Source organism: Nipponia nippon, unplaced genomic scaffold (genome assembly GCF_047370975.1).
Source record: "Nipponia nippon isolate SJK-2023a ecotype South Korea unplaced genomic scaffold, ASM4737097v1 scaffold_6, whole genome shotgun sequence".
NCBI classification, from domain to species: Eukaryota; Metazoa; Chordata; class Aves; order Pelecaniformes; family Threskiornithidae; genus Nipponia; species Nipponia nippon.
Genome location: NW_028262380.1, coordinates 39,608,773 through 39,742,650, shown reverse-complemented (window position 1 = coordinate 39,742,650; position 133,878 = coordinate 39,608,773). Strand labels below are relative to the sequence as shown.

Sequence of the window (133,878 nt, the reverse complement as noted above, 5' to 3'; positions counted from 1 at the left end):
ACCTAAAATGAAATTGGAAAGTTAAAAACCACATTCAGCACAGCCCTTTTTCTCATCCAGCTGCATGAACTTAGAAATTCGCTATTAAGAGAACAAAACAGAGATTGATGTCTGTTGCTCAATAATTAATTAATTCAGAGTGGGAGAAGCTGTATGTAGAATAGTATGCAGACTGATATTTTCATTACCACAGCTTTTCAAAGAGAAGGTGAGTCTAACTAGAGGAGATGCTAAATATCAGTCCTGCAATGTAAATATCTGAAGTTCTGAATCACTGAGCTCAGTTTTGAGACCGTGCTGCTTTATTAGGAGAGAAACTATGTGATGCTACATTCAGGCCTTCTTCATGACAGCTTACTACTATGGAAGACTGAAGAAGTAAACAAGAGGTTGTGTGCCATGACACTGGCTGTGGTATGATCACAGGCCAAACAGCAATCAGTCTCAGTTTTGGGAGTGGGGAGATTATCTTCAATGGGGAATCAGCCAATGACTAAAGAGACAATGGTGGGACATAAATCACTGTACAATGATTCTGTACAAAATTAAGCACTGAAGCTAAAAAGTGAGAGAAGCTTGGAGAGACTTGACGTAACATTTTACATAACGTTAACTTCCAGTAATACTACATAAAATATACTTTCTTACCAAAAGCTAAACATACAGTTCTCATAGTGGTTATATAATAGCACGTAAATAAATAAGTCTTCTCTAAATCATTCATACTGGGAGGAGGTGGTGCATCACGGGAAAAAGGGTTGGGAATTGCTTGAAAAGGTTTGAACTTGAAAAGGTTTGGGAATTGTTGCAGTATCAGAGCAAGACTGATAATCTCAAAGACCTAGTACAGGGCTCATTTCTTTGTTCAGGGTAAATTCTTGTCATCTTTATTGTAAGGAAATTATTATATTTGGAGATACTTTCTATTCTTGGTAATCTTATTTTTTTTTCTATCCATAATTGTATTTTATCTAACAAAAGAGGAAGCCGTCCAAAACAAGAGTTTTTCCCCAGATTTCCCTTCATTTTGAAACTCAAATCTCTGATTTTTTTTTTTTACCCTATCTACCTATATGCATGTACATATACATATGTGTATATACACATATATATGTTTACACTCCACGTATATATATACGCATTTCTACATATTTATACATATATCTATATCTATAGAGATATATTATCCAAGCTTCCTTGGTTATCTAAATACGTATCTGGTCTCTTCCTTGGTTATCTAAATATGTACCTGTCGGAATTTATCAGGTATTCTTCAAGATACTTAGAAAACCTGTTATAGTCCATACCTTAAAGGGAATATTAATTTTCCTTTTATTTTGCTTAAACAGTAATTAAGAACATAAAATATAGCATACTTTTTGGAGACCATTCAAAATGATACCAATTTTTAGCCACAGACCAAGAGAGGAATTAAGCATCTTTTTCTTTGACTTGGATGCTGGTACCTAAATTCTAGTTGTGAACCATTTCCCATTTAAAGCATGTCAGAATCTAAGACCTACTTCTGTGTGCAGATTCACTGAAATCATTGATTTCAACAGAAAGCAGTAGGAAGGAAAAAAAAAATAAAGCCTTCCTGAGCTACAATTCTGGCACTCTTGTGGGAAGGGGAAAAGATGGTTTTATTACTGATCTGGGACTGTTATACGTTATTTTTCTCACTGTCTTTCAAAAACAACCATTCCCCTTTTTTCAAGAACTGGACTGTGATGTGGATGTTGTTGGATGTGGATACCTTCTTGAAGCCCGTTGGGATTGTGTAGGAATCTGGTCAGGCATTTGACTTAGGCATTGAAGGTAAACCATCTGTAAGATTTTGTAATAAAGGAAGAACTTTGCTACTTATTAGAGTGTGTACAGATGTGCAGTTTTGAGATTCCATTTGGAAGGATGCATGAGCCTAATTGAGCTAGAAAGGAGACTGTTGCTCTGCTCTTGTGAAGATATTGGTGTTCCTCACAGAAAGAGCAGCTGTGGGAAAAGAACAGAAATGGATCAGAAAAGGTCATCAAGTAGCTGTATTGTTAATGTTGTAGGGGATCAGACTACATATAAGTTGTATATAATATATGAGCTATATAAGATATATAGTAAGACTATCTGTCTTACTAGGGCTGGATACCAGATCTTAATACCTGGTTGTGCAGGACTTCAAATATTTTTAATTCCCATAAAAGTTTGCAGTGAAATATGTCTTGTTTGTGTCTTGTCATGGGAATTAGTCTACTGTTTATGGACTGTTTGGAAAACAGATCAGCCTAATGCTGCTCTGAAAAGGCTTATGCAAGAGCAAAAAGCCACTTCTATTGTTTTTATTTTTCAATGCCTCTGTCATTAATTTTTTTTTATTTCTTTTAATTTGTTGAAAATTTATGAAATATACAAAAAGCACTGGAACCATGATTGTATTGAGTAATATGAAACCCTTGCAGTGTTCTCTGTCATATTTGCAGTTAAGCTTCTCTAGAGAATATGTTTAAGATTATTTTTTCTATGTTTTATTTTTGCATGAGAGGGAGATTAGATCTCTGTTAGGAATGCAAAATATTTGGCATAATCTGAAACTAAAATAGGATTTATCAGAATTCTAACTAAAGAAAAAATTAGCTTTTGCAATATTATTTTTTAAAGTATATTAAGGGCATATTTGATGTTCTCATACACAGTGTGTCTCAGTGGCTGGAAGGATCCAGCTGAATAACCTTCTCTGCTTATGAAAATGTTTTCTACTCAGCAGATGACAATTTTGGTTGATGACTGTTTTCTTTGGTGTAAAGACAAAATAAAAAGTATGCAGTGCAAGTAATAAATAAGCAAAATGTAACATTCTCAAAGGGGAAAAACATAATTCCAGGGCTTTAAAGATAGGATGGATCAGCTCTTATCAATTCCAGAATATTGTTTTTGACTTTGAAAGACAGTTACATTTTTCTTCATTTCAGCTAAGATAAACTTGGACACGTGAGTGCTAAATATCAACCCACTTGTGGGTTTTTGAAGATAAGCAAGCAGAAAGCGTTATCTGATTGCTGCAATGATTACTTTTTACTGCAAGACAATATAAAATTAAATAGCTTTCTCATTTAGCAGATAGCTTCATCAGAAACAATGCAAATAAGACTTAAAATAAATTCATAGGCCATATGTAGATCTCTCATATCTTACACAAAGTCAGGTTAAGTATTTTTGAAGCCCACTAAGTGAATTGCTAGCTCCTGTGACTCCAGCTCTCCCCCTTTCCCGCAGAATCTTGTATTTTCTTTAGTTTTCGAAGTGCGTGGTGAGAAGTAAAAAGATGAAAATGGATTTTCAACCTTTTTCTCACATCTGAAGAGACAAGTTAAACATTCATCACCTCAAAACATCCCACTGGACTGACTGGTGTCAATGATATGGTATTGCTGATAAGCACCATGAATGAGAGTATGTTTCATTCTTTCACATCAAGCACTACAATAAAATGTGCTCTTGGTTTGTATGAGCACGTATACATCCTTGTGACAGTTATTTCAAAAAAGCTTCTTTTGTAACATTAGTGGCAGATACAGTGCTCACCATGCGAATTGGCCAAAATGTCCACAAAATGGCAGCTGTACCACTGAGTTTTGCACTGGCTCGCAGCAGTTTTCCTGCATGGAGTACAATTACAAGCAGGACTCACGGGGAGGTTATCACAATCAGCCAAAGACGAATATGTGTTACTGTACTGATGTCAAACTGGAACTCATCCCGACTTTTGCATTGAGTTTATAAAATTACTGATAATCTTAGGGATGAATGCTTGACAGGCTCTTCACGTGTACAAATAACGCAGTATTTTGCTTTTTAGCTCTCTGATTTTCCTGGATGGTTTGAAGGAAAAAAACAGACTTTTATTACTGACATAAGAGGAATTACTACTGTCTTACCTCTTTAATAGATTTTAAACCATTGAAGTTTAAGTAAAGAGGCTTTTTTGTTCGAAATGTTTTTCTTTTCTGAAATCTTTCAGTGGTTATACCTGACTAAACATGAAGATGATAGCTTAGGAAATGTAAATTTATTGTTTTCAATGAAGTCTATAAAGTATTAAATAATCATATCAACAGTTAGCATCGTAAACCAAGAAATGCTCTAAAAGACTCAAGTGGACACCAGGCAAGGCTGAACAAGGCACATGGAAATTTAAGTATAAACAAGTTCTAACTGTGTCAATCTACCCTACAAATTAACGTAATATTCTGTTTAATATCTTTATCAGTGATCTGGACGAGAGAATCGAGTGCACCCTCAGTAAGTTTGCAGACAACACCAAGTTGAGCAGGAGTGTTGATGTGCTGGAGGGTAGGAAGGCCCTACAGAGGGATCTGGACAGGCTGGATCGATGGGCCGAGACCAGCTGTATGAGGTTCAACAAGGCGAAGTGCCTGGTCCTGCACTGGGGTCACAACAACCCCATGCAATGCTGCAGGCTTGGGGAGGAGTGGCTGGAGAGCTGCCTGGCAGAAAAGGACCTGGGGATGTTGGTCAACAGCCAGCAGAATATGAGCCAGCAGTGTGCCCAGGTGGTCAAGGTGGCTAATAGTATCCTGGCTTGTATCAGAAACAGTGTGGCCAGCAGAACTAGGGAAGCAATCCTGCCCTGTACTGGGCATTGGTGAGGCCACACCTTGAATACTGTGTTCAGTTTTGGGCCCCTCACTACAAGAAGGACATTGAGGTGCTGGAGCATGTCCAAAGAAGGGCAACGAAGCTGGATGAGGAGCAGCTGAGGGAACTGGGGTTGTTTAGTCTGGAGAAGAGGAGGCTGAGGGGAGACCTTATTGATCTCTACAACTACCTGAAAGGAGGTTGCAGAGAGTAGGGTGTCAGTCTCTTCTCCCAAGTAACAAGCAATAGGATAAGAGGAAATGGCTTCCAGTTGTGTCAGGGGAGGTTTAGGTTGGCTATTAGGAAAAATTTCTTCACTGAAAGAGTTGCCAAGGGTTGTCAAGCATTGGAACAGGCTGCCCAGGGAAGCGGTTGAGTCCCCATCCCTGGAGGTATTTAAAGGATGTGTAGATGTGGTGCTTAGGGACATGGTTTAGTGGTGGACTTGGCAGTGGTTGGACTTGATGATCTTAAAGGTCTTTTCCAACCTAAACGACTCTGTGACTCTATCACCACAGCAAAAATACAAAAAGTTGTGGAGGATTTTTGTACATTGTAGAACAATTGCAACTCACGACAATAAGATTTTCTTAGTCAAAGAAAATAAAGCGTCATATCCTAGATAAGAGAAGCATGGCAAAAGTGAGAAATGGGAATCAGTGACATGAACTAGATGAAGAGAATTTATTCCCATACTTGTCAAGTTGCCAGAACTACAAAGTAATAGCAAGTGATAACATGCAGGACAGTTTATTCCCTTTTGTAACAGCTGCTGTGTGTCAATTAAATAGTATTGCAATCCAGGTCTTCCATTTTAAAATCAACAACGGTAGTTTAGAATATTATATTCTCCATTTCTGACCCGAATCTTATTTACTTATTTCATACAAAGTATAAAAACTCAAACAGAAGGGAGTAAGAGAACCTTTTCCATGTGTTTTGGGCATAAAGATGTTGTTAGTACTTTCTGAATATCTGCTGGATTTTACTTCACAGGGTAAACAGAAATGTCATCAATTTATGTATCTTGATGGAGTTTAGGCATATAGTTATGCTGCCCTATAAGCATTTGGGACACTTTGGAAACTTGCATCCTATGAATTGGGGGCAAATGAATGAGGATTTTTAGGGTCTAAGATTAGGATTTAGGTAGCACGCACAGGGATTATAAAGTCAATTATGGATCTAATCCCTTATATACTTTTCCTTTATGCGTCCTTTGGTTTTCCTTTTACAGATTTTTCAGTGATAAATAAGGAAGTTTGAAGTGCTGACTCATGAGTATTTGTAAGACTTAACTAGGTTTTGGTATGGCATTTCACTATGTTGCAAACTCCCACAGCAGGAACAATTTAAGTATAAGTTAAGAGATCACAATTTGGTCTAAACTATCTGTTTGAGAACTTCCGGAACCTTATTAAAACAGTTTCGCTGTCAGTGGGGGTTGTTTCAAATGCACTTATCTTAATTAACACTTCATTAATGGTGGTATGTTTAAACTTTTGTCTTATTTTTTCAGTCCTTTTCCACGACGCATGCTTTGAGCTTTGCAGTGTTGCTCACCTTCTTGAAAAGCTAACAAATTCTAGTAGATATGTGTCACTTCATTTTGTGTAAAAACAGTAACAAAGGTTATGGATTATGTCTTCTCAAGCTACGGTGTTCTAACAGCTATAGTTACCTATTTGGCAAATGTAAAGAGTTTTCAGGTAGAATAATGCTATATTCATGAGCGTATGTAGTTCTTCGCTCCTTGAGCAGTCAATGTTAGAACAACCTGTAAAGAATAGGAGTGCTTGATGACATTTACCAGGCCTTGCTACTCTGAAGACTGATCACAGTCTTACAGTGATGCCATTAAAATGAATAATACCATTTAAATCAGAAGAAGGAATCAGTGATGTCAGCAACAAGCTGTCTCCTGCAGACGTAATGGTTTTGACTTGCCTTTAGCTAACCCCTTCTTGATGTTCTTCTCAGAGGCCAAGAGCATTATTCATTTATTTAGTCATTTATTTATTTTTGCTTTCCTGAGTATTGATTTTTCTTCCTGGGAGTTTGAGAAGCTCCCTAATACAGACAATCTTCAGTCTCAGCTGAAAGCAGGTCCAAGAAGCTGCCCTATGTGTAAGTCACAGAAGAAGTCAGGATCTTGGCAGCACTGGTGGCTGCAGGCGCATGCCCAACTTGAAACCACTGAGAGAGAATATGTTGGTTTAGGAACTCACATACATAGTGTTCTGCAGGGCCCTGGCTGGTGAATAACTGAACTGGGACTGTGGGCTGTGAAAGGGGAGGTTTTATTAACCTGCTGGTTATTTATGGGCTTTTTGTCGTATCACTGTTAGAGTTACTAAAATAAAAATGGTTATTTCGGAAGTATTTTTCAAAATAAACTACAGCTAAAGAATATAAGATATACTTCCTGTATGTTTTAAAGAACAATGACAAGTAACTAATAAAGTAAAGGGAAAGGTTAACTTGTAGATCTGCAATAGCTAAAGATGGGATTGTAAAGATTTGTAAAATCTGAATGTTTGTAAACTTAATACAGCATAAATCTAATGCAGTAACGTACTGAATGAATAGATGAAGTTTTAATGCTTTGATTCTCTAAAGTGTAACCCGTTACTATTAATCTTACAAAAGAATAAAATACTGATTTTTACATACATGCTTGCAGCAATATTAAAACATCTCATCGCTGCACTGTCTGTTCTTACAAATAAATATATGGAAGTGCTGTCAGACAGTTTTATAGCTCCCCCACAGATGACACTAATAGGTACTTAATATGCATTTGAAAACTCACTCTCTTATTTTTGGAAATTACCTCTGATAAATGCTTATGGTCTACATAAAGCATATATTTGTATTTTTTTCATAGTTTGAAAATGAAAGTAAATGTTAGTACTACATCTTCCTCTAATGGATGTAACTGACTTGATTTAGCCTCAAAAAAACTATTTCAGTCTTTGCTTTTTTAAGCTTACCTTACTTTCACTTTAGTTTAATTCCAGAGAAGCTTCCAGGCAGCATGTCTGCTCATATGTTTAGATTTTTTAATTTTTTTTTTTCTGAAAGAAATACAAATACAAGGTATTTTAGTGCTTCAGTAACAGGTTATTTGCTGTATTTTAAAATAAGTCTCTCTTAAATGGTTTATTAAAAACTGATTGGAGCAACTGAAACCAATATAGTATTGACCTTGATGTTAACCCACGGACTAAGTTGAGCCTAAAGTGTTCTGTGACTCAGTAGCTCTCTGTGTCCAAATTACTGGACAGAGTGCAGGCTGGTGAAAAGCACATTCATCTTATGAAGGCAATCTGAGCTTACAAATACTACCTATCCTTAAAAATGGCATTATCCTTCTGGGAAGGATCCTGTGACCACATTTCACCTGTCTAAGATGTCCTTAGCACAGAGGTGGGTATGCCTGTGCTAAGGAAGAGCACAGACCTCAGGTTTTTTGTGGAATGTTTGAAAAGTCTCCTTACCTGCCCTTGATTTTTGACACACGGTGTGAATGAGACATGAACATAAACTCAATTACAAGGTTGAATTTAGTTCTAAAATGCTGTGCTGGACATTATTGAGGACTGCATGAGTGCAATGTTAGACTGCAGAGACAGTATCCAGCATCCAGCAGAATTAAAGCTTGTGTTTTTTACGGGGAGGGTGATATCATAAATTATCTTTTATGTTTCAGGTGTAATTTGCTAGAGTGATTTCTGCATCTGTTATTTTTATTTGCAAGTTTGTTTTGGGAGGCTCTCAACTGAAATAATTTTTATCATTATTATTTGCTTGGGCAGATGGGATTCACACACTTGGAATGTGAAGTTTCAGACTTCTTTTTAACACTTGTTCTTTCATATATGTATAGTTCAGAGTATCACTAGATGCCTAAAAACAGATTAATCCCCATGTTGGCATGATTATTTAAAGTAGAGAGAGGAAAAAGGTCTTAATGGTAACAGAGAGGAAAGCAATGCCATTTTTAGCGAGAGATTGGATTAAAAGGGAAATGGAAGGGTTAGAGTTAACAGTGATATGTGAGAAAGGCTGAAAGGGAAATAGAGATATTCTTATGGGGAGACTGAGATATGGTCCAGAAATCTAAGAGAAGTAATTTAAGATGAGAAAGGGGGCAAAGGGGAAGAGTTCAGTGACCGCATACGGCTGATTATAAATGTAGAAAATGGATAAAGAGTTTGCTGAAACTCAGTTGAAAGGTCAGTGTCTGTCAGGAAAGGATACAGTGCCCTTACACAGGAAAAATATCTGAATCTACAAGATGTTGTTTTCATGACAATGTTTTGCTGAGAAGAAAAGGGAATAAATGGTAATATAAAATTTTCACAGATTTCCATAGTGGTTTGCCAACAAGTAGCAACGCTTATACAAAAGAGCAAAGCACTGTGTTTTAAGTTTGTTTGTTTGTTTGTTTTTTCTGGAATGTGCTATGTTTTGTTATTTAATACATTCTCAAACTAAAGAAAGATCCCCTGATTCATAGCTTCAGACTATAGATAAAATATACATTTTTATAATGATAAATCACTGAAATTTTAGAAACTGTGCTATTGTACAATTGGTGACCTCTTAATGCTTGCTACTGTTCAGATTCCATTACAATATTTGGACATGAAAATCTAGCTATGTTATTCTATAAAAATGTTTTGATCTATCCAGAGCTTTAAAGAACTCCAGTGTAATCTGGAGTCTCAAACCTGCATTAAACTGGCCTAATTTTATTAGTCCTTATTAGTCTTTCACACTTATTATATTAAAAAAAATTAAATACCTGGTCCATTTGATCTTAGTATTTCATCACTCAATCACAAGGTGTCCTGTGTTCTTTCCCAGAAGTTTTATCTGAAACAGGAAAGGAAAAGAGAAAGAAAACAAAAGGAAGCTATTAAATAAATTATCGACTATCAAAAATTATTACTATATCATACTGATTAAATTACAAAAGTTCTGAAAATTCTGAGATTATCAGCTTTAACTTTTCTACTTGAGGGCAACCTTTTGTACCTCCAAATAATGCAAAATTAAATAATATTTAATAAATTAAATAATCTTTAAAAAATGTATTCTTAAATAAAATATAAATAATATTTAAAAGAATATATTCCTCAGGCTAATCTGTTGATGAGCTTACTGGCTGCATAAATTATTCCATTCCTAGCTTTTGGCATAGATGTGACAGCCAGTTATACTTCCAGAAAATTAGAGAGAGAGGTGTTAAAATTCAAGTTGTCACTAAGATCTGAAGACTGAAAATGAGAGTACCGAAAGCAATCCTAACGCTAACCCTTTCAAGATGATATGGTACATATGCGAGATTTCATGCTGGTCTTTCAAATAGAACTAAGAGAATTGATTTACTATCAACTTGTTCAACATGAATTAAACAAACATGTCAGCAGACTAACACCACTCATGCTGTAAATAGTACGTCCTTCTGTTAATACAGGTAGAGAGGGGTTGCTCAGCGTAATTTATGGTCTCCATATAGTACGATATTGAAAGAGTACAGAAACTGTTGTAAATTCCTGATGAAATGCAAACATAAGTCTGTTTACTATTAAATGTGATTTACTGCAGTTACATGTGTGCTCTCCCCCCGCCCCTTGTATTTTTTGTAGAAGGTACAGGGGTTTTAGACAAATAACAGATAAGCTTTTTATTCGGAGTTCATGCAGAATAACTTGTATATAGGATTATCACCTATATTTTTAGATCTTCTTTTAAGCTATATAGTCTCTTTTTTATATATTTTAAGAATACTAAATTAAGGTTTGAAATGAAGATGCAAATTGCAAGGAAATTGTAATAAAATAACACTTCAAAACTCAAAATAGTGTAAATCTATCAGCTATTTTATATAATAGATGCCAGGAAGACCTGCTATGCAGGTTATGCCACCACCATATTTCTCCACAGGTAAACACTTAAATATAGATGATTTTGTGACAGTACTGAGATAAACAGAATCACATTTTATCACATAGAATAGGAAATCTGTAGCCTATACTAATGATAATGATTGTGATATTTTTTTGTGTACTTGTGTATAATGCATTTTTTAAAAAAAACGCTATTTTCATGTAAAGCAGAATTGGACAGCCTGATTACCAGAAAATGCTCTCAACTGCTTGCATATATTATTCTACTCATCTGCATACCTTTCAGAACAGTTGAGCAGTCACTTTGCTCAGACATAAACCTGATTTGTAGTAACTTTTAGAAGCCAGCTCTTTGCTGTCTTTAAATCTTAGTTTTACCTAGTGATTTACATAATTTATGTCCAAAAGTGTCAATGTGTGAAAAGTTAAGAAATTTTAAAAAATGCCTTTGATAAAATCATTCCTATTGAACACTGATGTTTGTAATGAAGTTGGAGCTTCTTCTTCAGCGCTTTCATTTTCAAACTCCCTGCCTACCCTTCCCTACCCTGATGGGTTTTATGATTTTGGAGTGTAGCATGCTCAGTAGAAATCCAAATATCTGCTTGGCCAGAATGGTTTTATTAGCTCTGTTTTCATGAACTCCTTTCAGATAGCTTAGACATGTAAAGTGAGCGTTGCTCAGTTTAGTAGGTTTTTTATTTGCACAGTATTGTAACGTGCACTTTTTATAATCTACATAGAATTACTTGTTGGAGTGCAGTTTTGTTCTGTCTTGTGCTCTCCTTTTTAATGACACGTACATATTGTATCTGTTAGATACTGGCTTACTTAGCATCTCTTCCTGGTTTCAGATTCGGTTTGTCCTTCCTCCACTGCCCCTCTTCTGTATTGGGCTTGGATAGAAATTAAAAAGTTTATTTTGGGAGCTTCACCTACAGCTTGTTTTTTCAAGTCTTCATTGAAGTTTGCTCTTTAATTGATTCCTTCAGATATTTTATGCTTCCTTCAAGCAGCTGACACATAGAAGTGGATGCCTGGATCCCTAGTAATATTGAATGAAATTCTGGCTATGAACCTCTCGCTATTAGATTGACACTGCCAGTTTAGACACTGTTGATTTTCATTCCTTCTAATCCAACCAATGGGAATTGTGTGTTGTTATACTGACAACTTTAAGCTGTATTTCAATGTTAAATCATTATCCAGAGTTCCACCTGCATTTGATTTCTGCGGCAATGTAGTAATAAAGACATTTCTCAGTATTTGTGTACCTCAACTTCATCCTATTATCCTATTTGGATAACAAATAGCTGGCCTCTTAGGAAGAACATTGAGGACACTAGACATACAATGGAAAGTGTGAACTCTCATCCTGCCTACTTGTTAGACTGTCTCAACTCATGATGGGGGCTGAGAAATTAAGAGTAGCTTTCACTCAGTTTTAGGAACTCTGATATCTAGATTCAAGAATCTAGAAAAGCAACTCCCCATCACCAGCTTTCTAGGAAATAATCAGAAATAATATTATTTAATTAATAACCCTTTTAAGAACAGCTGCTTAGAACCAGCACTGCAGAATAATGACATCTAAAATTATTTTTGCAGATCTGCCCACTCCTGTCACAAAACTCTTGCTTTGCAGCTTTGCTTGTTCCACTTCTGCACCCAATAAAGTTGCTATAATCTAACTTCCTTCCAACTTCTGAAACATTTTAATTTTGAATAGATTGTTCTATGCACGTTGCTTTTCCCATGCAAGTTAAAACTCTTACCTCTTTTTAGAGATGTAGATATTTGATTTTGCATTCTTTTTAACAAAGAGAAATCCTGACCCTTTTTTTATGTAGAGATGATGTCAATCCATACCAGACTGGTGGAAGTCCTTTCACGTCCCCATTGGAATGTAAAATGTATTATTTTCCTTCAAAGTATTTTTGCACACACATACATTTTTTGACCAATATATCCGATTGACTATATGAAAGAGTAAAAGTGTATCAAAGCATTCCAAATTATGTAGTTGTAAATTTTACAATATAGCCTGTAATGCTAAATAAAAAGCATAGTTGGCATTTCCACTTTCCTACTAATAACCTTCAGTAGACATTATTTTATATTATTCTTTAGGAATGCTAACAAGAAATAAAATAAAAGGTGAATATATTGGAATGTGAGTAGTTGCTGCTGTCCTTGAAACATAGTCCTTATCCTTGGGCAACGTACAGGATCTCCACTGTTTTGGTTAGTTATTAATTGTACTTGCTTTGCTAGTTTCGTTCCAGAGACAGAAATATCACTGGGTCATGAAATACTAAGTATAACTCTTTCTATTTCAAATGACATATGCAACAGGTATGAGAAAATGTCTGTAGTCTTCCCTTCATAGAAGTGCTTTCTCTTAATCACCTTTTCCCCTTTTAAGAACCCTGGTAATGAAGCTGAATTGTAGTTCCTTTCTTTAGGCAGATGATTAAACATTCTCACCATTACATAATACAATTTCCATTTTATTTTAAACATACTTTGCATGATATAAAAATATTGATCACAGTGAGCTTTAACAATTGTTACTGCTATAAACAGAAATGCTGCACAATGGTTTTAGTGGAAATAAATTATATAGTCATTATCTCTTTAAAAAAAAAAAATCACAAGAAGAAGAACCTAGGCTGTTTGGTCATTGGCAGAAAATAAGTCCTTAGTGAGTTCTTTACAAAATATGAACCCCAGTTATTTTCTACATTTGCTTTCCACATCTTGAGAAAAGCACAATGCGTCTGTCTCTGAAAGCCCCACAGGGTCTCTGGTGAACATTTAATTCCAAATATTAGCAAAGTTTCTGTTGCTCTTTTGTTCTAATGGAAAAATGTACACCAAAATAGCAAGTAGTGCTCTCTTCACTAGTTCATAAGTGGTCTTTTCCAATATGTGGGTACACAGCGGCACACTTCTTCACTAAAATAAAATCCAGCATCACAGCGTTTCGTTCGGACTGTACACGGCGGTCTGTAACAACTAAAGAAATGAAAAAAAGTGGGCATTAAGATAACATGATCAGTTCTATTAACCTAGAGTAGACATCTGTGTGCATTTAGATTGCCAACTTCTCAATGGGTGATTTAATTCCTACGAATACATATCTTTGAACTTCTGTTTATGTTCTTCCAACTACTTTTAATTGGACTATTCTTCACAAAAGACAATGAAGGAATAATGAAAGCTATTGAAGAGAAACTATTCCATTGTAACAGATACTCATGAATATTTTTAACATATTGCCCAGTTGTAGTTGCATTCCAGTCTTGAGTAGTACTTCTCTAAATTTAATCTTAAAAATACAATAATATTTTTCTGTACTCAAATTGGCTTGTTATGACCTACTGCATGCTGCCAGTTTGAGGTGGCAATCCAGAATCAAGTGATAATCAGATCTACCATCTTCTTACCCAGGACTGTTTCTCACCTGATTCACTACTGCAATAAGCCCCAGAGAGATTTGTCTACGTACGTTACACTGGGACTCTGACCTTGAAAATGAGCACATACTTCCTTTCAAGTTGCAGACTCCTATAGCCACTCTCTGAGGCCAGTGGGGATATATCTAACACTTCGTATTGCATCTATGTGCATTCTGAAGTAAGATCAGAGCTTGCATGTTTATGATAAATCTTAAAGGAAAAAACAGAAACAGTCCTTATTTGATTAAAATAAGTTTAACAGAAATAGAGCATTAAACCACAAGTCACATCTACCTAAGAAGCAGCGGAATTTTCTTCACAGATTCCTTGACTGAAAAATAGAACTTATACAGTGATAATATCTGTGGTTGTCCCTGAACTCTTCCTTTTCCTATTTTATTTTTCTATTAAAACAAGAACTTGACCTAAAATAACCTTACAATAACAATGCTAAATACTTTCTGGTGTATAATGGAGACAAAGTACAAGTCTGGGTTTTTTTTCAGATGCTGGCAATGAGTCAAAAGACAAAATATATGTTTCGAATTTCAACACAGTTATACTTAAAACTTTTATTTAAATAACGTGTGCCTGTTTGTGAAACACTGATATTATGATCTATTGCTATAATTCATACTTACTTCAGTTCAAAGACACTGCAGCACGCTATATTAAGGCAATGCCACGATCCTCTTCCCTAGGCAATTCTTGTTTCAGGCTTGTGGCTACTCTTACTATTGTTGCAGACAAGTTAATATGTTGTGTGCTTGTTTTGGATACCAAGTTACTACTTTGCAATAATTTGTTTATGATATGAGGTCTGGATTACACTTACATTAATTCAAGCCAGCTAGTTCAACCAATGAACCTGGCTATGAGGAAAGCAATAAGGAATGAGGAAGACTGCAAACATGACATTTATTAACTAGTCACATCTTGTTCAGCGCTTTCAATGTCATTAATCATAGATTATTTCACCAGCGTGGTCTCTGTAATTAAGGGAGTAACATTATTTTGTGCCACTTAATATATTTGAAATCAGTGTAACAGCTCATGGGAATCTCTCAAAGCCCTACCAATCTTTTGCCCAATAAAGTCTGGAAACAGTGGTAAAAGGAAAAAAAAATAAATCACAATGTCACTTGAGAAACAAAACAAGTGAACTTTACTGTCTTGCATGTTTGCCAAAGGATCTAATACTCTGAGCAAACAGGCTACCAGCAGTAGGTTTGTTCTGGGCAAAAGGTACTCCATAGAGATGCAACGGATGAAACACTGAACTCACTTGCCTTTTTGCCCATCTCTGCCATGAAAGTTAGACTATTTCATGTACTGAATGACTGTAGAATGAAATAGGAGAAAGATAAGGAAAAAAAAAAAGACAAAGCCAAACTCTTCCACCCACCTATGACATGTTGCACAAAACAAAAAGCAGTCATGTAATCATTAAATATGAGGAGTTCACTTTGTTTAGGATTCTTGCCTCCTAGTGAACTGCGAACTTCAGCTTAACTTGCAGTCGACAGCGCTATAAGGCATCTCTCCCATGTGAGTTTGTGTCTAGCAGCAGTCAAGGTCGGGTTACTGCAGTCTTAGCCTTATTTGGGACATTTCAACAGAGCAAGAAAGCCCCTCTCCTCCTCTATAATGCTTTGCAGCTGAGGTGGCTACTTATCTGGCCCTGCCAAAACTGACCAAAATAAACTTTTGAGGCGATAGCACAGGGTGAATAGTAGCAGAGTCATTGTAACTATATAAATGTGGTTTCCTTAGGAAACTCTGCTGAACAATAGACCAGGTCTTTTAAAAGATTTAGGCTGGGTGTTGTTTATGGAGTGCTTTCATGTGACAGATGTCTGTTTTGATGAGGACAATCTGAGCGTGCTGGAGCTAAGATAGATGTGCAGTCAATATGTATAGTGCTCGGTGAGTCAGTGGCAGCTTTCTCTTTATGGTCAGTAATTGTGATTTTTGCTACCAAATGCTCAGGTTTGAGATTTTGGAGAGTCAAACATCTGCAAAGATGAAACTCAAGTAGGAATGCTATTTTTAGTGGTGGTAACAGCATGATCACCTTAAAAGCCAGTATGCTTTACGGTGGTGTTTTGTAGGGTTTTTTTGTTTTTTTTGTTTTTTTTTCTTTCTTCTTCCTATCCTGTTCTTTCTAAATGACTTTTTATTCCTGTCCTCTGGAGCAGGGTCTAACATAAGAGGTGGAAGCATTTTAGGTACAGTGCATAAAAATGCAGGTGCTTCAAAACCAGAACCTGCAAGGACTAACGGTCTGCATGGGGAGCTGTCTAGGACACGGCTACAGGGGTCTGCTCATGTCTAGATCTCAGGCATCTTGCACAAAGCTATAGAGTGGTACTTTCATTTACGTGGTTTCATAACAGCAAGGGATCTTTTTTTCAAAAGACAAACAGGATGTTGCAGGGTTTTTATTCCTTTTATGGATAGCTTGTGGACACACCAAAAATGTGAGAAACCTCTGCTGAGTGTTTTCTTAAGAAGCAAAGATTGCATCTTGTTTTCCTTAAGAGTGCTACTATCTGCAGGGCTACTGGTTGTAGAGCTATAGAGTAACACCATATACAAATCTTTCTCTCTTTCTCCGCACAAAGATGAACTGCTTAGAAAAGAGAAATAGCTAAAAGCATCCTGTATCACTGTCCTTGGATGTGAGAAATGGATTCAAACTCTTTATTGTATTCAACCACAACAAAAGCTGAGCTCAATTCCTTCCTTCAAATACTAAGTCTTTAAATCAATAGAGGTGGCATCAGATACCTGTTATGGCATTTCTTAGCATTTTAAATGCCTGACTTTTCCAGCTGTGAATGTTCTTTTAAAATACACGTAGTTTAGATGTGGAGCACTGCTGGAAGTGCACACTTGAGTAGTGCTAAGGCTTTGTAACGTGCTACAGCTCATGTAATAAGGTTGGTTTTTTTTCCCTCTGCAATCATAAAATTGAAATAAAAACTGAACAATAGAGAAGAAATGATTTCTTATGTTTCTAACAACTCTTCTATTCCACTCAAAAGGCCAAACATAGGAAAACAGGTAATGTCAGTTATTATTAATTTTAGAGACTTCAACACAGGTCTCATTCCTAATATTAGACATTTGTTCTTTATTCAAGACAAACTAATATATATATATGGCAATATATTTATGCCAACTAATTACATGTTATATTAAAAAAAATACATGAGTTTTACTTTTTGTAGGCAATTAATTACCACCCAATTTTCTATTTTCCATTTCCAGTGCCTGAACATTTCTGGAATTGTTATTTGTGATTAATATAATAGAAATAATTCCCATATATTAATAAATAAGTGATCTTTCTGCTCCAAATGGGGTTGTTTCTGTTGTAACAAATTAACTTTACAGGAAAACTTTCCTCACAAAATATACAAAGCAGAAATAATATTGTTTGTTTCTCAGAAACTGAAGTCATTCACATTTTTATATATAGACTGCTACCACTGGGTGTAGCAGTCGTGGAAGGAAAAGGTCCTGTGATATATAAAGAAATTGCAGAGTTTTCTTCCTGACCAAATCCCATTTTAAATGATGAATGTGGGCGGTCTGTTTTATAGTTCTATGTTTCTACTTTTCACAGAAATCACCCAGAGCTATAAGACTTTTTATGCACTCATAAATCTTTAGTATCAGTTGAGTGAAATTAAGGATATGCAAAAATTTAGGAAGTGAAAATGAATGATAGTATCCTCCAGAACTAATTCCTGAAATCTAATTAGAAATAAAATATTTGAGTTATTTGAATTGCAATATTCAGTTCTTGGAAAAAATAGAGTGGGATTTTAAGTAGCATAAAAAACCAAGGAGCTTGAATTTACATCTCATTTTCATCAAAGGAAAAAAAAATAAATCACATGAAGTAGTAGTAAGAGTACTAGAAACTAAACATGCTTTAAAATACTCTTTCTGCCTAGTAGTTTCCTCTTAGAGATGATAAAAGTCATAGAAGATAAAACTGAAGAGAGGCTTACTATTTACTTAAGGCTAAAAGCAATCCAACAAGACAGCTAATGACACAACCCAAAACTTTATACCTTAAACACAATGAAAGGGCTAAAGACCAAGTTTTTACCTGCATGTCTGGTGATGGAACCTTTTTCCTTTTAAGAAGCATTTATTGGGAGATTCTATACATTCACAGGTGCATTTTGCAGGATTTAGTGGCTGATGTTTAGGACAGGTCTTTTTACATACACACTGGCACTTATCTTCATCAAATTCCTTGTTGGGCCCACAGGAAGCAGGGAGAAGTTTGTTTTTGCACATGCACTGACACGATGATCTGTCTAATTCTTTGTGAGGTCCACAGCTTGAGGGCCGCACGCCTCCTTTGCAGACGCATTGACAGGTTTCTTCATCCAGCTCCTTGTTTGGTCCACAAATATGGAATCCTTCAGATGTGTCTAGAAATACAGCAGAGAAGTTGCACAATTATCAGAATTTTGTCTCTACCCATCCCGTATTTTTAAGGGAAGAAATGGTATCGAATTCATACATTTTAAGGTGTTTTAAGAACAAACATATGCCAAAAGACAGGCAACAATCAGTAACAGTATGAATAAATATTCAACTATTTACTTTTCAGGTTTTTAATTTCTCCTTTAGGTAAATCAAGACATGGAACTACATTTAATCTTTTAAGCAAAAATGCTTACCAGAATCTCCAAGGTGAGAAGAGAAACCAAAATCGTGCTGTGCCAAACATCTGCAAATTTGATTATTCCAGATATGATTTTTCGGACAGGTCTTGTTTGCCACATGACACCTATGGAATGAAATATACTGTTGATTTACTACCATAAGAACTCAAGAAAAAAAAAATCAATTATAGGTGCTTAATTTCTTTTGTTTCCCTCCATTACAAAAACCTTTCAAAGAGCTTCAGCTCATTCCTAATCTTATTTTTAACTCCTATCAAATCTGTTACTAATTCAGGTTCTCCCCACTACAGGAATCCTCAACCACTTGTTGAAGATACCTTCTCACATTTCAAGCACATTTAGCTCCAACTTCTAGAAACTGATGTTTGTACTTTCCTAATGTAGTTTGGAAACAGATCTAACCCTTGAATGTAAGCCTCATGTACAAAATAGATCAGTATAAAAAAAAATATTTGTGTGCCAAATACCTCATAGGTGGTAACAGGCATAATTTTCTACATTGTTTTTTGCAGTACAAAAACATTTTCACACATATAGACATCAAAAAACAGCTGATAATAGTTTCTGAATGAATGCCGTAGACCAAACTAATTTCTAAAACAAAATGAGATTATCAGATTCCTTTTCCCTTTATGTGAGAGTTATGTGACATCAACTGACTCTTTCCCATCAGCCACTCAAATCCTGGACAGCTTTCTTGAATCTAAAGATTTGGACTTCAGCAGTGATGCCTCTTCACTTTAGAAATGAAACACAGTAAACAATTTATCTTAAGAGCTTAAGGCTCTTTACCTGCTGGAGTTTTGCAGCCAAGGTAGCGGTAAGCAAAGAAAGCAAAAAATCCTAACAGTAGTTGGTCTCTTTTTAAAGGATGACTGAACTTAACTAGTAGGTACACCACAGATAAAATATTTGTGTATTATTTGATCTTCCTTGCTTGCAATTTCTTCATCACCACAGGTGGCATTACAACTTTTAACAAGTCATGCCTTACTTCATGCATCCAGGCTGTGTCATTTATTCATTGTTTCTATAGTATTTCTAAAATCCTCATCTGTTAAGACAGCACATACATTACACATTTTAAGCACTTTTCATTCCCCTGAGCACCATTACTCATGCATTCAAAAATGCAGGTGCTGGGACATTCTTCTGTGATCATCATTCAGGTACACCACTCCCCTTCACCACATTAAACGACTCCTTGCTTGTAAAGATTGCTGGAGTTTAACATCACCCCGCACCGCCTCGTGTTTTATCAAGCTGGTGTTTCCTGATTTCATTCTGCTAATGATCTCACTCTCGCTCCCTCACTTGGCACATATGTCCTTTTGCCTGCCTCCTGATTCTGCTTGAGAAATAGTACGGATAATTTACAGATGTATTATTGTACTCTGTTTTTAAAAAAAAAAAACAAACAAAAAACAACTCACACCTGGAGCAGCTTGGCTCTAGCTGGGAGTGTTTAACTACAGAAGGAAGCCAAGGTGACAATATGAAGAAAACACCGAGTGCACATGAACCCATAAGAAGATAAAGTTGATACAAAACCCAAGTTACCAGAACTTGAAGAGAACAATATGTATTTCTGCATCGGGGTGGGAGCCACCCAGCAAAAGGAACTGGAACTGCTTGTTTACAAATTCTGCTCTGGTTGTACAGAAAATTACTGGGGGATATGGCTGAAATTTTAAAATGACTTATTGTAACATTTTAGGAAAGTTCAGGAAGGCTAGAAAAAAAAAAAAAAAAAAGGCAAAACCACTTTGCAGAGAATTTCACTACCTCCTTCCAAATCATTGCCAACTCGACTTAACTTTAAAAAAAAAAAAAAAAATCAGCATGCTAACTTGTTACCTGTCAGTGTCAGGACAGATAAAGCACAAGAGGAGGAAACATTTAATGTGTACAACATACATTCAAAATATGCTTATCAGCTCCACAAGCACCTACCTACAAACCATAGAGTCATCATAGAGACTTGGATCTGAATTATGTATATTGAAGGCCCCCCTGCTCCCCCCCATCCCCCCCATCACTAAGCTTCTAAAATAGAGTGACAATTTTCTAACCCAGTTGCACGTCTTGATGAGATTCTATATAAACAGAGAAGAGTACAACTTAAGATCTCATTAATCCAGGAGGTATTCTGAAACACTGGTTAACATGAACTGACACGCCTCAGCTCCGCAAGTATGTAGAGGTAGGTACTACTTTTTAGAAGGAAAAAAAGGAAAAAAATTGGGAGAACAGGCAAAGATCTAGACCTTAATTATCAGGATAAAATTGTGCAGAAAATATATTTTATATAAAAAAAGATCAACTATTTGTATTCTCTCTTACATGTCATATCTCTCTTCTTTCTAACATGTGCCTGTGCATTGTGGCATAATCCAGCCTTGAATTCTTATTAGATCCCAAGTGTTACTACCCTAAAACCAGAGATTATACTCTTAGGCTTTTCTTTTCAGTAATACATAAGAAAGTCATTACTATATTTCTGTTAAAATGAGCATGTACATAAATACATGCACACATGCAAACCTGTCACTGTGACAAGAAAGTACATTTCCAAGTTTTGGCTTTACAACAGTTTCACTAGCATTCAAACCTATAAATAAAACTGTTAAGGAAAAATAAGAAGTTGAAAAGAAATTGAGAACTTTAGTACAAATTAAAAAAATCCAGTGAGATTCTGAAAAGCATCCAGGCACCCACCATGAACATGCAAAGATCTTTACTTTCCTTTCTAGAATCTAGAAGCTCTCAGCTTGTGTTTTTGGGTTTTTTTTTGTTTTTTTTTTTTAATTTATTTTCTTGTAAAAAGCCATAGATTTTAAACTTAAAGACAGTACTTAGCAGAGAAGGCCTATATGTATTCTGATCTAGTACTACTCTTAATTTTGTTGAAATGATTGCTTACTCACAGGACAGCCAGCTAGCTACCTGTGAGTGCTGGTCAAAGTCTTCTATCTGTACAGTTACTTCCCGCTAACTACAGGTAGCTGTTTCCTGGCTAGAATAAACTCTTGCAATGGTAATTACAACTGCTCTTAATCTGGAAGCACTGAGAAACTGCCAACAGTCAGCATAATTTGACTTTATATTGACTCTTGGGTTTTGTTTTTTTATAATCTGTTAATTGTGCAATTAATTAAACTATTAATACATTTATTTATTAGTATTTTTCTAGTTCACTGGTTATGATCCATGTTTTGATGAACAAATTCAATAATTTCAATTCAAATCGAATATAATCTGTGTTTAGTTAGAAGACGTCAGAAGACATCCAGACTTTGACTGAAAATGGAGAGAAGACGACCTAGCTTACATCTCGGGGCATTTTGCACCATTCACTCGCCTTATTAAAAATGTCTACAGTTAATTCCCGTTCAGCTTCTCGTCATTGGTTCTTCCATAAAGCAACTGTTAATCTGTTATGTATTTTTGGCCTACTAATTATTTACACTTCACTCAGTCCCCTAAAATGAAGGGGAGGAGTTCTTCAAGTGTTTTAATAACAATTGCTTCAGTGCCAGATTTCTTCTGTGACTTTTTTCATTCAAAATCACCAAACAAATCAACATGCTAATTCTGTGGACTGTCAATTAACCCTTTATTTCCCCTTCCCATTCTGTTTTATTTTCACTTCTGGCATACGAAGATGTCAAAGAAGATTTGTAGTCAGAGATTCCCTAAAAGCAATCCTTTTTTTAACAACTTCTTAAACAGGAAAATACAGTTTGAGAAATGTTGTCTACTCCTTATTTGTAAAAGTAATTATTTTTTGATAGCTTTTATAATTACTTTTTGCTTTTTAGAGTTGATTTGATTGATGTTTCCTTTAAGCCTCAATTGCATTGTAGCGCTTTCCATGAAGCAAACCCCCAAACCAAAATTATTCTTCATTTTTAAATGACCTACCCCCCGGTTTATCCACTGGCTAAAAAATAACTGTGCTAATTACTTTAGTAACATTCTCTCCATGTAAAGCAATATTAGCTCCTTTACAAAATGCATTCTGCTACTACTAATACTAACATGTATAAGTTCACCTATCTTAATTGTGAAAGCTTCCAGCAATGTTTTAAATCTAATTATACAGGCTTGCTCATAATGTGAAAGGAAAGACAAGTCTCATACTTACTGAGTTTGTGTTGCTGGCAAGGAACGTCTTATGATAGAATGAACTTGTCTGTAAACATCCAACTTCGACATGCATCGGCAGGACGTGTGATTGGCAAAACTGACGGTTACAGGTTTGGGGCCGTGAGAGAGAGGCACTGTGATCTCAAACAACTACAAAAGGGAAAGCAAAGCAAAGAACTTTTTTTATAGATCAGTATCAGTACAACTAAAAATAATATAAGGACATACAAAAAAAGCTATAAGGAATTTAAGTTTGGGTTTTTGTTCTCTACCATCATTCACTCAGTATTCAATTATACGGCTAAATAATCATTATGTGCAAAGTGAATACAATAGCTATGTCATTTTTAGTGTTAAACCCTATTACGTGCCTGTTTGCTTACTATAACATTTAAACTAACCTTGTTAAAAGAGGAAAATGTACAAAGAACTCATTTTTCTAGAGGAAACGACTTCAAATTGGCAGCCTTTTAAAAAATCTAAAACATAACATTTGGAAAGTGCTTCAAAAAAGTTGGAAAACAAGAATAATTTAAAAAGGGGGTAAGCTACAACCTAACACACCAGTTGCACAATTACAAGAGCTTGTGTAAAACAGCAGTATATTGGACTTAGATCAAAACGTTTTTGGATGAAAAAGTTTTGAACCACAGCATATTGTATTTTTGACTTTCCAGTATTTGTATCAATGCAAATTATATGGTTACCCTAATGGAATGCATCATGAACTATTAAATTTTTTTCAGGATATTAAGAAATATTCACTATTAATAAAATAATCATGTATGTGAATTAATAAAATCCTAATTTTAGTGGGAAATGTAGTCTGACTAGTGGAAGAGGACAACTTCAGCGATACCTTGTGGAAAAACTGAACATGTGATAACAGACAACAGTGAGATTCATTTCAGTATTCAATTCAGGACATGCACTTTATCAAATTAAGGTTTCACTGTAACACTCAAATCTCAATAGTCTCCTGAAAAGTTAGGACAAAGTCTTAAAAACTACTTTTTGGTAGTATTTTTAATAGGATAATAGTGCACTGTTGCCTTTTAGGTGTTTAGTCAGTTTTCCAAATATGTTTAAGAATATTTCTGCATCTTCTGGGGACTTTACTACCTTTAAAAACATGGTCATTGGTTATTATTCCAGTTTCAGTTGATGAGACTGTATAACAAGACTTTAATTTTTAGCTGAAATCTATTTGAAATGCTTTTTTATAATCCATAACTTTATAGTGTAGTGTGTAGGGAGCATACAAATGTAATGAAAATACTGGCAATTTTAAATGATTCCGAATACAAAGTACATCTACAGGATGTCCTGAACACAGTACCTTGCACTGAGGTACGCAAGTGAGCCTGGGTACCGACAAGCATGCGGGTGCAGCAGTTGGGATGTATTCACCAAGTCCCCACAAGGTCAAAGGGCACTTGTGCAGCTGACAATAAAGCTCTTACTATTGATATACCTAACCTATGCAACTTAAACCTAAACTGCAGAAAGCATCATCAACCCTGATAGATATTATCTATTTTACAAAACAAATTTTGGCATTATTTAGTGACCAGATCTTTAAAACAGTTTAACATTAGGGGTTGTCATGATAGAAGAACTGAAATGTCAAAAGTATGATATTTGCATTTTATTCTGTTACAGAAGATTACAATGCTATTATTTTTGCTGCAAAAAGTACCACATCCCTTACATTAATTTTAAATGTGGGGTTTTTTTCCCACTAAAATCTAAAAATGCAAACTGGTATATGTTTATTTTTGTAGCGGGAAAACCAAAACAGAAAACAAGTTTCCTGCATCTTCCAAATACTGATGAAAAAAAACTATCCATCTAGGGAGCTACCATAGAAAGAGCTTCTCTTGTTAGAGGCTTCTAGCCAAAGCGTATTAACATTTGGATTCTTGCTCCAGCTGCAAAATAAATAACACTTCTTAAAATTTTGGTCTTGAGTCATTAATAAGATAAGGGCACTAGCCCATGTTTAGTTTAAAGTTTGTTATCAATAAAATGAATGCCTAAATCAGTGTCTGCTTCTCTCAAACATAATTACCACCAGACATACCTCCAGGGTTTCCACTGAGTTCAACACAGACTTCTGGAAACAGACTTTCTAATCAACTTTTTATTATACTTCTAATGCTTTTTGGCTTCCAAACCAATATTGGCTCCTTTACCCTTATCTATTATAAAAGTTCCTTTAAATTAATCACAAAAGGCATTCTTATCAAGATGTCTCATCCAAAACGAGCAATAATCATAACACAGAGCTATCATTTTCATACTAATATTTTATATGAAAATAGCTTTTTGTACCGATTCATTTCTTCTTAAAATATCCGCCTGTTTGAAGGCCATCGTAGGTTTTGTTATAATGCACAATCTAACTAGGTAATTGGAGAGGAGGAAGGTGGTGGTGTAGAGACAGAAAGGACCATGTTTATGAAAAATAGCTTTCATTCCTGCATACAGTACACATTTGAGAAAACAGATGCTGAGCTCTTTGCGCATCTGTTTTTTAAATACTGATCTTTACACAGATGGCAAAACTCGCTTACATACGCGAGACTTGTATCTTTTTTTAAACAAGTTGTGCTTTCAGAAGGACAGCACAACTGTTGAGATGTCTGAAAATCTGGACAGCTAAGAATCTACAGATGTGAAAGCCTTTACTATGTTAAATATATTGTAAGAAAACTTATTCCTAAAACACACATATGAATTGAGTGACAAAACAAAAAGTATGGACTTAACTACAATATTACACATGTAGAGAGAACCTTCTGTTTTCTCTGCTCTCTTATGCCAGTATGAACTTGCTTTTCTGAAGCTGCAGTAAAAACCTGCTATAGGGAGAACTGATAAAACTTAGTAACTGAGGAGAAGCGTGATTCTTCGCACGGACCAAACTGTAGCTGACTAGAAAAAAGGGCATGTTCTCTTCTTCCTCTGTTCTTCGAGTAGATTGACTTGCCATACTGCAAAGTGTAGCAGACTCCAGACCGCTGGAGATGGCAGTGTAGCTGTAATTGCTACCATTCCAAACCACCCGAAGGAGATCCCTGTCAGCCCAACCGTCCTCCTGTTCGGCCTCAGGAGTACACCGAGAGAAATTTCACTAAAACGCTTGAGATGTACCAATCGTGAGCGGAAATGATGGTGAAAATGAATTATCTTAATCTACATTTACCCTTCCATTTAAACTGTGCAAGGTATCAGTTTACAGGTGAATATTGCTAACAACTATTCCCAGCAACACTTCAGTGGTGCAATGCAAAAAAAGCCTAGATAAACAATGGAAAGGTAGCCTAGCTTCCTTGACCTCATTGAATTACCTTCAGTTTGTTCAACTAAATTCTTTTAATAGCAATGTATTTTACATCACCCACTAGTAGCTACTGTTTATACATAAAGTAAAAAACCAAAGCCAACTATTTATGTTCCAGATTCTATTAAATTATGTTATATTATATTAGGTATTACATTTCTAGTCCTCACTTTTGGAAAGGGCTTAAAATTATACATGAACTAGCATTTTGAAAAAGAATATAAACCAGATCTATTTTCCTTAATGGAAATGATGGAAGTGAAATATTGGGGTTGGAATTATTGATTTGTTCTTCCTACACTTTTTATTTGTCTGCACATGCTATTAGGATACTATATTCTGATGCATACTGAAAAAGGAGATCTTTATTCTTCTGAGAATATATCAAGAAAAAATTTCACACGAAATAAATTCTTGCAAAGCAGTCTGTTACAGAAAATGTATTTAATACTCAGAATAATCCTGTTTAAATAATCTCTGGCATTTTGAACTAAGATTCATTCTAAAGAAAATCTACATTCTGCTCTCAGCTGTGATAGCAACATCTCTAAATCCGATGAAGCTATTTAAGTGTAAGTAAGTGAATGAACTCTCAATACACATAAGATGGGTTTAAATTATCATCTTAATAAATCATTTCAAATTAGGTAAGATCTGACCTTCTAGAATGCTTTCTGGTTTTGTTAGCATCTGCAATTTATTTCTTGCTCATCTGTTGTCACTACAGGGCATGTTTGGCAACATATAACAGCCAAACGTCAATATCTAGAACAGAAATGTCTATGAGAAATGAACCATAACATCTGTGTATGAGGCTGGTTCTTGACTCCCTTCTTTTCTGGCAACATTGCTGGTTGTGGGTACCATTGCTGGTACCCACAATGCCCACGTAGGTACCTCTTCTTGGAGATCAGATAGCTTATATTTCTGTCTCATCCCTCATTCAGTAAAGGATTGATTTTACTGTATTCTTAGAGGCCCAAATCTTCTCTCCCTTCCCAACTTCAAGTCATAGTAAAAATTGGAGTAATTCATGCTACAGGCAATAGGGAAAAGACATTTCCTTCAGGGCTGTTCAAGGGCCAAGGCCTAAAGACAGACACTCAGGACCAAAGACTGCAAAGAACAAGCTCCAGTCCCCAGAACACCACGAGATCTGACAGTAGTAGGGATTAGGGAAGTTTTTTCAGAAAAGAGCTTTTGTTGTTTGCACTTTTGAGAAAAATGTTAGTAATTATAGTACATTAAACAGCAAATTAACGTACATTAAATGAGCATTGCTAGTTAGAGGCAAATACTCAAAGGTTGAAAGAAAAAATTAGATTCAACTTGCCCATGCTGTCCTGTAGGTTTGTGCTACCAACACTGCATTGAGGTCAGGAAACTAGTGGAAAACAACAACTAAAGCAATATGAGATATGTATAATACTCTTTAGTAATCCTAACAAAACAACAACTCGTGCCCTCCAAATTACCAAGCTCTGTCCTAACCTCTTCCATATGAGCTAATATCATAAACACGTCAGTTACATACTATTAATCGCAGTGTAAAACACATACTAATGAAAGCTCTACATAACTGAAGAACAGTTGAAAAACATACGTAGTTAATGCGTTTCACAAGAACTTAACATGTGCCATTCAGCCAGTCTAAGGCTGTTTTGTCACAGAAACCCAGCTTGCAGGTCTTCCATTTCTCACCATTTCTAATATTTCTTTTTAAAGCACTGTGTTCAGCCCTTATCTCCTTAGATCCTCACCCAATATGACGATTCTCCATGCCAACCTTGCCTTATTTCAGCCCAGCCAAAGTTTCCCTTTCAGCCAGCCAGCCCACGAAGCTTGATTTCCCTTCCCTCTTTTGGGCTCCTCAGCATAATTTTTAACATTCCGGCACACGCACATCTTGTCCTAGATACTTTTGGATCACCCAGGTTCCTTCCTTCCCAACATGATAAAGGTGGGTGTATCAACAACAGGCTCTCCTGACAAGTGGGTTTTAAGTGCCTAGATCTGAAACTGCATCAGATTTTTGTTCAGCTCCCAAGTTATAAAGTGTTCTAGTGACAAATATATCCAAGCCTCCCAACAATTCCATTTGCTTCCTAGGTCTTTTTTTTTTAACACTTAGAACTATGCAGACTGTCTCAAAGATAACAAAACACACATTCTTAATACAAACAAACAAGTGTCATATCCTTTACCTAATATAAGGGAACATGAAATTTTTTTTCAGTGAAAAAAAAAAAAATCCAAATCTTTGTTTTAATGATAAAGCCATATACACTTCTCTCTCACTCTGGTCTAAGACAAAGCAGAATCACCACTTTTGCTGAAGCTTTAAAGCAAAAAAACTAAAAAGTAAAAACAATACATCAAGCTGAGTCAGGTAGCTGGCAGAGAAAATTTCAACCCCTATTGTGAAAGAATAGCAAAGTTAGGCTGAGAATGACAATAGAGTTTATAATGGAGTATGTTGGATAATCTTAATATTAGGCTGCTTAAGCTAGAGTTGCTTATCATTGAATGAGGCTGTGTGTGACTATAAATGTTTATTCCCCATTTTTTTGTGTCATGAAAAATTTCAAGTGTCTTGTACAGTAAATGGCTTAAATAGAAATTTTGTCCTAAAACCATGACAGTCACTGGTACTACATGGATTTTTTAAAAAAAGTTTTGGTTGCAGAACTTTTTTTTTTATTGTTATTTTTTAAGGATATTTTCTGTCCCACTCACTATTATCAAGATGACTTTATATCTGTCTTTCAGCCTAGTCAAAGTTGAAACGTTCATCTTCAAAAATGAAGGAAGGTCTTTTTTCTTCATACATTTGGATTACACAATCTGTAATAAGGTGTATTTTAGGCTTAATACTTAACCTTCGTTCCACTACACCAGCCAAAATTAAAAGGCAGCATATCCTACAGACCTGAACGTCAGCTTCTTATGCTTGTATTTTCTGCCTCCCAGTACAGACAGATATATAATTAAAGAACTTTTTAGACTAATACAAAGTTAAGCGAATAATTAGATCACTTTTATAATCATGTGTGCAACTACAAACCATTTTTTTTCCCGGATTTTCATTCTTTTACACTTCAATTTTTTAAATCCTTGAAGATCAGTGCATATGCTCTGTACTGTACTTCTCGGGTGAGAAGCACAGCAAGGGGACACTGAGCAAAGGTGTCTCTGAATTGCTCTACCCAACCAGACTTGGCCTTTGGCACTCCACAATCTGCAGTCACTGTGATGCCAAGTGCAACAGTCCGCCTTCTTCCCAATCTTGTTATATCTTCAGCCACCCTTGCAAGAGCTTCCAGGCCAGAGCTGCGTGGTCCCATAGACCACCCTGTAGTAGGCTCTTTTCAGTTCCCACACTGCCAGTGCTCTTCCTTTAGCCATTTATAGAGCTGGAGTGGAGAAGAGAAACGAGGGTGGGGCCAGAGTCTGGTCCACAACCTAGAGCTCAGCATGATTTTAACCTTTAAAAGAAAATAACCTAGCAGCAGACAGGAATCTCTGAATGCTTGACCAAAAGTTCTATCAGAATTCCTGGGGAAAAAAAAAAATATTCCCATATATTCCTTCTCACTGATCCTTAGGAAGGCATGTATTTTTGATTCACTGCATTGATAGCTCCTTCTTTAGGTTAGAAGGACTTCATGCCACACTGTCCAGAAAAAACGTTGATTTCTATACAAAGTATTTCTTTGCTTCAGTGGCTAAATTAATTTATTCAGCACTATCATCATATGTGCCAATATCCATTGTATCAGCACACATTAAATTATGATGATCACTGACTTCTGAAATATAAAATAATCAAAACTCTTATTTTCATATCAGGATGAGGGAACCTTATCATTCTAGATACTTTTCAAATATAGGATTTACATATGCTTTTTTTCCCAGATTTACAATAACTACACTATGTTCTTCTGATGGACTATAGTTTATTTTGGCAAGTTTCCCTTAAATTGATTGACTTTCAGTTTCCATCACTTGAGATCTTTGCACTTCCTAAAGTGTCAGTAAGGCTAGCCAAATATAACCAGTGTAACAGAGCACAAAGTGTCTAGAGAGATTTTCAAGCTAAGGATATAAGACTGACTGATTTCAAAACTCTAAACATCTCTATACTGGAAAGAATGTAAATAAGCTATTTGAAAAATGGTACATTATCATTATTTATTTTACTATCTCACTTTTTTGAAAAAACAGTATTTCAAGGCTTACGCATGATGCAACAACAGGTAACTTATCTAATGTAATATACTTCATATCTGTTTACTACGCTTGTGTTCCTGATTCTGTCTTCTTATATTTTAATCACTTTTTTCCTGGAAATTTTGACAAAAAACACTTGGAATTTATAGCGATATATCTTCCACTATTAATAGTGCCTACTATATCATTACAATCATCAGCCTAACATAGAAAAATGCATGGGAAAAGGCATAAATGGTAAAGTTCAAAATGACGGAAAATTCTTGTGACATATGCATCTCCAAATTGTGTAAAGGAACATCATGTACATCTCAAATATGGCAAACAATTTCAAGCTGTTAGCTTGTTTCCCGTGAGAAAAGCTCCTCTAAATCTAATTTCAAATTGCTTAGAAAGATGTTTTCCCTTGAAGGACTATTACTGTAACCATGAAACAAGAAGATTTAGGACCTTTACATCAAATGATCTGAAAGAAGACAAAAACTGTCCATCCTGCCAGCCAAGAGGACGAATGGAATGAGATGGCTCTTTGACATCTGCTCACTGCTTTCCTTCATCTATAAGCAAGTACCTACAGGTGGGGCATGAAAAAGTACAGCTGATGGACAGGCTGTTGCTGCACCAGGTAGTTCCAATCCTTTTAACTGCTGTTGAATTACTCGTGCCATGGAAATAGAGAACACCTATTTGATTAATAACAAATTAGAGAAAAAAACAGCACAACCACACCACAAAACCAAAGACCAATCAACCACCTTCCGCATAGACCTTTATTAGACAAGCCCTCACCTACACAGTTGGGCTACTGCAGTGTCACGGATGAAGGAGAAGAAAAAGATCTACTGCATTTTATGAATTAGCCTAGGGGGTCCTCAAATGTTTTCACAGACCTTGTACCACACCTTAAGAAATTGTCTCATCCCCATCATGATTATATAAACACCCCTTAGCAACCACAAAAACAGTTTTTGTGGAAAAAATGGCATTAAAAGCAAAGCAGAATACTTTTCTGTTTTTCTCTCAATAAAGTTAAGTAGCTAGAAAGGAGGAACGCAGTCTGAAGTAGAGAACTATTGACCTCTCTCTGGACCACCACAGTGTTCCACAAGCCAATCTAGGAACATCTGACCTCATCCATTCTCCTGGCAATCAATGATTTGCTCCCCATAAAAATAATTTCTATGTTTAGCTCTTTTCTTTTTAATTAATTTTGATGAAAGCTGATATCAACTTTCTTTAGATTTTAACGTCTGGAACCAATGCTAGAGCTTGCCCTCACAGTAAGACCTCCAGCTGAAAACTTAATTTCCCATTAAGAACTTTTTCTGCAGGGTGAACAGTATGAGGCTTATCTTACAGAGTTTATGCACAAAAAGTAAAGCTACAAAAATGGTGACATGAAAAAAGAAAAGATGCCTGGTTACTAACCATTTGTTCTCATTTCATTCAGGAAATAAAAGGAAAACAGTAGTGAAAATAGGTGTGTAGGGTACCTGAATTCCACAGAAGGGTCTTGAATCCAATACTTTTTTCTTCCTAATTCTCATCTGATATAGGGTAAGCTGTGGTCACATAACTTTAAAAAGATTTGACATGATGACAGATGAAGAGATATAGCTATAGCTCTCTTCCTTTTTAAGAGTTTTTTTTTTAAAACTGCATTCTGTCAAGGACCAGATAAAACTGGAAAGCAGAAGCAAGACAGAAAACTCAGAGATTAAATTGCTTGCTTTTACAGAATAGGTAAGAAAACAAAACAATGCTATTGCCTCTTTCTTCTTTCTGGTAAGTCCTTTAACATTTTCCTTTTTAGAGTCTCTCAAATCTTTACTCCTATATCATATCATCACCAATGACATCAAGAACTTAAAAAAGAAACTTAATACTAGTCTAAACATTTTCTACTAGGCAAAAAAAAATTACTTCACTCAATAGATATGAACAGAAAGATGAATAGAAAGGGATTATTTACCCCAAACTGACATGGTGCTCAAAGACCAGAAAATCTGTACTAAATGCAGTAACTCTGTAACTAGATCATCCTTTATTCAAGCAAGCTAAACTTTATAAATACAAAAAAAAAAAAAAAGGTCATATTTCTTGGCTTATAACGTTAAAATTATATTTACATCTTTCAAGCAACTGGAATTAGGACAGCTGTTTGTGGGAATAACTACAGGCTTGAACAAAATCAGTGTTGTAGTTTTCCTCGTTTAAGCTATTTGAGTTACATTATTCCTGTGCTTTGTGGCTGTCTACCACTCGGCTCACACTTAGGATTGAAAATTCTTGGTGGAATATACCATTTCAGATGGACAGCTTTGGTGAGAAATGAGGAAAGAAAACGTATTTTTAAAAAAAAAAGAGGTTTTTTTCCTCTTTTCTTTACACCCCTTTTTCCTAGTCCCCTCTCAAGAAGGCTCAGAGCACTAAGAAGTTTCATAATACAGGAACAACATTTCCATGGGCTACGATTTTATAGTTGGCTTTGCAGTTGTGTATCTTCCTTATAAATATGTACTGCATCTTCAGCTAGATGAACCTAGTTGAAAACGGAAGCAAGATTTACACTAAAATTGGTTTTCTTCAAAGTATCAGAAAGATGAGGTAAAAAGTGAAAAAGCCCACAACCAACAAAAAACCTACCAAATACTGTAACAAAAGCAAAATACCCTAGCAAACATTTTGAAGCACGACTATTTTTGCATGATTTTTGAGGGAAATGTTGTTGTAAGATGATGTGATAATTGTTATAGCTACTTAAAATAGAATAATGCATGTATGCTTTTCCTTTAAAGGCAGCTCACAGGCTCAATGCATAATCTCTGCATACTCCTACCTGATTACTAGCCCTGAATTTGAAGAATAAAAACCGCACATACACCTGAGGAAGATGCCTTAAAACAAAACGAATAGGTACATTACACTAATATCTCTTAAAACAATAAAGTTCACTTCCTAAAAGGCTTTACTTACAACATATATCCTGTCTGCACATGTCCTAAAACAGTTTCCACAAATAAAATTACAGATTAGGTTTCCAGAGAGTGCTTGCCTCATACAGCAGGCAAATGGTAGAAGCAAAAAAAAAAAGGACAGAATTAAGTTTCACAGATTATCTCAAAACTGAGAATGGAACATCATAATTTATTTCCCTCCTGCCCCCGAAAAAAATATATTTAGGGGAAAAGAGTGTTAAACATTTTCTTCCAGGCAGTGGTCTCTTCAGCTGTTTTTCCTATATATTCTGGAATTGATTTTTTCCCTTCCTCATAGTAGCAATAAGAAGGTTTAAAATATGCATGATCATAAATGGATTTGCAAGGAGCACTTGGACTATAAGAAAAGCGAGAACTTACTGTCTTGCTGATGTAATTTGTGCTGATATTCATACACTGGAGTCCTTCACTATTGCAGCAACCTCCACATCTGTAGATGGATACACATGGGGGTTTAAAGAAGGTGTTTGTAGTTGCTCCAAACTCTTTTCCCACATCCACACACACTTCACGTGGCATGCACTGAGTTTTTCTCCATTCAGTATCAATACCTGCCAAGTTATAGGGAATTTCATGCGTTATAAAGTAACTGTTTAAAAACAATACTCTCCTGCAGTAAATTAGTAGGATTTTTTTTAAAGTTTAGAACCAGAATATGCATTGCTGGAGTCACACCTTTTATTCAGTGAAATACACACCTCTCTGTGTTAACTTCTACCTAATTTTTCTTCTTCATAGGGATGAGATATTGCCATGGAGCAGAAGAAAAGTCACAGCAGAGCTAAGAGGGAACCTAACAAGGTAGGGTAGATCTTACAGCATTCACAGCTAAAGCTGTACATGTCCTTTTCTCCTATGCCTGGGGTGAGTCTCACCTTGAGTAAAGTGTAAAGAAGTACTGCACATCTCTGCAAATTAACTTTAACTGGTCCCACACAGTACTTCACTTGGATATTATACATTAAAAACATTAAATTTGATGCCTACACACTTAATGTGAAATTAATTTGAATACGTTTACTTTGTTAACTACCAGAGTATAATTTAAAGCAAAGGGTTATTATTTAGCAATTATATACACTATATGATTTAATCTGAAAGGTGATATTTGTGCCCATATTATCCATGCAAATTTGGGCAAACATTTTATATTGTGTTATACAGCCTTTTGCCAAATATAATCTTACGCTAAACAGCCATGAGACTTGCGGCAATACAGGCCCCTTTATTCTCTCTTGCAGCCAGTTTTTGGTAGGCTATTCAGCAAAAATGGAAATTTCACCTAATGTGTACCCTAAAGCCTCCATTAAGGTACATGATTTCCAGTATCATGTCAAGAAATACACCTCCTGTTATAAATCCTGTGTTTCTCTGCCTGCAAGCACTTGCTTAAACTGTAAGCTAATTATATTTTTATCCAGGCCATCTGAAACACTAAGGGATATTGACATATTTGTTCGAAAGCTGTTTTTTTCTGGTTTGAGCATAACATCATGACAACTGCCCTCTAGTAACAGGAAAAAAGCTACAAGTGGATTATTTGGCCTCCTAAAGCAGTAACACGTAAGAGAAAAAAGCATTACCAGCCATGACGTAATTGCAGAAAATGAGCAGAAACAGTTCAATGAATCCAACTATTAGTGCCCTCTTTGCTTTCCGCAAAATTGTTACAGCCTCCACAAAGCAGTATTCCTTATACCTGAAGACGAACGCTTAACTTCCTATACCTACTGAGCTGAGAAAGCAGTCTGTACCTTTCTTACAATGGATGTACCAAAAATATGTCTGTGGAGCAATTTATTTCATTATGGAAGGTTGACTGTCAAAGATTTTATTTTATAGCCATTACATCAAATCAACCTGCTGAGGGTGGTTTACCGATGATGCTTAGCTTTTAAAATATTTTTCACGCAACTGACAAGCCTTCAACTTTTAATTTATTGTGTGTTAGAACATGTTTTGTGTCCTGTACTTACTTTTCAGGATCTCTGCATTATAGTGTGCTGCGGCAAATTTCAGTGAATCATCTGATCTTGTTTCAAAGCTGGAGTGTTCCCTGTTGTGTTGCCAACCTCCTTTCCTCAACTGACATTTGAACATTTTCCAGTATTCTGGGTAAAGTACTGTCATGAGTTCATCCACACTGGACACAGACCGCAACTGCTCTTCCAGGTCTTTGCTTGCATGAGCCTGTCAAAGTAACACACAAGAATAATTACATTCTCTATTACACAAGGTTTGCGGGAAGCTAGCCTGAAAAACAACTCATACGTTGTAAAATAAAGTTGTGCTCAAAGGGGTCCTCATTACAGAAACTGCTTTTGTCAGTCAATGCCAACAGTACTATACTGACAAATACGGAAATGCTTTGCTTGTGCCACTAATTCTTTATCGTGCTTGTCATTCAAAACATCTGTGTGAGAAAGGAGCTATAGAATTAAGCCTATACAAGTACAGTTTGCAGATTTAAAAAAAAAAATTTGCATTTTTATCCTGGAAAGCAAAGTTTTCATGATAACATTTTGAATGCTTAAGCCCCAAAATATCTAAATTACATTCATGTTATTTAAGATCACATATGCTTAAAGTAACACCACATTTTTGCCCATTTTCCCTTAGTCCTGGAAAATGAAAACACACAGAAATGAAAAAATTAGAAAAAAAGAAGAAAATAATTCATGTGATTTTGTACCTTTTTAGGGAAAATCTTAATAAGCAAATTCTATTGTAAAGCACTAATCCTTAAATCAGTAGGAGTCAAGGACACCGGTACCTTTAAGACTCTGAACTGCACACTCCCTCACTGCTAAGAGTTTCAGCTGAAACTCTTCAGGACTCTAAGCACTACACTCCTTAACTCCTTGTTTCAAGAGCAGCCTCAAATCCTGTAATTGCGCTTTCTTTGCTGGCTTTTACACAACTCATTGCAATTGCATTTTCCGAAAAGACTATGACTCCGATTTACATTCTAATTTCTCACATATCTGGAAGATTCCTCTGTCCTCTTAGATGAGTCAACATATTGCATCAAAGGACGGCTGTTATTCCCTGCCCACCCCCTCTCATCCATGAATTGCTGACTTCCCAAAGGCAAGGGCAGTAAGGAGAAAAGCCCTGAAGAACCTTTAGCCACCTTCTCTGCCTACGTGGCCCTTAGATGGCAGTATGAGACACAAAATATACAGGTACACTTTGTAAAAAGTGTCTAGCAACTGGCTGCAGACTCTGTACAGGTTACTACAAACCTTTTGCCCTGGTCCAAGAAATAACAAGGCTGTAACAGTGTAAAACATGTGTCTAAAACCAGAAATATGAAACTATAGAAATTGAAACTTAAGGCTCCTTATCAAACTCCGCTATAACAAAAAAGAAATGCTTTCAATTAAGTCATTTTGAACACTACGTGAGTAAAACAACCGGTTCTGAACTAGCTGACCTGAACCAAAACTGCTCCTTGTCTCACAAGCATCTAAAAAGGTACAAAATGGCATGCACTCTCGCATCCACTGCCTTATCAGCACCACATTCAGGAGAAACACCCCAGTAAGGCAGGTTCACAGAACTCATTTCTGCAACTACAGAAGCCAAAGCTAATGCAGATTTCAAAGTCATTTTGTACATCAAAATGTTATGAAGAAAAAAAAAGAAAAAAAAAAAAGTTTTCACTGACACCTTGCTAACCACAGTATCAGACAGACTACTTTGTCCTGGGAGATTCGAACAATCAAGCTACCAGTCTCAGAAATGCGCTCATTCCGGACTTCATCTCTTTCCGACTTCCATAGGAAGGGTCATCTCTGACCCAAGCCACCCAGCAAGCAGTACCTTGGGGCTTTGCCTTCAAATTCATTGACAACACAGAGCATCTCGGCTCCCCTGTTCTCCTTGCAGGATGCCACGCAGGTTCTCAATCAGTGGGTCACAGATAAAAATCCAACCTGAACCAACAATTAATTCGGCCACTGTCTGCTTGCTTTCATCTCTCTCAAAAGCTGATAAAAGCAGGGCTTGAGTAGCCTCATTCTTGCCAGGCTGTTTCCCGAGAGCGCTGTAGCGCTTGAGTAACGGGATGCAGGTCGCTGCACCAGCACAGTAAATGGCAGCCGTGCAGATGCGTGTCTACCACCTGATGGGAATATGGATGGCACGGGAGGTCACGGCATGGAGGCCGCATGTGTATCCTTGTCACAAGGCTGGATGCCAGTCCACTATGTAAAAGGCATAGGAATGGAAACTGTGTTTAGTCATCTAGTAGCTGATCTTAGGAGATACCAGCAGATCATGGGGGTGACGTGGAAAGAGAATCCAACCAAAGGTTCACAAACCTTTGATGAATCCCTTAGAAGCCTGTGCAGTCCACTGTAGACAAAATGCTGGCTACTGTTATTTCAGATATTCAAGGTACAGGCCTAGATCATCAGAAAAATAAGTACTGAAACTCAAAATTACTTAGTTGATAAGAAGCCAGCGTACGGAGCAGGAAAGACGTTTATTTGTTAGAAATAAACTGTGTTGATGAAAGCTTCTTTGGTCAGAAAATCAAGTCATGTCTTTCCAGCTGGACAGAAAATTTGGTATACATGTATAAAATATGTATGAATAAAAGTCAAAACATGAAGAAATTAGTGGCTTTAATAAAGTATTGTACCTAATTTAATAAATCGTTGTTTTCAAATGCATATCTTCCTGGATATTCCATGAGCCAGAGCACCATGGGAAGGACAGAGAATATTGCCTACAACATGAAGTACTCACTTAGCATGAACAAAAGGAAAACAATTTCTGAAGCAGATATATAAAATTACTTTTTTTAAAAAATGAATCATCATTATTGCACCTGAATTATTTTGTGCTTAGTTTAATAAAGCCATTTGCTTTTAAAGATGGCTTCAACTCAAACTTACAAACACACTGTGGAAAACCAGGTTGGATCACTAGAGGGCTTTTATTCTCTCCTCTCTTCCGATTTAGCAAGAAAGGGAGAAGGAAATCCATACATGTATACCAAATACGGTACGTGCAGTGCCCAGTCAGGAAAAAAAAAGAAAATATATGTTGATTTTTCAATATGTTTCCAATATTACCTTGACACACAGATCAATGATCGCTTCCTAGTATATTTACTGTAAGTCTATGAAAGGCAAATATTTTTGAACTGCAGCAAATTCATCTGTGGATTTAATTTTGTACAACAGTCAAACTTTATTGTTGACATGAACATCAAACTAAATCTTAAGTTCTGGTTGATTAGAAGAGTGTGTCCTGAATACAGTAAAAGCATCAGACCTTTAAGGATTGTTAAAAAGAATTTCTAAATTTTTAAGAGAGGAATGCAACTGCTTCTGTAAATATCATAGCTGTCAGGCAACATTTTTGATTTTGTCCAATTTTTGGTTAATTTCACAAAAATATACTGTCTCAGTCTCCACCTTTTATTCCAAATTCTTTGCTCTTTCTTAATTGTGCACTGGCTTTTAGTGTAGGACACTAAAAAAAAAAATTAAAACCTCAAAATGGTTTTTGCAATGGAAATCCAGACTTCAACACATATTTAGAATTTATGACAAGACACAAAGAAAGTAACATCAACAAAAATGTACTACAAATCAGAGGAGCTCTAATTTTTCATTAATCTTATGCAAGCCCAGATTAGTGAAGTTTGGAAAGAAATACTGTTTGTAGATGCAATTACTGTCACCAAGCTAGATATTCCCAAATGTAGTCTTAAATTTTAAAAAAAAGATACTAAATAATTGTTTTATTGTCTAAAAGTAATATAACATTAACAAATGTTTTGATAGGAGCAATTCTGCAACTTTTAGGACAAAAGTAAGCTTTTTGATAACTGTAAACCATCCATTGATTTTCATATGAACCAGTTGCAGTGCACTCCACATGAAATCTTGGATCAACTGCTTAACGCTTTACTGGCAAGACACTCTGGGATCTATGTTCTACACTGAGTAGGAAGCAAGAACTCAGTGCCATCAGTGCCTGCAGAGGAAGGAGTTTTCTCTGTCCCACATTTTCTATTTTCTTTTCTCTTTTAAGTCAGGTAAAAGATTGGGTTTTGTACCCTTTTTTTTTTTTTTTTTTTTTTTTTTTTTAACATACCACTACTTCCTTCATAAGTGTTTATTGCTGTCCTTTAGTTGGCCATTCTACTGTTTTTGCATTTTTACATATTATCAATGTTGTCCTGTACGATCAACGAAAAATACTGGAAGCTATAGTCTGGAGAAAGATGTTGACTAAACCTTTGACTAGCCAATTTCTACAAGATGAGAGATGATATTGAGCAAAATAACACCTTAAAAATGCAAGAATGAATGGTGACTGCAGTAAAGACAAGCTTGTTTCATTTCACTTCTTCCACATTATTTCCTGAGGAACAGGGGAAATGACACATACACATATAAATAAAGTAGTGAAACTTGATGACAAGCTTTGTCTCTCACTATTATTTATTTAACTTAGGAACATTTTATTCTATCAAAGTATGTTTTTCACAATGTGGCTTTCCACTACATAGGTATGTCCAGGTTTTCAGAAAATTATAGCTTACAAGAGGAGGGGCAGGATACCAGATAGGCTCTATATCCATTAACAAAATCGAATCTATAATAGATTTTCCATGCATTACGTTATTTGTCTTTCACATGTCCCCAGTGTCTGCCTCTATTATTAATAACAAAGGTCAGAACACTTACTATTTGGCAGCATGCTTGACATAATTGATGGTGCAATGTGCTATAACGGTACTTTTCGCGTCTGCTCCGATTATAGTTGTCAGCTCATTTCATTTTCAAGGATTTTGTTGACAATTCTTAATAGGAAAATTCTGTCTATAAACCCCTCCATTTTAATATGCTTATATACTGTATTTATTGACTGACTGAAATGTATTAAAAATCAAGTAGTTAAATTCTAATGTTGAAACAAAGTGTACAAATGAAAATATTGCAAAAGAAAAGTATGTATAAACACTTCACTTGCATAATATTTTATTGTAATTTTCATGTATTTCGGCACTAGTTTTTTTTGCAAGTTGATGCCAGTAAAAAAAGAAAATATCCTAATTAAATATCTAAGCTGTAGTTAATAATTAAATTCAACTTTTTTATCCACCTCTACAATCATGCTAGAATAGCCCTGATTTTTATCTCCTATGCACCAATTTGTCACTAGTAAAATTGAATGACTGTCCGCAGTTGCAAACTTTTAATTTACCATTCAATACAAAAAGAAAACAGTGCCTTATAGAAGTGAAACAGTAACAGTGCACGTATTTTTTTTATTTCACATTACTTTAAATAAGTAATAAGACCACTGCAGTTAATTTGAACTAAATCAAAACATGATGAGAATAGAAGAGAGATTATTATCAGTCTCTGTTTCAAAGAGTTTACAAAGCATATCAGACAAACGTAACGAGTAAGAATCAACGTATAAAATAAATAAAATGGTCTGAACTATATTACACTTTAAGTGATCTCTGTTCATTCTGGCATTTTAAATACCAAGAATAACACCAGGCAAAGAAAACAAATAAATGGGGGGGGAAGAATATACAAAGTGGATAGGCAAGGAAAAATAAATGAGGAGCGACTTCAAAGAAAATTTGTTAAAGAGGAAGAAAAAGACATTGGCTATGAGGATAAGCTTAAGACTACAGAAGTTTCAGCTCTATATTATACATCACATTTTGTTTCTTTTGTCTGGAACATTTTTGGTGAGGAAGATGCATAAACTGCTAGATAATCATCCTAGGCTTATATTACTTAATATTGCTCTCCTGTTTATGAGTACAAGTGGTTAAGCTGAGGTAGGCAGTATAAAATTTCCATTTTAAGGGAAAACCAACTTTATGCAAGTCAGCATTTTTCAGATAATATTTTACTTAGATATTCTTAGAAAATGCTGAAAAAATATCCAAGATTATAGATTCGCACAAAGGCACTTATGTTTGGTTCTTCAGTCAAACATTTAGCTGCTACTGAGGTTCTGAAACACACTCCTTGGCTGGTGCTTATTCCTCAAGTACCTGCATTCCGGAATGGTTCTCAATGTTCCCTAATAAAATGCCAGTACTTTCCTACATTCAGTGGGAATTACTTATGAAAACACCCTTTTTTGATGTGAGTCTGATTTCCCTGGGAAGCAGAGAGAGAGAAAAACCATTCTAGTTGCTTTCTAGAGCAACTTCCTGCTCTGCTGGCTTTAGAAGCTCGGCTTAGATGGCCAGTTCTCCCAGGTTTCTGTGAGCCTGGGCTATTAAGACATTGCTGTAGGTGACACGGTATCTGATACAATTAGAGACAGTACTGCCACAGTGCCATGACAGAAATCCATATGATCTAGACACGCACGCATGTGTGCATAGAAACGGGAAAAGGTGTCAGCAAACACCATTCCTGACTATGATGGAAAGCAGTTTTGAGAAAGAGGTTGGTAGCACCTATAGCCAGACCCTGAATATCTATGACCTTATTTGCATTGTTCCACAGCAGTAGTCTTCGACTTGTGGTCATAAATCCCTGCAGACTATGCTGTAAGAATACAGCAAGTCGTAATTGCAAAATAAAATACGAAAATCAAGCCCTTTATCAATAGACTCGATTCACTATTCAGGAGCTTGCACTAGATGAGCCCGCAAATTAAAGGTCAAAGGCTGTCCAGTAGTCATGGAAATTTGTGGGATAACCATTTGCTGTTTAAGTGCAGCTGCATCTGGATTCTTTAATTGATTCAGGGACTCATACTGAAGCTTCCAGCTAGCATTACAAATAGATTGGGAATCAATAAGGATTTGGATTATTGCTGTGAAAAGGCTTACATCTGATTAAATCTTGGAGACATCAGGCGGCGTGATCTCTACCAGATGGGATTTGTGTATTATTTCTTGGTCCTCCGCAGCGACAGTGATCAGTGGTGACAAATGCGAGGATCACTGTGCAGATGCATGACCGAAAGAAAGGGGAAACCATTTGTAAGTAAAAAAACATTTGTAAAGTGAAAATAAAGGACCGCATTGTGACGATTACTGGGTTATTAAGGTGGCTAACAGACGCAGTGATCCGTTGGAAAGGAGACAGCTAGCAGAACGAGAACGCCAGCGCCCTCTGCATCACCACCACTGCGGCCTGCGAGGTTCTGGTGCCAATTGCGTGTGCCTCAACTATGAGGCATCTGGGTTGACGCCACATGGCGGCTCTGTAGAATTTGACACATTATAAAAACAATATGTTCATTTTGAATACTTTTAAGCAACTTTTAACTAACACTGAGGAAAGTGAACAATGCAATTCTGAAAAGAAAACTTAAAAACTTTGAAATTGAACTCCAACAACTAAAAACTCTGGTTATAAAGACCTTACTCTCTCAGAAAATGATAAAATGCCAGTTAGGCAATTTTTTTTCAGTGGTTTGAATATTGCTGTTTTTTTAAAATACCCTGCAACCTTTTGCTTTCCTTACAACAGTCAGACGTATCTCATCAAAATCAGTACACAAGAATAAACTACCAGGCCTTTATAAGAAGATTGTTTATTTTCAGCCTTTACTAAGCTTTCATTGGTATTATCATTACTTTTATTAGCAACTGCCATTAGCTTTGTCAGTAAAATCAAACAAATATGGAGACAGTTTTTGAAGAAAACTATTAACATGGTAACACTGCAATTATCTGTCATCACTTCAGCAGGTGTAACACAGGCGGTGAGAACTACAAAAGCTTCTTAGTATCAAGTAGAGATTTACTAAGTGGAAAGGTAAGGGACAACCTCTTTGCTGTAATCTGAATGCCAGCCCACTCTGAGACACTGCTTAAGCACAGTACCTGTGCTATGTGAAGACATCCTAGACCCTAGCTCGTTAGTAAGAAGTAAGAGTTCTGGCCACGTAGACAGTGATGAGCTTCAAAAAGGCAGTAGGTACAGTTTTAATGTAATGTTTTCTATTCTACAGGTGAATAGTACATATGAAAAGGTTTCACTAAGAGCTGGCATAAGAAATTGCACATTCTTAAGAACATTTCCGAGTTACGCAGAACACGCAGGCTACAGCATATGGGGTGTTGTCACTGTGATAAGAGTATTTAGTTTTCAGTTCAACTCTCTTGTTTATTCTTGAATTTTTAACAATGTGGCTGTTCATAGGACAGAAGGATTACAAGAACATGTCACCTCCTATCATTATTGTATAATTTCTCTCACTGCTAAGTAACTTTCCTTTTTGCCACATTTTTAAATCACTGTTTGAAGCCCTGAGCAAATGTAATTAATCTGTGGTCTAAATATTTAGCAGCAGGTCATAGAAATTTCTTGAATTAATTATACTTTTAAAACAGTTCTTAAAATAAATAATTTCACAGGCCATGAAACAAGATCAATGAGATTTCAAAGGAAAAGTTGAACTTTATTCCTAAACAAATGTCTTAACCTAATAGGATATGATTTCTGTATTGTTAAACAAGCCTTGCACAGTTTACAGATCTGTACAGAAATATTAATTAGAAGACCACCTACCTTGTCACATTGCCTATTTCAACAAATATTCCAGCTATAAACACAACACACTACTTAAAGCTCAACAAAAACCTAAAGAATAATGAGCAAGTTATTATACAGAAATTCCAGTTGCAAAATCTTTGTTTTAAATTATTACAAACAAGTTTTGTATATATGAAAAAGGAAACATAAAGGCTCTTAGAAACCTGTGCATTTTATTAAATTTTGGAGTATTGAAGTGTATGTAGACCATTAAAATTACATTATTATCTGATTATTTTATTTAGCATCACGTTTCTTCAGTTCATTTTACACAAGTCATTAAAAAAAGTCCATCTGGTAATTCAAAGTAAAATGCCAGACTAACACATCACACAGCTAAGCCTTTGGTAACTAAGGTATTAAATTGTGAGATTTCATTACTAAACAAAATACCAGAAGCAGCTTTTATTTTAGTTGTCAAAGCATTACCCAAATATTTTATGTAAAATTTTCTTTGCTAATGTAGGCAGAAGACAGAGATCATCTGAATTTCGTTAGCCTGAGGTAGGCACACAATGCAAAGGACCTGCTACCCACCGCCCACTTGTGCCCACCCTGATAGTCTGGGTTTGAAATTTGTTCCATCCTAAATTCTGTGTGGAACATCCTTTGGGTCACCATTTGACATCTGTTAAAGAGAAGTTATACAGAAACAAAACCACTTGTTTAGACATTGAGCCTATAATACTTTTTTCCTTGCCCTTTGATGCTGCAGGAAAAAATAGCCAGACAACAGAGGAAAGCACTATCCAATCTTAATCCCAAAATTCCAAATGGATTAGAACAGTACAAAGAGAAGAAGATTTATTTTCAAGCCTTTAAGTACAACATTACATTGAAAGCATTTTAAAAATAAAAAACAATAACAAAATCCTTCGCCCACGCACAAAGCCATAATGTTCCATTAAGAGCAGATTATCTAAACCCAAGGAAATACAGTAATTTAACATGTCAATATTTGAGAACTATGGAATAGCGTGGCATGGAAGAATACCATTTTATTCTTCCTATGTCTGAATAGCCCGTACCAGCTGCACACTTTCACGTACTGCAATCAGCAGCTGAGTTATTCCTCTCTACAGAAAGGGCAAAATGATGTAAGGCACACCTTTGCTTTCCCTGACGGGCTAACTTCATTGCAAACTATGATATAAAAGATCAGTAGTTCTGTGGAGCTGTCACTTCCCTTCTGAACTACGAGGAGGAAAAAATAAAAAAACAACAAGGGTTTTTGATCACAAAAAGAGAAGTAATGCTTGTGTATCACTGAAGGAGAAAGCTTATTGTACCATGTAAAACCTGACAGGTATTAAGAGATTTGTCAGCGAGGCATGAGATGGGGAAAGGCAAAAGAATCCTTGAGAACAGCAAATCTACTTTTTTGTGGATCAATCCAAAACTAGACTTGGTCACAATTCCCTTTCATGCAACCAAATCAGGAGAAATATATGTTGCCCATTATTTTTGGCTTAAATTATTCTGAATAGTGTATTGTACTGTAATGTTACTTAAAAAGGGTCAGGGAACATCAGCAGTATTAAACTAGATCCTAATTTATACTGACAGGACACACAGTAATCCAGTGCTGAACACAGTATGTTATCAGAACACTTTTTGAAGAAGGCTTGACTACAGAATGAAGTTTTTGCAAGAACAGATTTACAAAGTATGCCCTAAGCTATCAACTTCCCCTGCATTGCAAGAATACGTATAATCTCTGATGGCAGGTATAATATCACATCTTGAAATCCATGACAGTTGCCATTAGTTGAAACTTCCCCTATATCACCTTGCTGAGTTGCCTGCTTTCTTATCCAGGCCCCGAAACTAATGAAAAAGAAAACAGATTTATAGGGGTTATATATATTAAAAGAATGCATACAGAGCGCAGAAGAAAGGGGAACAGAGGTTCTAGTTATTCAAAGTCTGTGGAAAGACGTAAGGAAGATGTTTAAAATTAAGCTAAGCACTTGCATAAGCCTTACTGTTATATGGCAATATTTTCTTATGTTAAGCTTTTTGTCTGCTAACAAAAGGAAAAAATTATTTTATGAAAAAAAATGGTTTTGTATCACTGCATTTTGTATTCACCTGGTCACAGAGTCTTGAACGGAAGAACTTGAAGTAAACAAACCCAGGTATCAGGTTTGTGAGGTGAAAATGGGAGCGAGGGAAGAAAGAGATAAGGGAGTAAAAGCTGGTTACTACCAGGATAGTGCAACCTAACACCCAGTCTCAGGCTCAGAGCACCCTGAGATTTTGTTCGTCAGAAGCAAAGGTACACCCCTCAAGATGACAGATTCTAATGCAAAAGGAAGAAACAATTAAATCAAAGTAAAGGGCTCTAGACTTTCTGAATAAAATAGATGTTACCATATTAGTCAGTTTCCTCAAAATAAAAGGTTCCAGAGTTTTTTGAGATTTTAGCAGAAGAAAGTGTCAAAGCAGGAGAATTTATGCAGAAGAGAAATTTCAAATTCTCTAGCACTACCAGCGACCCTGAAGGAAGCGCTTTTTCAAGCATATGAAACCACTTCCCAAAATCAATCTGCAGAGATTATTTATAATGATTTGCATATAAAACCATGTCGGAGTTATGTGCACACAGAATTAATGTACTAAAAGGATTCCTTTGACTTTTTTCCCCAGCAGCTTTTTGTGTGCACCATAAAGCACATACACATCTTTGCAGGATCGCAGTCCTGGAAATTGGAATTTTGGACATACACTTGTTAATACCATGAGCCCACTGTAGTCACTGAGGTTACCATTTACAGGACCAGACCATGAAACAATTTCTGTCTGTTCCCGCGCACGTTTCTAGCATTTCTTTTACTGAGAACTGCAATTTCCTCAACTCTTCGCGATAGCAGCTCTTTTCAAACAAAGTAGATTCAGACACAGGGAACACATGTCCCATTAGAGTAACTGGCAGTGAGAATGACATTTCTGGTATGCTGAATTAGATTTTGTCTCCAAAGAAAGTGTTTTGTTTATTTTCAATTTTATTTGAACTAGAATCGCAAAAGAGGGAAAAACGTAAATGAATGAACTTTAAGAACATTGTTTCATATTGAAATAGTTTTAAAACAATTTGGAGAGCAATTATTAATGTAGCTTTATAAACATGTATGGCAGATGCTGGTATATCTTTTTATTAATTTACTTGAAGGTTATTTCTGACATCCCACACAATAACCTCCCTTACTGTCTTACAGTTCTGAAAAGTCATGTAACTGTCGCCCTACATTATTAGGAACAAAACTAAGACAGTATCTATTAAATTCCTGCTTTCGCTGAGAAGGAAAGGAACAAAGAATGCAGAATTTTGCTGTTCCAGAAGACTCAGATTTTAAAAGTGTAGCCTTAATATGTCTCTGCAATTATTTGCATTTGTCATTTGGATCAATTAGAACTTTCACTATGGCACAATTGTATTTTTTTTGAGATGTCATTAAAATTGACTGTGCCTTTAAACAAATGTGCCCAGATGCTATGGGTACAGCTAATCACAGGCACAAAGGCCTAGTCAAGGTCAGGCTGCAAGTTTGTCTGTAATTGCCCAGTTATAAATTCCTCGTTCACCCAAATCTTCTACTGACTTCAATGGCATTTTTGTTTAGTGAGGATTACAGGATTTTGCCTCCTAGCTTAAGTATTGCATCTATATATCACTGTGTGTAGTATGTTTCAGTCCCTACGGTCACAGTATCTGTAATTTTACTAGCCCTAAATATCATGTTGAGCTTTTTGGGTCTTTCACCCTCCCAAAGCCTTAAAACTCAGTTTCCTTTTGTTATACTTGACTTTCTTTTGCTCTTCCACGGTCAACACTATTGGACTTTGAAAATTAGTTACCTGGCAGCCAATGTTTGTCCCACTGCTGCTATATTTTTCTTTTCAAACATGCTAATTTGCTTTCAAAACCTATTGAACTAACAACTGTATTAGTCATTCTGCTAAAACACAAAGACAGTATTTTTCCTACCCCAAAGTCTTTTTCTTAAATTCTTGGTTACATTTCAGCTCCTTATTAAAGCAGCCTGGTGATTTCAGATGATCTGACCAATGCCCATAATAGCTTTTGTTGACTTCTCTAAACATTTTTGCCTGTCACAGCATGTTTGTATGATTAATTCTCAACTCCAATTTTTTTTAGATGTTTACATCAGGTCACCAGCAGTTCTTCCTCAGTTTACCCCACAACATATGTTCATAAAACATTTTTTCATCGTTATGCAAACACTACAATCTAGACAAAGTGCATGCTATCAATTTTTATCAGACCAGCTGCATGACTCAAAGGCAAGGATGTTTCTACATTGTCAGTTCAGACCCGTTGGTCTCTTCCTCGTCCAGACTGAATGCATGACGAAACCCAGACACAGCTGACAAGACAGTTCGCTCAAGGGCCTGCTTCTAACAGTGCAAACACAAAACTCCACAAGTTCGTCTTCAGCATATCCCAGCTGGTCTGGCACTGACAAAGCCCTTCTGCCACCTCCCAGAGCACGCAATGGGCATCTGCAGCATTGCGGTCCACAAACACCTTTCCAGGGGACTGAAACACACTCTTTGACATTTTAAAAACCAAAATACACAAAAAAAACCCACAAAAAAATCCCTTTGAACTGAAGGACCCTCCAAAACAACAAAAACAGTAATTATGCCTGAGAGACATTATATGGAAGCCCGAGGGGACACATATAAACTGCTATACCAAGTGCATGTGGTCAGCCTGCCCTGGGCAGCATTGACAAGGGTCGACCCATACCCAAGCAACCTGGGGGCTAGAGTTTGCTCTCTATGACAGTCTACAAAGATCGCCTAGATATAGTCTTTGCTTCCTTAAGAAATACCACATACATGAGATACATATGGCACAATCATTTTCAAAATCTTGATTAACGGCCTAATGCCTCCCAAAGTAATGCCTGGCACATGGACTCCCTGGAAAGTGAAAACAGATCAATGAAATTAGAAGACAACACATATAATTTACAACACAGTAACTCCCCACGAAGGTTGTGTCATGGGGAAGCCAAGCAGCTTCAGGGTGCTAAAGTTTAGTCTAATGAGTTTATTGATCCATATTAATTTTCTGTTGTTACTCTCAAGGTATTTACCAGATAAATTTTCAGGAAATGGGCTTTTGCTCAATACTCCCTCTCAAGCAAGGGCTTTGTGAAAATGTGACTACATCAAGCTCCCTGACCAGCTATATTCGAAACTTTCTGCTGGATTAAACAGAGAAGTGTTAATGCTGAAAGACTTTACACATCACGGCCTCGGCCTCTGCTACTGCAAGCACTTCAAGCAAAATACCAAAAGTAATCCAACCAAAGCTGTCCAGGTAGAAAGCCAAGCACTTACTGGTCTTTCCACAGAAGAACATTACTTGACTGCCTCACACCCTCTGAACTCCCTCACGCTTCTCATCCTATCTCAGGTTCATATTGTCTGTACTAAAGTAATGTTCTCAGTGATATCTTCTCCACTGTTATAGCAGAACACTTGGATATAAATGTAAAAAAATAAAAATAAAATCTGTGTTAGAGAAATGCATGGGCTCCATAATACATTGTCAAGAAGAAACAACTATTTGTTCTATCAATTAGAAAGATGCACTGGTGAGCACTGAACATTTTGATTGTTATGTTAAACATCTGGATTTTAAAACAAAATTTTTCTAATTCTTAAATGCTTTAAAAAAAATTATTCCTGGTAACTTCTCCTATAGACTTTGTTTCTACCCAGGCCAGTGGTCTACAGTTTATGCTGGTCTTTGGGCAACATCAATTGTTGGCCTCAGTTTTAACTATTCATTTCTGATTAATTTCTGATTAACATTAACTGTGTGCCACAGACTGAGAAGCTGTAAGTTAACAGACTGATTTTTGTCTTATGAGAGGCCAATACTCTAACATGTTTCTATTACCAAAGCCTCTTTTCTGTACAACTATGAATTATCAGATTTTAAGAGAGTAGGAAAAAAATACCATATTCCCTTACCTATGTTTTGTTTTTATGGTTAAACATATAACTATAGTTATTTTCCATCCTCTGGTGTACATGCATTTCAGTATAACTTTCTTGTCATATGAACAAGATCTTTTGAGCAGTAGATGAAAGATGAAGAATTGGTTACATGAGAATCAGAAGCATTAACTAAAGTGACACACTGGGTAAAGCATATTCATTTAGTTAAGAAGTCACCAGCTAGTTGCAAGCAACAGAAGATGTATAATCACTGCTCAAGTTTTGTGGTTTCTCTGATATCACTACGTGGGTGATCAGAATACTGTTTAATGGGGTCCACTTTCAAGGTTACATTATGTTCCATTACAGTGTAAAAGAGTCACTGCCAATCGACATACACACTGGTATTTTTCATGCTTGAAAAGCACATGCTAGTCAGGAGATTTTATCAGCTATTTACTTTAAAGGCAAAAGAGCGCTTAACTCCTGCTGATAAATAAGGGACGCAAACTCAGTGCCGAGTCTGGGACACTGCTACAAGCCTATAGTCAACAGGCGCTGTCAGGTCTGGACCACATGCAGAAACTGTAGTTAACTTTTTGGGGTTCAAGCACCAGCCTGACCATCATACTCTTGTCCCCCTTGGCATATACAGTAGCAGCAGAGTGAACAGCTACTTGCCAGATTATGCACAGATCAGTAGATGCTTGCTGGCTTTACATGAGAACTTCTAAGTCTCCTTCAGTATCATGGTATTCTGTCACATCAAATAAGGGAGGTCAGATAACAAGAACTGGTAGATTGATTCAGTTCAAAGGTTAGACTCCTGTAATTTAAATGAAAGATGTATTATTTTGCTATTCTGTCTGTAAGCAACATGGAGCACACACATAGAGGGTATGAATCAGAACTGGACAATCCAATTTTTGGAAGGTAACTAGCCCTGCCAAGTAAGTGCACATTTTTAAACTGAACTTAAAACTGTATCTTTTCTGTGAATTGAAATTCTTGTGTGGCTTATTCTGACCTTCTTTCAGTAAAGCCTGCACTAAGCCATAGTAGTTAGTAGCCTGCAGACAGAACAGAAAATACTTTTCTTCTGAAGTGTCCGGATAGATATCTTCCATTCTCAGCCTTTTTCAGATTTTTAACAAATACTTGTCATTTAAGGACTGATCCCTGTTCTCTGGAACCATGTGTGGTTGGCTTCCTGAGCTTAATTCCAACATTCCCTCAGAGCATTCCTTACATGAGATGCCTAAAACTCCTCTCAACAGTCTTTAAGACCAAATGACATGTGTATTAAAATCGCTCAGCACCAACTGCCTACGCAACAATGTTACTTGCACCTACTGATTCCGCCCACAGACAGACTCCAGTGCTGCCAAACTCAACACCTTTCTTAGGGCTAAACACACTTGAAGGTAGTTTTGGACAGCACATGGACATTCCTGATATGAACAGCAACTTTTCATGATACTCTCCATTTACAAAACTAGTATTAGAATCATAGAATCATTAAGGTTGGAAAAGACCTTAAGATCATCGAGTCCAACCGTTAACCTAGCACTGCCAAGTCCACCACTAAACCATGTCCTCAAGCACCACGTCTACCCATCTTTTAAATACCTCCAGGGAAGGAGACTCAACCACTTCCCTGGGCAGCCTGGTCCAATGCCTGACCACCCTTTCGGTAAAGAAGTTCTTCCTAATATCCAACCTAAACCTCCCCTGGCGCAGCCTGAGGCCGTTTCCTCTCATCCTATTGCTTGTTACTAAGGAGAAGAGACTGACCCCCACCTCGCTACAACCTCCTTTCAGGGAGTTGTAGAGAGCAATAAGGTCTCCCCTCAGCATCCTCTTCTCCAGGCTAAACAACCCCAGCTCTCTCAGCCAATCCTCATAAGACTTGTGCTCTAGACCCTTCACCAGCTTCGCTGCCCTTCTTTGGACGTGCTCCAGCACCTCGATGTCCTTCTTGTAGTGAGGGGCCCAAAAATGAACACAGGACTCGAGGTGAGACTCACCAGTACAGAGTACAGGGGCACCATCAGCTCCCTGGTCCTGCTGGCCACACTATTCCTGATACAAGCCAGGATGCCATTGGCCCTCTTGGCCACCTGAGCACACTGCTGGCTCACGTGCAGCCAGCTGTCAACCAACACCCCCAGGTCCTTTTCCACCAGACAGCTCTCCAGCCATTCCTCCCCCAGCCTGTAGCGTTGCATGGGGTTGTTGTGACCCAAGTGCAGGAGCCAACACTTAGCCTTGTTGAACCTCATGCAGTTGGCCCCAGCCCAATGATCCAGCCTGTCCAGGTCCCTCTGTGGGGCCTTCCTACCCTCCAGCAGATCGACACTTCCACCCAACTTGGTGTCATTTGCAAACTTACTGAGGGTGCACTCGATCCCCTCATCCAGATCATCAATGAAGATATTGAACAGGACCGGCCCCAGCACTGAGTCCTGAGGAACACTGCTCGTGACCGGCCGCCAACTGGATTTGACTCCATTCACCACCTGGGCTCGGCTGCCCAGCCAGTTTTTAACCCAGCGCAGAGTGCTCTTATCCAAGCCATGTGCAGCCAGCTTCTCCAGGAGAATGCTGTGGGAGACAGTGTCAAAGGCCTTACTAAAGTCCAAGTAGACAGCATCCACAGCCTTCCCCTCATCCACTAAGCGGGTCACCTTGTCATAGGAGGAGACCAGGTTAGTGAAGCAGGACCTCCCTTTCATAAACCCATGCTGGCTGGGCCTGATGCCCCAGTTGTCCCACACAAATAGTAACTACAGTAACTAATATTCAAATAGTAACCACAGGGAATACATGGGAAAGGGAACAATACTATAACTCTTCAGTTCCTACAGCTTTGCCCAGTGGCATTACAAAAGACCACACTCACTAAAACCCTGTCTCAATTCTTTGAGATAGCCATATCAGGCAAACATCACTGCAGGCAGGATTATACTTATTTAGTAATACGTCCAAACTTGAAGCAACAGAATTTCTAGGGAAAAAACAAAAAGGGTCCTGTAACTCACTATACCGATATTCCTGATAAAAGGCTTTCAAATAAATAAAATAAAAATAAATATTTAACATAAAAGCAAGGTAGAAGTTACCCTTGTTACCAAATCCTGAATCAGGAGGTATAGCATATTACAAAGATGTTGATTTGGTGTTATATTTAAAGTGATTGCCTCAGGATTTATACTTATGTCTTCAAAAAGCATAAGCTATCCTAGATAGAAATAGACATCAGAAAGCGTACACCCAGAGAGATTATAGCACATTAGCCTAAATAAATAGCGTGATTACATTTTTTTTCAAAGGCATATTAAATAGACAATGCAGTACAGTCAAATCCAGCAATAGTATACATGGCACAAACGAATATACAGTTAGGTATGTGCTCTCTCATAATGTCAGATTTATCACAGATATATTAATGAGTCACATTTTCATGATTTCTGATATATTAGCAGGTCACATGGAAATATTTTTTATGTGTAAAGGATGGACAATGTGTGGGAAGAGTTAAAGAATTGGGAAATATAATTTTCATTAAAATATCTCCCAAATGTATCTAAAACTGGTTAATGTAGCCTAAAACCTGAAATGTGAGTGGCTGTTGCTTACTTTTATTCATGTACCTGACTGCCTTACAAAAGGACATATTTTCCAAATACAAGAAAGTATTTAGCTCCTGTGAAAAAAAGTGGTACAAAGACACGGATTTGTAAGCCAAAATTTTACAACATTGCTAATGTTTGTAGCTTATACTGAAGTCCAGATTGTGGGACTCATACAGCTACAAAAAAATCCTGTCTTTAAAATATTCTTAACATCTCCTGATAGTGGCCAATAGTTTTATAAACCAAACCTTAAAGGAACAGAACCACATAGAAAAATAGAAAATTAATCAAATTTTTGCATCTTCTATTTTATACCTGACTCCCAATTTCTAGTTATTTCAATGCAGCAGTAATGCTCTAAGCATCCAGAATTCAATACTACAAATGAAAGTCTAGAGTACAGATGCCCCCTAACACGACTAGTTGAACTGAATACTGAAAACTGCAATCTCTAATTTTTTTATTATCATTTATTCTTTTAAAGAACAAGCGTTGGTAAAGTTTATTACAAGAATACATTCTTTCTCCTGATATGCATATGTTTATAAAAAATGAACACACAGAATATAATGCAAGTTAGCATTTATATTGAGTTGTCTGCATTTGAAGGACAGATGTTAGGAACAGACTGATAAAGCTAATATCTGGAAAATTTCATCCCAAGAAGAAGATACTTTATCTTGAAAGACAGGTGAACTTTACCACAGACAAATTATAATTTCTCAACAAATGAAAAAAACCACTGATTTACATTATATTTTTAAAGAAATGACAAAAACTGGACAAGCTTCCCATTCTGTCTCTCGCATTGTTTTTGAGCATGTGTTATGGGACTCCTTTCAAGAAATCCCTCCTCCTGCTCCTCCCCATCCTTCCCCTGAATCCTCAATTTTAACATCTATTTCTTTGGGATTTCATCTTCTTTCCTTCAATATTGTCTGAAGAGCAGTGTTTCGCCTTCTGATCTCATCCCCTTGGATATCATCAGGGAAACCAGAACTCCTATAACAATACTGAAAGGATTAATGGCAGTAGAATAGTAGTCTCCTTTGTCAAGCCTAAATACAAAAACTGGAAACTGAAGAACAATAATTCAATTTTACAGCAACGTTCAAGGTTTTGACATTTTTTGACATTTTTGACATCTGCAATTTCCCTACTGGAGTGTGGGGAATCAATTTGACGGTTTGTAAAAATGGGAATGCATGTGTTTCTCTCTATGTGCCTCCCCCCCTCCATTACCAAATTATAGTTTGGGTAAACCAATAACTTTAACAAAACATTTAAGTTGTAAAAGCATAGTGTATTTATACGCTATAAACATACAGCATATTCCACTAAACTATTACTTAAGTTTGGCAAAAAGGTCTGAACAGAAGCAAGTTTGGGGGTTGGTGTTTTGTTTTTTTTTTTTTTCTCCCTTTTGTTCTTGTTTTGTTTGCTTAATGCTGGCTAGCACTGGTTACTCTCCATTCCTCCTAGAATGACAGAATTATTCAGGTTGGAAGGCTCCTCTGATGGTCGTCTAGTCCAACCTCCTGATCAAACCTCCAAAGACACACACACACACACAAAAAAAAAAATCCACAACCTTGCTGGGCAACTTGCTCCAATGCTTAATTTTCCCTGCAGAAAAACTTTCTTTTTCCTTATATCCTTTTGAAGCCTCTCCTGTTTCAACGTGTGACCACTGTCTCTTGTTCCAACCCTGTGCACCTCAGTGAAGAGCATGGTTCCATCTTCTTAGTAACCTCAAGTTTTGGAAGACCACTATTAGGTCCAGTCCTCTCAGACTCTTCTCATAAGGCACATGATCCAGCCCATCTTGGTGGCCCACTGCTAGACTCAATCAAGTTTATCAACAACTTTCTTGTACTGGTTTTTTTTTTTTCCCCTCCAAAACTGAATACAGTGTTCCCTATGTGGTTTAACAAGCATCAAACAGAGGAGGATAATCACTTTGCTCAATATACTGACTGTGCTCCTCTCGCTAGAGCCCAGGATGCTGCCAGCCTGCATTGCTGGTGGAGCACAATGCTAGCTCACATTCAGCTTACCACCTACCAGGACCCCCAAGTCCTTTTCTGCAGAGCTGCCCTCCAATCAGTCTGCTTCAGCCTCTATCATTGCAAGGAGCTCTTCCATCCCAGGTTAAAGACTTTGCATTTGTCTTTATTGAATTTCATCAGATTCCTGTCAGTCCATTGCTCCAGTGCACCTAGGCCCCTCTGAATGGCAGCCCTGCCCTGAAGTCTATCAGCTACGCTGCCTCCACACCTCCAGTTTGGTGTCATTCAGAAACCTTATGTCACCTCTGTCGCCACCAGAATGCACCCTCTCCTTCTGTTACTGACAAAGGTAAAAAACAGGACAGATCCCAGGAGAGGCCCCTGAGAAAAGGTACTTGTAACTGGCCTCCAAACAGAGTATGAAACATTAACTGCACTCTGGAACCTAATCTTCCAACCAGCTCTTTCCCATCTGGTTTTCTACCGATCTACATCCTAACTTGAATACAAGAATACTGCAGAAAACAGCATCAAGGGCCTTGCTAATGTCAAGGTAGATGACATCCACTTTTCTGCCCTCATCCACAGATCCAGTAATTTCATCATAGATAGTAAGCATGATTTACCCTTGGTGTAACCATGCTGCCTCCAAAAGGATGCCGTTTGCCAGTTCCCTGAATAAACCAAAGTTTGCTCTATCAAAGGCCAGGATGTATACCCTGCTACTTGCCTTCCTCACTCCCCTCAGGATGTTGAGCTCCAGTAATTCACAGTTGCTACAAGCCAAGGCTGCAATTGATTATTGCCTCCTTGGCCAGTTCTTTATTTGTGAGGACAGCGTCACCCAGGTATGTTGCATCTACGTTAGAGTTCCTGGACAGTCTCCAGAAACCTCATGGGTTGCTTATATGTGTTGTCCTTCCAGCAGGTGTCAGGGAGGCTGAAGTCTCCCCTAAGAACAAGGGTCTCCGAGTTGCTTAAATATGACTTTGTCCTCTTCCTCATACTGACCAAATGATCTGTAACATACGCTCACCATAAAGTCACCCATACCAGCCCCTCCTCTGATCCTAATCCACAAGTATTCAACCAGCCTGTCATCAACCCATCCACTCAAACTGCTTCTGCATGTAAAGGGAAACCCCGATCCCTTTGTTCCCTGCTTGTCTTCCTATATCCATCCATCACAGTTGTTCCAACGATGCCTTAATGATGTGTCTGCATGCAGAGCTCCGTCTCCTCCTGATTGATTCCTAGGTTGTGTGCATCTCTGTGCAGGCAATTCTTCCCTGACAGTCTATAAACCAGAAGATTTATGTTTTGCTTTGGAATTCTTCCTCAGATTTAACCATCTGCTGATAGTACTTTTCTGTCTGTCATCCAAATTTTGGATTCTTTTCTCCCAACAATTTTTTTCCTTCTCTCTAAAATCTGTTTCTATCCCTCTCCATTCCAGTAAGAAAACATTAATTAAAAAGTATGTACAGACAATCTGATAAAGTAGCAGTTTGCCTGTCAGCTATCATACTTTCAAATTAGCATTGCTACTTTTAGGAAAGCTGTACTGTGGTAAATTAAAATGATGAGAAAGCTGTAGAAATCTGTGCATTAGCACCTTCAATCAATATCATATATGCAGGCAATAGAAGGAAAGGCTATTAGCCAAACAAGGCTAAAATCTCTTCTAACACAGTGATTTTAAAGACTGGAACTGCAAACTGAAAATAATGTCTTGGATTGAGTGACCAGCCATATGGGTGGAGCTATCCTGGCACTCCAACTACCTAATTTAAATGTTACCCTAGGGACGTCTACAGATTGCAGTACTGAGATTGCCTAACTTCTTTGTTTTGCATGGGATACACTCTGGACCAGGACACAGGCTCCGTAGCTGGGAAGTACTGTTGACTCTCTCTTGAGGGACAAGATGCCTTGCAGAGGGATCTAGATAGATTGGAGCATTGGGCAATGATTAATGGGATTAAATTTAACAAGAACAAATGCCAGATTCTGCACCTGGGACAGAGTAATGCTGGGCACAAGTATAAATGGGGAGAGGAGTGGCTGGAGAGCAGCCCTGCAGAAAGGGATCTGGGGGTGCTGGTCAACAACAGGCTCAATGTGAGTCAGCAGCGTGCCCTGGCAGCCAAGAGGGCAAACCACATCCTGGGGCGCATCAAACACAGCAGAACCAGCCGGTCACGAGAGGCGATTATCCTGCTGTATTCAGCATTGGTGAGGCCTCACCTTGAGTTCTGTGTGCAGTTCTGGGCCCCACAATTCAAGAAGGATGTTCAGGTCCTGGAATGCACCCAGAGGAGGGCAACAAAGCTGGGGAAAGGGCTGGAAGGCATGTCCTGTGAGGAGCAGCTAAGGACTTTGGGCTTGTCTAGTTTGGAGAAAAGGAGGCTGAGGGCTGCCCTCATGGCTCTCTACAGCTTCCTGAGGAGGGGAAGTGGAGAGGGAGGTGCTGGTCTCTTCTCCTTGGTATCCAGTGATAGGACGCGTGAGAATGGTTCAAAGCTGCATCAGGGGAGGTTTAGACAGGACGTTAGGAAGCATTTCTTTACTGAGAGGGTGGTCAAACACTGGAACAGGCTTCCTAGAGAGGTGGTCAATGCCCCAAGCCTGTCAGTGTTTAAGAGGCATTTGGAGAATGCCCTTAATAACATGCCTTAACTTTTGGTCAGCTCTGAATTGGTCAGGCAGTTGGACTAGATGATAGTTGTAGGTCCCTTCCAACTGAAATATTCTATTCTATCCTATCCTATTATCTGGAAGTGACCGGTGTCATCCCTTTGAAGCTGAACTGCATGCTGAAAAGCAAGTCTGAAACCACGTTACAATGAAGAGGTTCTCAGGACAGGTGACTGTGCTGCACTGCCACAGAAAAGCAGAAAGGGCGACTGCTTTAACTCTTAAAAAGAGGCAGAGAATGGCTTGCAACAGTTACACTACCATGGTTCAGGGCTTAGATATATAGAATACAAAGCAATAGAGCCCAAAACATGTCCTAAACCAGAAAAAACAGTAGGGCCTCAGTTCTGCTGGGGATATTGCCCAGCAAGACATGGAAACACTGAGCAACAGCGAGGATCACCAGCCTCACATCTTGAACTACAATTCCATTTCCTTGGCCAAGGCTGCAGAAAAGCTTTAGAGAATGATAAGAAGAGAGTCTCATTGCGGGCTGCCATTTATAAGATACGTATGCTGTTTCTCTTCCAGCAAGTCAACTGACTGATGATAACTTAATATTTGCTTAGTGAGTGGAGGTCACTAAAAAACCAAGATGTTATTGACCCCTATAGTTAGCTCCGAGAATCTCTGAGAGGAGGAACAGACACACATCTCAATGTGCTGAAAAAAAGCAGTGTTAATGTTGACTACTGAATTGAAAAACATATCAAACAACTCCCATTGGTGGGTTATTGCTATAATATTGTAAAAATTGCAGATCACTCATGGCTCCTCGTAAACAAAATACTCTCAGTCCAGATTTCCATTTGTGAAGCCACTTTCATGCAGACTTAATACTGAGCACATTTTTTTCCAATTAAACCAAGGAGATAATCTCCAAGGTTAAAGTAAAGCCATATACACATCTGTAGGGCTGGAGCACAGATTAGCCATTATTTTATTCCTGAAAAAAAGCTGTTATGAAACACAAACAAACATTGTCTGGTGACTATCCCTATATTCACAGGCTCTTAAGCAAGACCATATAACTGTTGAGTATAATTTCCTATATATTGCTTGGTTAGAGAAAGTTTTTTAGAAGCTAGATCATAGCACAGAAAAAAGGCATAGAAAAACCAAAGATGCAGGACCAAAAGATGCTATGTTCCCCATCGCTCCATGAAGCCTTTTTTCAAAATTCAGACAAAAGCAGGTTGTATAACATTATAACAGTTCTAGACTAAAATCAGAATTATTTCTACAGATAAGTTCTGCTTGGTTTTAAACTCTGGAAAGAAAAGGCAGGCCAACCCCTTTGCTAGAAGTGCCTGCAAATCAAAAAACCCAGTCAAAATATACTTGAAGGAGCAATTCTGTCTTTACAGCTGTTGTGACCACAGCTACACTGATTTTAGTGGAGTTCAGACTATTTACAGCAGCTGAAGATCTGGTCTTCCAATTTAAATTCTGTCTTGACTTTGAGTAATTCTGTTAAGGTCACTAGAACAGGGTTACTCAGGACATAAATTTGCCCCAAGGGCTTTTGTTGCCTAAGCTATATTTATATTACATTAATGTATAAACAGAAAATGCCTAACAAGTTCCAGTAAAGCAATTCATGTAATTAGTTTGTAACTTGTGCTTAGGTCTCTCAAGGGTTACTGAGGGTCAAATTAGGGAAACATATTTCTGAAAAGCACAAGTCCTGAAATAATAAAGCTTCAGCTTACATTTTGAAGTGGTAGCACCTCTGTCTTATGACTTCTAAAAATCATTTTTAAAAGTAAATAGATTAAAATGATAGAATACATCTGAAATGATAGAATATTATATTAAAAGGCAAATGGTAGTTTTGTGTGTTTTCACAAATAAAAATTAGTTAATTTGTTTAAACTTCAGAACACGAGAAAGCCACAAACAACAAAACACAAAAGTAAGACTTTTTTCATATATTCTAAAATAGAAAAACCAATTCAGATGCAAACAAAAAGTAAGCATTGTCTATTTTGAACTATCTGCAACCTATCCTAGTTTGGAGTTGAAAATTCAATAAAACTTGCATTACATAAAGCACATACAAGTTAGCAGGATTGGGGCCTAGAATTTAAACGCCAGTGGAATGGAGCAAGCTTTCTTAAGGGAACTGATGCCACTTGTCACTCACATGAACAGAACAGCCCTGTCTTCTTTTACAAGCGGTAGTGTGTTTTCATTTTAAAAAGACAAAAATTATGTGACTTGAAGGTCAAGAAAGAGTATAAGACATGCATTATCTATGAGAATGTCAGCAAGAACTTTTTTTGTTAAGTAAGCCTGAGAACCCTAAAGAGCCACTAAAATATAATTAAAATAAATTATCAAAGGTCACCATGCACCAGTTGTTCATTTGGATAACTATAAAGGCAGATACCAGCCGTTGATAACTCATTTATTGAATTTATTAACAAGCTGAAGGAATGTGCTTGTTGCATTACATGACTATGCATATTGAACAAGTGTTTTATTTCAACTTTACTTGCTTCCATTTTACATAGTCCACAACCATTTACACTATGCAAACACGTAACTTTTTTTTTTTTTTTAGATCCTGTTACATCACACATGACATTTATCAACACACCTATTAGCTACAGAAAACTGAAAAGAAATAGTGAGGAAATGCAATCTCCTTAAAGCCTAAAGAGGACGGATAAATCATGTTTTTAACACAACTACTTGTAGCATGTAGTTCACTAGATTTATATGTTAGTACATCACACACCTCTGGATTTTTTCATGCTGAATATGTCAATCCCTTATTTAACAGTTGCTGACAAAGCAGCAACTTTAAATGTGGAGATCAAAAGGTATAAAATAGTCAAATCTGTTTGAGTCCAGTTAACAATACAGTAACATGATGCTTCTGTATATGTCTAGAATACCAAGTGACATGGGCAGCCACAAACACATCAGCTTTAATGGAGAAAGACAGAAATACATATTTCTGAAATGTGGGCAGAAATGGAAAAATGCTTTTGACATAAATCATGAAGGATAGCAAACCCTGGTAATACACAGGTATTTGTGATACTGCTTTCAGGTTGCATTATAGTCTTATATCACAATGTTTCTAATTTGTTTGTGTAGATATATTTCTAATTTGTAAGTATAAATAAAAAGTCCTTTGAATTCAAAAAGCAATTCAAGCAAGTCAGATAGTTCACACTGAAATAAAAGGAAATACTATTGTTTCTGATTTATAGGCAAGGAACAGCTGGCACTTATTATGTCTATGTACTACATCAATCACCAGCAACACATAAACTCTGATAAATCTACCTTATGTCCCTATAAATACAAAGCTGTTTTTCCTAGACCAGATTGTTAGCTTATGCAAAGTGGTGTAGCTCTAAATCCAGTCCTCTGTCTTCTCATCAGTTCAAATGATTCACCAGGCACAAATCTATCTAGTTTAGCTTTTACAAAGGGTTGGGTGTTTTTTGGGTTGTTTTTTGGGTTTTTTTTGTTTTTTGTTTTTTTTTTTTACCCCAAGTGATTGAGTCTGCACAGAACAGGATAAACAGCACCAGTACAACAGAGTATCAGCAAGTACTGCTGGTTTTGGTCCAAGTTGCAATTACAGTAGATGCCAATTCGTGCATCATTATATCTATTACAGCATGTGCTGTTTATAAACAGACAATCTACTGCAACTGGATAGCGACAAGAATGAAAGGAATAAAGGTGGTGGTAAGCACATTAACCACAGAAAGATGAGTAGGACAGGGCTTCTCATGATCCGACCACCCAATGTACAGGATATTAGTACTGGGAAACAAACTGTGCTTTAACTTTCCAATCTGCTGAGGAAAGAATGAAGCAGAACAGATTGTCCAGCAAGCTTCTGTTATGTGCTTATCACAGTTTTTGGTAGAGGATAAAGAAAACCACTAGAGAGCAAACATTTCTAAATTCGACTCAAACTATATGGGAGGACTTAGTCCAGAATGTGCAGAAGGAAACAAGAGTTTTCAACTGAATAGTCCATTAACCTTCGAAAGAAAGTTGATCTTCTACCTAATAGAGAGGAGCAGCTTATTGACAGATTACACTGAGAAGATAGATTCATTTTTTTTAGTCTTTCTTTTTTAAAAAAGGTCAAGTGCAATCAGGCAACTGACATGATTAACACAGCGACAAAGAGCTTCAACTAAAATGGAGAAAGCATTCTCCTGCATGTTAATCTGGTCACTTTAAAAATCAGATTACTTTGCCTTATTTTCCCTAAAATACTTCCAATTTTGACAGAAGGAACAACAGAGCTATTACTTGCTATCTTTGAGAAGGATAACCAGTCTGGAGGATTGGTGGTTTCAGGAGACTGGAAAAGAAAACCAGAGTTCCTATCCCAGACTCAACTCCAATTGCACAAACACTAGAGCAAACGATAAACAAACAAGCTGTTTGCGAGTTCTTGGGGAGTGGGAAAAGAAGAATCCTTACCCCCTGCACCCCAAGAGATTGTAAAGGTCTGATACAGCCATACATAACGCACGAATCATGTCAAATGAGTATCATTATCTTTTCCTCTTATGACAGGGAAACAGTGCATTCTCATAAGCAAGCAGCAATAGGGATCAGATGAGTTAGGATAAACCCTCTGGATGGTGATCAGCAGCATTCTAACATTTCCACATGGGGAAGAGCCACACTTTCTCCCTGCAAGCCTGCAGCCCAGCCTCACTGCTCCCAGCACCCTTCTCCCAACCTTGTACCGTCCTTGCACACAAATGCAGACACACTAGTCAGATCCAGATAGCCTCTGCTGCTAGACAGATCACGCATACTTTTAAACTCACTATTTCTGCAGCATAATAAGTTTGCAGCCAAAACCTGCTATAAGTGCACACCAAATATTTGTATAACAGCTTTTTTTTTTCCCCAACCCATGATCCTATCCCATGCATGACTTTGTGAGGTCCTGTGGCCAAAGGGACCCACTAAAAGATACTGATAAGCAAACTTGCCCTTTCGCCAACATGTTGCACTGGTTAAAGACTATAAGAAATAGAAACAGTTGTCATGGAGCTGTACTTCCTCTTACAATTATTCTTGAGAAAAAAATCTGTGTCATTTTTCTGCCAGCTCAGATGCCTGACCCTTGTTTTCTTGGATAGCTTGTGACCTCAATTTATATTACAAGCGTCATCTTGCCCACTCTATAATTTATTTTTACTTTAGTAAGACTTTTTCCTTGATATTCTAAGATGCAGGAAATATGGTCTAGAGGAAGTTACTACAAAGAGGGAAGCAAAACTGTCGGAAAAACTGTACCCTGCATTGTTTACCAATGGTTCACTGTCAAAGCGAACACAGCTGTACTCTTGGTGCTGTGCTATTTAACATATTCATTCTGGATTTGCGTGGCAGAAGAGGGAGATGCTTACAAAATATGCAGCTGACTACTTTGCGATAGGCTGTAAAAAAATTGGAGGACAGAATTCAAAAGAACTCCGCCGATACAAGAAATACTCAAAGAAAAAGAAAGCTGATGAGATTTTGTTAGGACGCTTCCACCCTTCAGGATCTTTTAAGTTCTGTCCTTCAAGGAGGAATACTCAACTGGACAAACACAAATTGAAGAAGTTCCAACTTTGTAGCAGCTCTCCAGAAAGGCCGTCCATGAGTCACAAGCTGAACACAAGTTAACATCTACAGGGAACAAATGGAAGGGACCATTGTTTAGTCTAAAGAAGAGGAGCTTGAGGGGACTAAAGGGCTAAATACAAAGAAGGAGGAAATAAGCCATCTTCCATATCCATATTATCCATAACAAATAGTAACAGACTTACATTTACAGAACAGAATATTTACATTTGATGTTAGGAAAAAGAACTGTGTTGAATAATCTCCTTTTCTAGAGATCTATACCAGTAAGTACAGAAGCGAAGTTCCCTATTTGTCTCATAACAGTCTTCCTTTTACTGTCCCATACAAAGACCTATCATGCCTTTTTTGTTTGCTTTTAATGTAGCCAGTGGCTTTTCTGCCAGTCTTGTGGTAAAACTGCACTACTACAGATGGAAATTACGGAAAGCAATCAAGACAAAATTCTCTGATGGAAATAGTGAGCATACCTTATTAAAAATTGTTACAAATATCCCAAAGTAGATGTAACAAAATAAGGACACGTTGATTCAAAACTGCTATTATTCTGAGGCTTCAGCTAAATTCAGTGGACCAAATACTGCTTCAAAATTCATATGGACAGATCTATATGGGAGTTTGATTCCCATAGTATGTCCTTGCGTGTAATTACTTATATACATTAGAAGGAAAGTACAGTGGCTTTAAAAATGCACAAGAAATAATCCAATAGACTGATTTTTCATTAAATGTGGTGGATATAACCAGCAACAAAATCTCTTTCTGAAAATATATTAAGTACTTCTAAACTATTGTTTTGCTCTGCAGTTAAAAACAGATGTTGTTTGGACACCTGTTCCAAAAATCAGGACTCCATATTGCCTCCATCAGGTCTCCCATATTGCCACCTGGTACTTTAAGAGGGCAGGGGAAAGGAAAGAGAATAAAAGGGAAACAGATCTTATTGCGACTAATGAATCAATTCCAAATGCTTGTTTCAGGTGCAGTACCACTCTCACAAGGAATATAAATACAATTTAAAATGTAGGAGCTCCACTTTTTTTTTGTAATTGTGCAAATTTTATGATCACTCTCAGACTACAAAATCCAATCCAACCATGGAACATCACATATATAAGCATATATAAAAGTGAACATGGAAACAGGCAAAACTGTACTTAGGCTTTAAGAATTTAAAATACAAGGGGAGCCACAGCAGTGAAATGTAATCTTTCATCCAGCAGAACACACTTACATTGCTGTCTAGCTACTTTTTCGATTCATGAATTCAGATATAAGCCACCCATCCCTGCCTTGGGTCTACATAAAAATGGAACTATGGCTTAGCCACAAAATGACTCTCTGTTTTATCTTGTGTCATGCAGACACTCGCCAGAAGCCAGCTCTTTGTGTAAGAAACACTTGTATAGTTACTTGATTTAGTGATCCACTACAAGAATCTTAAGTTCTTTAGAAAGAGAAGAAAATGTAGTCTTGAAATGATACATTCATAATATATGCACCTCAACACCAACATTTCTAAGTCTCATACACATAACACTGAGAATCATTCTTAACTTAAAGTTTTGCATTTACAAGGATGACGGCTTACTAATCAGCTAAAAAGAAATTATGGCATGATTTTAAAAATTATTTTGCCATTTTGTTTAATAAAATATTTTATGATAATAAGGTAGCCTTATACTGAAGTAATGAAAAACCTGGAATTTCATTAGTTTGGTGAAATACAAAGTAAGTTGTAATATAAAGCAATACAAAATAATTTATTGCTTTCACATAAACTAAGGTAGTTTAGGACACAGAAAAGCAGAAATCATACCTTCTTTTCTTAAAAACAAAACCCCAAAAAGCTGGTATGTCACTAAACAATGCAGAATTCCACAAACCATACTTGGACAAGTAAAGCTTCTAATTAAAAAGAGACCAGCTTTCAATGAAAAAGAGATTGCTACGCAAATGTAGAATCTTGGTCCAAGCCCCACTGAAATCAATAATGAAATATCCACCAGTTTTGGTGGATGATGAACCAAACATATAGAAAAGTTGTCTGAATCTATAGAACTAGATTTGAGACACGGTAAGCATGAGTACTGCCTTCATGACTTACCATCCTCCAAAAATCTTCAGCCTGTTGATTATACAGAAAGTGATCTGAAGTGGAAGATGTAAGAAGAGGAAATAACATGAGGGGTATTAATAAGACTCATTCAGTTTTGCTGCCATTTGCAATAATTCATACAGCCGAGTCCACAGTTAGTCATCTCCTCAAGGGAGTTTACGGAAGCACTTAAAGGAGCCTTTGCTATAGACCACCTCTGTTTAAATAAGCCCATAATGTAGTGATAATTGGTATTTACATTTAGCCTACGTGTATGGCTACAATTTATCTTTCCTACATATCATCACAGTAAGGAAAAGACGTAAGGAAAAAACAAACTAACCACCATGAGTAACACAAGGCAGATGAGAACTCTTAAGAATGAACTATTAGTAATTTGAAAACAGCCAGACTGTTAATTTTAGATTGCTAATAATCAGGAAGACATCAGTGGAAACTCTAAAGCTTTCTTTCACTTTCCAAATAATGCTTTAAAACAATTTAATATTTAACTACATTAGTGGTTTAAATCATAATATTAGAAACAGTCCAGTTGTATTTCAAGAGTTGAAAAGTGAATCAGACAGAAAACTAAATGCTGCATTTAAATAAGATGCTTTTTAAAAACTATAATATTTTTAAGCAGCAAAAGTGTTCTAAGGTTGTAAAAAATATATGGGTATGAATTAATCCCATCCAACGTACCCTGTATCACATTATGGCTTTAATCTGAAGAATTACTGAAATAAAATCATCAGTCTATTTGAGTCGCATGACAATTTAAAGTTAGAGTAAGCCTCTTTCATAATAATTATGTCATAAAAAACTGCAATGTTTGGCTTTCCAGAAAAAAATTCTCCCCTATAATGAGGACACTAGTACTGCAGCTCTGGCTGAATTTACATTTATATAAACTGAGCTCAAATGTTTTGATGTTTTAAACTACTTAATTTTAGGGAGGATAAAAAAGAAAATTACTATTGGTCCCACTTTTAATACAAGTTAAGTTTAATTTAAAGCACTTGCTAAAAACTTTTTTAAAAAATCAAAATAAAATTTAAGCACATAATTTTAAATGCTCTCTGAAACACCTCCATATTAAATCCTAACTCTAGCTAATTTCTAAATAAATTAAAAGATAAAGCTCCAAAGATTAACCTCATTTTCTGCATGTGAGAAATTCCACTGCAAAAAGCATCCCCCTTATGGCTTTGGTCTAGACTGAAAAAATAAGTAAATAAATTTTAAACCTATATATCAATGGCTATATTTTGTTCTTGCTGATAGACCACAAATTGTTTGGGTAAACAAGGTTACAGTGAAGTGGATAGGGATCCCCACAGAACTGCTAAATGGACGGAAGAGCAACACTGCTTTTCTGTCCCTCTCTTTCTGTTTGGATTTAAAGCCCTTTGAGGCAGGGTTGTGCTCTTGCTCCTACAAGGTAAAGAGCAACACAAGATGAATCACACTGAAAGGCCTAAATAATACTTAACAATGTTAACACAGCTGCAATAATGCAGCAATTATTGCTAAGTGAGCACTAATGCATACAACACAATTACACACTTATCACATTTTTTAAAAAGTCACTAACTTGCATAGTTTTTCAGCCATGCCAGACATGATGTGGTGAGAAGAAAAATACACAAACAGAAACCTTTAACAGTAAAAGCTTTAAGATTTGCCAAGACACAGTGTTTACACATTCAAACTATTTTCCTTTCAAGGTGCATACTCCAATAGCAGAGCAACAGGTATTTTCCTTTCTTTTCATTGCACTCAAAAACCTAACTTGGTAACTTTTGACTAAGCAGAAAAGAAACCTTTGTTAGTAAGAAAACAGATTTGAGTCAACTGGAAAGTGTTATCTGTATCACCTGTTTGTGGACATTTGCTTGGCATAATTACTAATTTTTAAACTCCTTCCTGATATTATTGTTTTGATTTTGGAATAGCTGGGAAATTGTTACATAACTCATGATACGGTATTACTGAGATTGTAACAGCAATCACCTCTCAGAAGACTTAAAATATTTTGGTATGTCTACTTACTTAAAAAAAAGTCTTTAAAAGTTTAAGAACGCAAAATGCAGTTGGATCAGCTATCTACAAAAAAATCTCTATCCAAAAAGAATAGAGATCAAAATCACAAAAACAAATACATGGAGAAAAATCTGATAAAATATATTAACTAAAAGTAGCTTCACAAAACACTAAGGCTAAACAAAAGGTTGCATTAGATACAGTATGATAAGTCCATACAGCTCTGCTGCATCCCAGAGTACCCAGTTCCCAGGATGTCATCTAAATTTTTCTGTTTGGACTACTGTTTGAAGATGCAATAGAACAAACCACAAAGACTGCAAATCAAAATAATTCATTATCAGTGAGAGGTGGAAAACAGCTTGACTGCCTGCATTCATAAAGTGAGGAAAACAAAGGCACATGGTAAGAGGTTTCAGGAGGGAATGAAAACTGAAGCAATAAAAGAACATGGTTTCATAGCAAAATAGTATTTTGGACTACTACAACTCCAGCTGAGGAAGAAGGAACTTCCATCTCAGCAGCCTTTTGGAAGCAGAGAAATCTTAGTAGCCCTTCAAAGCTCTCTAAATGGTAGTGGTGAAGAACTGAAGCAGACAAGCACATGGAGAGGCTCTGTAATAGTGTCTACAACTCCGTATCTTTTTTGGAACCCAAAGGTCTTAGAAACTTTCATAAAACCCCAAGCTGCTCATTGACTCAACTACCTCCAATAGTTGAAGTGAAAGAAACCATACAGCTGGAGTTTGTGAAAGCAGATGTTTAAGCTACTGGATGCCTGGGATGTCTGAAAGTCCTGCTCTTGGAGACGAGAGGTACACCAAGGCAAGGTATAGTGTTCCAGCCTCTCTTGATTAAGAGAAGCCTTCAGATTCAGACAGATTCATCATAGTGAGATCCAAGCACAGCAGACCCACAAGTAGTGGATTCCTAAACAAACAAAAAAACTCCAAACCCCCACAAACCCAAACAAACAAAAAACGGATCCAAGTCATGAACCAAAAAGGTCATTATTTTAAAAACTACCTTCAACAGAGCCAATACAGGTAAGAAACTTGACCTTTATTAACAAAAAAGGGAAGATTTTGTAACAAGTTAAAAAAAAAACCGAAAAAAACCCAAAACCAAAACCAAAACCAAACAAACCCAATACACATGCATTCCACTTAACTTTAGGCACTAAGTAATCTCAGGTTTCCCAATTCCTTAGTGCAAAGAGAAGAGAACTTCCAGGGCTAATTTAGAATTTGCATGAGTTAAATTATCCTCTGAAGCTGTTCCCTCTCCCTGATCCCTCTCAGGACAGCTTTGGGTAACTAAGTTTCTAATACAGCACTCGGCTAAACGCCTATAGATGTTAGATTGCATTCAAAATGCAACTCAGTTGACAAGCACACTGAAGTCCTCAGATGGTAGCAACCATTCCTTTGCTCAGAATCTTGCAAATCCCTCATTGCCCAAAGATTCCTGCATTTCTTTAGACTGTGGGAAAAAAGGTGACATCGCTCGCTTGAAGTTACTCTATACTGCCTTTTAAAATGACCAGATATTAAAAAGAAATCAAATAGCTTATTGTATTTTCACATATCCCTATATAATTGCCTAATAATATTAATGTACTTCAATCTCTAATTGACTCTTAAAAGTTATTGCAAAATAATTTCTTGGCAGTATTTTTTTAACTTTTATATGATCTTGAAGTGCACACTTTAGTCCCACTAAAATAACTATTTATACCCATACTAGGACTAATTCAAAGCTTACTAAAACCATTGTCAGGTCTTTCACTAACTTCAGAAACTCTGAATCTGATCTTGAATCTCACAACTACCAACAGAGAGCTTATAATCTTCACATATAGGGTCATCAGCTCAAGAAAATTCAAACACAGGAGTGTAGCTAGTAAACTCAAAGTGGGCATACATATCTCGAAATTGCAACTGCTAGCAGAAAAGGGTTGAAATTACCAGTTTGCAGTTTATGTATCCAACACTACATACACAGAGATCAGGCATATACTTCCACATGCTGCACATTCATGTTTTTTTTTTTTTTTTTTTTAACTAGAATTCCAAGTGTATAGCTGTTATTCAAAGCCTGAATATTTAAAGTAGGCCTTCAAACCAGTAGTAGGACACCTGAATTAAGAAAGCCTGACATTGTCTTCACTGTACCTACATTGCATGATACGTATAATCATGGCATTTATTTCCAATTCCAACAAAAAATCTGAAGGTAGTTCGTGATGATGTACGAGTTAACAGCAAATTAGCTACCTAGTGCACTAACACTGAAGTGGCTGTTGCAACACAGAACTAAGCAGGAATAAAATCCTTCCAAGAAACTTCACACAGGCTTTCCCAGAGATCCATCCTGCCCCAGCTGCATGCCTAGAAATACCCCATTAGTTATCTTAAGCAGGGGTTCAAGCACAGCATCTTCTGACAAATTCAAGACTGTAACTCTTTCTAATCCTCCCTTCCCACTATGATCCTTAACCAACCTGCTGGTTGTTGAAAATTACAGAAGAAAAATAAAAACAGTTTCTGTGGGTCTTCACTTTCTGTGGCAAATAATATGGCTTTACATATACACATAGATAAACTCACACATTGAACAAGGCAGAATCAGTTTTGGGGTTTGTGGGGTTTTTTTTTCCCTACACAAGAAGAGAATTAGAGCAACCCTCGCTAACATGCCCATGACTTCTCCTCCAAGACTAGCTTTTTATGTACTTCAAGTCCCTGGCTGGTGCTCACTGCTTCCCAAACAGGGAATTAGTCTTACCTGGTCTGCCCTCTGTACGTGACACTTCAGCCGCATTCACAGGCTGGGAAGAGGACTCAATGGCTGAAAGGAGCATTTTCTTGAGCAGAAGTGTTTTATATGAAGTGCTACAGGTTTTCCAAGTAGAGCCTCTTAGCGAAGGAATGAAAAAAGAAGGACAAATGCCCACAGCAGAACTTCCATGCCACAGCTATTGTGGCCTGAAATTTCAGAGCAGCTCTAATTTACTCAGCAAGCCGCTTCATAGCACTCAACGTTACAGGGGCTTAAGGCTGACCGTCACCCTGCACCCACCTATACTGTCTTTGTGCTTCTCAGAAGACAAAAAATAAAAATCCATTCTAATAGGTTTTTTTATGACCTATAATAGGAAATATATGATGTACACCGAAGATGTATCTAACATACTGTTACCACATGCCACACAAAGCAGCACTCGCTCTGGCTACATTTAGCTGGATGACAAAATAAGCTGAAGTTGCGTGTTCTGCCTAGCCATGCTCAGTACCCTCAACTATGACATTTCACCATACTTAACTATGCTTGCTTACCAGTTTAAAAAAGTAGTGTGTCCTAGCACCCATTGCACACGTACAGTTATTTGGGACTCATGAAGGAGGGTCTCCAAGGGGAGTCTCCCCAGGAAGCTGATTATGCTGGCACACTCTGAAGGCATTTCACACAGCCTGACAAGCTTGAGTTTTGAGCAAGGTGCAACAGGTGCTTCCATCTAAAAAACACACCTAGTGGAGGGGGACAGTGACCACTTTCTATGTATGGTTTGGTGTCTTGAATGCTTGTCTAGGGAATGGGGATCCATTATTCCAGCAAAGTTTCTATGAAAAGTTCAAAACCATCCAGCAAGTCTTACCAGGTGCCCGATTCAGCATGCTGTCTTGCTTTGCACTAGGTTGCTACGCAGGCTCTCAGTGCCTCGAGGTTAGGTATGGATATCCTGAGTGCAGCCATGCTGGCTCACAGGATCTGGCCCTTAGCAGCTTGTTGCTCTTTTTCCCCCCTTTGTTGCCACTGAAAGATCAGACCCTTGGTCTTTTACCCAAAAGTATAACCAAGAGTAAAGGCTTGAGATTTGTACTGGGGATGTCGGCTACATATTTTGTTTCTTTCTACATGTGGATCTGCACGTAAATCGGCAGATTAGGACAAAAATACGGATCCAATTCTGTTTTCATATTAGTGCAAGCCCAGAGTAACTACTGACTTAATACATTTATTTCGGATATACAACTGAGTAAATAAAAGAACATAAGCCAAAATAACTCTTAGATTTATAGATTTAACTTCTTTAGTTTATGATTTTTAAACTCCTTAACAAATCAGAACAGTCACATATTTTTGATGTGCAAAGTGTGTTCCAGGTCGTTTAGCATGCTTCGTTTAGGAAAAGTGGTGTGTTTATATTTAATTATAAAAGAAATTATCTTTGTTGCCTAAATACACTACTTGAAAGCTTTTTTTTTTTTTTTCTGTTAGCAATGTTGCCAAATCTCATTTTTGTCTTCAAACAGAGCTTTTACTGTTTTACTTAAAACTCCTGGAGGCAATCACAATTCAAAAACTTTGACATATGCTTCTATACAAAACACTGCAATGACAAAAAAAACCTCTAAAAAATGTAATACTTCTTCCAAAGCTAGAAAGGTCATTTGGACTGAGGTGCCCAAAATTACTGACTGGATTTGGCTCACTAGAATAATTCCTTCTGCACGTAGCTACAGCTTCCTCCCTCCTGTCCACTTTTTCCAGATACTTCTAGATATAAATAAGGGCAAGCTGGGTCTGCATGCTTTATTCACACAGCTTGCTCCCTGTCATAATGTTTATGGAAAGATCACAGTTCTTCCCTCTTCACTTAACTAGAAATGGGCATGCCATGAGGATACCTGCTCTAGTTTACTGATGTATGATGGACGAATATCCACTCACATAAAAGTGACACGTGCTTGTAAGAGGACAAGTAAGGACATGAAGGACGTGTAAGAGGCAGCACACAATCTCTGATCACGTGGTGAGATATATAGCCATTACAATTACAAGAGATACCCATACGTTACTGATAAGCATGTCTCAGGATGAAGTCATGTTTGGATATTCCACTTGAATAAAACAGACTGCTATTATCAGCTGATTTGACAGGAAATAACTACATTTTGGTCTTGTATGATTATACCTCATTAATTCCAATTCCCCATGTCCTCTCACATCATGCACTAAATCAGATCACCCCACCTCAAAATGAAAAGAGGGTCTGACAAGCAGACAGTCAAAGACAAGAAGAACAACCCACAATGCCAAACTGTTTCTGTATGAGAGCTGTAAAATAAATGGAAAATTATGAATGGTAATACCCAAATTATTTTACGCTATTTCTTACAAAACAAGAACTGGTTGAAATCTAAAGAAACAATCAAATAACAGGTTTAAACTAAAGAAAAGGGGCAGGAGGGGAGAAGGAGAGTTCCACCTCCCCATCAAGACTCGATTACATGGTGCAACTCAAACTCATTGCCGTGGAAGACTGTGGAGGCCAGAGCTATAAACTGCCATAACAAAGGAATTAGGCAAAACTGGGGTGGGTGACTATATAACTGGAGGGCTAGAGTTACCCTGGCTCAGCCCCAGTCTGCTGCCTGATGGAAGCCAAAGGATAAAACTGGAAAAAAGCATCTCTCCACTTCAAATGCAGTCCTTCAGTATTCACAACACAATCAGATGAAATACTAACCCAGATGGACTTCAGCATGGTATTTCTAATGTTGGGTGTTTGGTTTTTTTTTGTAATTGTAGTCAGACTGAAGAGGATTTGGGCATGCCATACTAAATGGGCCTGTACAAAGTTATGCTGCTTTGACGGTCAGGTACACCAAAGGAAGATCATCTACTCCAATCTCCTGCATGCAATGGCCATTTTCATCTATGTATCTTAGCACCGAATCAAATGTCTTAGAAACATAAAGGCTCCTGCCTGAGAGCATCTAGACTTGACGATCAGGATAGATGCTAAAGTCACCATCTTCCTTGACAGTTTATTCCAAAGATTAGTCACTCGCACAGTTCAGAAGGGGTGGGTGGGGGGGGGAGAAGCTCCGACTTCAGTTTTTAATTTCTGCTATGCCTTTTGCCACGTTACATTTTCTCTTTTCCAAAGATTTTTACATGCTTTTCCCAGTCATCTTTTGATCTCCAATTCTTTAAGACTCTCACTAGAAGTTACTTTCCTCTCTCTCTTTTTATTGTTATGCTTCTCTTTCCCCCAACCCAATTTTTTCAGTGCAGGTTCACCTGTAGACATCAAAATTTGAGACAGTAGCTCAGTACGTGTCTTACTAGTGCCACACGCAGAAGAGGGGAGGAGGGTACATCTCTGTTGCAACTCACTGTTGTTCCCTTCTACATGTATGAGGTTCTTACAATCCTTTCTCAGTAGCAACACTCTAATGAAGGATCACAGAGAAATGTATTTACTATGGCTCTTAAATCTTTCTTCTAGTACTACTTCCCATTATTTAGTTTTCTTTCTATGTAACAAGTATACTCAATCTTAAATACTAGAAGGCAAATCACAGTTTTGTTTCAAGTATCGTGAGTTTAAAGTCTCATTATTTTGCTTTGCTGGACTCATGGTTTTTCACATTTGGGACTGCCAGCATTTTACTACAGCAGGCTGAAAAAAGTCTTTGTATGTGATGCAGCAAATAACAGCGACATAGGAAGTACTTCTGCGACAGTAATATATGTTTGTTTATTGCTCTCCCTATCTTTATAGGTTGTCATTTTATAGGCCATATAAAACACTACTGTAATTTATGACTAAGGCCATTCAAAATAGCATGGTATGGCAGTTGAACTATTCTTTAAGTTAAGGTTTGCAGGCTTTCAAGAAGACATTTTCTCTAATGCTTTGTTTCTGCCAATGCTCATTGCCAATCATAAATATGAGGCCTTACCGGGTCAGGATTATCATGCTGAAAAATCAAGGCACTCCACTGGATTTGAAGTAAGGGTTTTAATTGATTCATTTCCACTTTCCATTCTAATGAAGTTAAACAGCCTTTTGCCCTAAAAACATGAATGGAGAATACAGGGAGTTGCATTCAGTGTTCCTCATTTGTCATATTTTCCATGAAACTACCACTTGCGAGCACTGAGGAAGAGAACTGCACTTCAAGTACAAATCACTTGGGTTTTTTTTGTAATCATTGTCTACTAAAAGCATCTTTTTTCATTTAAAGCAGACAGATGCAATATGTTACACTTCACAGTTTGAGGCAAATATGGGAAAAGAATAAGGTAACTGTGAAACACTTCTGAGTCAGATTAAATGGGTAAGTGTGAGAGGTGACTCAGGTCTCACTTCTCCACTCAGAATAAAACATTTATTAAAGAAGGATGAAGATGAAGCAAGCGGGTAGGAGGAGTGAAGGAGACCCCAACTTTGGCATCTGAGTTAGCAAAGCATAGGCAGCTGATTCATCGGCACTGCCACAAAGATCCCAGAGTGTATCTAAAGATACATTCATGAACAGTCACATTTAGTTATGGAACAAACTATGGAACAAGTTATAATCATGCATGCACTTCAGTCTGTGCAGATCAGGGAATAAAGACCTGTAAAACTACTTAAAGATATCAGATTAATAAAAGGAAAATTATTAAGTCAATTATTTCTGTCTCGTGCATATCATCAATTTTTATACTATGAAGTAATATACAATGCAGTACAATATTTTAAGTGAGAGTAGCCAAAGTTAGCTCAACTCAGCCTACTATTCATCCACATCAGCTAGATTGGACACTGTGCTTTGACTGTACAGCAAGTCAGGCAGCTAACTATTAGAAAAGCTTCTCTAAATGAAGACACGATTTTGGCTTGAAAATATGTTTCTTCCAAATAAAAGCAGTTCTCCTCCTGATAACGCACATTCGCTGCACTTTACTATACTAGATTTCAATAGTATACTTATGTATGAGTACACAAACTTAAAACCTTGACGTCTATAAAGTATTAATAAACATTGGAAGCGAATATCCTAGAGTCTTAACATACACCTAGGTATGACATTCTCATCAAAACTGTAACAAGTATAATAACCAGCTCCTGAAAAACAGATTATTAGTCTGCAGCTAGAGTCTCACCTCCACATTTATCAGAGTTGGTAAGAAAGTTTTAGGCATTGTGCAAAAATAGGCAGTTAAAAAAATTTTAAAAATTGAAATAAATATCTATTTTTAAGACTCTATTTCCATTTTAAATTTGTTTTCCCCATGATTCTGTATTTTCTAAACTGTAACTGACCTACTGGAAACCAAACCATAAAATTAGAAGAGATTATTTAATGGAAAAAATTTGAGTAATTTTACTTCAGCTATAGCAGAATTGTTAGCTGACAGTTTTAAGTACACATTAAATATCTTGAAAATAATAATACATATTTTAAAGGATCTATGTGTATATATAGATATAGACACATTTTGTGTGTCTATACACATAAGGGTGGAAACAGCATTATATTCTAGACCTAAATTAAGCAACAGCATCCGGATACAGAACAATACATTAAAATAAAACTATATGACCTCAGGAAATTCCATACTAAAATTATCTCTCCTTTAATTCCATTGTATTAGCACTGAACAGGAATCAAGACAACAGCTGGTGTTAGGTATCAGATCCATTGATCTAATACACAGTTTATTTAAAAAAAAATTCAAATATACTTTAGACACCCTCAGCATAGAATATGTTATATAGTGTTCTTATTAACCTTAGTTTCTGGCTACATGTTGCTGAAGCTGTAGGAATAATTGGACAGCCATTCCCATCTTTTCCCTGCTGCTACTTTTTTTTTATCCCTTTCACCTTCCCCTTCAGCCACTTGCTATTTATAACTCGGCACCAACCAACGGGATTTAAACTTTAAGCAAAGCTTCAGTACTTCAGCAACCTTTCAAGCTTGGTCTGAGGACAAAAGCTTCATATGCTTAAGAAAAAAATCCCTCAGCAATTTCAGCAAAGAGGATATGGAAAACACTGAATGCGACTGAGAAGAGTTGACTCAGTTGCTTAACCTTTAAGCAGATAAAGTGAGGTAAAGCCAACCAATAATCACTGATGTTTTCCAAAGAATTACTGCCTCCTTCAAGGCGTTTTCTGCTCTAAGGCTATTTTTCCATAGGACATTGCAAACTGAAAAGAAAATAGGTGCTCGCAGCTGAGTTAACAGTACCACTGTGATCTGAAGTTATTGATCAACAAATGTCCTAGATTACCACCAAAAAAAACCCAGTGCCCACCTCTGCTCGTTCTACTCCCAACTGCTTATTCCTGCCCTCCCACAAGTCCTCGTCTCCTGTGCAGACACAAGCATATATGGAGCCAAGAGGTAAACCAGGCTGAAAAAGTGATCCAACCAAGCATTCCTTAACGCTCACACCTTTCCCCCACGCAAGCTGTCATTCAGATCATGTTCTCAACTCAGTTCCCCATGCAGATCCCCACATACTCCTCCTGGCACTCGGGAGGGGACAGTGGAGGGGACAAACAAGCAAGGGGGTGATGGGAACACTATTGGGGCTAGTGGCATCAAACTACACGGGTTTAGGCAGTTAACTTCAGCTGGAACTGCTCCAATTTTTCCACTTATAAGACCTTGTTTCTAGCTGTTTATTCAAAGGTTTTGACAGACTTTAACATGAAGGTTGATTTTTCCACTGGGGAACTGTCCTAATGCCTGTTTCTTGTCCACATTAAAATAGCGCAGCCTCCTCAATGAAGATTTGTAGCATCTTAAACTGACAGGGAAGTATGATCTGGAGTGATAGAGAAGAGAAAGAAAAAACGGAAGGTGCCTCAGGGGCATACTTTATCATCTTCAGCAAAATTTTCCCAACAAATAAGCATTACAGCTTATGAATTTCCAGTAAAGACTTTGGCAGATTGCTCTGCTAAAATGCAAGAAGGTTTAATGAATGATCAGTACACGTTCCCTGAAGCTGCTGAACAGGACTTGCTGTGCAGGTATAGCTCTGGTCTACCTTAATAGGGATCACAATCACTTTAATTACAGTACTTCTATAGAAATCATTTTGGACAACTACCTCCATTCAACGTTAACGCAAATAATAACCCACCAAGGGATGGGCGTACAAACTGTCAGCATAGATTTAGCTGCCCATGAGCTGCATGGATTTTGTTGCAGTAATTAGCCTGTTTACAAATATGTCATTAACCAGATCACCCTCTTGCTACACAGAACACAACCACAGTATTATCTAATCACAAAGAAAGCTGAGTTGGAGCTTAATAGTTGATCCTGGGCCACCTTCTGCAGGAAGCATACCTGACTAGTTAAATGAGCAATTTGGCCCAGCATTACCAGTCCTTCACTAATATTTATTTTAATTTTATATATATATAAGGAAAAAAGTACAAAAAAAATGTAGTCAAGATCAGATTATGTTATACTAAAACAAGATTTACTTCCCTGTAAATTTTTCCCTCATCTTTTACTTCCATATATTGTAATCTCTTGCACATATAAAAAAACCATAACAAGTTCAACAGGTATTTTGCTGTTAAATAAAAAGCTCTATTTTACTCAAAAAAGCAAAATTGGTTTACTTAATAAGACCTACATAAACACCCTCATTACTTGCAAAGGTCAAATGAAAAAGACACACTTTTATGGGAATAAACCATTCACATTGGCAGTCATGAGGATGTATTTGCGAAGAGGTAACATACCCACAAAAGAATCACTGCAACAGGTACATGACTACTCCTAATTCATTTCACTACATAGTAAAGCAAGATCAGTCACTAGAAGTGATTTACCTAAAATGTTTTACTTCACTTTTAAAAGTACTCATAAGTAAACTGTTGCACAGTCATTATAATCCAGCATAAATCTGTGCTGCTACCAAAAGCAGTACCCGCGCTACCTCCCCCATACCAGCTTTTCCAACACCAGTAGAGGGAGGAGTAAGAACTAGGGGAACAGGGACAGGCTTCTGGCTGGAGCACCCCTTCTATCAAATTTATGCTGCAAATACGGCCTTATTTACCATAGCTCAGATGCAATGCAGTAGCTTGTTACTAGTATTCACTACCTTCTTCAACTACTATGGCTGGACCCAGAAAGGTATAACCAATTATACTTTTAGATCAGTGTTGCTTACAGCAGTGTAATTATACTAGAAAATTAATTTATTGCAGACAACTCTTAAGTAAAACCACTGCAATTTCAGTAACAAAAAACATTAAAAAAAAAAAAAAATCATTTGTCCTTCCCGGGTACAGCTCTGCCAGAGTTTAGAATGAAATAAAGAAAATGCCCCCAAAGAGGGTGGTAGAAATTTCTCACACTGTTATGATCATCACTGAGTAGAGCTAGAGAGGTTGTGGGGTTTTCTTGTTTGTTTGGTTTCCTTCAATTTCCTACAAGACTTTGAAGCCAATTTTGCAGTCCAGTTAAGTATTTCCATTTCAGAGTATCAGGACACCGGTTGCAAAATAATTCTGATTTTATGAAAGGACATTGGAAAATAATTGGCAAGCAGTGGATAAGAGTAGTTCTGCCTGCAATGCAGCCACTTTAATGATTACCAAAATGAATGTTTATTAATTCCATTTTTCTTTCAAGATTGCTACTCAGCTATCAGTGCAAGTTTTATGATAAGATAAGCAATTAATTCCACATCTTAGTAAGACTTCTCATTTACTTTAAAACTCTCAACACTGCACTGTAACTCAAAGCAAAAGGGAAATTCTCATTCTAAGGAAACTAATTAGCTAATGAACACACCTTGCTCTGGCTCAGAAGAGGCTTTCTTTTTAATAGCTTCCTCATAAGGCAGTTGAAAAGTTAAAAAATACACAGTGATTATAAAAATGTAAGTCTTTACAAAAGCATGTGTGAAACAGTCTGTAAATTAGGGGCTGTATGATAAAGAATGTAACAGATATTGAGGAATTCATTGTGCATGTTATTTATGGAACGAAAGAGAATAAAATCAAGGCTAAATACAGTTTTCACAGTTGTAATAGAGAACATGCAGAATAGCAGCAAAATTCAATAGGTTTGCACAAATGTGGAACAAATAGTTAGAAGAAAAATTTGAAGATTATCCAGAACAACTTCGATTTTATTAAATATATTACTTGTTAGATAATATCTCTAAGATAATCATAAGGCTCTAAACATATATGCCTCAGGGGGACCCTTAGCAAGATGCACAAAATCCTCAGAGCAGCACATGGTACTTACCTAGTGAGGGAGAAGAAAGATGTCCCAACAACACAAAGAAGGAACAATGAATGCAAGGAAAAAAAAAAATACTCTAGAGGACTTAATTTTCTTTGGGTAAAGACAGGTTTCTAAGGAGGTAACATTGGATGCCTGCTAAAGCTCACTTTATATAATCCTTAGCTGAAGAGTTTCCCTTAATTCCCTTATCTTCTCCCTCCATCCTGGAAGAGGAGAAAAGGGAGTTAAGGGAAATTTTGGACCCAACTGTTTAGGACCCAACTCCACCACCTTCCTCTAAATAATCCTGCAACTCTTCCCACACCTGTCTATGGAGTAGGGCATCAGGACCAAGACAGGATCTGCTTTACCCCTCTACTTAGGGCACTGCAGTTGTGTTCACCAAGTGGCATTTGGAACACAGAATTCCCCACAGACAAATCCATAACAAGGGTTCCAGGCACCATAAGCAGCTCAAAAGAGCTACAGATTTTGATCCTGACCTGGAGGTCAGGACTGCCCAAAGCTGTCAAAACCACAGGCAGAAATCAATTGAAAAGACACCATGCATGTAACAAAGGTCTAAAGGGGAAAATAAAAGTAACCTCTTAAAAAAAAAAAAAACAAAACACAAGAAAACAAACAAAAAAACCCCCAGGGGAGTGGGGGAGAAGCTGATAGTGGATCCAGTCCCTGTGACTGGCCAAAATAGAAAATGCATTTATATTTAATTCAAATAGAGTATGAAAGAATTAAATAACAGTTATATTTCTCCTTTAGTTTGGTCTTAGAAAACTTCAGGACATATATCCCAGATACCAAAATAAACAGCAAATTTTATTTTCTAAGTGCTGAAAATAACTTTTATGCCCGTGTAACACACAAGAATCAAAGAGAGACATAGAGAATATTAACTGTAGAATAAGTCTTTACAGATATTGCAGGTCACCAAAATCAGAGAAGCTCCACTGCACCTGAGCTGGCACCATCCTGGCATGAAGTAGCTCAGGATCTACTACGGCTCATGGTGTCTTCAATATAAAACTAGACAAATCCATGAACAAGAGGCCCATAAACAGATACTGAAGGGAAGAGGCAGGGGCATGTCCTCCAATATCCTCAGTCTTACCACTGTGGATGCTAGGAGGGTATGAGGGGAGTGAACTGCAGAAAGCAACTAAGCCCGAATGCTCTCCCCAAGCAGAACAGTATGTGCTGCTGAGACTGACAGGGGCCCAACACTTGTCGAGGCAGACCATTAGTCTGCCCCAGTGGGGTATTTCTTATATTATTCTTATGATTTAGGTTAGGCTTGACACGTATCTAAAAATTTGCAAGCTTGGGTAGGTTCCTGAAAAATTTGCTTAGTCATATGCACCTAGTTAGCACACATAACCAAGCTCTCACAAATCTTACCCAACAGAAACTTCTTATCACTAACAGGTATAAACAACCTTTACAAGATTGCTAGCATATTTCACAGGTTACTTTGCGAGCACATCTCATTTCTTAATGATTTTTTTTTTTTTTTAAGGACATTAAATTTACAGCTCATGGTGTATAACTCAGAAGATAGCTAGTCCCATTAAATCTCTCCCTGTGCACATGTGGCAGACAGAAAAAAACATTCAAAGCATAATGAACACGTAGGTTAAATAATCATACATCATCTTGCAACAGGCCCTTAAGAACAGCTTTTATGTGAATTTTGAGGAAGTAGTAATAACTATGGAATACCTTCCCCCATCCAGTTCTTCAGTATAAATACAGGCAGTTCTTTAAAAGAGGCATTTTAATCATACTCACATCTGACATGTTACAAAATACTCTCCAATCAAGACACACTTTTAAAATAAGTGGAATTATTAGGAAAGAGAACAAAACATCATTGTGTCCCTACACACATCTATGGTGTCCCACATCCGCAATCCTGTCTGCACTCCTGGCTCTCCCCTCTCTTTGTTCTGCAGTCTTAAAGAGAATTAAGAAAGGAATGAAGTCAGATGATCAAAGGTAAGGAACAGCTTCATTACAAAAAACAGGTTACATAAGTGAGAAAGAACAATGGAGAGGAGGACTCAATAAAACCACAAATGGCATGGACAGAATTGTTCCCTGCCTTGTCCAGGACAAGGACTGGGGAAGTTTCATACATAATTAACAGGTATCAGGCTCAAGACAAACAAAAGGAATGGTTCTTTCAGTTTTGCGGCTTGTTTGGTTTTTTTAAGTTTACTATTGTATATATTAAATAGAACATCCACTCAAAGCCAAACTTCTTGATACAGAAAGGTGTTGATGTCAAAAGCCTCTGTGGGCTCAATAAGCACTTGGATAACACATAGGAGAAAAGTCAACTGAAAGCTATTAAATAAAAGAAAACAAAGTAATCCCCCCCCCCCCCCCCCCATCATTTAAGGCAAGGAAGTCCACAAGCTGCCCTGCTGCCAACAGCCTGTAAGCATGTAATGACACTTTCCATTTCTTTGCTCAGAAGGAGGTTGTCAAGTAGATCCTGTAATTTGGCAGGGCCTCGGATGGTGAGGGCATAAATAAAAAGAGAAGAATTCATCCAGCCAAAAAAACTAAGAGGTACTGGAAACGCCAGAATAGTGGCTGTAGCCAGGTGCATGTTGCCATGGTTGCCCTTTCACTACAGAAAACACGATGAGCCTGGGGACCCTGTGAACATCCTATGCCTGCTGTTGGGTTTTCTAGCTGAAGTCCCCACCTGGCCAAGGAACGAGTGGCACATACACGGTCACACACCAGGGTTTCAGGGCTTCTTCTGAACATGGCCTGTGGGATGCAAAGGTGAAGAAACAAAGCAAGCAGAGTACAAATCTCCCAAGCTGTTTCCATGGGAAGGTATGGGGAAAATCAGCTGGATGTTGCGCAAGCCCCCCACAGGAGAATCAAGCAGGGCAGCTCACAAGACAGAGGATTAAAAAAAAAAAAAAAAAAGAAACTTTTGGGGGTATTGTCTTCTTGCAGGAAGAGACATGCCTATGGCCAAAGGGCAGCCTTCACCTGGAAGGAACTGGGGAGGAGGTGTGAGGGGGAAGGTGCGATGGATTGCTCCTCATCATGTGCTGTGCATGAGGTTTCCAACATCCCAAGTCATCCTCTGCCACATCAGTGGGGCACACTGTGCATGTTTAGTGGCTGTGCAGCAGGGGCTGTCCAACAAGATCGCCCTTGTTGGATACTGTTGAAAATGGCATATAGGGCTAACCAGGCATTTTGTCTGACCAGGTACAGCCATTCTTCTACTCTTATGTGATTTCAATACTCAAAATAAATACCATAAACCAACTAATCATGGAGTAAAGCAGCAACTTACAGGCTCAAGAGAAAAATGCAGATCATCCGTCATAAGAGATGAGGATTTGAAAATTTCATTAATTTTCTGAAACTGTTAGCTAAGATATTCAAAGAGTTTCATTACTACAAAGACCCTTTTTATGCTTTTAATCCAGATTAGTAACGACTGTTCAGTTTACAGTTTGTCTAACTCTTTAGTTCTACCTGATGCAACAGAACAGCCTAATTCTTCCTTCCTTTGAAGCATGGTCCTGCCTTCTGAAAATTCTTCACTGCTCCTTTCCCTACTTCCTACTCCAAGACCACAGTTCAATGTGCCTTTACTGCCTTATCAGCCTGTCCACAGATATTTCGCAAAGTACTCAGAACTTCTCTACAGGTCTTTACTCCTTTCATTTGTTTTTAGTGATTTGATCACCTGCTGGCCCAGCCGCCTAGAGAAAAAAAGCAGCAGAGTTCTCATTAATAGTAAAGATCATCATTTTCACAGTTGATGATCAGGAAGAAATAGGCAGGTCTTCTTGGGTAAGAAAAAGAAAAGCATTTTTTCACACATCACGTTCCACACCTTTTAGTTGTACAGGCTGCGTTTACTCTGACTTGAGTGCCACAATCTTGGAGGGAACCATAACTGCAGGGACAGCCCTTCATCAACCAATTTGCCACTCTAAGGCAGCCTGATCTCAGTCTGAGTCCAGACTGTTCATCAGACCCGCCCTCCTCAGCACAGACGCCGTGAATCCCCTCCTAAGAGTGCCCAGTACTATTAACATGGCACTCCTGGCAGGCGAAAGAAATTGCAGTGGGACAGCCGGGAGCTGCCCAGCTGCTGGGCTCTGCTGAGCCACAAGAGCTCAGGCCTTTCCAAACTGTGTGTTCAAAAAAAGTACATTCTCATGTCTCAGGGTGCCGCTGGGAACACAAGGCAGAAGGCACAAACTCAGCATCACTAACCCTCCAGCAAGCAAGCTAGGAGACCCTCGGAGAATCTGATTTGGAGCCTAACCTCGTGGCTTCTGCTGCCTGGCAGTTTAGATGAAACCTCCGTGAAAGGCCATGAAACTTTACAAAGGCGACAGGTCAATACCCACCATGTTCAGTCATGTCAGTGGGATATTTAGCAGCTGTTAATGTTCTCCTGAAAGCTATGCCCTATGGCCTGCACAACAGGGTTCTTGGTATTTTTAAATGAACCAACATTTTGCTCTTCTCTAGCCACGCAGAAACACACTCAACTGGAAAGACAATTGTCCATTGCTATCTTCCTTCCTGGAAAAAAACCACTTCTCCATGTTTACTGAATCTACTGTGATTCAACTGTGCAAGCCTGATGATTATTAACAAGATTGTCTTATTTCCTCCAAATCACAGAATATTTCAATATTCATGATATAAAGGAAATAAAATGTTTAAAAAAATCCTTACAGCAAAGCGATATGGAAATCTTAACATGAGTATCTTGACATACATGAATAAAATGAAACGAAGTAAATGATCATGTTTGTACCACAGCAGCACTCTGCCTGTTACGCAAGATTTGCTGGGGAGCGGGTGGGGTGAAGAGGAAGTTGTAGGCTCCGTTTTAACTGGGAAACATCTGCCTCTAGGCAAGGGACAAACGTCAATAAGGCGCTACCCCACAAGTTTCTTTCTTAGTTTCCTTAGACAGTTAATTACACTGCTAATCTAACCATAAATAGTGGTTCTATAAAAATGATACGTACAATTTCTATCAAGAGTCTTGGTACTATTACATTTACAGGCAACATAAGTTTGTCAAGTGTATCTGTGGCCAGTTACAAATACATATAACTGGAATGACTGAAGTTATGTAATTTTCCTTTTCTGCGTTATTTCTAAGAAGAAATAGCAGGAGCGGTGTGCTCTAAGAAATAGCGAGCGCGCAAACAAGCAGAGATTTTATCCTCAGCAGTACACCAAATAATGAATGACCCTTTTAGGGGTACAAAATACAAACCTTTTCTTTGACTTCCAGTGAAACCTACTTTCATGGTGTCCTCCTAGTCTCCAGTTCACAGCAGCCACAAAGCTGTTGCATAGTTTACAATACTTAGCAGTTGTTAGTCAGGAAGAATGACAGGTCAAGACTGTGGTGAATTCTCAGAACTCCAAAGGCAACATTTTCAAAGGAAACAGATTTTTTTTTTTTTTTTTTTAAACATCTCAAAATGACATCGAAGACTTGTGGCAAGAAATGCTCTCCCTTTTTTTCTTAAGGAACAAACAAAACCAAAGCTGTTCAAGCAACTTTTTCCTTAGAATTTTCTTCACTTCTCAGGCTTTCCTTATGTTTTAAACTCTTCGGATTTTTTTTTTCTTTCTCCATATAAAGTTTCTTTAACATGCATATAGCACAAAGTGAGACCACCTACATGGACAGCTCCTGGAGCTCAACTTTGTTCAAGCACTTTCAAGTGCAGCTAAGTGTAAATCCGAGTCCACACATCCCAGTCTTGGTGCTTATGAGCTCCATGAGCAGGAGAACAGGTTCACAGCAGTGTCCATTTGGGCCTGCTCTGGGTCACAGGGGGCCCAGAGAAGGGACCTTGTGCACGTCGCCCTCGCACTGCTTCCTCAGCAATAATCCCATAAGATTGGGATTCCAGTCGGCAGAGTAGGAACATGGATCCCACCATCTGCGGACATCACACCTCAAACAACAACTACCAGCTTTTCTTCACGTGATTGTGTATATGGATCCTATAGTGTATATGGATCCCATACTTGCAGGACAATGAACATTAGCCACCTATTTGGAAAGGGGTGAATGGCTGTTACTTGAATCAGAATTATAATACAGCCCTACCAAAATTAACGTTTGACCTGGAAGTAATAAATACCTCAACCTCTACACTTGCTGCCTTCTGTTTCTCTAACGAGACTGTTGTTTGAGTAGACCGCTGAGGTTACTTACCAGCTGCATCTCTCCTGGCCAATTTGAAAACAAAAACACCCATGAAACAAACAAACAAACCCCAAATGTTTCATTGTCTACACAAACATGAGTAAGTAGACAGCAGCTAATGTGTGAAGCTTCACTTGGACAGTTTTTCTGTTGGCTCTAAATATTGTGCAGCAAGTGCATTCTAGACAGCTGGAGCCGTCCACCACAAATACAGTTGGTCTGCTGAATTCTTCCGTCGGAGAAAGTTGAAGGACAGCTAGAGTGGTTTTGCTTCTTCTGAATGATCTCTAGTAGGATATCTACTGTTTCTGACAACCTTTACAAGTCCTGGAAATTTTCACACACGCACGTAGGGATTTGGGGGGTTGCTATGGATCGTCTTTGGGAAAAAAAAAAAAGAGGAAATAACAAAAGCTGCGGCTGTTCTCAGAAGCAACCCCTTCCACTGAATTCCCCTCTCCTCTCTCTCAACAGAGCACAATTCTTGGATAAGGAAAGTCAAAGAATTAAACCATTTTGTAGCATAAATGGTTTTGCTCTAGATGGTACTGATTCCTGAAATTACTTATTCCACAACGCTGCCACAAGCCGGTAGGAGTAACACAGGGGATGCCACACCAGTGATACCAGAGAGAAACACCCGTGTCCCCTGCTCCCCAGCAGCCTTCTGGTGTCTTCCAAGAATTGTCAGATTCTTTGCCAGTATTTTCGCTTGTCCAGGATAAAAAGCCCTGCTCTTCAGCGAGGAACAGGATGTGAAACACCTGCAACAGTTTTTAAGCTGCATCCTTGAGGTCAGGCTATTTGGAAATTGTCACCGACTAGGAGAAGCCATTACGTGAACAGTATGGAGTACTACAGGGTTCAGGGTGACAGCAGTATCAGGTAAGTAATGTCATTAACTTCTCCAAGCAATCATTTTCCATCGAAGTTAACCACAATCAGGATCCCAAAAAATTCTTGCAGAAGATGTATTGCCTCAGTAACTAAATCTAGGAAGATAACACATTCACCCATACTCAACAAAAACTATAATATAGCCAAAATATACCAACTACTACAACGTTTTTCCTTCAGCTGTCAGGTGGTGTTTTTGCTGTTTTCTCCTCCTCCCCTAAAGAACAGCATTACTCTTGGTTACTTTGCTAAATAGGAGCATCTTACCAAACATTCACTCTCTTGACTGGCAATTGCAGTCTCTAAATATTTGTAAGGAGTATAGCCATCTTAGACAAGTCAGGAAATGTCAAAAGAAAAAAAAATAATGACTAAAGAGCTAGAGGGATTGATTTACAATAGTTACAATGGAAGAGCAGAAGAATAAATGACTACAGTTTAGCTATTTCCTAACTAAAATCTGAAATGCAACAAAGAGGGGAAAAAAATACAGCAACACATAAATATTAAGTCATCAGAAAAACTTCTGTTGACAGATACACACAAAACAAGGAAAACAAGTTGACAAAATCATATACAATAGGAATTCAACAAACAATCCCCCATGGTCCCCCTAAGCTATCAATGTTTTAAATTAAAATTCTGTTGCAATTTATGCAGCCATTAGTGCTTTTGAAGCAGATACACATATACATGGAGGGGAACTTGGTATTATGTATCACTCAGGTTAGAAGCTAGGTGGAATTAAAAAACCAAAAAGTATTCAACATTTATAACAGATAATGAAAACAATCATCATACCTATCCTACTCACTAAACCAAATTCAACATCCTGCCAAACATAAAACTCTTAAGAAGCAACTTAGACTTCGAAAAAGCTTTTCAAATAACAGCCTTGCTTGGAATGCCTTATAATTCATTCTACAAACAGCTGTAGCACATTTTTTACATTAAACAAGGATATTAAACTTGATAGGATACCAGTCTGACTTCAGTTGGATTCCCTTTGTTCCAAGCGTTTTGTTTTAATGAATCACTAACCACATTCAAAAAAGCAGGAGCTGAACACGAGGTTCTAGACAGACTTCCTATCCTGGGTGCAGGGTATTAGTGGGAGAGGATTATTACCATCACCCTTAGCTACAACAGCCTGAATAACAAGTCCTGGTTTATTTTTACTAAAATAAGCAGACACACACCCTTGAAGAACATGCAAGAGTTTAAACACACACTGAACCTAAGTGAGCATAAAAATAATATTTTTGAGGGGATGTTTCTGTAAGCCTCCAAACACTGAAGTTAGTTAAAGTGATCCCCAAAGCTTTCTCAGAACCTTCAGAAGTGCAGTTATTTGTCAGCACCAATCCCGTGAAATCCCTCACGGACACACGTGTGCTTACACAAGATACCCAGGAATGCACATACCTACACCAAGAACTAGAAAGTGCCATGAGCTCTCAGAGCTTAGTATTGTTCTCTACTCACACAAAAGGCTAGCCCAAGGTTTAATAATTGTTTGCAGAAGCATTGCTTAGTCTTCATAATAGGTCCTATTATATTACTCATGTTCATCCCATTGTATCAGATACAAATCGTGCTTCTAAAAAAAGACAGCATCTTTGTGTGTGTGCGTGTTTGCGTCTGAAGAAAGAGAGTGGCTACACTCACACGAAAAGGAAAGCTGCAGCAGACAAAACAGCAACAGCAGAAAAAAATAACATTCTCCCTATCCACTAAATTTAGCACTGCTTGAGTACTGTGAGTGAGGTTTATGCTTGTTTTCAGAGCAGAAAACCTAGCCTCATCTCTCACCAGCGCGTGTAACATCACAACGCAGAGTAAGGCACTCTTCATAAACTGAGAGGTGGCCATAAAACTGATGGGTTTGAGATTACACCATCAAGATACAGTGACAGGAGGAAACCCCAGGAACTGACGCACTGCTTTTCCTCCCACTCCCACACTAACAGTATTAAAACTCCATTAGCCATCAACTAGCAGCATTTTATGATTAGGCCAGATTTAAAATAATTTTAAAAGAGTAACAATAAAAAGGTATCTCTCAGCTGAGATAGCATCCAAGACAAATGGAATCCAAGTAAGCGCACCTATTTTCATTGCAAAAAGCAAGTCACAGAATCACAGTACAAAGACTGTTCTGTACGTTATTGCTGTCTAAAGAGGCCCGAATGCCACTTTCAGGGACGCACTTTAGAACAGGCAAATACATTTTCATTTGTTATTCCCATTCTAATACAAACCCAAGAATATTTGTATATAATTTTAAACCTCTTAAAACCACGTGGGTCAATTGACCAATATTGCTACTGTATAGTCACATAATCCTAAAGGTTTGACTATGCAACAAAATGAAGGTGCAGCTATGGCAAACCCTCCCAGCTGTGTGGCTTCTTTCCAGTTATTGTTACCGTACCACTGCTACCATTATTGTTACCAGAATAACCTACTCCTGCTGTTGTCACCCTATTACCAGTAATGCCATCTAGGTACATGCCACTGTCACACCTTCATTTCAATAACCGCCTGCATAATACCTCCAGTTCATTTTGAAACTTTCAGCAAACAAACAATAAAGAATTATTTTATTTATTTATTTTAAATACTTTGCCCTTCCAGGTAGAGAATGTATACTCACCACAGGTTCCCAATTCAAAACTACCTGAAGAACAAGAGCCAGAGACTAAACGCCTTGTAAGAGTTATTAAAATATTCACAGACAGTACAAGGAGCTAAAGTTTCAAGTCACCAGTGTCACACAACCGCTCACCCTCTCCTTGCTGCAGCTGCTCCGAGCATCCCTGCTGGGCGGTGGGTCCCTGCCAAACTGCAGGAACTCCAGAGGCAGGAGGGCTGATTCCCCCGGTCCCACTTTAAGCAAAGAGAGAACTGAAATACCAGGCTGCCCTCCCCAGCAGGCCACCCAGATGGAGAGAGGGAGCCGGGGGCTGCCCTGTCTCCAGCCCCAACGAGGAGAGGCGGGGTGCAGCTGCGAGGGGGTCGTCTCATCGGGGCAACCCCCTGTGCTGCAGGAAATCTGAAAGAGGTGATTTACCGGCAGGATTCATTCCCATCCCACTGAGCAGACAGTTCAGCTGAAAAGTATTAATCTGGGCTCTGTAAGCTTGTTAAATAATGAACTTTACCCTTAGGCTGAAAAAAAAAAAAGGGGGGGGGGGGAGAGGCAGTGTTGCACAAGCTTATCACTGCCCACTTGCTGCAGAACATGCCCTTGCAAGAGCTGTGTATGAAGAACTACTACTATTTATACCTGTAACGCTTCCAAGTTGCTGCAAATCTCTAGGACAAGATTAATGCATAACACTCACTCACCTGCATAAAAACACAATACCCTTATTTTCTGCCCAGCTTTTCCTCCTATGTTGGAGGACCCTCAACTTCATCCACGCCTTTATAAAATGTTTCTAAAGCTGAAGTTCTTAGAATAGGAGTAAAGAGAAATAAATATATTGTGTAAAGAGTTGACCTAAAAGGTTGTATGACCTGCACTTAGGCATCAGTTTAATATGCAGCAGTATGGCATATGTATGGAAAGTAAATAAAAAGTAAAAAAAGCATAACATCTATGAACACAAACTCAAGTGATGACACATTTTTCATTGAAGTTAAGAAAGTTCAAGCAGATGACTTTTTACTGACAATATGATCATATTTTCCTTGAAACAATTACTTACAGTTTACTTATTTAATCCTTTCACAATGACTTCAGACATTCATCGCAACACTCTCATCACAGGAACAAATATGCACAGTACTCACTCACTCAAACTGTTCCAGCAAAAGCAACAAACTCACAACTAAAGACTTCCAACATGACTAAGTCTGCTTGAATCCAGAGTCATTCTCTCTCTCTACTACTCACCAGCAGTGAGGCACAAAAACATTTTTCTGTTAACGTAACCGCTTAACACATGCTATCCCACTCACTTCCCAGTCCCTTGATGTTTCTTCCTCTGGTTTGCTGACAGTTCCCCTTTTTCCAGGGAGCACTTGCACTTCTACACAATGCACTACAGTGGCAGCTCCCAAAGACTTTGGGGTTTCTTCAAGAAACAGAGTGAGTGTCCACAACACGTGCATGGGAACATACAGCATCACTTAGGGGAATACCTTCACTGTCAGCTGTTCTGCCTCAGCACTTTAAGTGTACGAAGTGTGCATCATGTTCCACTTGGGATTCTGTCTGCCTTTTCAGCATAAGCTATTCTGAGGCTTTACCACTCCAATGCCAGTTTCACCCAGTAAATAACTGACTGACAGTCATGGGCTGGAAAGCATTGAGGTATTTTTACCCTTCACTAAGTTTAGCATTTTTTTAATAAATAGTCTAAGCAATAAAAGCGACCAGCTGAATTGATTTTATGTTCCTATTTTTAAATACTTAAGTTTGAAAAGTACTTGATAAACGTTTAAACAATACGATCACTGATAGCATACTAGCATTCAGAACACTGCAACGTAAGCACGTCTGCAATTAAAATATTTGAAGAGAGGCTACAGTATACTCAATAACCTTTTCTATGCAGAAATGACTTGAAAAGCATGAATTCTGTGAACAAGATACGGTCTACAACAGTTTGAATACCTGAAATAAGTACAGCTATTGTACACTATCAAAACTTGACTTCCCATATAGTTACAGTAAAATCTCCCAAACTTCTATTCAGTAAAACAAACAGAATAGGAAAAAAAATAATAATCAGACTATCAGCTTAACTTTTAATCCACACACTTCCCCCTGGCCCCACGCTGAAGTGAATAATGAATGAGCTGGGTCGTGATTGCTTTCAATAAGTATGTCAGAAATCTTCAAAAGAATGAGACGAGGGTAAGAGTTGTTATAAGCTCAGACATCAAAGGTCTTCCTAATAACGCCACGTGCTTATACAACCACATACTATGCATCATTTTTATGCATCAGCATACCGGGAACTGCAAAACCACAAGCACCAAAGGTACTTGAATTCTACGTTATGAAACTTCCTATGCAAGCAAAAATGAACACAGAATTGAAAGTATTTGTGACTGGAATCTGAGAATTTAAGCCCAACCTTCACCGTGCGCCTGGGCAGAATGAAAATTTTCAGACTCGAGTGTCACCTTACACCTCCTGTCAACTCTGTCACGCAGCAGCAACTCATCCAAAGTGCCCATAACTCCAAGAGACTTTTCGACAAATGGAAAGTCTCGGGTTTTGTTGTCATCGCTCCCCTACGCCTCCCTCGCCGCTTCGCTCCCGTGCACAGCTGCTCCTCCGGGCGTTTCTCAGCCCTCCCTCCGGCGCTCCCGGGCTCTGCCCGTCCCAGCCCGCTGCAGGACCCCGCAGCTTCGTCCGTACGGGAGCAGCCTGGGGTCCACCCGCGACCCGCCTGCGGGGAGCGCCCCAGCTGCCAGCGCCAGGGCCGGGATCAGCTGAAGCCGGCGGGTCGCTGCCCTGCCCCAGCCCCGCTGCAAACGGCGGGGCCGCGGCCGGGACCGATCCCCGCCGGAGCAGAGCCCACGGGCTGCCTCTGCCGATCAGGTGTTTTGCGTTTCTTCGCAAATACAGTTGCTCCCCGTGCAACCTTCCTTCCAGCACCCCGAAACCCCAGACAATTTTTTTTTCCTCCTTAAAGAAATCCTTCCCCCACTTTTAAAGAACCCCCCACTTCAAAAGGCTTCTCCCAAATATTTTCCTCGGTGGGATTTCCAAGCGGTCCGTTCAAAGTGACTCCGAGCCACATGCCTAGAGAAGTGAGCCGGCATCTGCAGCGGGGGCATGGGCTTACCTTTGCCTCCCCCGCGTCGGGCTCCTCCTCGTAGTACCCCTGGCCGGACTCGTAGGCGGCGGCGGCGGCCGGCTGCCGGGGTCCCAGGAGCACGGCGCCGGCAGCAAGGCAGCAACCCAGGGAGAGCACCTCCAGCAAGTGCATTGTGCAAAGATGGCAGGGCGGGCGCGGAGCGGGGCCGCGGGGCAGCTGGAGGAATGCAGGCGAAATTATGAGGCTCCTTCTCTTCCTCTCCCCGCTTCTTTCGCTGTCCTCTCCCCCCTCCCTCCCCTCGCAATATCCAAGGCAGTAAAATCCGTGGGATGGAGAAGATGCGGTAGCAGCAGCTCCTAGGCGCCTGCAGGGGAGTTCCCAACTTTCCCAGCCGCTCTGCGAATTCTCACCAAAGTTATCCGGAGTTTGCCAGGTAAAAAACCCACCAGGAAACCGGACATCCGAGGCTGCGCTCACTCAGGAGCAGGGGAGGTGGAAAGCGCAGACAGGAGGAGGAGGAGGAGGAGGGAAAGAAAGGAAGGAGGGAGAGCGAGCGAGCGGCAGAGCGGGACTGAGCGGCCGCTCGCAGCCGGGGAGCTCCCTTCTCCCGCTCGGGCCGGGCCGGGCCGGGGGGCTCCGCTCCGCCCGCCGCGGAGGTCTCTCCGGACGCCTGTCAGCGGCAGCGCGGCCGGGGGGTGCGCGGCGGCGGCGGGGGCCGCGCATGGCGAAAGCGCCCTCTGCCTGCGCCTCTGCGCGACGAGGGGGGGCCGGCGGCCGCCTTCCTCCTCCTCCTCCTCCTCCTCCCGCCGCGGCGCCGCCTGCCGCTGGCGCTGCGCTGGCGCCCCGGGGAGCGGATCGCCCCGGACCGCGGGCAAAGGGCCGCCCGCGCCGCGGCTGTGCCGGGAAGGGGAGGCGAGCAGGCCCGAGGCTCCCCTGCGGACCCCGGAGGGGCACAGGCGATGCGGGCAGAGCTGGGCTTGTCCCGCCCCGAGCCTTGGCTCCACGAAGATGAAGCCCGCTGTAGGTCCCAGCCCCGAGGGGAAAGCAAAGTGCCCGGCTTCTTTCTTTCGGCTCTGAAACCTGTTGGTTAAAACGCACACAGAGCCTGTCTGAAACCGTGCAAGAAAGTTTTTGTTCATCCTCATCAGTTACTTGTTAAGCAGTGTTGGCAGCTCCACTTGAGAGAGTATAGGAGGCTTGTAGCTTTTTTTGGCTGAACAGAAAAGATTTTGCCATTTTAGAAACAGAGTGCTCCAGAGAGTACCATATTTATTTGTAGCCTTCCTATCAATGACATCTTGGAGCCATCTTTGAACAGAAGTTACACCCAATTCAGAGCCCTAAATAAAACAGAGCGTAGATAGCAGCTAGTTACAGTGTAACTGTGATTAAAAGTGGAAGGAAAAAAAAAAAAAGTCAAACAGTAAATCCAAAACAGACTGCACATTGCTAACAAAATAACACTACAGCCTGCTCAAATCTCAGCTATGTGAAAGGGAAAAAGTTATATTCCCCGTACGATTATTTTTGCTCGATGTGAACAGCGTTATCGAACCTAGCGTAAATATTTAGAAAGCTTTTCAAATTGTTCTGCATCACTTTTATACATCTTTTGGTAACAAGATTGTATGGGAACGAACTGCGGGGGCAGATCCCTGACTGCCTTGGCTGCATGCTGGCAGTCTGCTCATGTTACACTGTTCTTATTCTTTGGGAATCCCATTATGTAACTATTCAGGGAACGACATTCTGGGGGTTATGCATAAAGGTGTCTCTAGCAGGTCTTTAGGTACCTTCTGTTCTTCTTGATTTATTTCTTATCAATTTCAAGGTGGTATTTCAGCTTGCTGCTACACAAATAAATTATTTTGATGCTAGGAAGTAATCACTTCATTTGCAATCAGAATGACATCTAAAGTTTAAATAGAGCTGCATTTTAAAAATTTTTATAGTTACTAGAAAGTTATTAAAGCACTAACATTTTTTTAACATCTTCACAACACAGTAAAGCAATGAAGCAAAGATGGTGGTAGAAGTTAAGCAGAACAGCTATGAAGATATAAAATAGTGTACATAAATTAAGAAGCCTATTGTTCTTCAGTGGACCCTTACAGCGCTGCAGATCAAAGCACAGGATTAAAGCCTAAAGAGAGCATAGTCCAGGACGCAAAGCCCATCTAAGTAGAAATACAGCATTACTGATTTGAGCTTAAACATGTTAAAATCTCTCAGAAACATCACAGACTGGCGTAGAAAGAAAGTTCTTGTGAAGCACATTAATAAAACCCGCCTGACAAATCATGCACAGATAATACTACTTCAATAACTGAGTGCCACGCAAGAAGGCCCGTAACTAAATCACAAAACAGGATGGAACATACTGCTCCCGCTGTGCCATCATAATATCAGCTGGCTTCATTATTTATTTCCCCAGTTCCCCAGCACTTTCATTCTGCCCCTTCCCCCCCCCCCCCCCATTCATAGAATATCCATCATGGGATCAAAGGCTTTTATGCAAGAGAGCATTTCCACCAACTGCTCCGTATAACAAGTTTAAAGTGTCATAATTGAAAGCTAGTAATCATAGTGCCTCAAGTCACAGTCTAATCATAAAGTTTTAAAATAAAATGGTTGAAATCTATGATACTTCATATTGTCTGTTTACAAACAAATAAATATTCCATTGGCTCTGGGACACTTTAAGATTTTCCTCAATTCAGGCTGTATTTCTTTCCATCCCATAGAAGATGGCTAATTTAAAGGTTTACTGATTTAAAAATCTAATGATTAATATTCCTCCTCTTATCTTCAAATTAAGCAGAAATTGGTCTACAGGACAATAAATTTAAAGTTTTAAGTGGCACTCAGTACACTGACAGTGAACTGACCTTATAAACACAAATTACTAGAGAGATATCCCTAACAGTATAGAGATACAGATATAGGTCTTGCCCTGTTATGTTTCAATGGCAGCAATAGCTACTATTGACAAAGGAAGTTTTTTGTGCTAGATGTAAGATTTCTTCAGGAAAATTCTCTTGACGTTGTTTTAAAATTGCATTAAAAAAATCCAGACCCCATTCTGTTTTTCAAGTTGGTGTAACATACGTCCGTCAAGAACATTCCTGTGTCTAGACATACCTGGTATGTTCCTTTCTGATATATTCTGCTTCTGAAATGTGGATGTGTTTCAATACATGTTTCCTATCTCCGTTCATTAGCAGTACGAAAAGTCAGAGGAACCACTATAAGAAATGTGAGCTGAGACTGGGGAATAGAAAAGTGTCAATAGCGGCAAGAAAAATCAGTAGCATGCTATTGTAATTTGGTCTATTTGCTTATTGTAGAGTTAAATGCTAGTGGTCAATGTTTTCTTTTCACAGAATGTAATTTCCATTCTCTGTATTTTTAAATTTTTGTGTTTGATTCAAAGAAATCTCCTTTGCATTCTCCTCTTAAATAGACATACAGAGGCATGGCCAAGAGTTAAAAAATCACTGACAGCCCTGTTTGCTTTTGTTTCAACACACATAGTCTTACTGGTGAGTTTCAGTGGAATTTATATTTAATTTAAATCTCAAAGGTAGAAAACATTGTTCATTAAGTGCAGCAACTCGAAAGACTGTGGAAGTGCCATTCTGGAGTCATTCCAAAAGGTGAAGACACTGTAGTAAGCTTCAGTCACTAGTTCCTCTACAGATAGGACTCCCCCATATTTCCTCTAATGCTTAAAAGCACAGGAAAAGAATGTGGATATTGATGAGTGTCTTAAATATCAAAGTCCTACGTAAATACTGTAAATGAGCCTGATAGGCATAGGGAAAAAAAGAGAGAAAAAGAAAAGCCATTTCAGATTCAGTGCCAAACTACTAGAACAGCTGCTCACTAATGCATTTTTTGCCAATTGAATCTTTCAGTCCCAAGTTTTATTGCACATTTCTTATCATACTGCTTACCCACTGGGAGTAACCAATTCTGTGGAAGAGAAGACTTAGCTACTGAAAAAGGATGGTGTAGTGGATTTCAGGCTGTAGTCCACTTCTCTCCTCAGACCCTCTTCTTTATATAAAACATGTATGATTTAGTGGAAACACTTAGGAGTACCGCAGTTTTACTGATTATGTGCATAATGGCCTTTCTCATTCTTCAGAAGCAGATTTAAAAACATATCCTTTCTTCTACAGGCCCTCATTTAGTATTTCCTTGTGTGATCCTAGAAAAGGTTCTAAGCATGGTGACTTGAAGATCATCAAAAGCAACTGAAATCTTTTCCTTGACTTTGATCAGACAGCCTCACCGTAAAACTTAACCCATGGGAAACTGTTCTACACCAAACCTCCAGCTAGGGATCCTGAAATGTAGCTTTATCCATTCATTTTCTCTAAAAATATTGCCAGGATGAATAACTTTAATTCAATGAGAAAGACACCACTGCTGCAAACTCATTTTCTACAATGCTTGACCTACCAACCTGCACTTTATTATCTAGAAATTTCTTTTTCATTTGGTATAAAAGTTGGTCCCTCTTGAAAATTAGTTAACAAGACAAGAATCCTTGGTCTTCAGCCCTTTGACACTGGTTGATATTCAGGAATTACAGGATTATTGGGATTTCTTTGTTCTCAGGGATTCTCTTTCTAAACTGTTAAAATCAAGACTATTGACATCTAACATTAGAATTTCTTTATGCCACAGACTGGACAACTGCAATAGCATAAAACCCTTGCAACCCTTGCTATAATAAGGGGTTAGTATGATGCAAAAATGGACAGCACAAGGCAGCATCTCAAGAAAAGTGTTTGAATTACCCAAAGCAAATTACATATCTCTAAAGCTGCCCTAAATTTAGAAGGGAGAAAGCCCTAGCATACATTTTATTCAGCTGTCTTACATTAAGATCTTTCTCTTTACTATAGTTTTTCCTTCCCTCTTGTGATCTAAGGTCTCTCAGTAGAACAGGTATGCAGAGAATATTGATTTAACATCCTGTAATTAATCTCTCCACGTAGTGATGATGTTCGTTGTTATAACCTCTGACTATAAACAATAAAATGACTGATTGTAAATTTATGCTGCCTCTTAACTGAAAGCTGTGCACAGTCTAAACTGTGCATAACTGAAGCCATGTCACTATATAAACAAATTTAGATTCAAACAAAACATATTAGGACTTAACAGCGCATGACCACTACACATACAAACGCTTATCATGTTCCATACTTTCCTGCAGTAGTCTTCCAAGTGATGATCTACGAGATAAAGAATGTATTCAGAATCTTTTTTCCCCCAATTATACTTATAAAATTTTGGAATGTAACAGAACAAAACAGTCCTAAATCAATTCAAGAGACATTTTTATATAATTGCTAAAACAACAGCAGAAATAATTATTTCTGTAAAGAGATGCAGCTTCCACTAACTTTGTTCCTGCATACCTCTTCTCCACTCATATATATGCTGCTGCATTACCACCTTTTTCTTCAGTGCTTCAAACCTTCTGTTCAATATTTTGGCTGTTCTAGAAATTAAGAATATGCTAAACCCTTCCAATGCAAATTGCTGAAGTATTAAAACTTCAAAAAAGATGTCAAACAGTATTAAGACAAATTCATTTCCAAGCCCAGAATAGCATAATATATTATTACTGATTATGATCCTCATTTTTCCTTATTATTTAATAGGTTTTCCTTACCAAAGTCAATTCTTTTCTCCTACGTAAAATAGCCATTTAAATAACTGAACACTTACCCTTCCTTACTTAGTCATCTTGTTTTAAGCTAAGTAAGATCAGTTTTTCCAACATTTCTGTATAGATTTTTATTTTCTAAACTTCTGCTTATCCTTATACCTGTCATTTGAATAATCGTTAGTTGATCCAGGGGTTCTTTGAATGATGCCCAACACTGAAAAAGGGTACTACAAGACTGACCTGTGTTGTGCAGAACAAAAAACCCCAACCCCGTCTTCTGCACGTACATTCCCATATGGTATTTGCCTATTAGGCAGATTCATGTTCAGCTTTCAATCAGCTGTAACTCTTGGATATTTTTTGAGGATTTTCTATCCAGCCTTTCCTGCAGTTGTAGATCTGACTCTTCCAACGTAAGTGGAGCACTCACATTTCTTAACAGAACGGTGTCCACTGTCTCCTATTTTTTTCTAGTCATTTCTTGACTTTATCAAAATTGTTTCCAATTTTAAGCCTACCTGTCTGTGCTGTCCTTGCTAGCTAGATCTCATCTGTAAAAGTAACAAAGCAAAGATGTATTCTACCTGTGCTGCCCTTGACTCCTTGTGGTCAGCAAAAGCATTGCTAGTGACCTATTGCAGGGTTTGGCTGAAGGTCGAAACTTCCCTTCTGAGGTGCTGGTTCAGACTGCAGTGTTTGCTTCAGCTTGTCTTACTGATTGAGAAACAATTATGCCAAAATGTGGGGACATTCAAATCTGAGATTCTTGCTTAGGCCCATCTTCATTTTTCACATGGTTGAAAATAGTTGGAGATTAGTTTAAAAATGAGGAAAGAGGTTTGTGGTTTGGGTTGGGGTTTGTGGTTTGGTTTTTTTTTTTTTTTTTTTTTCCCCTTGATACACCAGGTAGTGAACTTCTGGAATTTGTCATTATGAGAAGTTGGAGGCAGACAACTGTGGGGTTTAAAAATAGATCAGACAAATTAATGGAGATCAGGCCCATAAATTGATACCAAAAAAGACAAAGGGGAAAGAAAAAAGTAGGAGTAGAGGAGTACAACATTGCATACCTAATTCAATGAATGCAGGTCCTGGAAAAGTGTGAAGGAAATGGACTGCGGAAGCGGAGAGTCCTGTGCTCTCCCTAAATAGCATGTTCAATTGCAACTGCTGGAGACAGAAAACTAGATAGACAGTCTAGACAGATGGTTTGTCTGAGCCAATAGGACATCTCTTATATTTTGAGGGAAACCAAATCAATTTCTCATTGATTCAGGTCCAAACCACAAAGTAAATTTGTTCTTGTCTTTTAGTCTCGTGTTCAGACCACGTATACTTAGTCATAACAAAAATACTTGTTTTTACACATCATTATTGTACCAGAAGTCAGTCCAACAGATAGGGTTGGAAGGAAGCACACAGGAAATCCAATCTGTAAAATATTCTTTATAATCTACAATGAAATTAATAGAGTGTGCTATTGCCATCACCATTGAAACTCGATTTAATCATTCCATCTCAAAAAGAAAAAAACTAAACCAAAACCCATGCATCTGCTTTTTGGATGCAGATCACAGAAAAACAGTAAAGCAGCAGATTTATTTTTTTTTTTTTTTTAAGAAACAAATAACAAGACAAAGCAAAACAAGAAACCTACATACCAATTTTCAGTCAGAAAGTCACCGTTACTAATAGCTTGACTTGGCACCATGCTTAACTTGGTTACTAAAACAGTTTTGTTCTCTGCTAAACAACTGCTTAATAAAAAACATAACATGTTCCCTTCAAAAAGTTGTAGGTTTTGTGCTGAATCAAGAGTGTTATGGTTGCTGTCAGACCTAAGGATACATCCTGGGCAAAAAACCAGAAGGATGAAGAGCCACTATCTGTAAGAATTCAAAATTCAATCCCTAACCTTTTCATTTTCCAAAAGCTGCTTAAAAAAGAAAAAAAAAGCAATGACAAAGAATTAAAGAACAAAGGTGCATTGATATGCAGATTGCGTCAGAGGCCACAAGCAATTCCTTCCTTCACTGTCTGGCCAGGAAATTTCATTTTCCTAACCACTCAACACTGGGTGACACAGACCTTAGTTCCCTGTGATATATTGAAAGCTGTGCTAATTTCCCACCTTATCATTAATGAATTTATGTAATAAGAGACATTGTTAGAGCCGTTCTTGGCTGTTTCTTCCTTTCAGCACAATCTGTTAATCTCTCTCCTTTGGCTAGTCTCTTGACTTTCAACACATCAGGCTAGACTAGGCAGCTGATGCATGCAACATGGAACCAGATCATCGGTGGGCAAAGCAGCCTTCGGTACAGCACATCCGTCATTCTTCTGGTTGCTTATCTCTCTGTAACTTGAATTTAAGCAGCTACTACTGATCTAAAAAGCGGGTAGCATGCTGGGCCTAATCTATTTTTAAAATTCCTATCCCATCACAAACCTACAGCTATACTCCACAGGGACACTTCAACTAATCTGTCCCAGCATAAAACTCTTAAGTGCAAAGGGTAGAGCAACAGACCATTTTCAGTAGCAGGTTCCAGCTGTGGAACTCAACCTAATCTTCTCTATTGATAATGAATATAAGCCTGAGTGTATTCAAAACTAAAAACAACCCCAGCTTCTTAGTAAGACTCCCTGCAGCAATGGCATCTTCCCAGGGTAACCAGCTGATCTGGATAGAGAAGGAGGTAGAGAGACAAGCATGTAAAATAAAAAAGCTAAAATTTGCAGATATTTTGTTAAAAAAGATAGGTTCCAAAATGTGGATTATTACATTAAGATAATTTTCAGAGATGCACAGAAGTCAGTTTTGCTTACTTTTTCTGCTTTAAAATTTTGAGTGGTTAAAAAGCCAGCTTTGTCATCACCTTTTTTTGGAGACTTATTTTGTTTTTCCTCCCTAGTAACCCCAGCAGGTTAGTCATAATTGTGTTTAGTCACTTGGGACTGTAGGGCCACTCACAGCTATCTCACCTAAACAGGATAGAGAAAAGTCCTAGTCATACTTCCATCTTATTTTTCTGTCCCCATGAGATGGGACCAGTCAGGAGCAGCCCCTGTACCACGGAAGGACTGTGGGATGAGGGAGTGTGCTGGTGCTGGGTTCTGAGCTGCCCCAGCTGCGGAGGTACAGAGGAGGTCAGACTGTCGGAGAACTTGGTGAAGCTCAGTGAACCCAAACTACATGGCACTGCTGCTGCCTGCTACAAAGACAGCCACAAGAGAGATGATACAAACTATACTACAGTTTTAAAAGCATTTTTATGCTTACAAGGGATTGCAGACAGCTGCACCACACACTTTTTGCTCTTGGGTTACACCTAGTAAGTCTCTAATCTCTTGTAATGAAAATAAATGTTCACTGGTGGATCTTTGGAGTTCTAGTATGCTAGCTGGTAAAATTACATAAAAATTAAAATAGCCCAAAGGGATATTTGTTTCCACACAGTTCTGAAATGAGTGTTATATTCACCTGATAGGCTAATGTTTGTTTATAGTCCACAGTTTTGCACTGAAATCTTCAAAGCAGCCAGAGGGAATGAGGAGAAATTATTAATTGCAATTATATCCTTTTACATTTTAATAGGATTCTTTCAAATCACATCTGATTTTTATAAGTGAATTTTCTTTTTCTTGCTCTTATCCAAGTATGTTGACAATCTATCCAAAAAGGATAAGACTCTCTTTCACGCAAATGGGAAAGAGATGTATTCATGTAGTGACATTAATAGCAAGGCTGTTAATATTCGTAAGAGGTCTTGAAAAATCATTTGACTTTTAAAAATACAGCAAAAAAGTATATTCCCTTTTTTTCCAAAGAGAACTTCAAAGTCTAGACATTACAGTACAGCAGTTTGAAGGATTTTTCTGCATATTTATTTTGTGACCTATTGTTTAGTTAAACTGTGTAACAGATGCCTTGTTAAATAATAATGCTGAGTGCAAGTAGGAATAAAACAACTTTTTGAGTTCAATCTACTCTCAGTCAAGGTCAAAAAAACCCGGGGACTAAACTCAGTGAGTTTTCAAAAGCTTACCCTAAATATACAATATCAAAGTTCATAATTAAGAAGGCTCATTTCATCAGTCAGCTTCATGTTTGAACAGCAGTGGGAGTAATTATAACACTACTCATTCTTTCAGGTTGGCTTGCACACTTGACCTTATAAGCAAACTCCTTTTTTTTTGCCCCCCCCCCCCCCCCCCAAGATGCAAAGCCAAACCATTTGATTTTAACAAAACAGAGCTGTCAGTTTGACATTTCAAAGCACATTTAACTACTTTCTTTCATTAAAAAGATAATTTATCTTAAAAATAGAAACTTACAGGCTATTTCTATTAACTTTTACCATGCAAATATTAAAAAAAAAAAGTTTTGCTTCCTTAACCTTTTCTTCAGTTCATCAGTTGAACTGTATTTGTTCGAGCCTCCACAATACACAGAAACCCCCAAATTCATGCAAGTGCCAGGATGCCTCAAGGGCATCATTGCCTTGATATTCCTCTTACATCATGCCAGCATTCACTGACTCACACGGCACCAAAGAATGTGAAATCCGAAAGGGGAATTACAGTTGTTTTCAACACTAGTCATGTGTGGGCAGATATTCAGCAAAACTAACCGCACTCGGAAAGAGTAAAACAAACAGAAGAGGATCTCCCCTCCTTTTTGTCGTCCCAGAATTAAGGTTCTAAAGCCAAACGTCTGGTTGCCCATTACAGTCAATGAAGACCAATAGGCCTCTTCCAAAGAAGAACTCATTCTCCATTTTTTTGGACATGCACTAAAATACGTTTTCTCTCCATTGACAGGGGGAGACTATATGCTAACTTTGAGATCCCTAAAGTTACAGAAGAAAAGTTTCACGCTGAGAATCTATGTTGGAAAATCTGTCCCTGGGGAGCCCCAATGCCATAAGGGGATGTTCAAGAAATATAGGAGGAAGGAGGGCCAGTAATTTAAGTGAGGCAAGTGATTAAATGCATGAAATTAGTCTCCAACTTGGCAATTTAACTATCAAAATGGAGCAAAGGTAGTAGTGGCATACTTGATGAAATAAGAGGAGTGTTTGATTGTTGACTGACTCCATGCTTTCATTTTAGATTTATGTCTTGCTCATTCTTTTTAGCTCTTTATTGAACAAAAATTGAAAGGCATGATAGATCTAAATGTTTAGACATGTCAGTAGGTTTTACTGGAGAATTATCAAATTAGTGAATGAAAAAAAACCCTCCACATTGCAATTGGCTGAAGTCAGTCTAAAAAGTTATAAAGTGAAGCTAACATCATGTTAGAAGATGGTTAGTGAATTTCCATGAGATTGTAGTAGTAGAAGATAGTCGTTATCTCAATTAAAGTTTTGCAAGTTTTTTTAAACATTTGTAATACTTACAAGCTGTATTTGAAACAGCTTGTTGTAACAGAGCTATTTTTGCTATTTCTGAGAAACTCAGAAACTAATTCTGAGGACTTTTCATAATCAGTCACTTTAGACACGGAGAATACAGTATTATTTACAGCAGTAAAAGAAAGATTTATATTTTTTTTAAATTACTTTTCATTATAGAGAGGTTTTCCTCTCCACAGGACACAGCTGAAAACTAATTCGTCTAGACAAAAATTACATCAAGAGACCAAAATTACATTGACTGTCAAATATACTATATAGCACAAAGTCCTTTTCCATCTCCATCACCTGTAATACACTGTGATTCCTTGAGTTGTTATAAAGAGTTACAGAGCCAGTCTAACTGTATGATATCTTTCCTAGTAGTACAATATTCACACGCTACTAGCAACCAGAATACACTCAATAATCAGAAATTAAAATTATTATTGCCCTTTTTCGGAATTATCCATAGTCAGAGCTCTTATAGTCAAGGACAATATCCATAGAGAAGTCCAAGTAATGCACAGAAGGGATATTCAAAAGTTAATTTTTTTCTCTATCTGTATCTGCAGTAATCATCTTTTTCTCCAAATTTCCCATTTTCTGGTGTTACCTTTGTCTGTTTTACAGACTAGTATGCAAAGGCAACCTCTCAAAGCCTGTGAGCTCAGCTACATGGGAAGAGAAGAAACAGAACAGAGAGAGGATTTTTTTTTCTTGGATATGGCCATTAGGTAAGTGCAGTTCTTTCTTCGCTTCACTACTGGGGAATTCTGTACAATTGTCCATGAAGGAGAAGGTACAGTCAAGTCCTAGAGTTATTGAGATTATTTTATAGAGCCAGGATTTTATGCATTCTTTCTGTACATCAAGCTGGGGGTGTGGTGGGGTGGAGAGAAACCCAAAGTCTAGCATGTGCTAATATAGTAAAAGAATATCCAAAGTGAATATGTTGACATAATTTTGCCTAACAAAGCAGCAAGCAGTACTGCCATAGATGCTTTGCCACAGCGTTGTGTAATCCGATCTAGGAATTCAATGCTCAGATGTCCATTTTAGATCCTTAATGTTCTCGTCTTTCCCAGGGAGTGATTTCTATCAAAGTACATTGATTTCTGCCTGAGACAAGTTTTCCACCAAGGACTATCAAAATCAAATTTGGACTATCAAAGTCAAGCAGAACAGAAATAGCAGATTTCTTGATTATCTGAAATTCTGACTGAACTCTGGGATACAGTCTTGCTGTTGTGGAATGTGCCATAGAGTGCTAGGTACTCTACAAAGTGAGAAAGTAGGCTACTGACTAAATGAAGGCAATTGTATTTTAGACACAAGCAGGGTTGGAAAAGCTTAAAAAGTTGAGGTGGAGCAAGAAACAGGTAAAGAATAGATTCCAGGTCAGAAAAGAAAGAAACCCTATTTTTAATTCGATCAGCATGAAATCTTTTTAAAGAAATACCAACTAGAATAATTACTTTATTACTACTAGAGTAATAATTTGTTCTTGAAAAGTCTAATTTTCAAATTCTGAGATTACTTTCTCAGGGCTTAGTATTTCCTCACAAGTAAGTTCATGTTGTAGACTTCTATGAGTGTAAATATACCTAGAAGAGTCTTCAAAACCTCATGATGAGGCTTCATTTTTTTTTTTGGGGGGGGGGGGAGGGAATGGGTGGGTGTTTTTTTTTTTTTTTCCCTTCCAAAGACTACATATGAAAACATTTTCATTTTACACCCCTACTCCAAAAAAAACTCAGACAACACTTCCCCCCACTTTTTTGCTGCCAATCTTGTAAACTCTGAAAACTAAAAAAACAATTTGGCTCTTTCTAGTTAAAGAACCTCTCTTATAAAAGACTACTTTGTAAGACAAACTTGCTAACAATTTTGGTGATGTGATTAACCTGTTATACATAGGTCCAGCTGCCTCTCTCATGGTTCCTTTAGTATTTCAGGAATAATGCATTCAAAATATTCTGGTTAGCAAAATGAACAGATACTGCTGAATAAATAAAGGTTACAGTTTTATCAAGGAAGATGAAACCGTATTTATAGTTTTGGGTTTTTTTTGCCATAAGAGAGGGCATGCCATTTTTCTTTCCTTTATCTTGCACCGCAGCTACAAGCCTTTACAACATGCGTTATTGATAATCATAACTTTATCAGGATTTTCATCTAACATGATAGACTGCCTTGCTGGACTCTGTATGATAACAAGGATCTTGATTTTTTTTTTTTTTTTTTTTTTTGAGTGAATTGGGAGAGATTTCTATAGAACTACTATGTTTTATAGAGTATGTTAATTCCTGGAATTGATATGTGTATCACATAATATACACAAAACATATCCTAAGCCTGCCAGGTAAAGAAGTGGGCAGAAGGGTGTTTTAAAAGTCTGATTTTATTGTAGGTAAAAATACATGTAAGAAAACCTCACACAAAGCCTCTTAGATGATATCATGAATGAACAACATAGTTAATGCTAAGTATTAAAATCTAATGTAACTTTATTTTTCCTCTTTCAGACAAGATTTAGAATACTGTGCTGCCCCCAACATAAAGGGGAAAAGGATAAAAAAAAGCATCTGAGAAAAAAAAATACAACCACCCAACTGGGAGTTGCTAACCTATAGTTTGCTCCTTGAAATCACCAGAGTACTGCTTGAGGAGGTGAGAAACAGGAAACATTTTACCTGCAATTATAAAATCTTCTATATAGGAAACATAGATACTTGAAACGAAGTGCATTCCTGTATGTCTCTCTCATCGCAAAGGAACTCATTTGATTCAAAAACATAGCTCTGATCATCACTGATCCTGGTCCAGTTATACATGACTGATTATATGTCCAGATCAGCTTTTGAAGACTATTGTGGAATGATGTTTTCAATAAGAGTCTCAGAATTTCATGAACTAGTGGAGAAGCACACAGAGTTTCCTTACTCACATAGCACTATGATAATCCTTACACTCTGTATGTATTACGGGATGGCTTTTCAGCAAACCAGATGTGAAAACTCCCCACAAGCTGACCCCTTCCTCTGTCAGAACCAAATTTATGGTTATAATTTAAACAGCACTGCTTTTCCTTTGTGTATCTCAAAAGAATGAAATAAATGTAAACACAACAACTGTGTTCCAGGTATTCTTTCATTTATAGCTAAATATCAATTATTTCATATAAGTCGTCAGATTTTCAGAAGTATCAGCTTTTATGAAAGCTACTAAGTTTAGTTTCTCTGAATGCAACACTTGGTTTCTCTAACATTTGAGACTCAGCTTAGAAAATTCTACCCAATACCTCTACACACATTCTCGCTGCAAACAGTAAATGTCTACCTGTGGATGACAAGATTCTATACTTACCCACACTATCTTTCTTGTGCAATAAATGCAAACTACTCAACTGAATTAATAGCAGGTAGAAAGAGAGCATCAACTGAGATATAACTTCCACATGAGAGATCTATTGTTCAGAGGCACTGTACTTATAATCTTTATTTAGAGTGCTGATTGCCTCTTACAAAATTATGAACAGATAATAATTCCACTGAAATTTTTTTCTCCTAAATTAGCTGGTCTGCCACGCAATAAATTTCACAGCTGTGGTAGTAGTATTTTTTTTAAAATGATACCATGTATGTGGCCTTCATCATTACATAATTAAGTAAAAGGTAGCACATAACCTTCTTTTTGCATTAACTACAGAGGTTTATGCTTGATTTTTATTAAAACAAGAAAGAGATAGTTGCTATTTACCTTTTTTGCCACCTACTTGAGGCAGTAATTCTAGGAAGTTGCAAAGGCTATAATTATATTATGACATTCATTATGTATTCCTATTTCAAAAAAGAAAAAAATTGTGCGAAGTAACATATCGTATTAATCACAGAGATTTGAATCCATCTAATCTTTCTCTATAATTTTGGCTGGAAATCTATTATAATGTCAAATACTATTAGTGAAGCCTTAGCTACTCAATGTACGCAACACAAGTTCTTGCATGAGAATTGTCTCAACAGAACTCTAAGACAATAAAAGGGCAGCGGGGCCCGTGGCCTCTGCTCTCCAATTCAGTAACATGAAGAAAAAGCGAATTCACTAGGAGCTGTCAACTCTGAAACATCTCAGTTCAACATGATTTCAGCAAAGATCAAATGGAAAAGGCTAATCTTGTTTTCTAGACACTTAAATCCCATTTTCCCAGGCAGATTTACCCCCTGGTTTGTCCAAATGTGTCTTAAACAGAATATCTTATTCTGAAGTGTCTTTTTTTTTCCTAATACAACAGGCACAATAGCACTGAATACATCAGTGTCACAGTTATTGTTTCCAAAGATTAGGCAGAAGGCCACAAGACATCTAAGGAAAGTAGAAAGCACGTCACTCATACTCCTACAGTACATTTGTACTTTATGAAAATCTTTACTTATACTTGTATATCAGAAATTTTCAGCTTGTTATCCTCCCATACTTGTAATCATCCTCCATTGGTAGAAAGCAACACAAACCTTTATTAAATCTGCTGGTGCCTCTAAGTTCTTTTTGCTTTTGTTTAAATAGAAGATTGATAGGAATGCAGCTTTACTAATATTTGGCGAGTGTTTTGTACATGAAAGACATCCTGCTGCTCAGTCATATGCATGCTACCAGAGTAGTTAAAATGAATAAAACATATAGCCAAAATGTTGCTTAAGATGGGTTACCTACAGAAAAACTGTACTTATAAAGATTCTACAAATATTGGATTTAACTAGGCATTTTCCCCTTTTGGCATCTGATATTTAACTCTGAAAGCATTGCTTTGTTCTACTCTAGAGATTTGCTTTCTCCATTTCCATGATTTTTCCCATTTCACTTCAGCAAGTCAGTTCAAAGACCAAAGTGTTAAAATGAAGTAAGAATCTATGTTGTACTTAATTAGCAGAAAAGTTTACCAAGTTTTTAATCCGTGAATCCGACTCAAGTCATAGTGTTATAAGAAGTTCCACTTTGGATATAATTTATAGCTGTGTGTTCATTATTTGCTTAGGGAAAAAAAAAATAAAGCTGATGTTCCAATACTAATAAAATCCAAAGTTTACTAAAAATCAATAACAAATTTTTCCACTATCCTCACTGAGAAAGTTTCACCCCTAGCGTTTTGCTTTTTAGGCAAAACAGTACATGATGAAGAAACCTATAGACATTTTGTTTTTCAAATGCCTTGGTCTTGGCAAAATTGATAGCAACATAGCTCCCGCATTTTGCATTGCAAAAACAATCTCAGATTTTCCAACAAGTTCAGTCCTGTACGGAAAGCAAGGGAAGTGCTCCTTTTCCAACTTGGCATACTCAGCAACATATATTTCTATTTCTTCATTCTATAGGAATGAAAATGTAATTTAAGGACAAGATGAGGCTTACAGTAAGTTGATTCTGTCATTACAAAAATGCTTTCTTTTCCATTTAAAAATTACTACTTATTTTGAATAGAAGAAAGCAAGCCAAGAATCCAGGCAGGTAATACTGTTTTAACAAACATCTCCGACAAAAATACTCCTTTTTAAACTGTGGTAACTTACAGGTGTGTGCATTCAGAAATGGAGGACAAGGCTTAACTGGTTGTTTTCCCCTCTGTTAAAACCGGACTTTTTTCTTCCCCTCGCCCTCTAATCACAACTGATGGAGCAGGGGAAACAAACACATATTCAACTATATGCCTCTGGGAATATTTATACTTAGCTCTGAAAACAAAACCAAACCCCACCAAAACCCAAAATATTCCTCCTCCCCCAAATAAAATATGTAGCTTAATGTTTTGTTTTATCTTGCAACATTGAAGAATAGGAATAGTAATAACAAATACTGTATAATGGGGAAATTGGCTATAAAACCAGGATTTTTCTTTCCAGATACCTGGCATTTACTAGACTAAGAATTTTTTTTCTTTTAAAAGAAATTTAACAATTCGTCTTTGAACCTAATACAATCACAAATTTGTAAAGGTGATTTAGCAGGGTTTGCAAAGCCATAAAACTTCACCGGAAGCAGGGAATTCATACCAGCCTCTGTAAAAGCTCAAACACCACAGCTACAGATGCTTACCAGGAACCTGCAGCAAGCCACTACAGAGCATGAACCAAAAACCAAAACCACATATTACCAAGTTTCTTTTCCTTGGTAACACATAAAATGTCATCTTTATCTGACATGTCAGTTCTTATATAATCAAGTTCTATCTTCCAGGCTCATGCAAAAACACCACTCATTTCTATCAGTAGGTAAGTACTGGTACATGAAAGAGCACATAATAAGTACAAATTGAGAAAGACGAGAGTCTTATTTTCAGGGGTAATGACAGTATACCACCTTACCCCGCAAACTTAAGGTCCAGGAGTTTGTAAGATTGTACATTTAGTTGTAAGATTGCATATTAAGTCATTTTAATGACATTGCTTTGACCAGAGAGAGAAAACACGTGAAGTGTGCAATTTAGCATTGTCAAGAAAATGTAACACTAGTTGAGAATTGTTTTGTGTTGATTCTGAAACCGAATTCTCTGAAATGAATTTGGATTTGGGACAAAAACTTTCTGGCTGTGAAAAATAGGGAAAACGCAAGGAAGAAACAAAAGTATTAGGCAGAATAAAGTAAGAGAACTAATAAACTAGTAAAAAAATAATTAATAAAAAGTTATTTCAGTTAAGACAAAAGCAAAAAAACCCAGATGTCCAGCAGCTGTCAGATGAAAAGATCTTTATCTTCCCCATTTAAAAAAAAAATTAAAGTAACTATTTCATATCTCTTATTGCCACAGTATTTTAATTTAAATTACTCAGGAATGAGAACTAAGTAAGAGAGGAGAGAAGAATAATAATAGTAATAACTCAGGCAGCACGTATCAAATTAGTGAGTTATTTTGCTCATATGTAACAGATGCTACTAGAATTTTCTTCTCTTATTTTCTATTTTTAAAAAGTCAATATGAAATATTTTGTTGTCCAGGATAACTATGAAAACTACGTAAAATGCCAATGAAGAAAACCAGTAAGGAACTGAAAGAATATGAGCACATATTTTTTAAAAGACGCAAAAGACTGTTTGAAGCAACATATTAGTCATTTAAAAACTAGCTGATCAAATCAACATATAATTACCTTCATAGATGATATAGCCTGTATAGAACCGTTAAGGTTGGAAGGACCTCTGAGATCATTGAGCCCAACCTGTTAACCTAACTGCCTGGTCCACCTCTAAACCACGTCCCTAAGCACCACATCCACACGTTTTTTGAATACTTCCAGGGACTGCGATTGTACCACTTCCCTGGGCACTGATACCACTAAATAAACAGTCACTGCCTACCATCCCAACCTAACAGCCACCAAAATACACAATAGCCTGCATCACTCCAAAGAAAGAGAGAATTTTTTTGCAATAATAACCTATTTGAACCAGAGGTGACTGAGAAGCAATAAACACTAAACCCATAAAGCCTTTTTCAGACAGCTGTATCCTCAAAGTAATGTTTCTTTTTTCAGAGAGGTAAGTCATTTTTTTCCAGAGGTAAATTCTGATATAACGTACAAAATGTTTTCCTACTTTCAGTTTTCCTGTTAGGTACCCTTAAACATTTCTGAAATCGATGCAGCTTGTATGTTGAATGAAAATACTGGGGAAGGAGAGTCTATCTAGCCTGCTATCTTCACCTTTACAGTGTCCAACAGCAGATGCCTGGGGAAGATGAAGGCAGGCACATAGCTATACTTCCCCAGAATATCTTCTAGACCTCAGCAAGATGCAGCTCAAAAACTTCTTGAGCAGAAGTGTTATCTTTTTTATATAACAGTTCTTAAGTTATTTTTCTTCCAGGAATCTGAACCGTCATCCTTTGAGATCATGTAAATATTCACTATCCATAACACCATGTGGCAGCTTAATAATATGTTGTGTGAAGAACCGTCTTCCTTGGTTTGCTCCGAGTACCACTAGTTTTATTTTATGCCTCTCATTCTTATGGTGGAACTGAAATAAATGCCTACCCACCTTCTCCTCTACACTTCTGATTTTGTAAGGCTCCTTCCATATACACCTTAGTTTTCTTTATTTTTTCCCCCCTGAAGGTTCCTAGTCAGTATGCTTTTTCTTCATGCAGAAGATGGTTTAGAGAAGGATGACAAAGATAATCAAATGTACAAAACTTTTTTTTCATTTCAGCTATGGAAGAAAAAAAAAGTATTGTATACAGTTTTTGTATGTTTGTTGCAGATTTAAATAATCACAGTGCTGTTTTCTATTTAATTCCTCTATTACATTCCTAATAATTCTTAATGATTAGTAATAAAGAAAGAAATCAATGTTAAGTCAAGGAATATTCCGTATATGGTTACAAAAATTTGTTCCTCAAGAGAAATCTAAACAAACAAAAAGTATGCTTCTATATTGCAAGTCATACAGCTTTTTATGCTAAGCATATGGCTCACTGTAAAGTTACAGATGCTAAACAACTTTAGAATTTAAAAGTAAAGATTAAATGACATTTTAAGAAAAGTGCCTAATTTGCTAATATCACAAAACCTGCCCTGGCTAAGAGGTAGTTTTAGTGTTTTCAGGATATCTTTCTAATGCTGCAATGACTCTTTCTTCTTAAAGTCTTATCTGGCTCATACAGACCATCCAGAAACTTCTTATGTGCACAAGCTGCTTAAAAAATAAAGACACACTATTACTTTAGACCTCCACTCTGTGGATAAGACTCAAAACTGCATTATAGCACCTGAAGGGGGCTATCAGTACTATTGCTTCTAGAATAAGATTGGATGCTACTGTTCCTGTATCTTTTTTCCTGTTACCCCAGTGGACTGAAAGCATTTTGCTATGTAATGGACAATAACTTACATTAAACCTCTGTAAGAACCAAGGCAAGAAAAATACACTTGCAGTAGCACATTCACCTTCTGAAAGGGCTGAAGGCAGTTCAGAGGCAGTTTCATCTGACGAGCAACTGACAGTGACATCTGTCAAAGTCATTCAACCGATGGTCATTTCTGGAAAATTACATTCATAGGCAAAGATGTGTATATGTAAGATAAAATATTCAGTTGGCTTTGTGGTTAAGATGTCGTTTCCTGCTGCCAGCTCTCAAAAGATTTATGGTTTTCAGTTTGAGTTCTCTATTATACCATAAAAGATCATTTTAACTGCTCTTCACTTTGAATTTAGGGTTAGTTAAAGAGCAAAAAAGTCTTAATGACCAAGTCTTGTTGCAAGACTTGTTGCCTTTACTTCAGGCATTTGGCTTCAGAAAGCTTAAAAGAAATGAAAAACCAATGGAAGTTATGAGAAGAGAATGCTTTATCTAGCAGAACTATAAGACGAAAAACAAACTAAAGCAAGTACTAATGAAAATATGACATCTACTTGTAATTAGCAAGCGTGACACTCGCTGAAACAAACCATCACTACAAGTCTTCTAGCTAGATCTAGATGCTCTTTTTGAGGACATTTTCTAGGTTACAAAACTCAAGATAACAAATTCTTACATACTGTGTTATGCTGGTCTGATCCCAGATTTAAATCTGGGAAACTAGAATTTTTTTCTTTTATTCCTTCCCCCCTCCCACTCACAGTTAAGCTTCCTAGAAAAACAAAATATTTACTCATTAGTACTATGTGCATTTTTTATCAGATGACCTTGCTTTCACAGCTGAAAAAATACAAAACATGTGGCAAGGATCCGAAAGGCATATTATCCTTCTTTCAGAAGGTGTAGGTATGAACATGTCATATTTACTAGAACTTTTTGGCATCAAAATACTCAGTAAGAGAAGGTATAAATCAGAAAACATTTGCTACTGTTTAAGCCCACAGCACTCAAACTTGTAAGTAATATGGACTCAGAAATTTCAGTATATTTTTAACTGCGTTCATCTTAAAAGTTCTGTGCATTTCAGATAAGAGGTCTAGCTATATTAATTACTAAGCTGCCAGTTGTGGCTTCCTGTGCTTGCCGCTTTCCTGCTTCTCCTTTTCAGCTGCCCAGCATGGAACATATATGCAAACGCAGTTTGAATGACATAAACGGATCCGTCTGCACTGTTGAACTAGCGAGCTAATTTGCCCAAGCGAGTAGTAACCAACAGGCAGGTAACAAGCCTCATTTCTGCAACTCTTTACTTTTTGGTTATTATTTTAAGTGCCTCTGAGGCCCTACCTAACAAGAAGAGTTCTGAAGTAAAGACTAAAACTGAACTTTCTAGAAATGGATGTAATAATAAAAAAGAACAGTCAAGAGCTTTTATTACCTTTTTGGAATCCTATGGCATAAGATACTAATACATTTAAACATATGTTAAGCTATACATTATGCAAAATTGACCAGTATGTAAAGTGTCTTATGATGGCAACAATATCTGTGGTCATGGCTGAAATTCATGAAGTCTTTTCCACTCATTTATGCTAATATAGCCATTTAACAGTAACTAACAGCTGCTACAGAATGAAAATGCTTGAGTAACGTGGTCTTCCAAAAATTCATTTCACAACCGATTCCCTTGGCTGAGATTGCTGTATATTGCATTGCATTCTGCCTGCATTTTGTGAGCGGTGTTGTTCCAGAGGAGTGCATGTGTCACAGAGACGTGGTTGCGGGTGCAACATGGTGCTCAAGGGGAGGCTGGGGCATGGGGTGCAGAGAGAAACAAGGTATTCACTCCTGCTAAAAGTATAGAAGCATTATCAACTTATATTCAGGATATCATCTACCTAAAGATTTATCTCTGCTGGAGCAGGATAGGAAATTATGGTACAGTTTTGTAATGGATGAAGCACAGCGCTAATACAAAAGACAGTTTAGCAATCCTAAAAGAGGAAGCGACTGTCATGATTGACTCTGTAGTAAAGAGAATGTTTTTATTTCTTTAATAACCACCATAACAGTTGGATAGCATATGGTCTGTATTAAACAAAATAGAAGACAGGACTACAAGAGTGGACAAGACTCTGAAGTTGCCTGCCACAACTCTGCAGGCAGTAATACATGTTGGAACATACCACACGCATCATCTAGCAGAACTTCAGAGACAGAGATGCTTTGAGATCTTAAAGTGTTCATAAGAGGGAAGTCCTAAAACTCACCTCGAAAATCCTCTTTCTGCAAACGCAGAAAAAGCCAAATATGAATCTGTTTCTCCTAACTGAGCGTCTGACCATATTTTCCAAATTCTAAAGGAAAAGAAAGTATAAAGTGAAAGACTCCATCGTACTGAGAAGAGTGATAATTTGTCATTTGAAGATAAGGTAGAACAGCTAGAAAGAAGTCACATTGTCAGTGCAAGAGGTGGTTAATACAGTACAAATAAGAGCATAATGAGAAAAATACAATTGCTGAAGCACAGACTTCCCTCACCCCCTTCTGGGTTTCTGTTTTCTAATTTTAAGTGCCTGGGATAACAGAGAAAGAATTGAAAATGGGAAGAAACATTTTCAAATCACTATCATGAGATGATTTACTGTGTATGAATCATTAGTAAATGTAAAAAAAAGGTGATGGTAACAGCATTAAGGAGCAGGCAGTTAGGAAAAGCAACAAAGTACAACACTTGGCTCACTAGTCACTGAACTTCAGTTTACCGGATGTAGCCTCTAAAAGACAAAGAAAAGATATCGTAGGGTTCTGTTGCACACTGCCTAACCCAAAGATTAGAATGATTTATTGCTTAAGCATCTATGATATATAGGGTAAAGGAGTTATCAGGGCATTCAATTTAGGTTATATATGCTAGAATCCCATATAGTAAATCATTAGAATTTCTACAAACTCTAGATAATTTTCTAATACAAACAGAATCAGGTCCAACATACAATCTTTCCAGGAGACTGCAGATTAAATACTGAGCCAGAAACTGGTTACCTAGGGACTAGTAAGTATGGCCTGTTTATATTATGGATGAACAGAGGACATTTCCAAACGACACCCACTCACTCATTCTCATATATCACATACACAGTACATCAAAAGGACTAAATGTTCAATGATCTTGGTATAATGAGCCAAAGTTAGCAGTAGGCTAGTAGTACTGCTCCCAAGAGACACGAGTGTTTATTTGCTATGTGGGCCTGGGAACTAGGGTCATATTCCTAGTCTTAAAATGACAAATAGCATTGCAATTATGGGTATCTTCCAAAGTGAAAAGCAGCCCACATCAGACTACTTGACTTTCTTTAAAACTAAATGGTAATTTAAAGTCAGCACTGACCTGTAAGTTCCCGTCCCTTCAAGGAAAATTAATAGTTGGATCTAATCTATGAAGAACTAAGAGCCATGTATAAAAGAGATAAAACATTGTCAGCTATAACAATTAAAGTTAAGCTGTGACAATCAGTAAATGCAGGCATACCATATCTGTCTCAGAATTACAATCAACCTGGTTATCTTAAGTAACTTACTTTTCATGTTACATTTTCCATGTAAGACTACACTAGTATTCACTGCTAAAGCATGTCGTGCTATGCAAGTAAGATGTAGTTAGAAAAGCATATTATGTTTCAATTTACAGCGGTTTTCGGTATGAATGGCAACTTAATGATATCACTGAAACAAATAAAATAGCAATGTGAATAATTTACAAACTGCATACAGAATTGCATCCTAGTTTTTCTTTCCATCTAGGTTTGTCAGTTGTCATCCTACCTTTAGCCAGTTTGGATATAACAAAAGCTTCAAGGGGACAGAGACCTTGTAAAACACCATAAAAACATACATTCAACCCCACTGTTTGGAACTGTTGTTTAACCACATAAACATCTGTTCAATCACAGGGCTTTACACAATAAGAAAAGATATTTAGCTTAATGAAATTCATGAAAATAAGCCCTTGAGAAGAAAATATAAAAGCTTTAATAGTCAAAACACGCTTTTCTTTAGTCCCTCTCTCCATAAGAAAAGGTTACAAAAAAGGGAAGTGTGTGAAAAGTTTGAGAAGGAAGTAGCTCAGAGAATGGGCCCACATAAAAACTTAAATAAAATAATTTAATTGGCTTATACAGTAAATAAGCATGTAACTGGAGCAATATGGACACTCCATTTCTGCAGAATATCCCTTAAACACCAAGCCTGGATGACTTATTCTAGAATTACTATAAGGTCCCAGGTGTAAACTCTTACCCTAATGGCACTTCACCATGACTTGTCTGCTGTATGTCCTGCTGTTCCAGCTGTACACAGTGGAAGAGACCAACACAGCAGCATAAGAGAAGCTCTTTGCTGGAGTAATGACAAGCAGAGCTTTTCTGCTCAGAATTGACATAAGGTTATGTCATGAACAACTGATGGATAAAGAGCATCACTCTCCCCATTAACCCACCATTTGCTAGTTCCACGACATAATCTGTTTTTTTGCTCTTAAGACCCTATTTTGCTACCAGCCTCCATTCATCAGTAGTGAAAAGAAACAAATCTGCCAATTGGAGACCTAAGGAGATTTGATTGACCATCCTCAGAACTATTTTGCCTAATATGGATTTAGGCTATATGTTTCTAACAGAGGTCTTAGTAGCACAGCAGTACTCTATCAAAGAAGAAATGTTATGGGAACTAACACAGAGTTCCAAGGCAAGGGAGAGATTCAACTCGCCATAGAAATCTCATTGCCAAGAACCTTGAGAGACCATCACACAGTAGTTAGCAAACTTTAAACAAAGAGAGCTAAAATGTTGCTCACATCACACTCAAGACCGGGAAGGAGACTGCACTAAAATCCCTGTTTGTGTTCAAATTTTTAGCATATTTTTGGATTAATTTCCCTTGCTGCCTGATCCAGCAGCTGCAGTGATAAATTCCACATCATTTGGCAAAGTCCTTCCTTGCATCTGAGAGATACCTGAAGTTAACCAAACTAAGTTCTTTTCTCAGGTAACACATGCAAGTTATTTATAGCTGAGATTTTACGGAACACAGAAAAACCAGTAAGGCTAATTACCATACCCGAAGTTGCACACATCATTAAAACCACGAAGATAAATACTGTCTTTGAAATCACAGTTTAGGCTACTGCTTACCCAGTAACCTAAAACAACAAATTATTAGACAAGCGTATCATTCACTCCTGAGAGCTTGATTGTGACAGTGAATGTATTTTTTATTCACACTCTGGGAGGCCAGCAGTCCCTGCAAGGTACTATTTTTAAAGGAATTTTTAAAACAATTACTATTGAGAGAAGAGTCACATAAAGCTGCAGGGGCACAGCACAGGCACATTCAAAAGGTTTTGAAGTGGCCAAACTTTATGTACACAGAAAGGCTAAACATTTCTTGCTTCTGGGTCACAGGCGATCAAGACCTTTGACCTTCAAGCTATAGATCTCTTACGCAGGCAAATTACTTACACTGCAATACTTCATAAACAACAGAAGCCCTAAGTGTCCCACCAGGCATTACAAATAGGGTGGGGTTACACTTGCAATAGATTTGATTTGGATGGAAATGAGCCTCCCTGGGAAGTCTACTTAAGCCTTTTAAATGATGCCTGAGCAATGGCATGATGATTTAGTTTTAGAATTGTAGATAATGACGCTGCTTTGTTGTTTTAGGAACTTAGCTGGTATGAGTTACCATAAACATTCAATCCAGATTTATTTTTTCTTTAAATTAGAAATATTACACAGGACATGAAAAGGAAAATACATCAGCTCTCCATCTCTACTTTGGTAGAGTGATTCTTGTTTTAGCTGAATTCAGTATTTCACTGCTTTCCCCTTATATGGTCATAAATAAATACCTAAAATCTGACGTGGAAACAGAAGAAAAATGCAAATTAGAATAGCAGCTTGTCTAGGTATGTCCAATTCATATTGCCACTGAGTTCTGAAACTATCTTAGTTTTATGTATTCAGAAGCCTAAAACAAGATAACTTACATTTTAAGCGGCAACTAGAAGCCCACACTTTTACCAGAAGAAAGGAACAGTCGCTTTAATTATTTCACTTTTCTCCAGCTAATCACATGCGTGTATAACCCTGTCATATTTCAATAGATGATAAAGTGAGAAATGGGATTGTTCGTGTTGGAACCATTCCCTCTCACCCTTTAAATTGCATTATTTTTCATTTATTGCTCCTTCAATACAGTGTCTTTAGGAACCACCCAAAGTCACCAATAATTAATAGATATGTCAATATCCAGCACTCTAATATTCAGAGGGATAATCAGAAAGAAGTCACAGGACAACTGCCTATGATTCAGTAGCATTTCACTCAACTCAAAGGTCACAAGATTCATCCTTCCTCTCAGCCTATACTTTGAACTGTTTTTCTAGAGCTGAAAGAGCTCCTGAAATAGCAACTAACGGTTTATTGGGCCAAAAACAGGGAGCAGAATTTAAAAAATCTAGTCAATGGGGAACTCATTTGGGAGATGGGAGACTGACATCGTATCCTTTTTTCAAGGTGTAGGCAACAGTAACCATGCTTCCTCCTTGGGTAGGTACTACAAAGTTAGACACTTGTTATTTGACTCAATTTTACTCAAAGTTTAGCACTGATATTTTGAAAGACTATCCTAAATATCTTAATATCATAATAGCATTAACAAGATGTTTAGGAAACCTATGCATTAAAGACTGAGTTTTTCCTGTCCTTAATTTGAGAACAAATGTTTTGTCCCTCTTTTTATCTCAGATGCTGAGAGGTGTTTTTGTTTTAAAACTCTGGCCATTTGTAAAAGGAAAAAAAAAGAGCTTATCCAACAGACAGAGGTAATTGAATTCTAGTAATAAAGTGGTAAATCTCATTTGTATTAGTCTTTCTAAATCTAAATTATCACAGAAAATCATTAGGTTATTTTTACAGTTATCTTTAATGTAGCATTTGTGTCTTGAATGCCTGGTACTATTTGGTTCCTATTCTACTACCCAGTTCAGCTATTAAAATGTTCTATAATTTTGTTACTTATCTCCCCTTAAAGGAAATCCACATAGCTGATCAACTTGTGACTTAATACTCATTCTATATGTTTAACTAAAAGAAGAGCTTGTCCAAGTTTTTTATGACATTTATAAAGCTCTTTGAAAATAGTACAGAATTTAGCCTCAGGCTTTTAGGTAACAAAACTTCCCCTCTTATTTCACATAAAACCTTTTAATCTTTAAGATTTTATGGTGATTATTGTTAAGACCTGAGCAGCATATGTAAATGTAGCCTTGTCTGTAGGTATAGAAATAAATAGCTTTTTGATTGGTATCAAGTTTTTAATTCAAAAGATGAATACTTTTGAAAGAGTGTAAGATACTAATTTGAAAAACCACATCATCCCTACATAGTAGGGGTCTACTAAGTCAGATAACATATTAAGCTTGAGTAATATTTTGAGCTTTATAAAGTTCTTAATTTTTTTGAACACTAATTTAGCTTTGTGACATTCAAAACAAAATGAGTTCTCATGCTATTAGATTTCTTAAACAATACCTGGTTTCTGCGTATGTCTCTTCATTGTATGCACATTACATTAAGGTCAACAGCATTAAGCTACAAAAGAAATTTAAGTAGACATAACACAATTAAATGTTGCAATAAGAAGTATCCCAGTCCCAATGAGTATTCCTTTAGATAAATGTAGGTTCTGTAAAGTGTTATTTAGCATATTTCATAGTTCATCTTTTGAGTCTAAATAGTCCTAAGATCCTATTTTATGTCAAGGAAATGTCACTTTAAAAATTGTGTTAATAAAATCTCTCCAAAATAGATTATTCCAATATAAATATGACATTTCTGAGCAAGAAATATCTTCAAGACTATGTACTTCCCACCACCCAAAACTGAGCTGTCTTTCATTTTTTGGTTTCACTAACCTATAAGGAAAAAATGAATAAATAGTAATTGTTTAACAAACAGGAGAGATAACAAGAGGAAGACATGGTAGCCTTTGAAAACTGCTGCAAAGATGAAAAGAATAGTCTATTTTCTTTACTCTCAGGAATAAGGCAGAAGTAATGGTCCTGCATGGCAGAAAGGAAGATTCAGGCTAGAATTTTTCTAAGAGCAACTCAGCACCGTAACAGATTTGTTTTAAGAACATTGCTAGACAAATTTCCATTAAGAATGCCACAGATGTAGCTGATCCTGTCTGAGTGCTAAGGACTGTATTAATTGACCTCACCCTTCTTGTAGCCATATTGCCTAAAATAACTATAACCAAGAGATTTTTTCCTAAATAACATGAATAAGGTTTAACTAATAATGAATGAAGGCTTAGTCTTAGGCCTTTAAAATAATTTCTTTTTAAAATTGAATACCAACATGAAAACACATTGCAAGTATTGTAAAAAAAGAATTTAACAGAATCTTTCAAAGCAATTATAAAAAAAAAAAAGAAAAAAAAATCAAGAAACATACTGAAATGATGAATGATCTAAATTCCCACCACTTTCGACTACATGCCAGATTTCTTAAAACTCATAATTTTTATTTGTTGTTGCTGCTTCCCGTATGGAGTTTTAAATCCCACTCAGACCAATGTTCCACACAATATTCTAGAAGACTCCCATAGCATTCCAATAAGAATACTACATTTTTTGTTGTTGCAGTCTTTTTATTCTGCAGTATGACGCACAGCATTACCTTAGTTACTGAAGCAGCCTGTAGCAATACTAAAAAAGGTAAGTTTACCCCTAAATTAGTTTCATCCACACATAAAATGTTTAATAGTTTTAGGCAATTCCAAGCTCTTTTAAGAGATTCCAGTTTTTAAATGGGTTAGGAAATGCATTTATTCCAGTTGTCTATTTAGTAGCCACATTATATTTTACACCTGTTATCCAAGTTGTCTGAAGTTCTCTTTCTTTGTTTTGCCTCTATTAAATACTGAAGGGAGATGTGTGCTTATCTAAGAGACTTCAGTCATAAGTCTCCCTCCCTGATGCAAGGACTGCCTTTTCCTCACTGACTGCCTCACAGTCACCTACAGATCACAAAAGCTGTGAAGAGAACTGGGTTTAAACAAGTTGAATGATTTTTGCATGTTGATGATCATAAAAGTTTAGCACAGTGACAGTCTCTTTGTCTATTTGGATCTCCTTATGGTACGTGTGATGCTTTTGTCTGAGAACAGGATAGACAACATTTTGAGTCCTAGGAAATTTATTTTTAAATAGCAAAAAAAGTATTATGCTTCCAAGTGCATTGTGTCACACATTTACTTATTGTTACAAAGTTGAACATGAACCACAAAAACCTACAGACTGGCAAATCTTACACTTTTCTTGTGAGTAAGAATTTTACTAGCTCTAAACTCCATATAATTTAACAGTGTTATTATCTTAGTTATTAACTAAAAATTACTCAGAATTTGATATTTTAATAAGTGACTTAAACACAGGTATGCTTTACATGATGTACTAGTCCATGATGATATGGTAAGTATGGCACACATGAATACCAAAAGAGCATCGGATAAATGGAATTTGAATCTTAGGTCTTTTGATTCTAGATCAATATCCTCTGAAGTATTTTTAAACAAATAAAAAGAGCACCTACAAGGACAACACACAAGGGAACAATTAGAGAAGCAAGAATATTGTGTTCAGAGGCATTCTTTTATCTGATCCAGGATTAGTGTATTCCAAAATGTACTGAAGCAGGTATGTGTGTCTCACGAAAAAGTACTCAGATGATCAATCAATGATTACTCATTTCCCTTTCTAGCTCTCAAGTTTCTCACACATTCACCTACTTGTATTGCTCTCTAGATAACATTTGCAGAGGTTTTAGTACAAGAGTTACTATTAGCTCTTACTAAAGAAACATTTGGCTTTTTTTAGCATATCAGAGTTGTTTAATGAGGTAATAACATTTTAAGATTCAAAACCAAGATTTCTCTGTATTGTGTTTAACACCAAGTCCCTCCCTCCTTAGTGCAAATGCAAATACATTTGGACCAACAGTTTTGGTATCATTCCTGAAAAGTGCAATGTATTACCTTGTGTAAATCAGTAATAATGGACGATATTAGACACGTCCATCTGCTCAAAATTTTTATTATTTATGTATCTTACAAATATAAGGTAAATTAAGAATCCAGATAGAAGATCCCATTATAGAATGCTTTAGAAAAGCTCTTCCTAGATGTTACAGTCCCCTTTCTATTTAATCTTTTTTTCTGGTTAGTGTTTTTCACCAAAATTTTACCTGCTAACCAGACAGTTAGGCTGGATAGGATCTAATAATAATAGCATTAAGCCTGACAAAATAAGAGATTACATCTTGCTTTTTTGCTATCCTTTCTACTGAACTTTTCCAGGAATCAAGAATAGTTACTTATCAGAAATTTGGTTTCAAAGAAGAAAATTCAATATGAATTCACATATCAAAATAGCAAAAAAATCTGTTTAACCACCAGAGCAGTCTTTGTTAATTAGATGCTAACTGGCCAGACCTGCACATGGGGGTGGGGAGGGAAATCAAACTGCTGCTTTCTGTGTGTCCTTTCCCTATGTCTAAACTTCAGTTGCTCACCATGAAGGAGAAAAAAGTAGAATTACAAACTAGTACATCTTACACATTTTTTCATAGTATGCTTGGTATTAATTTGTCCAAATCCACTAAGCAGGGAACAATACAGTAGTTACTTAGACATTCAGGTCCCAAATTTTTAATAAGAGTAGAAAACATGATAACAATGTAAAAATAGTTATCAACGCTACAATCTCAAAGAAGAAAAACACCTTTCTAATGACTATATTTTCACTCTGAGAAGAAAAAAGGGACAGTTTTCACAGGAAGATCACATTTCATTAAATTTTTTCTCTTCAGTTACTCCATTAGTTTTCCTCCAATTACTGATTGTCAACTGAGGTATAGTTTCTTTCATTTGCCCATCCAACTTCTGTCACTTAAAAAAAAAAACAAACCACAAACTAAAACTAATTGGGGCACTCAAATTGCATTAGAAAACATCTGCTACACCTATTCAAAATTCTTTTAAAGGAAACTGTATCAAAGTACTATGATTGCCTGCATTTTGACCCAATCACCGAATCCTAAAGGATTAAGTTGACTTTTTCACAGTTCCAGAAATTACCTTAGATCTCATTCTAACTCTTATTTCCAGAAATATACTCACCAATTAAAAAGCTATCAGAAGGAAGCGTAAAATTTGTTTTGAAAGTCTCTAGATAGCATCCATTTTAAACAGTTTTCCACTTGTAAAATCATATTTCTGTAAGAACAATCACCATTAGTAGATTATGTAGTGTTGGATGTCAGAAAATAGGAAGATTCATTCACTGAGATGAAGCGGTTTCAGTAACAGCTGCCTAGTTAAAAATATAATTATACAGAGCAAGGTAAGAAGCTTGATTGATTTCAGTGGTTTAGGAAGAGAAAACATAGGCCAAACTGTAAAACGGTGCATTTGTCTTAACATCAACATAGCTATACTGATTTTTCTTGCAAATTGTCTGTATATAATTAACGATATGTTCAGTCCCGTTGATCTAGTTTCACATTACAGAAACATTACTCCTTCAGAAATGCTTAATTTTATTTCTTTTTCATGTAAGCATATTCCTTGTTCATGATCTTAACATTATTTTTTCCTCCATTTTTCTATTTTATGCAGTTCCCCTACTCCTCCACCTAAAGATTCCAAGAAGTAAACAAAGCACTTAAATAAGAAAACAAATATTCAATTAAACTACCATATATCACAAAACTTACTCCTACTGAAATAAGAACTTTACCTATGTGTATAATGAAACCAGGTCCTAAATGCACATGTATGTGAGGACGTGCTTCCTCAACAACCTATGGACTAATTCCTTTTAAGCTTTTGTAAAGTCCTTTCCCATTCGTTACAGTAGAAATTTTTCATCAGAAGAAATATTACAAACATTAGTTTATCACATTAAACAATATTGCCTTCATGATTAAAACTCAGCTGTTTCAGAGCACTCTAAACCAGACTAAGTACAATTTGATATTCATGCAGTGACTAGATCAAGTCTCTTTTTGAAAAAGAAAAAAATTTTTGGCCAAATTTTTTTTGTTGTTGTTTCCAAAGTTGAATCCATATTTACTGGCAGCATTTTAATTGAAAAATAACACAGATATAAGCCATGTCTAGCACCATAATTTCTTCTACAGAGAGTGGTGACTCTCTGTTCCTGTTAGCTCTCGTTTTACTCTTTTTCTAGAGTATTGAAACATTAAACCACTAAAATAAAAAAAAAAATCTGTAAACCTAGTTCTTCTGCAACTACTATAAAGAAATAAGAGTACCAACACTAAAACACATCTAAAGTGAAACAGCTGTTAAAATTCACAAGTACTTCTTTACCTCACTCCTACCTACTCCCTAGAGTTTCTATGTTATGCAGTCAGAACTTTACAGTAACGTAAAAAAGAAGTAAATTTTAGCTAAACACACTGAGAGAAGGCCCTGCTAAACTAGGCTTTTTTTTCAGTAAGAATGAATCCACCTACGTGACTAGCGTGTTAGAGGTAAAACAACAACAGTTTTTATACAGAGAAGGAAATAATTCTTTAATCTAGCCCTAGATGGATATTATTCAATACTTACATAGATATAGACTGTAAGAAACAAGAAAAATCCACAACATACCTATCCAAGCTTCTGTAGAAGAGATTGTTGTATTAGTCAAGTTACTAACCAATAGATATGAAGGCCAGCTGGAAAACTCAAAAAACCAATGACTCAAGAAGCACACTGATTGTACCACAGCTGGGCAGCAGTACTTCATCAGCACACAGGAATTAAGAGCAAGTGTCAACACCTGAATCTTCCTTTCCCTGCTGCTCATGATAAACCATGATGGACTGAAACAGGAGATCAGATTAAGGACAGCTGGTTCTTAGAGTCCTACTGGAATGGAATAAAGCTGATGACTGTGTTGAAATAGGAGGTTGGCTAATACTGATTACCAAAGCTACTCTTTTCTTTTTATTAATCTAGAGGAGTATAAGGACTTTTTACATTGTTTGATGATGCTGGGGAATTTCCTAACAAAAATATCTGTGCAAAAATAGTGAGGGAAAAGAGGATTAACTATTTAACTATTGTTTTGACTTGTTTTATATTTTTTTTATTAATTTTGTCATAATGGTGATCCTGTCTGGTTTATTTTGTTTATTTCAAGCATTTGAAGGATGTTACAACTCTAATATGGACACATTAGACAACTGTGGAAAGAAAATTAGGTAGAATATTTATATATGTATGAGGGTAGCCATTTTCACTAGACCCACCTCACAAACTGGTATGGGACTCAAAGAGATGAGCCTTCTTTGTTTAGGGAGGCCACACAGAATCCAGACTCCACTGAGATAAATACCTCATATGGATGTTCATGTGGTTTCTGTGTGTCCCTTATTTCTCAAATTGTAAAAATGGCTTTGCAAGGCAGACACCAAATACTTTACAACCTTCACCTCCCCTGAAACTGAGGAAAGTATGCTCTTCTCTTTGCTGAGGTGAACTATTTCTTAATTGCCAATTTAATTTTTAATAGCAGTTTCAAAGCATTGTACTTTGTTGCAAAAAAAAAAAAAAAAATTCCAACTTGCATAGTGTGGTAAAAGTGCTTCTCATGCTGTGTTAGAACCTCTCTTAAATGCATTTCATTTAATGATGATGGCAACTGTATCCCCCAGTGAGCCACAAGCATTATTGCACTGGGTTTTGCTCCAAAAAACATTTAGGCATACACATAACTTTATCAGTTTTCTAGTTTTATTTGCTTTACTACGTATGTTCTTGAGCTTAGAATTGCGCTCATACCTAGGAACTTTGCTGGCCTGGAGCCTGGCTGTTCCCAAATATGGTTGTCCAAAAATGACACTTTAATAATTCCAGCTCAAAACTATGTGCTTTCACATGCTTGACTGTCAGCTTTTCAAGGTGAAATAAAAATAATGTACTTTGCAGTGCTTCTTTACTGCATTATCCTTCATGTTCAGAGACTTGTCTCATTAGCAAAAAAAAAGGAAGCTTTTTGTAAGTGATTAGTACATTTTAAAGACAGAAGAAATCACTTATGAGAGGGCTACAGAACTATGTTTTGTCAGTCTTTTAACAAGGCCCAGTAGGTCTTATTTAAAGGAAGCCTATTTTGCAGAAGGCATTGAGATTTAATTTGAAAACATCAGGACATAAAGAATGCACATTTACCTTTTTTTTTGTTGGAGTTCACTGTTATTGTGATACATTCAAAATAAAAAGCACAAGATGTATCTGGCTAACTTTCAGTCACTGTTTTTATATCTTCCCCTATTAAAAAGCCTGTTTAATCCATGTATTTTCTCTCCTTAAAAACAGTTATGAGTTGAAATCTGTTCACTTCTTGATACATTTGATAAGCCTTATGTGCAATATTTGTCATGTTTGTCTTCTTTCTTTTGATGGTATAGAAGATCAAAAAAAGTGTTTCCTGATAGAAACAAAAACAACTAAAACAACAATCCTTACAACCATCTCTGGCTAAGTATTTGCAGAAAAATCTTCCAGTAGCAAAAAGCCTTTTAAAATTAATCCTGTAAGTTTGTACAGCTTTCAGAAAGGACTCTTGAGTTCAGTTTGAAAGGTACTTCAGAGCTTTTTCCCAGTCAAAGAGCGAAACAGAATGGAGAAAATTCTATTTGCCAGTGGTCACTGACACATTGTTTTTAATTAGTTTCCTTTAGAGACACTTGTATCTGCAGGTATGTAGATGCGCTAAGTGCACATATAAAAAGGCTGTGAATCTCCTGTGCTCTTGACAGCCTTATAGCAGGTGTAGATTTATCTATTTAAATATATAAATACAGGTGTCAGCCAACCATCCAAAATAAAATAAATGAGGTCTGCTCTACCTTCACCTTTCATATACAGCTCATGGATGGCAATGTTTTTTAATTATAAAGCCCTATGTCTCAAAGTGTGGTTGAGTCAAGAAAAGAGAGACAGATGCATGAAACATCCAGCCAGTTGGAGCCACCTATTTACAGATGCGTGCAGCCTGAGCAAGCTGATCAAGATTTATACTAAGCAACAACAATTCTAGGTGTCCTGTAGTTTTTTCGGAAATTTAATTATTATTATCTGTTTGGTGTTATAACGGGGGCAGGAAATTACATTTTCTGATTACCTTAAATGTATTAATTGGGAAAGTAAGAGTAAAGTTTTCAGCCAGTCAGACAAGAATATGTTTTTGCAATACAACTTTTTAAAACAACCCAGGTGCACTACCATAAGTCTTCAAGACAGAGTTAAAGTTTCACAATAACTTCATTGTTATTGTGAAATATCATCAAAAAATAAAAAAGGACTTTGAGCTTCATAGAGGAAATCCTCAGGCTAACTCTGTATGAGTCTACATGGTCCAAATCAGAGATATGAGACCGAGCCCTGAAAGAAGCAGAGTCATTGTGCTTGCCCTAGTCATTATGTCCCCTTGTCCTGTTAATTAGCTTCTCAGTTTTGGGTAGCTCAAAAGTTTCTGCACAGCTTTTCCTCCTGCAAAGTTAACATGAGACTTAAGGCACAGAACAATTAAAAGCTTGGTCAATACCAGAAATGTCTTGTTTTACAGTGGTCTTCTGCACATCAGCTATATGTTTTTAAGTGATACATCAGCAGAATTTTTACAGAATACATATTTCAGTTTTTCTTTCTTTGATTTTTCCACCTGTTCTTTTTTTCTTGAAACTACTGTCCTTTTTAAGCACTGTTTTCTCTGATAGTTATTTTCTAGTTTTCATTAGAAGAAAAAAAACTTATGCAGAATGCACCACCTTTCTTCTTCCATGGGAAGACCTTCAGCCTTGGTTTCATGCATATGCTTTTGGGATATTTCACATGTGAGCCCCTGAGCAATTTGTACACAAGATTTTGTGCAATCAACGAGAAAGCTGGGAACTTATTGAAGAGACAAGACAAAAAACAGCTGACCTAAACCCATCAGTAACATCTAAATATTTTGAGGTATCTTTTTTAGGGTATTGACCTTGTGCTGTTATGTGCCTGTTAGTAATGAACATATCATGTTGGTATTTTTCTCTTAACCTTTTACATATCCAAGATATAAACATTGATACTTCTTCTTATCTGTTTCCTTATCTGTGCAGAGTAATTGCAGCTTAGTTTCTAATAAGAAACATTTCTTGTTTGCCTTTAATTGCTAGAGAGTCAGGAGGTGATAATGAAGACATGTTTAGTCATATTTCTATGGAGATATGTCCAAATTACATTTAAGTAAAAAGCACTCAAAATTGTCCTTGCTGTATCATCCTGTATTCTCATACATTACTATGTGAAAAATACCGTGTCACCTCTTTTGCTGTTATTCCTTCTAGTTAAGTCATACCAGGGAATTAAGACCAGTCTACAAAAAGTATATTTATAAACATATTTATGTTGCTATCAATAAAACCACCCATCACTGCTTTTTAATTAATTGGACTCTCTTGCTTGATTGGACTTCTATCTTTAGCTTGCATGGCAAGCATCAGTGGTCTCTTCAGTGTCACTCTTTATTCAAGACCACTAAGTGTGTACTTTTTCAGTCCCGCAATAATATTCTTGTATCATTTTTAATATATATTTCAAAATATTCTTGAGATCTTTCAGTAAATCACATAATACAAGTTGTCCCTCCTTCATTTGAGAAAGGACCTCAGTGGCACCTCTTTTTTTTTCAAGTCGTTCTTTCTTAAAGTAGTGACTTTGTATTATTATATACCTGTTAGCACTACGGAAATAATTTTAGGCTCCAAAAGGGAGAGTATGCTGTCACTTGTACCAATAGCCTTCCTTACTTTCTCTGTGGTTTCAATTTTTGCAATGGAGCTAAAAATCATATTTGATTTGGAAAAGTTTTTTAGTAAGTAAATTTATATGTGTCTAGGTTTGGACATCACTCCATTTTCCTTAATTGCATGAGAGTGAGTATAAAATCACCGGATACTTCCTGACCGTTCAGTTTGCAAATGATCCTGTTGCAGTTAAAAAAACCAACCAACCAACCAAACAAGCAAACATAAGAACCCTAATCTCATGTAAGTATTTTCTACTTCCTTTTGGGAAACATGAGTTTTACCTAAATTTCACCTAGGTGAAGAGTGAATTCTCCTTTTTTATTTCATTATATGACTGTAACTGTACCAATATTCCTTGAAATCTGTGGAGAAGACCTCAAATATCTTGTTATCTCAGAACTGTAGCTTCAACTACTGCTTTGGGCACCTAAGAAATCAATTTCGCTATGGAATTTTACTGTTCAAATAATTTTTTATATCTATTCATTGTTTGTTGAAGCAGGCATATTAGCAATAGCATAGACCTCACAGTGATTTACCTTCTGTACAGGCACACCTAGGAAAAGAGATATCTCAGTTGTACAGGACTGGTATTCATCTCCTCTTCTTTTCTCAGCATTAGCCCAGGTATCATATCTCTTTCCAAAGCTTTTCAGAGTATTCCTTATTAAACATTACTGTCTTCTGCAAAATGAAAAATCTATGGTATTTTTATCCCTGTGAAGCATCTTACATGTTGAATGCAACCCAAATGACAGTGTGAGGAAAGAGTGCCTCCGAAGGGGTGTTGAATGTGCATAAATACATGCTCTATTTTTCTCATAGTACCTGCCCAAATCCTGGTGCTGACACGTCAAGTGGTGAAAAACATTTGACAACATAACTCTCCAGTAAGTCTTGCTTCTTAATTCTTAAGTAGTGGAAAAAGTTCTCTTTCTCTTCATAAATGCTTCTGGACCCATACATGAGAAATTTTTTCATGCTTCTTTAAAGTGACCAGCAAGTGCATCTGTTCTTTAGGTTCTTCTATCCAATCTATAATTCAAAGGGCAATAAAATTATTCAACCTGTGTCATAGGTGAAAAGCAATGTTTCTAGGGGCATAGATTCCTTCGTCTCTCTTCAGAACCTCATTATAAGTGTTTTCTGTCTTCTCTCCGAGCAGCAAGTGCAACTCCTAACAAAGCCATGAAATGGACATGGTTTTAATGTAAAAATGGATACGTCTGACCACTTTCCCTGCTCTCCCCGCAACATCATAGAATTACTATATTATAAGGATATTTGGTAATAAGTTCTTCTGGAGAAAAACATAAATTCTTCCCTATTTTCATCTTGTTCTTGTAATAACTGTTTGAAAATGTGATGACTCGTATATTTTATTTTTATGTGGAATAATGTACAACACAGCTTTCTGTATATAGCTCTTGCTGCAGCAGGAGTCTATCAGATATCTTGAAAACGTGACTTGCAAGGACAGACTGCAAAACTGTGATTGTTTGCACTGAAGAGAAGAAGAGCAATGGCAGGCATGGAAACAATATTCAGATATGTGAAAGAGGAAGGGAATAATATATTCTTCATATGTACAGAAAACAGGCAAGAAACTAGAGATTTGCATTTGTCATTAGAAGATTCTAATGGTAGGTTATAATTAAGCACTGAAATAGGTTGGAATATGGAGATACATGATGTATCTGTCACTGAGGATATTTAAGGCTAGACAAGCATCTGTCAGGAATTACGTAGGTTTAGCTGACCCTGTTTATGGACAGGGGTTGAGCCTGGTGAGCTTTTAAGGCCCATTGATTCCATGCCTGCTACCTTCCTCTAGCAGTTTTCAGTAAGTTGGATAAACACCTTAAATTCTGCAGCTTAGTCAGATACCATGAAAAATAAAGGCAATTTCTGAATATTCTCCGTATTCCCTAAAAGTTTCAGCTTTTTACTCTTTCATTTTTCCATTCAGAGATTTTTCTTCAAGATTGTTTCCTCATGTACCATACGTTGTTCACGTTATATGTGATCTGAAGTACCTAATCTTTCAGGGAAAGAAGATGGGCAGAAAGATAACAGTGGAAGATTCAGTGAAAACTTCTACTCAGTGAACACCAACTATCAAACCCAAACTATTAAAATAGTATATTCATAGGATTGTATTATTTTGTGTACTCTTAAGTTAGACAACTGTACTCTCTGCTGACCCTCCCTGGAGATGAGCTTTGCCTGCACATGACAAAAGCTTAGTTTTAGATTGACCTAACCACATAACTGAGGGGTCATCTGCAAGCATTTCTGAAGCAATGCCTACAGGAAGATTGTTGTTCATTCAGTGAAAGAGATTTGCAAAGGGAAATTAGTGTTGTTCCAATATGCCAACCACAATAAATGTCTTTTCTTATTAGCAACATGTTAGAGAGTATGTATAATTGGTGGAATAAAGGTATAAACCGAGACCTGACTAATCTGTTGCTCAGTTGAGATAGAGTAACTCTCTGACATTCAAATTAAAAACAATAAAATCAAACAGCATATGGTCAGTCACAGCCCAGGAGAATGAGTAGGAGCATGAAGAAACATGCCTCCAGCATCTTATTCTCTCCCTTACTCTGTTCAGTCCCTCCCTCAAGTCATGTTGCACCTGTTTGGAAAGTCATGCTGTAAACTGGATCACTGAAAAAGTTCTGACAAACAACAAAAGAAAGACTATTAAAAAGGAGGTTAACTAGAGAAATAAAAAAATTACTGTATGTATATTTTGAGTGATTCTGCACTAACTAAAAGAAATACGTTTTCCTATAATGAACAGATACTTCTTAAAAAAAGGCAGCCTAGAGAGCTGGAATGGTAATGGCACTACATTTTTCTTTTCCAAGCTTCTGATAGGGCATGCAAGAGGAACTGTTCAGTGTTTACATCAGGAAGTATTTAGTCATATAGTACACAGATGTCTGTGTCAACCATCGATTGTTTTTTCAGGCAGAAACCAGGTAGAAGCATGATTCAACATTTGCTGTTGGATGATTTATAAAGCTAGAAAAATGAATGTCAGAGCAAACAATAGGAGCCAAACACGCTGAGTTACAGTCCTCTTCAGTCTTGTTCTCTGGCTAGCTTTACAGGGATGAAGAGTCTCAGAATAGAGTATTGCAACATACCAGAGAGAACATAGATTTATGACTTTTCTTCTTTGACTGTCTCACAGTTCTCAATACTGTTGCAGATTTATTTTAGGTCTTCTGTGGTACAGTGATGTTTCTTCATGATGGCTTGATTAACTGCGGAGCTCGACTCCGCTTTCTTTTGGGACTGCATGGCTCAGAAGGTCATGGGTGTTTTGTGCTTGGCTAAATCTTAAATTGCTAATGTCAGTGAGGATGAAGGGAATAACTGCAGCTGGTATGCCTTCCTTGTATATGTTTTCAGCCAGGATCCCTCTATACATTCCATAAATGCTTTCAAAATCGGTTCCCATTAAACAAACCAGCATGTGCTTAGGGATTTCAGTAGCCGGCTAAAAGTAATTTTCTTCCAATCAAGGCAGGGTATGTGTTTCCTCTATTATAAACATGCTGTTATACTTTGGAAGACAAAGCCCTAGTTTTCCTCTCCCCACTGCTCCCTCCCCTTCTTGAGTATACCCCCTGCTCTGGAATGCAAGACTTTTTATTCATGTCTTCTTTCATTCCAAAGTTTTCAGAGTCACGCCATATTGGTGGGAACAGTGAAATCAGACAGCGTATCATAACTTTCACTTAACAACCACAGCTCAAAGGAGACAAAGATACAGAGTGCAGGACTATGTTTCTCGGAACCAGGGAGTGTTAGAAAATAAACCCTTTCTCCCCTCTTGCTACATTATTGTAAAATAAAAAAAGTAGGAGATAATGAGTAGAATAATTAATAGCATAAGGA

The 133,878-nt window shown here is 37.4% G+C and overlaps 1 protein-coding gene across 1 annotated transcript; it reads right to left on the bottom strand.

Annotated features, from left to right (window-relative positions):
- Positions 1-13,090: 13,090 nt before the first annotated feature.
- VEGFC (vascular endothelial growth factor C) lies at positions 13,091-93,816 on the bottom strand. The gene is made up of 7 exons (XM_009474809.2): positions 93,115-93,816; positions 35,442-35,655; positions 33,826-34,016; positions 22,889-23,040; positions 18,736-18,845; positions 18,153-18,483; positions 13,091-13,586 (listed from the first exon to the last, which is right to left on the bottom strand). The coding sequence occupies exons 1-7, from the start codon at positions 93,256-93,258 to the stop codon at positions 13,472-13,474; spliced, it is 1,257 nt and encodes a 418-aa protein (XP_009473084.1). The 5' UTR covers positions 93,259-93,816; the 3' UTR covers positions 13,091-13,471.
- Between the last annotated feature and the right edge of the window lie 40,062 nt (positions 93,817-133,878).

Coding starts and splice junctions, on each gene's coding strand:
- VEGFC (XM_009474809.2), bottom strand. CDS start 93,258: ATGCACTTGCTGGAGGTGCTCTCCCTGGGTTGCTGCCTTGCTGCCGGC. Junction 35,656..93,114: donor CCGACGCGGGGGAGGCAAAG/GTAAGCCCATGC, acceptor TTACTTTGACAG/GCTCATGCAAGCAAAGACCT. Junction 13,587..18,152: donor TTCCATCACCAGACATGCAG/GTAAAAACTTGG, acceptor TCATTTCTTTAG/TTGTTACAGACCGCCGTGTA.